Here is a 144179-nt window from a genome sequence, read left to right on the forward strand (position 1 = left end):
TTCGAACTAGGGGGATCTTTTTGTTATCAAAAGTTATGACCTCAGACAAAATTTCAGGTCCCTAACCTAACATGGGGCAATATGGGACGCTGTTTTGTCCAAAATGGTTTTTCGTCGATATCTCGGTCAATTTTTGAGCTACAAAAAAATCTTTTTTTTTCAAAATTTGTGGTTTTCTAAGCCTTATAAAGCTGTTAAGTTGAAAAAATTTTTGGCGCGAAATTCAAATTTTGGCAGACATTTTAATTGAATTTGCCACCAATTTTTTCACTCATAGGTGCAACAAAAAAAAATTTTTTCGTATTTTTTGTGTCAAAGGCAATACGTATGAATTTTTTCAGATTTTTAAAAGTGGTGGAAGGGCCTCAAAAAAATTAAAAACCATTTCTTTCGATTTTTTGGTCTTATCCGACCTACAAATATCTGTAAAATGTTTTTAAAGTGTTTTTCAAACTTAAATTAGTTCTATAAAAGTCTTTCAAATATTATTAATTATATCTAGATCATAAAACTATAACTAATAAACTTTGTTTGCATGTATATTCGTTGAAATAATAATTCTGAGATTCTAATAATTAAAATACAATGAATTCTACACTCACAATGCAGACACACACAGACACATATATATCGCCATCTTATACTTAATTAGTACGTGAATAAAGCCTGACCTAACTTTTCTTTGACTCGCGCAGTCGTAAACTTTTGGGGAATAGATTTCTTATGTATGTGTGTGTACATGCGAGTGTTTAAGGTGCATGCACACTATGCATGTGCGTGTGTATGTGTGTGTGAATAAATATATCATATTATCAAGGAAAAAAAAGTAATTGAATAGATTATATTTCAATTATATTCAATTATATTTCAGCGTAAAACAGTTATTTACAAAAAGTATGTATAAATATACATTAATGCTTTTGGAAAATATAACGTCAATATATATTTATTGTGACTCAAAATAACTGAATTATATAAAATGTTTTTTGTCTTTCAATCTTCGTCACTATCTTCATTGATGATTGGACTATAATTTTCAATGGAAAAAGTTGAATTAAAAATTTTAGCAGGCCTTACAATTTTAGCAAGATATCTACCACGAGAGAGATAGTAGATAACAGACACAATATGAGCACAATAACCGATAGTACGTTTACCGTTAGCACACTCGCAGTAGTGTCTCAAGATGCCCTCATAACCATCTACATTCGGACGATAGTGTACAAAACAGTTGTATGTGGTCCGTCGAACATGCCTAGATCTTACTTTCACTTTCAGAATGTCATTTGTTGCTTTCAAATAAAAAAGTTGAAGTTCATCTTTATCGTTTATCATTTCCGCTAAGTATGAAATAGTTTGTCTCCATTGGTATGACCCAAAAAAAATATCTTTAAATCTATATCACTTAGTTTTGGAAAATCCGTTACCTTGTTCGATGTTAATTGCCGAAAAGGTAATTTTCTTCTACCTCAGTGACCACTATTAGCTTCTGAAGCTAGATTATTTTCTACACTTTTTTGTTGAATCATGCGGGAAACAATGTCACTTGTCAAAGAGGGATCTGCCAAAAAGCGCTTTCCAAACTTGTTTTGTAAAAAACACGCTACTTTGCAGTACAAACCGGCTTTTGGCAACATGGTATTGTAGAATTTATGCCGAAGTAATTTATATTTATTGCCAATTACGCCATGTATAACTTCAACTGGCCATCGAATGACAGTAACGAAACGACTGTCATTCGAGTCCTGTCTTGTCAACTGGTTTGCTGCACCTTTCAAAGCCGGCATTAACACTTTTTACCCTTCACTTTCTAGTTTGCCTTTAACATCACGAAAACCTCTATCAACGACCCAGATATCTCCATTAATCATTAATTTTCGAAGGCCTTCTGGATCTTCTATTAGGTGAGCCATAATTTGAGCATCATTAAGGTTAGTCTCAAAAGGACCTGCCGAATCTACAATGAATCCATCCAAAGTACAGATAGTAAATGGTTTGCATAGTGGTACTTTTTTTTGACCGGAAAAAGATTTTCTTTGATAATCATTATTTGTACTCTTATCGTGTCGAAGATAAGTTCCGCCCGCAATCAAAGCCAGCTAGTCATCTCGAATATTATGTAATGCTTTGGCAACTGGAGTATTGTGGCTTATTAGTTCTTCTCTACTCAGTACATTGATTCCAAATCGTGTTGGGAGCACGTCTTTATCAAAAGTTTTCAAGATAGATAGACAGAAATCCGAAACCTGTTGCTCGCGTTCAAGGCCCAGGACAGCGCAAATAATTTTATTTGAATTTCCACTAACTAATTTAAACAGGAAAACAATCAATGCCTATGTCACATTTCTAAACTCAGAGTTTGTTAAGAATGTCATCATACCACGTAATTCTAGTATATTTTCCCAATCTAATCCATCAGTCAATACTTTTAAGCGCTCCTCAAGAAAAGAATAATCACTGATTCTGTTGTGAATTTCAGAATCTACACGAATAAATAATTGTTTAAGTAATTTTGATAATTCTGGGACTGGAATAATACTTGTTGAAGAATAAAGGTCAATTTCTCTAACTTCTTCTTCATAAAAGCGGTTCATACTTAGGTGAGTTTTGCAACGTGTATTACCGGCAGGAATATATATTCTTCTATCTGCATAAACTTGCATCCAAGCCTCCTCTGGAACTAGAGTGAGAATCTTACTGCTGTCACACCTATATATGCAGCAATAAGCATCAGTGCATACTGTTCTTTGAATTGGCATTTCAACGAATTCGACTTCTTCTTTAGGTTTAACTTCTGGATAAATAACTCCTGGACTATTCGTGGATGATTCAGAAAATTGAGAATCAAAAGGTGGAGTTTCAGGAAATAGATATCCTAAGTTATCCAGTGGTCCAGGATGTGCAACAGTTGATGTGCTTACCTTCTCTTTAATCTAATGCGATAATTTACTCATTTTTTATAAACATTTTGAATATACAACGGTATTCTGATCCACTTCCTTATCGAATGTTGATTTAAAATTAAATACTTCTAGATTAGTATCTAGAGATTTTTTGTATCCTGTAATTTTTTTCAGGAAAATATTTCAGCCTGGACATTTTAGATTTATATTTTCTTCTCTTTCATTTGCCATACTAATCTGCAAAGGAAAAGAATTTTTGATTTGACAATGAGAGAGAAGCGGCATTTTAATAAACTAGTTTCCATATGGATTAGAAAAAAGAAATTGAAAATTTTTAAACTAAAAATAATATTTCGTACAATAAGATATTTTCATAATATTGTAAATAAAAATTTTTAACGTAATATACGAAAAATATACCTACAATTTCGTACGTATCTTATTTTAAAAAATGTAATAAAATTTCTCATTTAAAATCACCAATATGTGGTAAAATAATTTAAAAAGGTTCCTAAATAATTAAAAAATGGAAATCTATCATATTCTTTAAATAAATTTTTTCGACATTTTTGCCGAAATTTCGACTGGTCGATGCCCTTACTTATAAAAATCAGACAGTAAAATCAAACTCTTACTTTATTTATTTACAAATAAATAAAAATTTACTTTATTTTCTTTATTTTCAACGCTTCTTCTTAAAAATGATAAGTTTTACTAACTTTTTCAATCCGGCCGGTCATTATACCAAATTCAATCACCATGTGTGCTTTACTGAGTCTTGAAAATTATCACTCAGATATTATGACTTTATAATAATTGAAAACTTGATTATCACATTAGATTGCATATGGTTTGATTAATAAAAAATATTTACGAAACTGTCAGTGCGTTATTGAGTCACACCTACATATATCAAAACCAATTACGAATTGTGAGCTCTATCAAATGGATTGGTCTCATTTAATTAAAGTTGTTAGACTGAAAACTGAAAAGCAGATGTAAAATCACTGGACACACAATATATATAACTAATGATATCTTTATTAAACAACTCTAAAGAGGCAACTTCAAGGCGGGCTCAGACGTCGGAATGAAAGTGAGAGCACGCAAGTCCAAGGCGGCCAAGGCCCTGACGCTCTCTCACACATAAGACGCATAGTATGCATGCGCCTTAAACACTCGTATGTACACGCACATACATGGGAAAGCTATTCCCCAAAAGATTACGACTGCGCGAGTCAAAGAAAAGTTAGGTTAGGTTTTATTCACGTACTAATTAAGTATAAGATGGTGATATGTGTGTGTATATGTGTGTGTGTGTATGTGTGTGTGTGTGTGTGTGTGTGGGTTGTGAGTGTAGAGTTCAATTATTAGAATCTCAGAATTATTATTTCCACGAATATACATGCAAACAAAGTTTATTAGTTATAGTTTTATGATCTAGATATAATTAATAATATTTTGAAGACTTCTATAGAACTAATTTAAGTTTGAAAAACACTTTAAAAAGATTTTACAGATATTTGTAGGTCGGGTAAGACCAAAAAATCGAAAGAAATCGTTTTTAATTTTTTGAGGCCCTTCCACCACTTTTAAAAATCTAAAAAAATTCATACGTATTGCTTTGACACAAGAAATACGAAAAAATTTTTTTTTGTTGCACCTATGAGTGAAAAAATTGGTGGCAAATTCAATTAAAATGTCTGCCAAAATTTGAATTTCGCGCCAAAAATTTTTTCAACTTAACAGCTTTATAGGGCTTAGAAAACCACAAATTTTGAAAAAAAAAGATTTTTTTGTAGCTCAAAAATTGACCGAGATATCGACGAAAAACCATTTTGGACAAAACAGCGTCCCATATTGCCCCATGTTAGGTTAGGGACCTGAAATTTTGTCTGAGGTCATAACTTTTGATAACAAAAAGATCCCCCTAGTTCGAATTCGGATATCCTCAAGGGCAATTTTGACATGCTTACCCGGCTGGGCTATTTAGAAAATAATTTCCTCTACCACATAAATTACGCACAGGATAAGATAGTCATCGACAGTTCATTTATAAATATTTTTCATCTTATAAAATTATTCCTTTAAATTTAGAATGTGTAACGGGGATTGAGACCGCTACAATATATTAATTAACCGAGATTGAGTAGTGGCTGGCACAAATGCAGCTCTTCGCGGCACTGCGTTTACTGCTACGCAAGATCGGCCCGGTAGGTCAGATCGCCAACTGGCCCGCGGAGAGCGTCGTGGGTCACGCAGCTTAAATCGCGAAAGTTAAGAGAAGCGATAGGAAGGAAAGATAGTATGAAAGAAAAGCCATGCAATTTTAATAGTGTACGATGTAACGGGGGAGGTTATCTGAAAAATGGGAAATTTATTTAAGAACAAACTCCCACGATGCAGAGCAAACCGCCACTCCGTTAAACACGTATGATAGTACGTGTAATCGCCTTAACGTCAGATGATTTATCTTAGTTGTCTTCTATCAAACGGAGTTGAACTCACCTTAAATCACGTATCTTGTGACACTCGATAAGTTTTAAGTGTGAGCAACTTTACTCCTAATCTTCTTAATCCCCTAGATATAATCGGATTAAAACCTAAGCCTTTTTCAATTACTTAAGCTACTAGGAAAATTAAATGACGAAAACGGCGAATAAATTTAATAGACTTTAATTAATAAAAATCACTACAGTCTTTGTAGGGATGAAAGACGCACGCGAATAGGATTTTACAATTAACTATGTTCGGTGAGAAAGAGAGAGAGAGAAGATTTGAATTCTACTGCGAACTAACGCTCGACGCGAATACACAAAAATAACACTAACACGATTAGACATAATACCGAATGTATTTTGTATCGCATATAATGACGGAAGGTGCACCTATCATGCGATGATCAGCCGTAATTGTTGATGCAAAATATCAACTGCCGCTGCCCCTCGATTAATCAGCTGCGCTGCCTTGATCTGCCTCAATATAACTTTGATGCTGCTTCTGTACTGCTGCTATTAACTGTCACGGAAATGCCGTTGCGAAACAAAGTGCAAAACACAAATCGGCGGTAAACTCGCCTGAGCAGCTGAGGCGTAACTGCTTATTTAAAAGATCGCGCGCCCCCGCTCTCTCTCTCTCTCTTAATTGTTCGAACTAACGCGCAAGAAGCAGAATCACGAACGGATCGATTAATTAAATCGACTACCGTTGCAACGAATATATAAAGTTTATGTACGTGTCAGTGTACAGGGCGGTTCAGAGAGAGCGGCGTGATAGGCCGAACGAAAGAGAGATCTAAGGAACGGTCAGTACTTACATTAATCGAAGCCTCTCCATTACGCCTTGGTACGATTGCAGAATTCGCCTAACAGTGCAGTCGCTTGTAGTGAAGGAGGAGAAGTATCGCACGCACAGTTGCACTTCTCTCACTTATCACAGTTGAAAGTCTCTCTGTTGCCATGAGGCGATTCATAAAGAAGAAGCTAATATGAACGCACGCACGATCGAATGCCTCTGCACGGCTCGCGAGCTATCGGCTAATTGCTGGCCCTTCGTCACGCGGTGCGCGGCGCGCTGTTCGACATACATGTCGCTAAGCCTACACGTGCACGCGGTCTCTCTCTGCCGGCACTCTCTCTTACCTTCTCCGTAGTCGTCGTCTGCTGCTGCTAAGGAGAGATATAGTTCAAATAATATAACATTTATATATATATATGATATTCTTAATGTTATGGTCATAGAGAGAGAGAGAGAGAGAGAGAGAGAGAGAGACATAACGACTTGATGTCAAACTCTTTATAAATGTTAATTATAATATCGTAGTATAAATCTACAAATTTACAAAACAAGTTTAAGAATTTGATTATAACTTATATAATTTAGATTATATGTGCTTTTTCTTAAAAACGGATTTCATATTTCCAAGGTAATTTCAATTTGGAACAAATGACTCGGAAGGTATAAGTCAAATCTTCAGGTATTCTCTTAAAAATGTAATAGATCAAATAATTATTTGATTAATTTAAGTACCTATATTCAATGAACATTATATTAACACTATATTCAATGAAATGTAAAACTATAAATCCAAAAATTAAGTAAATTTATGATGTATAATTTATCATGAAAATTTTGATTTATTTTTCTTTTGAGTTGATTTTACATTGGAATCTTTTTTTATTGTGAAATCCTTGTTACTTTGAAAAAGAGCTTCAATGTCAATCGATGGTGCAATATAAGTTTTTTCTATACTCTTGTTCAAAAATAGACTAATTAATCCCCAATTTTCCGATTTTTTATTACTGTTGGCATCTTCCAAATACCATGCAGCACATCGTATAGCAGCTCTCATCCTTCCTAATTCTTGGAAACTTACATTTTTACTAACATTGAAAGTTAATTCCAAGGGATTGCATATGTAAAGAGCAGAATATTCTGGTTTTGCTAATGTATGTCCTTCCTTTAAGGAAATTGCTTTGGTTTCAAAATCAAAATTTCCATAAAATGTAAAAAATTCTCGAAGAAGTTCTTCCAGAGAATCCTGACTGTGACCTTTTGTAACTTCTTGTAATTTAGTTATATCACGATGAAAGGTGCAATCAACACACACATCGGCTATCCTAATGTCATCTCGTGCTAGAAAATAATTAACCTTTAGATATTGAATTTGCGGAAAATATGCTATTTTTATAAATTTGTGTTTATTTCAGATAACTTACTTGCGTGTGCTTTAAGAAGATTTATAGTAGGTAAAATTTTTTTTTGTTGTAAGAAAAATATTACCATCAATGATAACGAAAAATTTGTAATGCATTGGCCAGGAACCATCTTATTCGTAAGCTGTACACTTTCAGCCCATTTTCTTACAGTAAATATAAGAGGTTTTACTCGATTATCTATTTCACCATATATATATAATAATTCGGACATATAATAAGCTGACCTGAAATTTTAAGATTATTAAGTAATTTTTAATTTTTTATTTACATAAACTTTTTCTTTGATACTAAAAGAATAATAGATAACATATAGAAAATTTTTTGATCGAAACGCTGAAGAATATGTAATGAAAACGAATATGTAAGAATATGATTTTGAGAATGATTCCACATAATATTACAAAATTAATCATTTATGGTAAGTAATAACAATGGGATATCGCATGATGTGATACTGTTTATCGACAGTTATTAGATGCCAAAAGATACGTGCTCTCACATGATGTACAAAATTATAAGGGAATCAAGACAATATGTTGTGTATGATGTAACAAAGTTTATCAACTACCCAGGGTATCCCTCAGCGTGATATCTCATACTTTTACGTGTCGTTACGAAAATCATACAGTTGTTTTATGAACCATGGTTACATAATTATATGCGTTGTTATAAATGACCATTACTGTGACTGTTACGCTAAGCTCGTCTAAAGTTATGATACATTTATTTATACATATTTTTAATACGTGACGATTTTTTTATTTTGTAATGAAAATAGCGATTGGTTGAATTATGTATTCAATAATGCTTAGAATATAGTCTTATTAAGTATTAGTAGGAATTTTTTATGTAATTTAATTTGTTATTCGCGAAAGTGGTTATTTGAGAAGTATTCGCGATGCACACTTGTCTTTTCTTTTAACTTCAAATCTGTCCAAAGGCAAAAGATGGAAAAAAATAATAGTTCTCAGATTGGTGTCTTCATTGACAAAGAGAGATATTTTCTAAAAAGACTGTCAAAGCCATAGTGCCTTCGCTAAGCCCGTAATGATCATTGAAATCATTATAGAAAAAATCAAGTTGAAAAGAAGTGGGAAATCTATTGATAGTATAAGACTAGTATAAATTATTTCAACCAAATATATATCTTGAAATCATAGTATTATAATCATATTATACATGTTATTGTACTTGAAACAGTTGATGGTTATGTTAAAATAAAAAATTTTTCTCATTCTCCTGCACACTATGACGGTAAATGTCGTATTAGCGCTAACAGCCCAACCATGCGGCTGCCGGCGAGGGCAGCACCTGCCGGTTGGGGATCGCCAAACCGTGCAGAAAATACCTTTGACGTTTTCCCGAGTTTCCCGGAGTGCAGAGACGACAAGAGAGAAGCTGTACCATAGCCTGAGGGAGTGGAGTGCGTGCTAGAGTGCGAGTGAGCAGTTTCACCATCGAGGGCGAAACTGAGAATGCGAGATACCTCGCAGCAAAGACAGACCTTTCCGCAACTAAGGTGAGAGCGTTTTCACTTTCGTGCTATCGTACAACTGATAACAAGGTAAGCTGGCCAGCTTAATTTCGCGATCGTGATAGAATTGTCTATAACTAATCTCTCGTACTTAACAAAAAGCGTGCATGTAATAACTCTGCGAACCGTGAGCGGCGAGCAATCCGACACGGCACGTTGTCGTGCGCGCGGCATGTAAACATAAAGACGCGGGCCGAACAGTGTAACATTACGAGGTAATAAAAGTTCTCGCTTGTGATACTAACAATATTTCCGACGTATTTATTCCGCATTAGTAGATAGTTGGTTGACTGACACCCGTTCCCTCCTGCTCTCCGGTTTTCGTGTTTGAACGTGTAGGTAATCACGCGCGCCTTTCTATACGATCGCGCGCTTAAATTAAATAAACGGTATTAACCCCGTTACAACAGATAATAATTTTAAAAAAAATCATTAATTAAAAAGTGCCTCTTTTCGAAAGTAAATATTCTCACAGCCATTTGACCTATCAGAATGAACTTTTCTAAAATACTTATAATAACAGTTACATCAAAAAATATTCAGGAAAATAAATTTATCTGTTAAAATCAATTTTACCAATTTTCTTGTTAAACATTAGCTTATAACTCAAACAGTTCAAATTTTATTTAAATAATTCTTATTCCAATGTGTTCTTTGGAATTTTTTCTATAAAAAACAACAATAAAAAACATGCGATTGCCACAAAAAGCTTTGCCATAAGCAATAAAATAAATTAACACACAGTGCAAACACATAACGTACGTTATCTATTACAAATATAATAATACGCGATATTTTGAATGAAATATTAATCTCTACTTATAGAAATCAATACACAGAATAATCGCATTCCATGTATACATTTAGTTAGGCAAATTCTTCTGATAATTTATTTACTTTAATCACATGTTTTTGTTTATACAATATATAACACTAATGTATTCAAGCTTACACTTTTCATATTCATGCAATTTTATTGAACTTGAAATAGTCTTTTTTATGAGATATTTCGCTTAGTTAACTTTTTCCAAGTACCATCAATTCCACTGCATATACTCTTACCATGACAGCTTGCACAAAAATACTTTTCAGTTTTTAATTAGTGTTTTGTGACGGTAAACGTCAAATTAGCGCTGATAATCTAATTTAACTGCTGCCTGTGAGGGCAGCACCTGCCGGGGGGACGAAATACGCAACGAAGGAATTCGGCACGCGAGCAGACGGAACGCGCGCGATAGAATTCGAACCAGTGAAGCTTTGACCAATGTTGTGTGCGCCCGCTTTCGCTATCGCCACCGCCGATTCACGTGCCCTTGATAACCACGCGCTAAAACAGCGATACTCAGCAAATATAAGGTAAGCTGGCCAGCTTCATTTCGCGATCGCGATTGCATGATTGATAACTAATTTCCGATATCCGAAGCGTGCGTGTAACGGCTCTAACAACAAAGAGCAGCGAACGTCCCGGCAATACGTGTTGCCGACGAGCGAGCGTCAATGTAAACAAACGCGCGGGCCGACCTTCTGTAGATTATGAGGAATAATCTAAAATCGGTCGATGGCGAGAAGAAGGTTCTACCCACCGACGTATTCAACCAAATGCTGTTGTCCCTTAAGGAAATAGCGGCGGAAATGAAGAATAACCGCGCCGACAAAAGCTCGACTTCCGAGGACCGAACTAAAAGGCCGGAGACTCCCCGCAAACGAGGAAGAGAGTTCTCAGGGCCGATCAAATGTGCCGAGTGCGACCTACTGGGTTACTACAGAAAGTTCTGTCCCCAATGCAATAAGGGAAACGAGTAAAGGAGTGGATAGGTGGGGTTGATCCCACTCCTTCATCCAGTAACCCAAACCCCGTCAAAGAGATCTCGCAGCCTCCGCCAACACAGCCCACGCCGTTAGTAGCGAGCATGTTGGGCGTCGAGAACGAGAACTCCCTTAGTGACGCCAAAGATAAGCGTGGCGGTAGAGTGCATGTGGAGAATGAGGGTAATGACGTTAACAGAGCCAGAGACCCTAAACCAGCCGGGGCGGTGACGTATGGATCGCACACGCCCTCGGGGGCACGGGCAAAGGCGGGTAAATCGTCGAAGAGTAACCCCATGGATATTCCGATCGTCCGAACCAAAGGGGCTCGGACGGCAAGTAACGTCACTCGACCACGCGACAGCACAATGGTTAGCGCTATGATGAATAAGGAGCAAAGCTGTGGAGCCGTCGAAGCTGTTTCCCGATATTCCCCGGAACAGGAGACGCGTTGGTGGCTACCGGTGAAAATAGGGGACTTCCAAATACGGGCCCTCTATGATCCGGGAGCTTCCACCACAGCCGTGGGTAGTAATGCTCTACAAATAGCGTCTGTGCTGGGCGTCAGATTGGACACCACCCACGCGGGTACAGCAGGATTACCAGACGGTCGTAAGTTAACGATCGTCGGTCACGCCCTGCTACCATTCACCGTGGGAGGATTGACGATGCCGACGAGAGTAACCATCCTCCCTACCCTCGTCGAAGAATGTATTTTAGGAGTGAACTTCATCAGGTTGTTCAGAGCGGTACCTGATCCCGACAATAACACGTTGCTGTTCAAGGGATCACAGGCCAAAATGGAGTTAGAAGTAGCTAGCTTGGAGGCTGGTCCGAGATTAGCCACAATCAGACTAGCCGAGGTTACGGCTACACAACAGACCATGCTACAGAAGACCATCGACGAGGCCCTATCTCGAGCCCCGACGGGCTTGGGATGCGCGGCAGGCATCGAGCACGAGATTCGGGTCGGTGATACGAAGCCAATTAAACAGCGTTACTACCCGGTATCGCACAAGGTCGAGCAGGAAATGCATAGACTGGTAAGGGAAATGTTAACCCAAGGGGTAATCGAACCAGCAGACAGTGGCTGGTCGAGCCCAGTGGTTATGATACGCAAGAAGGACGCTTCGTACAGATTTAGTATTGACTTCAGAAAGGTCAACAAAGTCACCGAGCCGAATGCGTATCCCTTGCCGTTTATGCAAGATATATTAAGGCGTTTGCGAAAAGCACGCTATATATCGACGCTCGAGCTCAGTAGCACGTATCACCAGATCTCACTCAAGACCGAATCTCGGCCAATTACGGCCTTTACCGTACCCGGACTGGGACATTACCAGTTCGTACGAATGCCGTTCGGTCTCTCGTACGCCGGCGCCACCTTCCAGCGGTTGATCGATAGTGTGATCGGCCCCGAACTAGGCGAATTCGCCTTCGCCTATTTGGACGATATCATTGTGGTATCGTCCAGTTTCGAGGATCACATACAACATCTAAAAACCGTATTGGACAGGTTGTGCGAAGCTGGCCTCTCGATTAATCGAGAGAAAAGCGTCTTCTGCAAGTCTGAAGCCAAATACCTAGGCCTGTTAATCAACCGCGAGGGGATCAGGCCAGATCCTGAAAAGGTGCGCTCTATCATGGAGTACCCACGACCAGGAAACGTGCGACAGCTGCGCACCTTCCTGGGGGTTGCTTCATGGTACCGCAGATTCTTGACCGACTTCGCCACACACGCTCAACCGTTAACGAGGTTAACAGGAAAAAAGAGCGAATATGTGTGGGGAGAGGAACAAGAACAAGCCTTTGCCAAAATTAAGGCACTCATGATGTCCGCACCATGCCTAGGATTATCGGAACCCGATGGACAGTACGTGCTGGAGACAGATGCTAGCGCTACCGGAATCGGGGCCGTCCTGATACAAAAAGCAGGAGACGGCGACCGAATCATAGAGTACGCTAGCAGAGTCCTTAATCCGGCTGAGCAAAACTACTCAGCTACGGAGCGCGAGTGCTTAGCGGTCGTGTGGGCCATCCAAAAATTTCGCCCATACATAGAAGCGTACCCGTTCAGGGTGGTAACTGACCACAATAGCCTGAAATGGTTATACAACCTGAAGAACCCAATTGGACGTCTCGCCCGATGGGCCTTACAACTTCAAGGCCATACTTTCTAGATCGAATACCGAAAGGGGGCAGACAATGTGTTGCCCGACGCCTTATCACGCGCTTTTGAGCCCACGAAAGCGGAGGTTGGCGCAATGGACCAACCGAAGTCAAGGGACAGCGCCTGGTACACGGATCAATTCCGACGCGTCGAGAGCCATCCAGAGAGATACCCGAATTGGAAGGTCGTCGGCCGGGTGATGTATCACCGAAAGCCGAGCTACGATCACCAAGGAGGAGACGGATATGGCGACGAATGGAAACTTGTCGTGCCCCCGGAAGAACGCAAAGCGGTGTTGTTCGAAAATTATGACCTAGAGACGGCAGGACACTTGGGACGCGAGAAGACCTTCGCCCGCGTCGCCCAGTCCTATTACTGGCCGGGAATGTACACGGATGTGAAGGGATACGTCCAAAAGTGCCAGGTCTGCCAACAGTGCCAGGTCGAGCAGCGACCGCCGCGCGGGCTGATGCAGGACCGAACATGGTCTATGCCTTGGCAAGTGGTCGCGGGCGACATCGCCGGACCCTTTCCGAAGAGCCCACGAGGGCACGAATACGTCCTGATATTCATTGACGTATTCACACGATGGGTCGAATGTATACCCATACGTAGTGCTAACGGCAAGACGATAGTGAAGGAACTTCGGGAACGGGTAATTCTACGTTTCGGCACGCCAAAGATCTTCTTGTCCGACAACGGCACCGAGTTCCGTAATCAGTTGGTGGACAGGTACCTGAGAGATCAGGGGATAAAACGGACCTTCACCCCAACCTATACCCCGCAGGCTAACCCTACGGAAAGGGTTAACCGTACCTTGAAGACGATGATAACGTTGTATCTGCAGGGGAATCATAGGGAATGGGACCGAGCGCTACCCGAACTCATGTTCGCGTTGAATACGGCCGTCCATAGTTCCACCGGGGTTAGTCCGGCCATGCTCAATTACGGCAGACAACCGGGAGCCCCGAATACTCTCCGGAAACGGATGGACGAGCTCGCCGCACAAGAGGAGAGTTTGCTTCGAATCGGGCAATGGAACGAGCACATACAGAATAGCCGTTCCGCCATTCAGCAAGCTCACGAGAGCGCCTCGGATGAGTCCCTGAGGCAGTCCAAGTACTACAACGCCAAGCACAGGGACCACAGGTTTAAAGAAGGTGATTGGGTGTGGAAAAGGAATCGCATACTGTCCTGCGCGGCACAGGGCATTTCCGCGAAACTAGCACCCAAGTTCATAGGCCCCTTTATCGTCACGAAGGTACTCGGTGCCAACTCGTATCGCCTCGCCAATCAACAGGAGGAGGTCACGGAGCTAATACACGCCAAGGACCTCAAACCCTACTACGGGCGAGACGACGATATACCGGAAAATGGGACCCGACCGCGAGATGACGACGAGACCTCTACCACCGAGGGAACCATAGCGATAAGCGTCCCGCCCAACGCGAGCGATACATTGATACACGGAAACGGGAGCGCCGACACTACAGATAATACACTCCGAAATGACGACGCGACAACTCCGAAATCACCTCGCCGTACTCGCCGTAATCCCCCCCAGCCGAGTCCCTTTAAATACCTCTCCTACTAATACGACGAAACCCCCACGAGGGAGACCTCGTAAGTGCACACTAACCACACAGACCACACAACATCGACAGACAACACGAGCCCCTCCTCCCATCATCGGGAAAAGGAAGAGGGGCAGACCACCGAAAGCGCCAATCGTAAATGCATGATACACGGCGAACGAAGGACCTGGGAGACCGACGCCAAGGACCCCACCTTCGAATCCGGCGACGAAGGTCCTGGGCAGCCGAACAGGCGCCCACCTACGATATCCAATGATATTCAGGATACTAACTTGCTGGGTTATTACAGGATGCAGATCACGCTCGAACAGTTCGAGCAAGCGGCAGCCGCCCTCATCGGCTTGGACTTGGGTCCAGCCGTTGAAGGGGTGGTGCATGCCGCCCTGCACCTTATAGGTGCCAAAAAGGAAGAGGAGGAGCGAGCACGGGTACGAGCTCACGAGAGCTCGTCGTCCGTGCTCATAGAAGAGCTCCCGACGGAGGAGACCACCGCAACGCCGGCGACAACACCCGGCATCGCGCGCGACGACGCCGCGCCACCGTCGAGACCCCCAGCGGGACCCATCCCCATGAAGGCCCCGACGGCATCCGTGGGCACCCAAACAGAAGAGGGTGCTCCCGACGCGACCTGGCGCCCCAGGTTCCCTAGCCAGACGCCCCCGTCTGGCAAACGGACCTGGGAGGAGATAGTTGAGGGGTTGAGGGAAGTCGAGCGAGGCTGGACAACCCTCAACGCCCTCCAACGGGCTGTGTACGCCGAGTACGACGCGTACACAGCCGCGGGGCACCACCCAGATGACCTGGATCATTGTGATAAGGTGGTGTCCCGCCGTCGCCAGTTTGCGTCGGCAATTAGGGAGGTCCAGCAGCGTCACCGCCAGGCCACCAAGGGCCCGGCGAGCGACAGTTCCGTGAACCTCCCCCAGCCTCCGATCGCCGGAGCCAGGACAGCGGCTCCGGAAGCCAGGTCGGGGGTCACGTCGTGCCAGGGCCCGCAAACGTGCGGGGTAAACCTGGTGGTGAATGTGGACGGGAGCCAGGGCGGTCAAGCAACGGGGCCCATCCACATCAATGTGGTCTTAGGCCCCGCGGGTGAGAACCCCACGGTTGAAAGACCGTTGTGGTCCGCCCCGAACCGTAGAAACAGGTTGCCTCTGACCCCCAGAGAGCGAGGCCTCCCACGGGGCACCCTTTCCCGCGCTCAGTGGGAGGGGTGCAACGTGTGCCATTACCCCGGGGTGACCCGCACGGACCGCTGCCCCCGCGTACGATAACACGCCGACTTGGTCCAAGAGAGGCTGGAGTGGGAGGCCCGCGGCCGACCCTCGTTAGATGACCAGGGCGAAGAACTGCCACCGAGACCAGCTGGATGATGATTCCCTGCCCCCGTGGGCAGGGCCACCGATATGTCGCCCTGCTGTACAATAAAACACAAATTTAACATCACTTGGACTATAACCCTTTATTACCCTTTCCCTCCTCCTCCTCGGAAGAGGCAGCGCTAATAGGATTATCGTCGAGGACCCTGTAGGCCCAGACTGGGAGGGGGCTGTGACATAAACGTCAAATTAGCGCTGATAATCTAATTTAACTGCTGCCTGTGAGGGCAGCACCTGCCGGGGGGACGAAATACGCAACGAAGGAATTCGGCACGCGAGCAGACGGAACACGCGCGATAGAATTCGAACTAGTGAAGCTTTGACCATTGTTGTGTCCGCCCGCTTTCGCTATCGCCACCGCCGATTCACGTGCCCTTGATAACCACGCGCTAAAACAGCGATACTCAGCAAATATAAGGTAAGCTGGCCAGCTTCATTTCGCGATCGCGATTGCATGATTGATAACTAATTTCCGATATCCGAAGCGTGCGTGTAACGGCTCTAACAACAAAGAGCAGCGAACGTCCCGGCAATACGTGTTGCCGACGAGCGAGCGTCAATGTAAACAAACGCGCGGGCCGACCTTCTTTAGATTATGAGGAATAATAAAAGATCTAGTTCGTATTACTAACAAGTGCTTTTCGATTCACTTATACCTCATAGCTTCCACTCACTTTCCTTAGATAAGAGGACTTACTGGTTGACTGACGCACGTTTCCACATGCTCCCCGATTTACGTACTGAGCATAATTAACTACGCGTGTCCTTTTAGTGTAATTGCGCGAATAAAATAATTAAACGGTTTTACCCCGTTACAGTTTATTAAAATTGTTAGCCAAGATTACAAAATTAAATTTATTTTTATATTGTGTTGTACCACGATTTATAAAGTAATACATTTTGCTATCGTCTGGATACCAATCCTTTAACAAAATTTATAATATTATTTTGAAATAATGCTACGGCTTTTGTAAACTTTCAGAAATCGTAGCTAAATATTTTTGAACTATCTTACTATTCCAATATCTCACAAAATGAAAATTGGTATACAATATTATAGTTTTTTTTCTAAAATTTACAAACTGAATTTTTTCTAGGGTAGTGTAATGAATTACAATATAAAGTTTGGAACTCTATAAAATAATAACAAAATTATTTTTTTCGAGATTGATTAAGAATTCAACTTGAATTATGTAACTCTACTCTACTATTTTTATTTTTATTCTAAATAATATTTATAAATAATATTTATAAATAAATAAGCAAGAAAAATGTAAGTGATAAATTTGATAAAACTTTAGCTAAAATTTTAAATCAGACTTTAATGCAGAAAATTAAAGTGTTCCCATGTGAACAGCAATAATCTCAGGTTGAAATACTTAGAAATTGGCAACTCCAGGTTGCTCCTATTAGAAACACTCCTCGATAGCTATGTGATTAAGAATATGTAAATTTCCGTAGTAACTTATAATTTCATCAGTGAATTTGACAAAGTAGTCCGAAAATACAATTCTTAATCTTAAACAGCTGTGCGAGATTTTACTTAGTTTCATCATATCTACCTGGGAAAGATCAGAATAGCGATAATAACGTAGAAAAGTCATTGGACTTATAACATTTAAATTAAGAGAGGAGATTGATTTAAGCTACTTTTTCTCATATGAGTAAACGTCTTATGAGCTAAGTTATTAAGCATATAGTAAGAAGAAGAAATTCGTAAAGATAACCATTGAATAAGCAAGACATGTCAGATAGAGGGCTGAGAGTTTTTTCCACTTGCATTCATTACTCGCGTTATATAGCAAAGCTGGAATTTAAATCCGAAACTGACGCAAAGGCGAGCGAATTTATACTCATGGCCGGGGTCCTTTTTCACGCTGTGTTGCCCGTTCAAGTACCGGATTGCAAATCATCAGCAGGTTCAGGGAGAACAAAAAGGTTTACCAAAATCCAAAAATAACTCGGAATGAGCAGGGCGAAAACTTCCACATCACTATTAAGTAGGCTAAATGGTCGTGAATTCAGATATCCCTCGATTTGAACTGTCTAGGTTGAGAATTATGCGACAGTGAAAGAGGTATTATCCAGAATCAGCTTCACATTATGCTTTAACAACTATATTCCGTCTTCTCGCAGACCTCAAAAGTAAGGAGACGAACCACCATCGAATTCAGCCGTTAGCCATCAGCGTGACAACTTGATTACTAAAGAAAGAGGTCTCGGAATACAATTGTCTCAATTCTTCCTCTATCCCCTGGAAAATAATGTCATTGTCTATGAAAATGATATGGAAAATCACTTGTTGACCGATGAAACGTAGGAATGCCGTCAGAAGTCTGGATGATCAAGTCCAAAATTACCTCTGGTGATGAAGCATATAAAGATACTTACGTAGCCCTTAGCCGCCCTGTTTCCTTGTTCTTTGCTTGTGCAAACTAAGAAAGTACCGGCGTACGAGTTTGTGTGTGTGTGTGTACTCGTATGTAAGCAATCCCACTAATTATAAAATTCGAATTTAACTGTATCAACTTTCATAGAATAATTAGTTTTATTTCAAAACTGCACGGAACTTGATAAAATACCATACTTCAATTCACGATACCTCAAAAAAAATTTTCCTTAAATTTGAAAAACAAATTTTGAACCAGAGCAATTTTTTTAAGATGACATGAATTTTTTTTATAAAAAAAAATGTCCTCTCTCCCCATTTTTCCTGCAGTTTCTTTTCATTAAGTTCTGCTTTTTCCTTTCTTTCTTCATCTTATTTTTTCTTTCTTCTCTCTCCCTCTCTTCTCTCCTGACTTTTCCTACTTCTTTCTCCCATCTTTCCTCTCTACTTTTTCCCTCTGCCTCCATTCTTTCCATTTTTCCCATTATTTATTTAAACATTTCTGTACATTCTCTCCTTTCATCCTCCCATGCCTCTCTTAAATTCCTTATATCTGTCCGTATCTTTTCCATTATATCTTCTGCACCACTACTTTTTCCCACTTCTCTTATCGTGTTGTCCAATCCTCCCCCCCCCTTCCATCTCGCTCCCCTCGCTTTCACTCTTGCATTTCTTTGCCTCTCTCATTTCTCCTCTATTATTCTTCCTCAGCCCCTCTCCGCTCTCTCTGCCCCTTACCATCTTTACTCTTTTCTTCTTTTCCTCCTCTCTGCCTTTCTTATCCATCCTTCCACCTTTATCTCTTAATTTTTCTGTTGTCACAAATCTTTCCATCACTATCCCGTAAGCCTTAATTCGACTCTCTAATTCTACTCGTGATCCCACCTTTATTCTCTGTCTTACCTTTTCTGTCCCCACCTTTACTTCTTACCGCCCCTCCTCTCTACCTGCCTTTCCCGCTTTCTGATTTTCTCTCTTAACCTCAACTTTTCTTTCTTCCTCTCTCTCTGCTTTTTCCTGCTCTTCTCCCAGCCTCTCTCTCCCTACTCCACTGCTCTTCCGCCTCCAAGCTGTTTTCACCTCTATTTCTCTCCTCCAACACTTTTCCTCTTTAACTTTCTCACCAAAACTCGCACGCACAGCCAAGACACGTCCACACTCTTCCACCGGCCTTCCTATTCTTTCCATTTTCTCTATTATTTCTTTAAACGTTTCTGTCCTTTCTATCCTTTCTTCCTCCCTTCCCTCACTTAATTCCTCTAATATTCTCAGCCCTTCTCCGTTCTCTCTCCTCCTCATCCCCTTTACTCTTTTCTTCTTTTCCTCCTCTATGCCTTTTTTATCCATCCTTCCATCCTTATCTCTCATTTTTCCTGCTGTCACAAACATTTCTTTCACTAACCTGTACGCCGTAATTCATTCTCCTCTAATATTCTCCCTTAGCCCTTCTCCGTTCTCTCTCCCCCTCGCCCCCTTTACTCTTTTCTTCTTTTTCTCCTCTATGCCTTTCTTATCCATCCTTCCATCCTTATCTCTCATTTTTCCTGCTGTCACAAACATTTCTTTCACTAACCCGTACGCCTTAATTCGCCTCTCTAATTCCGCGGGTGATCCCACCTTTATTCCCTATCTGTCTCTATCCTTACTTCTTACCGCCCCTCCTCTCTACCTGCCTTTCCCGCTTCCTGATTTTGTCTCTTAACCTTAACTTTTCTCTTTTCTTTTTTCCTCTATCTCTGCTTTATCTTACTCTTCTCCAAATCTCTCTCTCTCTCTACTCCACTTCTCTTCTCCACCTTCTTTCCACCTCTATCTCTAATTATTATTTCATAACTTTTGATAAAAAAACATTTTTTTTTAAATGATCATTTGTGTTACATATTTTAAGGGTGAACAATGTTTTTTATTAATAATAATATTTTTAAATAAAATTGATTATTAATAAAAAAATATTTTTAGGATGTTTTAAGAGACGAACGGATACTTAGCTGAGAGCAACAGACAGAGGCTTCAAAAGATTTTGTTTCTTCCGTCACTTTTTCCAGCATCACTGAACCGATCATTGCCAACATCAATAAATGTAAGACTCCAGCTGGGCTGGCGAATGAGCTGAGGCGAAGAAAATGACGTGGCTACGCGATAGTAGTTCATCTCGTACAGTGGATTTATACATTAAAGCAATCTGCCAGGCTGTCAATTGGACGACGCTAGACATCATCTGGTGCGTTCACAATTGTCGATATACGATATTTGTTCGGAAAGTATCGGGCGCACCTTTATATCTCCATGCTTGCGTTATTTTTCATCATTAGGCGGATGACATTCTTTAAAGTAATCCGCATTTAACTGAATAACTGTGTTTACTCAAAAACTGTTGCACAAAATTCGATAAATGCGCTGACGTGTTATCGTGATGGAGAAACCAGTCACCATTTGACCAAAAGTGCGGGCGGTTTTTCTCACTTCTTCACGAAAAAGTTTCAAAATTTGAACGTAATATTCTTTATTAATTGTCTGACCTATCGGTGTATATTCGTGGTGCACTACACCTTCACAATCAACATTGACTTAACATTGTTTCGACTTTGACGTGCTTTTTTTGGTCTTGGAGATCCAGAGTGCTTTTACTGTAAAGACTGTTGTTTTCTTTCAGGATGATAACTATAAATCCATGAGGCATATTAGTAATAACCTTTTTAAGCACAGTATCACCATTACTAACCATTATTATACTGTCGTGAGTAACGTCTAAGGGAACCTTCCTTTGCTCTGCACTAATCTATTTCTGAATGAACTTCGCACAAATACATGTCATTTGTAAATTTGAGGTAATAATTTTCCAAAGGCTATAAAGTCTGTGTAAAAGTGATGTGGTAAGGGTGATAATTTAGGGCTTGGCTCTTAAAATTCTAAGAAGAGTTTTTTGTTTGTACGAGGGGGATCAATAAGTCTTTACAAAATCCAAGAGATGGCGCTCGTCACGCTTAAATTATGATGTTTTTGGCAAACAATACTACTAACTAGATATCGTACAAAGTTTCAGCTCGATTCATTAAGTCGTTTTTTTATGAGCGTTGGTTGAACAAAAAGTTATTGGTTTATTTAAAAAATGGAAAAAAAAGAGTTTCGAGCAGTGATAAAACATTTTCATTTGAAAGACCTTACACCAGAAGAAATCACAGTTGAGTTGAACGCCGTTCATGGTAAGTCTGCCCCTGTGTTTCAGACTGTTTATAACTGGGTAAATGAATTTAAACGCGACCGTACAACAACAGAAGATGAACCTTGTTCAGGACGCCCCGTAGAAGTGAGTACGCCCAAAATGGTCAACAAAACCTACGATATGGTGTTGTGTGATAGAAGATTAAAATTGCGAGAATAAGTTGAGGCCACAGGGGTATCAAAGGGTACAATCATTTCAATTTTGCATGAAAAATTGGGGATGAAAAAAATATCAGCAAAATGTGTGCCGCGTTTGCTCACTGTTGAAAACAAACGAACCCGCGTGGTCACCTCTGAGGCTCTTTTGACACGCATACGTGGTAATCTGGAAGACTTTTGGCGTCGACTCGTAACTGTAGACGAAACATGGGTACACCACTACACTCTTCAAACCAAAGAACAGTCCAAACAATGGATTATCGCAGGAGAACCAGCCCCAAAGAAGGCAAAGGTAGTAAAGTCTGCTGGCAAGATTATGGCCACGATTTTCTGGGATGCGTATGGAATCACCTATACATCGACTACTTGGAAAAGGGCCAAACGATCACTGGACAATATTATGCGTCATTATTGGGTTAGCTGAAAGAAAAAATCAAAGAAAAACGTCCTCACTTTAACAAAAAAATGCCTCTTTCTTCAAGACAATCCTCGAGTTCACACGTGTGCAGTTTCGATGGCAAAAATTAACGATATAAGTTCGAATTAATTGACAATCCACCATATTCGCCTGATTTGGCTCCCAGTGACTTTTTCTTATTTCCTAACCTCAAAAAATGGCTTGCCGGACAACGATTCACGTCGAATGTAGAAGTCATCGCCGAAACAAATGCCTATTTTGAGGGTTTTCAGAAATCATATTTTTCTAATGGCTTAAAAAAACTGGAAGGCCGTTTAATAAAATGTATCGACCTTGAAGGAGATTATGTTGAAAAATAAAAAAAATTACATACGCAAAACTTTTTTTCCTTCTTTTTGTAAAGACTTATTAATCCCCCCCCATGTCTCTTTCTCTTTCAATTTGCCAAATACTAATATGAGGATTAAGATGAACTATTGCTGAAATAGTCACAATTCGCGCATCATTTTCATAATACTCATGATATTGACGTTGATGAACAAGATGTCTATTATGAGCTTTTCAAACTAAACTACGTATTGTGGTATCAGCTGGATGTTGCCTTTCAGAATAAGATTGAGCATAAAGCCTTAATGGTATATCGTAATTGCTATAAAATTCCCTTAAAACTAATATAATATCAACGATCTCATTAGAACTATAATTAGCCATTTTGGAAAGTGGATTTATAAATGTAATTAGATCGTTTGGTATTTTTAATTTAAGTAATATTACATAGTAAATTTTTTAATTATGCAGAATTTAGTCAGAAAGAAAAGGAACAAAACTCTATTATGACAATAGCTATAAAATATAAATCAAACGTGATTGTTTAATTTTTGTTAATCGTTGATTTTAGTAAAATATATGTAAGAATTTTCAAGTAATATTTACGAAGGTCGTTTGAAAAGTCCGTGCAAAGTCAGAGAGATGGCGCTACTAGTGCGTATCAAGGTTATTTTCAGTTAGTGGCATATCTTGGAAGAGCAGACACCAAGTTTCAGCCAGATCGGCCAATTACTTTGCGTTTTACATTCGTTTCAATCAAAGAAAATGAGTGGTTGTAAAAAAATGGACGAAAAAGAATTTCGTGTATTGATTAAACATTACTTTTTCAAAGGCAAAACGCCTCAGGAGATTAAACAGAAGCTTGTTAAACATTATGGTGAATGTGCACCTTTGATTAGAATGGTTTATAAGTGGTGTCAAAATTTTCGGAGTGACCATATGAGCACGAAAGACGCTGAACGTTCTGGACGCCCTGTTGAGGTTACCACTTCAGAAATCATTGATAAAATCCATGATATGGTGATGGCTGACCGAATAGTGAAGGTGCGTGCGATTGCTAGTACTGTAGGCATCTCAAGCGAACGGGTACATAATATTTTGCACCAACATTTGAACATGAACAAGCTATCCGCTAGATGGGTGCCGCGATTGCTCACGATTGACCAAAAACGAGATCGTGTGAAGTGTTGTAAGAATCGTTTGCAGCTGTTCCAGCACAATCCGCAAGACTTTAAGCGTCGTTTCATCACTGTAGATGAAACATGGATACATGACTACACTCCTGAGACCAAAGAATAGTCTAAACAATGGGTTACCAAGGGAGAATCTGCTCCGAAAAAGGCGAAGACAATTCCATCGGCCGGGAAGGTTATGGAGACTGTCTTTTGGGATTCACAAAGAATTCACAGGCGAATATTATTCATCGTTATTGGATCGTTTAAAAACCGAGTTGCTAGAGAAACGTCCACGATTAGCCCACAAAAAAGTCCTCTTCCACCACGACAATGCGCCAGCTCACGCCTCAGCAGTTGCGGCCACAAAACTGATGGAGATAGGGTTCCAACTCGTTTCACATCCCCCCTATTCTCCAGACTTGACTCTGTCGGACTACTATTTGTTCCCTAATATGAAAAAATGGCTAGCGGGGAAAAGATTTTATTCAAACGGGGAGGTAATTGCAGAAACGAATGCCTATTTTACAGACTTGGACAAATCCTATTATTTGGAAGGGATTAACAAACTAGAGCAGCGGTGGATGAAGTGTATAAGCCTGAAAGGAGACTATGTTGAAAAATAAAAAGGATTTATTAAAAAAATCAAGCAGTTTTTATTTTTGCACAGACTTTTCAAACGACCCTCGTTTTTACAGTAGTGTAAAATATTCAGTGAACTTATGAGTCTTTTAATAATATACTTATATATAATTATATAATATACTTGATATATTATAATAATAAACTCTGTGACGGGGAAAACCGCTTACAATTAGTAGCGATTTCCCTGTTGTCCCTGGCCTCTCGCTGTCTGCATGTGATATCGTTAAGCCGGCCATCAATGTAATTACATCAGCCCATTACTGATGCTTAGTTCATTGGTTTGAGGTAAGGATTAGTGGCTTAGGAGAACGAATGAGCTGCGTGAATGAGAGCAAGATAGCACGCGGGGGAGGAAAGAGAAAATAAAAGAGAGCGAAAGAAGACAAAAAAGGACAGTTTAGGTGTATACATTCGGCTTGGTAGATCGCCGGTAGTAGCAGCAAGAAGAGCGACTTAGTTTTAGCGTCGCACATTGCTGCAGAAATCTGCGGTTTGGTTTCGTTTCGTTAGCGATTGGTTTGGTGAGTCGGGTTATCCCTAGCCTCTACAGTACATCCATCAGCGTCTTGTTTCATCACCATCGATGCCCGAGTATTCAATTGCTGGATTCTGCTCGATGAGACTTGAGTGGTACTAACTACAAGGATGACGAGTACTTAATGCCGTGAATCGCTGTAGGACTCTGCGTTTAGTTTTGTTGCTGTTGGTTACGAAAAACAGGATCGTCCCCGGCCTTTGTAGCATATTCGTCGGCGTTTATTTCATGGCCAAGCGCCCGGATCCACTAGAGGAGAAGATTGGAAGCTCGAGTCGACCAACCTAATGTGAGCTCTCTCTCTCTTTTCTCTCTTTCCTCGCTTTCCGTTCGTCACCGGTATGCGCATGGCGATCGCAGTGTCGTGGACTCCGGATGACCAGGTGCTCCGCGGTGAACAAAAAAGCAATCGCTGAGCAACCTTTCACTGTCCGAGTCTGCCGGAGAGACTCACTACTGCATGCCGTGCAGCAATGCCGATTTACAGCGGATGAGCGTCTCGTCTTGAATTCCGTTTCGCACCGAGCGTTTGTCCGGACAGGATAGGTCCGTGAAAGACTCTATTTCTTTATTATAATTATTCTTTGTTTTTTTCCTTCTTTAATTGAAATTGTAATTTTCATTTATCTTTCTTTGTAATTAAATAAATTATCAGTATTGTGATTTATTTAGATTTGGGTTTACTTTTGATTTCCTGTTTTTCCCATCCTCTCTTAACCTCTCTCGCGAACGAACGTCGCAACCTGCACGCAGGTTGCTTAGTAGCCAAAGCATTTTTATCTTCCGAATTCCCGCGTAACTAATTTAGTAAATAGAGTGGCAGGCAAACATTAATTGTGAAAAAGACTCTCCCTTTACACGGTATCTCTTGTGGGGATTGCTACACGCCGCATTCGTTGAGAGAGTTAGGAAGAAACTCTCCTTTTACAAATTATTTAATATTTATAAAATGCAATATAATTACGAAATTATATTCGAAACACTTTAAGAATATTTACTTACGTATTCAAATAAATATCTTTTTTACAGTAATTTCAAGATTTTTTATTATAACGAGTTTGTCAACAACTCGTTATGTCTCTCTCTCCACATTAATTATATAACAATAATATATGTACATATTCATGTATCTACTTTTATATTATACTACTAGCAGCCGCAGTGGACGACAGCAGCTGAACTAAGGTAAGAGAGAGAACGCTAGCAGAGAGAGAGACCGCGTAAGTTGGTAGGACTGGCGAGCCGGGGTGCCGCGAAAGAGAGGTGCTGCTTGACAAAGGAGGCAATTAGTTGACGCCTCTCGAATTGGTGACACGCGTGCGACTGCGTTAGAAATTCATAGCTTGGCTGTGCCATTGACGACTAGATTCGTTTTGTGATTTTGCGTCGCCTCGTGGTTAATTTGAGTGATAGATCGAGTGCTAAATTGAGTGCTACCGGTTGCGGCGTGTATCGGCGTTCGATAGACCGAACTTTTATTGTCGAGCCTCGTGGCTAATCTCGCCGACAGCGGCAGCTGATGTAAGTACCACTCGTTCTTTGCGTCTCTCTCGCATTATCCGCTTTGCTTCTCTCTCTGCACCGCCCTGTACAAATACACGTTGAATATATATTTCTATTACACCTATCGCCTCTTTCACTCTGCGCCTTCTATCATTCCTTTCGTTTCCTACACCTTCGCGATTTCAGCTACGCGACCTACGACGCTCTCCGCGGGCCGTTGCCACCCGGCGAATCCATCGGCAGTCTGTGCTACTGGGCCGGTCGTGCAAATCCGTTGCACGAGCTCGCTCCGTCATCTATTACGCACCTCTCGGTTATTAAATATTGTAGCGGACTAAATCCCCGTTACATTATAAAATCTCTTTTGGTCATAAATGAGAAATATCTAATGCTTGGATTAAAACAATGTGTATTAAAAAAAATAGTTACTGGTGACAAATTGACATAAATTTAATCTTATTATGCTAGTGATAATGGTGACAGAAAAAATTATATGTAAAGATTATAACATAAAGTAAAGTAGGACGGATAAACCTGTAATAAACAATGAATAAGCAGAAAAAAATTCATAAAACAAATGCATTTTCAGATGATGGGTTTGCTTTTATGAATTTGATGATTAGATTTAATGGATTTTGATTTATTAGCTTATGTTGTTGGATATAAAATTTTAGATTTTTAGTTGAATTCGACTTAATTGATTTTAAGTAGAAGGTTCTGTATTGATAAATAGGTTTTAGGATTTATAAAATTCTAATAAATTTAAAATTGATGAAGGATAAGTGGAAAAAAGATAAAGTATTTAAACTTTACGTTTTTTGTTTTGTACTATTACTTCGTGGCTATTCGTTTAAAATAGAGTATCAGTAGGAGGCGCGGGGACTCACGTTAAGCACCCGAAAGGGAACAGAGCTTACTACGTCCACGTTGGTGTTTCTGGCTAACGTTAAAAGTAAGATGAAAGTACTTTTGACCTCGATATGACCTTGATGAATGATCGTTTTTCAGTTATGAGACCATCATTTTTTATTTTTCCAAAGTCGTAAAATCAATTTTTCATAAGATACCCACATGGCATGAAATATTCCTCAAATATTTCAAGAAATATTTCTGAAATATAGAAATGCCTGAGACAAAAACCATACTGAGAGATTAAGGCATATATCTAAAATATTAAAAACGTATTGAAAAGCAAAAAATATTTCTGAAATATTTCAACATATATTTCTGAAATATGGGAATATCCGAGACCAAAACCGTTCTGAAATATTTCAATATTTCTAAGGTATTTGAATATATATTTTTCATAATTTTTGCTAAACTTTTCAAAAATATTTCACAAAACATTTCTAATAAGTTTGGCAAAATTTATCAGAAATTTTTTGTGAAATCTTTTACAGTTTTTATAAAAATGAACATTCATATATTATTTATAACAGTGTTATATTATCAAATTTAATCATTCTTATCTTTAAAACTAAATCAATATATTAAATGGGACATTTACAATCGCAGAAAAATTTCGTTCGCAACAAGAATCTAACCGCGGATGGAAGGGGTAATTCGCTGATTCTTAACTGACTATGCTAACGCAACAGATGAAATAAAATTATTAATCTTCTAAAAACAACCGTTGCATATAATAACTGAAAATATTTCAAAAAATAATACAAAAGTATATCAAGAAACCATTTTAAGACATTCAATAAAATATTTCCCCAAGCAAAAACTGTAACATATTGCTACACTGTTTTTCACATCTTTTAAAAATATTAATATTTATTAACGGAATTTAAATTTAGAAAATTCTATCGGACTTTCTAAATAATAGCATGAACATAAAAAATACTAAAAAAAGATGATGTAATCAAATCTTTTTTAATATCTTCTTCTTACTTAAAAAATTTTCTTTTAACAAACTTTAATCGATATTTCATATAAATATTTAGCCTTGTTTTATATGTTAATTATTCTTAATAATAACATTTCATTTTTATTTTGTATGAATAATGAATAATAATATTTAAAAAAATTGATGAATTATTTAAAAATTAAAATAGATTTTGACAAATATCTAGGTATTGTACCATTCAAAATAGTAGTAAAATATAACGTAAAATTATTCGTGAAAGCAAAAAATTACATTTGATAGAAACATTTTTAAAATATTTTGGAAATATTATCTAAAATATTGTCGTAATGCTTTCGGAAATATTTCTAAAATATTACGTAAAATGTTTGGTAGAAGCAACAAATAATATTTTATGTAAACGTTTCTTAAATCTTTCAGAAATATTGCGTTGAAATATTTTTGAAAATGTTTCTAGAAACATTTTTAAAACCATTCATGGAAAACATTCCATAAAATATTTTTAATATCTTTCAGAAATATTTCTTTCAAATAATAAGTAGAAATGTTTTGAAATATCTCTGAAATATTTTAGAAACCTTTCAGAAATATTCCAGCAAAATATTTCTTGAATTATTATTTTGAAATATTTGATGCTCTATAGGCAAGTTCGATGTAAAATTTTCCATACTTTTGAAATCCGTAATCAAAGTAGCGTGTGCTATTTAAAAAAATATCATCGTGATCTTGAAATATACTTCAAAATTGACTTCAAGGTTAAAACTAATGGTACAATTAAATGATTCCCTTTGTCCTGATCAGCTTTAATCTGAACGATGTTTTGTATATACCGTAGCTTCAACTTAAGTGAGGGAGAGGTAGTTGCGTGTATCTCAAGTGTAAATGAAACATTACAATCGTATTTTCACTTATAAAATATAATTTCACGATTGTAACTGTATTATTTTAATCTATTGAAATAATTCATGTCATTAAAGTATAAGTAAATAACTCTTCAGAAAATAGGGAAATCGTTGTGAGGATATAGTATTTTGATTTAATTCGATGATTGTAACTTTCTGAACGAATATTATTGCGACCTGATCATTTTTTCACGTGAATATGAGTATGTACATAATAGGAAAATATAGTTTTTATAGGTGTGTCTGTCAAGGTAGATACTACAAAAATTATCAAAGTAGCGATGACGCGATTTTATCAATTAACGGTATTTTAACTTATAACGGAGAATCACGGCCCAGCCCTTGCTCTCCGTCGAGCTCTAGCCAATGCCCGCGCGCCTTGCCAAGTTAAGAGTGTACGCCGGTTGAGCACACTCTCATTGTTTTAGTTTTTCTGATTTGAGGTGCCACGGCGGTGACGGCGGCCTGGGGGGAGAGCCCGAACCTAAGCGTCGAGCAGTGAGCGAGGAGACACAGGGAGAGATAGAGACAGAAGAGAAAAGAGAAGAGAGACAGACGCTGGCAGAGTTGCGTGCGCACCCTGCGATGGCGAAGGAGAGGGATCGGCAGTTGAACCTGAGCTTTTGACCGATTGCCGCGCGCATAGTTTTATAAAAAACAGTTTTGTGAGTTTTGCCGCACCCTTGTCGATAATTATTGTGACGGGTACGTGCCCGATGCATGGAAGTGAGAGAGTGCGAAAATTGTTATCTGGGACGAGCCCAATCGCGAATAAAGCGTGGCCGGCTCCGGTGCACGTGAGAAAACCGGCAAAGTATCGCGATTTGTGCGGCTATATTTATGGTGTGGAGCAGAGGAGAGCGGCAACAATAGACAATCATAACAACGACAATTCCGGACAACACAAAAATAACAATAATCACCACACAACACATACACTTAAGAACAATAATAATCACCATAGCCACAACAACAACAAATAACAATAGTAATAGCCACAAAAACATTAACAATAGTAACAATAGCCACGGTAACAGTATCAACAATCTCTCTTTCTCTCTCTCTCTCTCTCTCTCAACTACCTTACTTCAGCCTGCTGAAACTTAAGTAATACATATTAATATACATTTCATTTACAAAAGTATATTAGGACATGGGAGAGAGAGACATTACGAGCAACAGTCGCACTCGTTATAGTGTGTTGAAGATTTTTTAACTCTTTGTAAGATTTTTCATAAGTCACATGAATATTTTGGATAACATTTTCTTACAGATCGACCAACTCCTTCCCATAATAACTCAATAGGGTTAAAATCAGGCGATTGTGGTGACCATTGCATGACTTTTGGATTTTTTTTCTTTTTCTAAGTACGACAAATAACTTTTACATAATTTTGAAATGTGTTTGGGATCATTATCCTGTTGAAATTTAAACTGTCATTCAACTAATCGTAACCCTGACGTTACTGTATGATTTAGACCCAGCAAAACAATCTCATCCATAACTGAACCACAATCATGCTTCACACTAGGATTGAAACAATCATCAATATATTTTTCATTTACCCTTCTTCTGACATAAACTCTTCAACTTTCAAAAATTTCAAATTTTGATTCATCGGACCAGAGGACTTTCTTTCAATCACCAACTTTTCAATTTCTGTGTGTTTTTGCCCACTATAAGCGTTTCTATTTATTAATACTTTATAGTAGGAGTTTTTCAACAGCGATTCAACCAAGCAGTCCTTTTTCTCGAAAACATCTTTTCATTGTACTCACACTTACCAATTTTTCTTGTACATGTTTATTTAAATCGGAGGTAAGTTTTGAGGCTGTCATTTTCAGATTTCGCAAACTCACTTGGTAAATATAATTGTCTTCTTTGGCAGTAGTTTTTCTTCCTGGCTTTCAGCGCCTATTTTCTACATTACCTGTTGCAACTGTATTTTTTAACATTATAAGTGACTTGCGCCTATCTATGTTCAACTTTTTTGCAATGACACGATAACTCATTCAAAGTCCATGAAGTGATCTATTTGAAAATGTATATCTGATTTGATAGGAGTAGGAATTTTGTAAACACTGTTTTTGTAAACACGTTCATTATTCTTGAGCATGTTGGATCTACTATATACTAATTAGGGAATTATTTTAAACTAAATATCTTATGTAAATTTATAGTTATTTTCTATATAAGCTGAACCATCCTGACAATAAATAATATTATTATTTTTATTAACAAATTAATGTTTGTCATCGAAAAAAAGACGAAAATAATTTTTTTGTATAAATTGTAATTTTTTTACGCAAATTATTTTAAGAATAAAAAAGAACATTTTTATGACTTAAAGAATATTTATTATCAATTGAAAGGATGTTACCAATTGAAAAACTTACGAAAAAACGAAGTGCATCTATCAACGAAGAAAAGAAATATTCATAGATGCAGAAAAAGTAAAGCTACAGGAGAGACAACATAAGTTTACTACGCTGACAAGAGGTTTGGAATAAAACTGACAAGGGTAGGTGAACCCATCGTATTATGCCCCAGGTAGAAAAAGTGGATTTATTACAACCATAACAATAGACATCACGGGTCTTATCCAAGATTGCGACAAATGTGCTAATGGAAACAAAGATGTTTGCGCAGCTTGAGCATAAAGTTGGACAAAGGTTTCCTTACATTTAGCTATCTTTTCAAATGCGCTTATATATTTACATAATATTATATTAGGCTCGCCGTTTAATATCCTAATCAACGCGTTAGTCCTATTTTCTTTCCTACCCATTAATTTTCCAAGATCGTATACCGTAACTGACCTTATTGCCTCTTTCGCCGCTTCGCAGTTCAATATATGCTCTAGCGTTTCCTCGTATTTTCCACACACTCTACATCTTAACTCCTTGTACCCCTTCTTATATGATTTTTCTACATTTCCGCGCCGCAATCTAACCCATTGTTCTTTTACCCACCCTGGCATACTCGAATTTTTTCAGTATCCTTCCTCTCCTATCGCTACTTTTGACTTTTGGTATTATTCGTGTGATCAAAAAGTAAGGTGAATTTTGAAATTTAGCGGGCTACGTCCGTTCGATCTTCGACATTTTTATTTGGTTATGTCGGTACACTCGTCTAGAACATACGTTCCAAATTTATGTAGTATGTTTGGTTTGTTTGTGAGAGGCATCAAGGTTAGAAGTGTTTTGCGTGCTCCACGATTTGCTGCTGTCTAAAAACATGGATCAAAGAGTTTGCATTAAATTTTGTGTGAAAAATGGAATCAAATGTTCCAAAACACTTGAAATGCTGAAAGTGGCATACGGTGAGTCTACTTTAAGCCAAAAAAATGTTTACAAGTGGTATAAACTCTTCCAAGAAGGCCGGGAAGACACCGACGACGAACCTCGTTCTGGACGCCCCAGCACATCAACAACTGATGAGAATGTTGAAGAAGTGAAGAAAATAGTGTTGGGAAATCGTCGAATTACCATTAGAGAAATTGTTGATGATATTGGCATCTCATTTGGTTCGTGCCAATCAATTTTGACGAGTGTTTTAGACATGAGACGTGTGTCAGCGAAGTTTGTTCCGAAATTGCTCAATTTCGACCAAAAGAAACGTCGCATGAGCATCGCCCAAGAGCTACTGAATGACGTCAACGATGATCCAGATTTAGTCAACAGGGTTATAACCGGTGACGAAACATGGGTATACGGTTATGACGTCGAGACTAAGACTCAATCGTCCCAGTGGAGGCATTCTGGATCACCAAGACCAAAAAAAGCACGCCAAGTTCGATCAAATGTAAAGGTTTTGCTTACAGTTTTCTTTGACTGCAGGGGCGTGGTGCATCATAAGTTCTTGCCACTGGGTAGAACAGTAAATAAGGAATATTACCTGCAAGTTATGCGCAATTTGCGCGAAGCAATCCGCCAGAAACGTCCGAATTTGTGGAAAAATAAAAATTGGCTTTTGCACCATGATAACGCCCCTGCTCACACATCGTTGCTTGTGCGCGAATTTTTGGCTAAAACCAACACAGTAACGATGCCACAGGCACCGTATTCCCCAGATCTGGCCCCCTGTGACTTCTTCTTGTTCCCAAAACTGAAGAGGCCCATGAAAGGACGGTGTTTTGCCACGATTGAGGAGATAAAGACGGCATCGAAGGATGAACTAAACAAGATCACAAAATATGATTTTTTGAAATGCTTTGAGGATTGAAAAAAGCGTTGGCACAAGTGCATTATATCCGAGGGGGATTACTTTGAAGGAGATAAAATAAAAATTGATGAATAAATAAATATTTTTTGAGAAAAATAAAAATTCACCTTACTTTTTGATCACACCTCGTATGTGGACTTATCGATCATCCTCCAATTTTCTTGCACTTCCTGTTCTGATTTTACTTTTATTTTTTTTCAGTGCTTTTTTCAAGCCTTCGCTCCATTTTATCGGCATCCTATTCAATAATCCTCTCGCTTCTTCACTCAAACAAACCTTTGGACCTCTACCTACCTCTATTTTCAAGATATACACTGCCAGTCACGTACTTCCCCCCCCCCAACAGCAGAACTATTCATACTTCAAAATCGTGTATCTCTGATCAAAATTGACATACAGAATCGAGCGGGAAGTCATTTGAAAGCTCTTTCCAAGAGCTTTCAAATTGTTTTATTTATAAATCCAATCAAATGTTTTTCTATTTTTTTCAACGATAATTCGACGTTGAAAATTATAAATTTTTGTGTCCATTTGTGATCGCTCCCCAAATCTTTAAAACTTGTCGCACAGAAATTTAAAGTACACCGACTTGTAGCTCATCCCAAGACCTATTCAAATCATGCATTGTGTATTTATTGTCCTTAAATATCACGCGCGTACCAGCATTTTTCCCAAAAATTGACATATGGTTTCATCTTGTCATATCTCCGTTAATATTGATAATACGCAAAAAATGAATGGAAAAGAAAATATTTGTTTTTTCAAGTAGAATACTACGGAATTTTTTCATATTTTTTTTTGCAAAAACAAATTTTTCAACTTTTTTTGACCTTACAGCGGTTTTTTTTTAAAAGTTCAATAAATTTTCTAAGATTTTCGAAGACATAAAAACTCCTATTTTTACTCATAGGTAAAAAATCATTAAGCAAAATTGCAATTTATGCAAAAACCGATTTTTTATGTATAATAATTGTTTTGTAAATAAATACAATAGAAATATCCGAAAATATATCTATTCCAGATGCAACAATAATTTAAATATGCATAACATACTCAGTTAGATGTAATTATGTATTTTGTATAGAGTGAATAGACTTCGCTGAATATCGCTGTGTTTACCAACAATCTTATATTAATCCTTACTCATATCAAACCTAGTTCCATTCTCAATAATATTTCTGTACTTCTGCGGGCAGAAGCTTATCAGTCAGTGACAAATTCTTCGAACGTGAGCAACTATTTTTGCAGTGTAGGCAAACATGGCGCAAAACAAAAAATTTATCAATAAGTGATCGAAATAAGATTATTGCATTACATAGTCTTCAAATGAGTCGCCATTTGACAGTAAAAAGTTAACAGTAAATAGAAATACAGTTGCTTACAATATAAACAAGTTCTGTGAAACAGGTAGTGTACAAAACAAACGCAAAATATCACGCAGAAAAACTTTTGCCAAAGAGGACAATTACATTTGCAAGGTGAGTCTACGCAATCGAAAAACGACAGTTATCGAAATAACTGCCGACGTTAATGGAAGTTTGAAAAGAAAAAGTTCTATTAGTGTTAGTAGAGTCGGAAGGCGTCTGAGATAATAGTATAATTCGGTCGTATAGTAGTGAAAAAACCTTTGCTTCGTTGTGTCAACAAAAAGAACTTTTCTCCTTATAAAAAAGTGATGGAAGCCATGTTATAGCCTTTTTATTCGCGATCTGATTGGTTGAAACTGTCGTCATCTGTTAGTGAGTGAGTAAGACAGAAAGAGATGAAACAGTGACACTTCAGATTTGAGTTTAACAAGGTTGTACAACTAATGACACGACGGATAGGTAAGTTGATTAATCCATTATTAATATATCGTGATCTAAGTGATTATTAATTGAACGGAGCTTATATTTATTTAAATATTGTATTTAGAAATCTAGAATAGTAATTAATCTATAATGTTTTTGCATAATATTTATAATAAAGAAAAAGATATTTGACAGAATGCTTTGCCAAACTAAAAGATAAGTTTTGTGTGCATTTCAGTGGATAATTGCTTTTAATTCGTATCGACGTAATTTGAAAATCATATTAGAAATTTACACGGTGATCAGTGACGAAAGAAAAAAAACACGTACAACTTTTATTATCTTGTAATATATCATCTGTTTTTTATATCGCAGCTTTTTGAAATAACGACAGCATTCAATTCAACATGCAGGACAACGACGCTTCAATTTCATATACAACAGACGAAGAGTTTCTATAAATATCCAACAACGACAAGAGCGTGTAAGTTCTTTTTTATTTTATTTCGCGACATTTTCAACTTTTGACTTCTTTTTTATTAGCGTTAAAAGTTTTAAAAATAGAGGCCGAAGATGACGAGGTAGCTGAGGAAAACGAACAAGATGAGGTGGGGAAGGAGAAGGATGGTGAAGGAAGGCGAGAAGAGAATTCGGCGAAAGATAAAAGTGAGGAAATACGGAAGGAGCAGGAGATAAAAGACGCACAGGAGCTGAATGGTAATGAAGACAAGAGCACGAACACAAGCGAGGATGAGAGAAGCAGAGTAGGAGAGAAATTGAAGAAACTACAGGATAGAATGGGGGAGATGGAAGAGCAAAGAAGAATTGATGCAAAAGTAGTAGAAATGGAGAAAGAAACTATAAGTCTGGCAGTGAAGAAGTTGGATAGAAAAATGTTAGAATTAATAAAATAAATGGAAGAAAAGGAGAGAGAACAAAAAGAGAGGTTGAAGGAGGAAATAGGAAAAATGGTTAGATGTGGTGAGTGTAGGAGGGAGGAAGGAAAGCAGGCAAACGAGAGCGCAAAAAACAAGAGCAGCGAAAGGCAAGAAGAGGATGCGGCACAACGAGCAGACGAAGAGCAACAAGTCAACGCGGACAAGAACGGAGTTGACGGAGAGAGAGAGAATTTCGGAAGGAAGAAGCAAAAGGAATAATAATGGGAATTACAAGAAGGCAGTTCGAAATAAGAAGGATACGGCAGTTGAGAGGAGGACTACTTTTGATATTTGAAAACTTTGGAGAAAAAATGGCGTTTACAGAGCAGGCGGAAATTTTTGAAAAAATAGGAACAAGTGTATAAGAATACGAGTATAGAACATGCAGAGAATTAGAAGTGCAAAAATGGATTGAAATGGTAGCAGATTAAGAAAGGAAAAAACAAAAACAAGTGCAGGTGGGCTACCTAAAAATAAGAATCAACGGAATTATGAGCTTATAGGATGAAAGAAGAGGGGGTCTCGTAGAGGTAAAAGAGAGAATGTTTTTTCAGGGCAGAAGATGAGAGGAGCAGCGGGAACGGAGACGGACACCACGGCGGGCATCCAACAGTTCTACGACAGGTTTCAGAACGAGTGAAGAAGCAGCAATCGAGGAAGAGGAAAACGGCAGTTTGGAGATCCAGGAGGATGACAAAACGACGGAAGGGTCAATGAGAGAAGCAACGATGAGCGGAGAGATCGGCGAACAACGAGGGGTAGGTTATAAACGCGTATCATGGAATATAGCGAGGAATAAAAATATATTAAAATGCAAAGATTTTTTAAACAAGTTTGACATTATTTTATTACAGGAATTATGGGACAGGAGCAGGATTTTAGGGGGATAAAAAATAGCATGAATTTACCCAATATTTAAAAGTGGTGAGGAGTAGAAGTCTAGAAATTATAGGAGGTATCACTGCTAGACGTGAGCTATAAATTATTGGCGAAAATAATGTCCAGAAAAATCAGTGAATGAACAGAGCAAATTATCTAAATACTGAATATTCACTGCTTATTCAAAAAGATGCTGCAGATTATTTATTAGATATTTGCACAAAATTTGAAATAATACGCAAACTTACTAATCATGAACTAAAAATTGGAATTAGATGCCCGGGATGTGATTTTAGACCCGATCCTATTACAAAATCAAATTATATTTTAACCGTGTATTTGAACTCAGAAGTTAATGGTGTTTATACATTGCAACAAATTATTGATGAGAATATTAATGTATGGTGTGATGTTCGAGAACATTGTGACAATAATTGTAAATATGAAAAACAACATAAAGTATCTCTTTGTATTGAGCCCGAAAGGATTTTGATGATCAGACTATCATTATTTTCAAACAAGACGAAATTAGCTGGATTTAAGATTAGTGAAGTGCCAAAGACTAAACTTTCTATCGGTGATAAATGTTTTAGAGTAATAAGTGCAATTTTCTATAGTGGGAAAGATCTGGAACATGGAAATTATTTCAATGTATTATGCGAAGAAAGAAACTGGTTTCATGTTTCTGATTTTTCTTGCATGAAAAAGCCATGGCCTAAGGGATCGAAAGACATTTACATAATATTTTTAGAACAGATTAAGAGTTCTCAAAAAGTTTAGAAACAATCAATAAATTTTGATTGAGACACAGTGAGTTGGAAAGAGTATAATATAAATAAAAACTTGCCTGATTATTATTAAAAAACAAATAATACATTCATGCAACTTTTTACTTTGTTAAAAGTTTTTTTTTTAGATATTAATTAACATAACTAACATGGATATATTTAGATCAGTACTATATCATGTGATACTAAACAAGAAAAGTAAAATACTACTTATTAATCATCAACGCAACTTGTTACTTCATCATAATTTTTATGGTATTGAAATAAGATTGATACAAAAATGATTTTTTAAATGATGAGATTTAAAAGTTAAATATACACTTATAATACTTATAAAAAGCATCCGTGCTATTTTTATGTTGATTTCATTACTTTCGAAAGTTTAAAACAGAATCAGAAAATATGATTAAGTTGTGATATAAATAATAAAGATTAAGAGAAAAATGTTGTAAGAATATATGCATGTAGGGAGTATGAAACACTTATAAAAGACTAATGTAAGTGAAGCTTTTGTAGTTTGAGCTTGCTTGTATGCGTCAGAATGAAGTAAACGAAAAAATTAGTGATTGGAGGTCTTGTCTTATACATTGCCCGTATAATTTTTATATAAATCACTATCAACCAATTAATTGTGAAATTTGTTGAGACAAATTTTTATTTTGTCAAAAGTTTTTTTTTCTTTTTTTTTCTTAGATAGAAATTATAAAAGCATTCATGCAGCTTTTTACTTTGTCAAAAGTTCTTTTTTTTTAATTTTAATATACCATATGATTCTAAGGGTAATAATATACAATGTACTATATAATTCCAATAATCTATAATTTCTATTTCGAGTAACTTACCATACCGTCTAATTAAAAAATATGTAAAGAATGCGGTAGTGAGCTGATTATATTGTTTTATAGCAGTAACTGCCAGGGAGAAAAGAAACTAAACCAATAAACGCAAAGAACGAACGTCTGACACTCAGTATTTGTACAGCGCTATATTCATAGTTACGGTTACTAAGATTCAATATTTGTTTATTTGCTTATTCCTATTGTGCCTAGGCTGATATTTTTATTGCTTTCATTCGTCAGTTTTATTTCAAATCGTAAATATTGATAACTAATAAATTTTTTATATTATTTAATAACATTGGAAATTGTCGATGAATTGGTGCGTTGTATGTAGTTTAAAAAAAAAACAGATATTATCCAGTAATTCGGAATCAGATATTCTTCAGTGAATTTTAATCACGAAAAATTTTAATACTAAATATCAAAATTTAAATTTGGAAAGTAATTTATTGCTTTTACAACTTGTTATTTAATAAACCCTTTTGATTCTCCAAATTTTAACTGAATAGACATTGATCGACTGACATAAAAAATTTTAATATTGAACGTTTAAATTGAAATTTTGCAAGTAATATTATTGTTTCTACAAGTTGTAGGCTAATATTGAAAAGAATGTGATGAGTGTTTTATAATACGGAACATCTAAATCATTTCGATAATAATTCATATTTATAATATTGAACATTAATTTTCTTTATGTATAATTCTTTTTAATTATGGCTGCGTCTAAATCTCGGCAAACAATCGAGATCTCCAAAAATCAGAGCCGACTCTAATAGCACAAATAAGTAAAAAAGGCTAACTAATCGTTTAAATACTCATTTAAATTGTACAGCTTATCAAATACAATTTTTATGGACGTTAATTTAAGTCATCTTGAGAATAATATCTGATTACATGGAATTATTCATTTTCATACTTAATTAAGTTTATAAATTTGAAAAATAATTGGAATATATACTTTGTGTAAATAAATTATAAGTTGAAACAAACATGAATGTAATTAGACGTATCAAGATAATATTTTAAAGTAATGTGAGAAGTATTTCATAAATACAATTCTAGTGTATCTGGTATTAATTGGCATAATTTATGAAATTCATTACGAGAATTTTGGGTATTAATTGCCATGATTTTTTAATTATTCTGAAAATGTATCCATTTTTATAAATTTTTATAAAGTGATAAAATATATTATCATCCAATTTTCATATTAAAGAGTATATAGTAACTTCATTTTATATTTTGAAAATGTAATTAATTCTTTTTTCAAAATATTATGCCAAATAATTATACTGAATACGCATACGTCTATCTATGAAAATTTTATTATAAATGATAATTTTATTATAAGTTATATTGTCCAAATGCAAATGCTTATCGCGATTATATTTCATTCGACAGAGAAATAGAAATGCAAGTTTTTGTTAATTTATATCTTATAACGAGTGCGACTGCTACTCGTTATGTCTCTCTCTCCCATGTCCTAATATACTTATTTATAACTGTATATAAATGTATATAACATATGTCATTTAAGTTTCAGCGGGCTGAAGTAAGGTAAGTGAGAGAGAGAGAGAGAGAGAGAGAGAGAGAGAGAGAGAGAGAGAGAAGAGAGAGAGAGATAGTCGGACAGAGAGAGAGAGAGAAACAGTTCGATTATGGAACGCGCGGATCGCGAGGAAGCCGCTCGATTTCTTGGCGCGACAAATTCTCGCGCGATTTGACTTCATTCGTTATTCCGCCTATCATGTTAATCCCTCAATTTCGCGTCTAAGCGTGCGGGTCTAGCGCTGCGACTTGGCATTGGAGCCACGACGCCCCGACAACATTTGGTAGACGGGAGTCCCCAGCTAGAGACAAGCCGAGCCATTCAAGCCTAACCGAGCTTGGATTCATTTGTTTTCGTCTTCTATTATTAATAATTTTTATTTTAACAGGACAGTTCCCCATTACATAATTTGGCGCCCAACGTTCAAGGGGACGTAAACCATCGTTGAGGAATAACTCGCAGGTTAGGCTGTACGAGTCGCGTGAAACATAAACAACCTTTGCATAAGCGTCGGGCGAAAATTTTAGTTCGTGCGGATTCCGGGAAACGAGCGCGCATCGATGCCAGTGTTTACTTCGCGAACTCGAATATGTGCGTGAAGTAAACAAAGGACAAGCTCTATAGCGTCATAATTCAGCATTGCGGCGAAATAATTTAATAGAGGCGACGCTATTCTTTCCCGCCGATTTATTTCTTCATTAAAACGTTGAAGATGCACGAAGGCACGTATATGTATATACATATATTAATATATAAAAATATTTATATTACTCAATGCGTATAGATGAGCGCAGAGAATTTCTTTTGTTGTCGGTATATTTAAGACCTACCTCTCGATAACGTCGATTGGTAAATAAAACAACCGTTGAGATGAAACCGAACTTTTTCACTGTGTGCGTTCCGTATAAGCGATAGTAAGCGTCTGTTACAATGCGCATAACGGTGTTATTGTTTCTTTTGTTTCTTTTCTCTGTTTTACTTCTTTTCTCGCATGCTCGAATTAAAACTCCATTGGTATTATGTTATACTCGTATATATTAACAGGGTGTCCCATTTTAACCCATTAATACCCAAGCCGAATCTGGTAGAGATAGCCTTGAAATAACTATTGAGTTCATGTTATAGCTCAAAAATAATTTACACGTGTTTTTTCTTTTTGTATTTCCAATTGTTTATAAAAAGTTATTTAAACAAATTGAGAAAAGTTTTAGTTTTTTGAAAAACTATTTACGGCAATCGATTCTACGGGAAAAACCAAGGCGAAAACCTCTTTAGCCTTTTATTATACAATTGTAATTAGAAATCATAAACCAGTTTCCATCATTTGAATTTTACGAAACGAATGTGAACTAAAAATAACTTGAAAAAGATTTTCTACGGTTGTACTGAAATAATCACACCATCATTAGAAATTCCTCATAATTTTATAATTCTTTCTAATTTTCATTCCTATCCTCATTTCAAATGTAAATCGACTAAATAGTTCGGTGTCATATACTATTTCGACGATAGCTTGTCACTCAGTGAAATAGAAGACCATTCTATTATATTAAATAAATTACTGATTTTGTTCTTTTTATATACTTCAATATAAAACTGTAATACCATGACGAGGCAAAGAATTGCTGATTTGAATGAGATGGTTGACGGTAATGATATAGATGGTGACCATAATTTTGATATTGCATTTCTTCCAACAGAGCATGAGAGCTCAGATGAAGGTTCAAGTAATGAAGAAGAAGAATATACTTCACTTCGGCCGCTTCCTCCAGGATCGTATGAACATATAAAGAGTTCTTATACTAGTGACCAGAAGTTACTAGAACCGAATCATAAGTATGATTGGCGTGATAATGCTTTGAATTATGACGATCTTCCAGATGATGACTATGATCTTTCATCTATTTCATCATTTTACTCAAAAAGTTCTTTGGAATTGTTTGAACTCTTTTTTTCTCAATCAATGAAAAACTTTATTATAGAAGCTACTTCCGAAAACCACTTTGAATTGACCAATGATGATTTAGACCGATTCATCGTGATCATTATGATTACTATAGTCAATTCTGGGATAAAGCAGTCTGACTATTGGTCCAACAAACGACTTTTGCAGTGTCCAATAATAAAAGAACTTATGCCAAGGGAAACATTTGTAAAAATAAAAAAAAACATTAGGTTTTATAAACTTCAAGACAAAGATGAGAAAGATAAAGTCTGGAAAGTCAGATAATTATTTGAATTATTTAGGAAAAATTGTATGAGATATGGATTTTTTGATTATAATTTGTCATTTGACGAAGTTATGGTCAAATATTTTGGAAGATTCAGCATCAAGCAATGCATTAAGAACAAACCTATAAGATTTGGGATAAAGCTATGGGCACTATGTTCTTCAGATGGATATATACGAGGTGTGTTCAAAAAATAACGAGAATTTTCGTTTTATGAAAAAAATATTTATTTATTCATCTACATTAATGTTGTCGCCTTCAAAGTAGTCCCCTTCGGATACAATACACTTATGCCAACGCTTTTTCCAATCCTCGAAACACTTTTGAAACTCGATCTTTGTAATAGCTTTTAGCTCTTTCAGCGATTCGCTTTTAATGTCATCTATGCTTGTAAAACGACGGCCTTTTAATGTTCTCTTTATTTTTGGAAATAGAAAAAAGTCACATGGAGCCATATCTGGCGAATATGGAGGCTGAGGCATCGTTACAGATTCGTTTTTGGCCAAAAATTCACGAACAAGCAATGAAGTGTGAGCAGGCGCATTATCGTGGTGCAAAAGCCATGAATTGTCTTGCCACAAATCCGGGCGTTTTTTTCGGATTGCTTCACGCAAACGACGTTGAACTTGTAGGTAGTACTGCTTATTGATTGTTTGACCTTGTGGCAAGAATTCATAATGCACTATGCCATTAAAATCGAAGAACACAGTGAGCATAACCTTCACATTCGACCGTACTTGTCGAGCCTTTTTCGGTCTTGGCGATCCAGAATGCCTCCACTGGGACGATTGAGCCTTAGTTTCGACATCATATCCGTAAACCCATGTTTCGTCACCTGTTATAACACGTTTTAGTAGTTCTGCATCGTTATTGACTTCATTTAGCGACTCCTGAGCAACTTCCATTCGCCGCTGATTTTGTTCGAAATTCAACAATTTTGGAACGAATTTTGCTGCCACACGTTTCATACCCAAAACATTCGAAAAAATTTGATGGCATGAGCCAACTGATATGCCAACATCATCAGCGACTTCTCTGATTGTGATTCGGCGATCGTTCATAACCATTTCTTTCACTTTTTTCACGTTTTCATCGGTTGTTGATGTGCTTGGGCGTCCGGGTCGTTCGTCATCTTCAACGTTTTCGTGGCCATCTTGGAAACGCTTATACCACTCATAAATCCTTGCTTTACTTATAGCAGACTCACTATATGCCTTTGTTAACATTTGACAAACTTTACTACACTTTATTTCATTTTTTACGCAAAATTTAATACAAATTCTTTGATCCATTTTTTTTCACAAACGAAAATCGCCGAGCTCGAAAAACACGTCTAACGTTAGCGGCTGCCACTTAAAAAGTAAGCAATGAATATTGCTGAAAATTTTATCGTACTTCAGGGGCATGTGTACCAACATAATAAAAAAAAATTTATTGTACTGACTGAAGTATTGACTGAATATTGTTGTTCAAAATGTGATATTTATTTTTGCAAAACTCAGAGAGAAAATCATTCGTAATTGTTTTTAAGGATCTGTTTTGAAGAAAGTAGTTCTTTTACCCATAATGATTAACAAAAACAGTTGGGTCGAAAAAAATAATGTTAGAGAGGTTTTTGTCAGCATCACTTCTCAGTTTCAAATTGTTTATAACGAATATACACCAACAAAATCGAGTCTGACAAGAAAATCTTACAGAGGTTTTCGCCTTGGTTTTTCCCGTAAAACCGATTGCCGTAAATAGTTTTTCAAAAAACTAAAACTTTTGTCAATTTGTTTGAATAACTTTTTATAAACAATTGAAAATGCAAAAAGAAAAAACACGTGTAAATTATTTTTGAGCTATAACATGAACTCAATAGTTATTTCAAGACTATCTCTACCAGATTCGGCTTGGGTATTAATGGGTTAAAGGAACCACCCTGAAATTTTCTACGGTTGGCGTTCTACAAAAAAATTGTTCAGACAAAAGTTGTTGCGAACAATGAGGGACACCTTTGACAGCAATCGGATTTGACCTTGAAATTTATTTTCAAGGTCATTTGAAGGTCAAAGCCATTTTTTTATAGGAATCTATAATTTTTATCCTGGATCCGGAAAGAGCGAGAAATTCTACGTTCAGATAAGGTATTATGTGTGGGGTGCAGTTAACCCCCCACCCATTAAGGTCATGTAGAGGTTAAATTTATTATTTTCTTCATCTATGCACAGGGATGATCGGACAAGGGTAAGATTAATTTTAATAACACAAAAACTCAAATAACTCAATAACCCAATAAACCAATCCTAATAACCTCAATAACCAAATAACCAAGTGATATTTTAAATAAGAATTCCTTTTTTTTATCATGGATTCAGAAAGAGCGGGAAAATCTACGTTTAGGTAAGGTATTATGTGAGGGGTGCGGTCAACTCCCCTCCTATCCCACTAGGGCAAGGGTAAGGTTAATAATAATAATAATAATCATAATAATAATAATAATAATAATAATAATAATAATAATAATGCCGGTCTGGTCCAGTGAGTGGTAACACCTCACTGGGCAAATACTAGCTTCTAACGTCCACGACGCGACGTGCCCGGTGGAAACGTTGTCCGTCGCGCCAATGCTCTGAGCAGCAACACTATAACGGACACGGCCAAGAGGAAGATATGGCTCACAAATGACGTAAAAGATAATGGTATTCTGCCGATGTGTCCAACCATTAATCACTTATACACATACCCACACACACACTACGCAAACACTCACACACACACGCCTTCTGGTAAACCGGGGAAGTGAATGCTCGGCGATCCTATAAACGGGTCTTACCGAAAAGCGAATGGTCGGGGACTCCTATAAACGGAGCCGCCCGAAACCGAGTGAAGGGGATCTCTCTAAACGATCTCTCCCCGTGAACGAAGCTCGGTTTCGCCTATGGGCACTTACATACACGCACACACCGCAGGGAGGAACACTGAATACACAAGGTAAACACACAGGAGAGGGGACCTCAGGGACCCCGCGTCGTTCCAGCGCGGTTCGTGGAGTTGCGACCACGAGGGACCTTTAGCATAACGGGACACAAAATTATAAAAATGCACAATGAAAATACTGATGTACCTCAAGTGGTAACTCCTTTTCAGGAGGAATATAGCCCGGGTTCCGATCGGGTGAAAGCCCCGGTGGCCACGGGTAGCGGCACGGATTTTCAAGGCCGCACTTTGTGCACGGGAATGGGGAGAACGACACGAAAAAACGACACGAACCTGCTGAACCTACCGAGACGACAGAGAACGGACAGTGTGTCAAGCGGCGGCAGCGGGGTGAGCTACGTCTCTGCCACTGACAGCAAAGAACCGACGACAGGACGAACATCGACAATAACAAACGATACACGAGACGTGACGGAACTGCTGCGGCTCATACAAGAGATGGCGACGAAGATGGCCAAGGCAGCAAAGATACAAAAGAACATGAACATGACAGTGAAGACGGGAATTAAGACAATTCTCGAGACTGTGGACATCGCGCTGCACAAGCGCTCGGACACAGTTTCGGAAAGACGTTCCCAAGACAACAACAATAAAGACAGGACAGCGGCAAATAACGAAGAAACGCCACGGACGAAACGAAAACGTTCGTCGGCCGGAACCACGCCGGAGCCCTCACAAAAGAGGCCACCGACGACGGAATCGACCAAAGACTGGCATACGGTATCACGAAAACGATCAGACAAGACAAAAAAGAAAACGGACGCAAAGAATTGGTCTAACAGAGGCGAACCGGCCCACCGGAAAAGGGGTCTGGCTGTCCTGATCAGGCCGGGCACGGACACGACGTACTCTGATATAGTACGGAAAATACGGACGACGATCGACCCGAAGGAGAGCCAGGTGCAGGTGACAACTCTGAGGAAGACGAATAACGGCTTATGTCTTCTGAAGTTACAGGTAGACGCAGACAAGCCGAACGGACGTGAGATGTTTGGACGACAGATCCAAAATACGATCGGGGAAACGGGCAGTGTCAGGGCCGTGACCTCCAAGGTCCAATTGGAGATCATGGACCTGGACTGCGTTGCAACTCCGAAAGACGTGACGAGCGCGCTCAGACGAGAGACGGGACGAGACACGGACTTTCGAGTCCACATTTTCGGTCCAAACCACGCTGAGCAGCATATGGCGGTCTGCGAATTAGAATCGCGGGAAGCCGATGCATTGCTTCGGCGTGGTCGGATCGGAATTGGCTGGGTGCAATGCCGCGTTCGGAAACGACTGACGGTGACAAAATGTTACAGATGCCTGGGCTTCGGCCATGTGGAAGCTGAATGCACAGGTAAGGACAGGACGAAATGCTGCCGCACGTGTGGCACATCCGGACACTACGCGACGGAATGCCAAAACAAGCCGGTCTGCCCACTAAGCTCCGAGGCCGGGCACAGGGACGTCGCCCACCTCGCCGGAGGCGGCAGGTGCGCCGTGTTCCGGGCCGCGCTGGAGGAGTGCAGGGAACGGGCCAGAGGATGGACAGAATAATTCAGGGAAACCTGAATCGAAGTAGGACTGCAGACATGCTCTTACCTCAGATAGCTGACGAATATTACGCGGACATCCTGATTCTGAGTGAACCATACAGGAGAAGGATGACCCAGATATACATTACAAACGAGACAGAGACCACGGCGATCTGGGTACGGGGTGGCACCCAATCTAGAGTCTCCAATCGCGGTGTCGGGGACGACTACGTCTGGGTCACAGTTGGCGCTGTCACTTATCTCAGCGTCTACCTGACACCCAACTGCACCGCGATGGAGTTCGAAAGAAAGGCGGCATTCCTACAAGACGGGATCAGGGACCTGCCCGGGAATGTCATCGTTGCGGGGGATTTTAACGCGAGGGCGACCGAGTGGGGAATGAACGAAACGAATCGACGCGGACGACTACTGCTGGAAATGGCCGCACGGCTTGATCTAGCAGAGGTAAATACGGGACATACGCCAACGTATAGACGGCCAGGTGTCGGAGACTCTATCCCCGACGTCACGATGACATCGGACAGAATCCTGCCACGGCTGAGGGGATGGCGGGTGATCGAAGACTATACAGCCAGCGATCACCAGTATATCGTCTTTGAAGTGGTGGGACGGAGGGAAACGAGACGAACGAGAACCCATCAACACCCGCGGTGGAATCTACGTAAATTCGACGGACGAAAATTTTCGGAAGAGCTAATGGCAGCACCGGCTCCAGAGGAGAGAATTCCTCCGGAACTAACGGGCCGGCAAAGAGCGGAAAGACTGACAGGCGAGACGGCCAAATTAATAGACAGCTTATGCAGAAGCACAATGCCGAAACATCGACAGATACAACAAAGACAACCACAATATTGGTGGACGAACGAAATAGCCGAGTTACGCAGGATATGCCTGACAAATCGGAGACGAGCGACAAGGGCAGGGGGCGGACCCGAAAGGAAAAACCTCCAAGCCATATACAAAACAGCACGGACGATGCTGACGAAAGCAATAAGGGACAGAAAGACGCGATGCAGGAGGAAGCTCTGCGAGGAGGTGAACGAGGATCCCTGGGGAACCGGCTACAAGATTGTGACCGCGAAACTAGGGGCCCGAGTCTCACCGGAACTTAAAGATGCCGAAACAGCAGGATGGATTGTTGACCGATTGTTTCCGAAGCACCTGATTAGGACAAACGTGATGGATGACGTGGACGCACAAATGCCCCCCGCCTTTGCCGCTGAGGAGCTCATCAGAGCAACGAATGCGATGAAGATGGGTAAGGCACCGGGACCGGACGGAGTACCATCCGTGATCCTCCGGCTTGTGGCTCATCTACGGCCGGAGATACTCCCCGACCTGTACAACACGTGTTTGACGACAGGAACGTTCAGCGACCGGTGGAAGGTGGCAAGGCTCGTTCTTATCCCAAAAGATAGGAGCGATCCTGGCACGCCTTCGGCTTACCGACCGTTGAGTTTACTTGACACGACTGGTAAACTCTTTGAACAACTACTAAGACCGAGACTAATGGATGCGATACAGACCGAAGGAGGCTTATCAGATTTGTAATTTGGTTTCAGGAGGGGTCGATCGACGATTGGAGCGATCCAAAAGGTGGTCGACTCTTTCCTGGAACTAGACAGACACTGCCACGCAGCGCGACCTATAGTGTTGCTGGCGACGCTCGACATTAGGAATGTTTTCAATACGGCCAGTTGGAAGGATATCTTGGAGGCGGTGAAAAGCAACTTCGGGATCCAACTATACCTGCTTCAGGTTGTGGAGGATTACCTAAAAAACAGACGGATAACGTACGAGACGATCGAGGGACAATTAACGAGACAGGTCACCGCTTGGGTGGCACAGGGGTCGATACTGCGACCTGTCTTCTGGAAAGGCTTATACGATAGCTTGCTTCGGCTTGGGATGCCGCTCGGAGTGACCCTCGTCGCTTACGCTGATGACGTGGCGGCGGTGGTTACGGAGAGGTCCCCCGAACTGGTGCAGCTGACGTTGAACCAGACCATGAGACGAGTCGGACGATGGATGACAAACCACGGACTACAACTCGCAACGGAAAAAACGGAACTGATGTTTCTCACGAGAAGACGCATACAGACGATACTGCACATGAGGGTGGGGACATGCGAAATAGAGACCAAGAGGGAAGTCAAGTACTTTGGGGTAACCCTCGATACGAAGATTACCTTCTGGCCTCATATACAGAAAACAACCCGGAAAGCGGCAGAGAGGATAGCAAATATGACGGGACCAAGATTGGGAAAACGACGACTGTTAATGGCGACAGCTCACTCGATCCTTCTATACGGTGCGGAAATATGGGCAGACTCGCTGAAGACAAAAAAATACTGTAAGACGATGATGATGGTACAGAGACAGGGCGCACTGCGAATCGCTTGCTCCTACCGAACAATCTCTGCGCAGGCTGTTTTGGTGGTGGCTGGCGTAATACCCATGGATCTTCTGGGCTTTGAACGCAAAAGGATCTACGGGAGCAGCGCGGACATAGGACGTAAGAACGCGACAATCACTGAGCGCGACAGGACAATTGACATTTGATAAGGCCGATGGACAGAGGAACGAGGTGGTAACTGGACGAGACGATTGATACGGGACTTGAGGGTGTGGCTCGGAAGGGAATTTTGTGATGTAAATTTCTACGTCACTTAGCTCTTGACGGGCCACGGGTACTTTCGACGGTACCTTTACAATATGGACAGACTACGAACACCCGATTGTAAGTACTGTGGACACGAACGAAGCGACGCGGAACACACGTTTTTCGCGTGTTACCGTTGGACAAGACTTAGACAGGGACTGGAAGAAACGGTCGGCAGCATCACCCCCGATAACATCGTGGCTCTCATGCTGCATGAACCCGAATGGTGGCGCTTAGTCGCTACCTATACGGAAACTATACTGAGACGTAAGAACGCGGACGGCTGCCTGGCAGATGACTGAGCAGACGAAATGACGCGACGTAACGAGATACGGAGGAACGACACGAACGGACGAACACAGACAGAACCTCCAGTCAGAAGTAATATCAACATAGTCCCTGGCTAGGGGAAGGACACCAAGGAGATGGTGGTTTAGTGAGTAGGCCTATTTTTTTTCGAGGAGTCCCACATATCCCCTCAGTCAGAAAGACTAAGGGGAATCTGCAAAAAGGATTCCGCAACTCCTTGTAAAAACAAAAAAAAAAAAATAATAATAATAATAATAATGATGATAATAATCACCCAATACCCAAGATAAATAAAAGTTCGATTATTAAGGTCGTTTTTGATTTAATCATTACGTGTGTTCGTGCCACATTTAGTAACGTGAACCAATCTAACCAATGTATGCAAAGAGGGAGTGTTCAACCTATCTAGGCAAGGATGACAATGCTGAGGCGATCAAGACAAGACGTTGACTAGCCAGCCAATGAAGGTAAGGTATTAATTACCCAGCCGATTAGGGCAAGGTAGGAATGCCCAGCCAATGAAGGCGAGGTATGGATTACCCAATCAATTAAGGCAAGGTGGGAATGCCCAGACAATGAAGGCGGGGTATTGATTATCCAGCCAATTAAGGCAAGGTGAGAATGTCCAGCCAATGAAGGCGAGGTATTGATTACCCAGCCGATTAAAGCAAGGTGGGAATGCCCAGACAATGAAGGCGGGGTATTGATTATCCAGCCAATTAAGGCAAAGTGAGAATGCCCAGCCAATGAAGGCGAGGTATTGATTACCCAGCCGATTAAAGCAAGGTGGGAATGCCCAGCCAATAAAGACAAGACAATGACTACAGATAGAGTTATGGTCAAGGTTGTAACACAAACATTTATCTCATAAAATGTTCAAAAATACCGCCGTTAAAATTTATGCAGTATTGAATTCTACGTTCGAAGATTTCAGCTGTGGACAACAAAACGTGACGCGGAATAGCTCTACAAGCTTGTATGATCCGTTGCATCATATCTTGCCACGTTGTTGATTGCTATGCTTAAACAACACTTTTCAAATAGCCCCATAAAAAGAAATATGGACTTATTAGATCTGGTGATCTTGGACACCACTCAGTAATGTCACTACCAATGCCTATTGATCATCTTCGGTATCGTTGGTTCAAAAAGTGACGAAATATTAGTGAGCGATGACATGGTGCACCGTCCTGTTGAAGCCATAATCGTCGTCTTGTTTCCAAGTCCACATCTTCCAATAATTCTGGTAATTCATTCTGCAGGAAATTAAGATATACTGCACCGTTGACATTCCCATCGAAAAAATAAGGTCCTATCAGGTAACCATTTATTATACCGCACTAAACTACGACGTTCCATCTGTGCTGATTATCAACATGACGTACCCAATGAGGGTTCTGGATAGACCAATAATGACTATTATGGCGATTGAGTTGCCCATTACTATGAAATGTAGCTTCGTCCGAAAACATTACATATCTAGCAAATTCAGGATCTTCACGAATCCTTGCTTGTGCTCAATTACAGAAGTCGAGACTGCGGCGGAGATCATGTGGCATCAAAACTGGAGTCAAAGTTATGTGATACGGATGAAATCTATGAAGCCGCAAAATTCTACCGGCTGTTGTTCTTGGGATTCCACTACGTCTCTGAATTTCACGCAAAGAGATTTGATGATCTAAATCAACCATTGCCAAAACAACGAGAATTCGTGGATCATCGTTGTTCTGTCTCCTAATGCGACGACGATTTCTAGGTATTCATGGTCGACGTCTTTCTTTTCGTTCAATTATTCGGATTCTCACGTGGTTTGGATACCGAAGCCTCCCTGGGTAATTTTGACGATCAAGGCTGATATCGTGCTGCAGCAACATATTACCGTCTAGTTATTGGATTGGGGGGCAAGATATTACCAGCAAATTATTGGGTTATTACAATTAATCTTACCCTTACCCGATCATCCCTGTGCATAGATGAAGAAAATAATAAATTCAACCCCTACCGAGCGACGAACTCGATACAGTTTTACGAAAATTAGTACTGCTCGTTGAAGGTTCAATGTATGAGCGCGCGAATAGATTATATAAGCGACTTCAAGGCGATTACACCGCAGCGGACTTTGTAGTAACCGCGAACCCGGGAAGCAATGAAACAATAAATACACAGAATGATTTATGCGAAACACTAATTCATACGAATATTTTACCGGCAAAGCTACGCGATAACTTTATTCTTGCGTTGCTAGCAGATATCGCGAATGATGCAGGAATTAGCGCAGAAGGCGGCACTTCAAGATTTTTAGCTAGTTCATATTGCGCATATTGCGCAGAATGCAGCAGATATGTCGATTACAACGCTTGCGGACAAATCATCGATTGCATCGCAATACGAACCAGTACATACACAACCAGTGCAACAAAGCGATCCTTCAACGTTAACGACCACTACGACACATGTCTTTAATAGTTTTTTATTACCGCCGATTCCTAGTTTTACACCCGCGCACCGTTACAACGTAAACATAACGCATACAAGCGCAACCTTAGTTACTTCTGCCGCTCCGACGTATACAGAAATAACATTGCGCACAAGCGTTCAGCAGTCTTCGGAAAAAACAAGATTATCGACAGACAATCCATTGAATAAGTTAAAGCGATGCGTGCTACCGAATGGCACAATACAGCTCGTACCAGAAGCAACAGCCATCGAGCTCAGGAGAGCTATATTGTCAGAACGGGAATTGATAATGATAAACACAGATTTAAGAAATTATATTGCGACGATTTCATTGGAAAATGACCGGCTTACGCGAAATATTAACGACTTAAGATGCGTTAATGAGAATTTGCAAAGACAGATACAAAACGAGGCCGCTAATGCTTAAAATCAAACAGCAGAAGTTTAACGTAAGCTTAATGCGACGCATACTGCTAAAACGGTACAATTTCAAAATACGTATGATTTAATCGAAGATGATAATGACTTTGACTTATCGTATACGCGATCGCAAAGCAATTTAAATCCTCACGCGCGTCTTTCTCACTCTACAACTAGACCAATATCAACTTCTGAGAAGCAATCGGCTCCATTTACGCCACTACGATCTGCGCCAGCAACCCCCGCAAGCTCCGGCTGGGGAAGGGGAGTAGCGACCTCGACATTGCGGTGTGCGCATGATGCGCCAACTCTCGCACCTTCCTCCTGTTCATTGCCAGAGGGTGCTACGCCAAGACTGACAGCACAAATTGGCGCGCCCTTCGGACATAGCGAAACGAGCTTGCAGCTCGATACGCATAATCATTCTGATGTTTCTCGCCCTAGCTTCTCTAGTAAATATCTGGGAAAGATTATTTGAGAATGGAAAATCAAATTCTCGGGCGAGTCCACTATGAGCATCGGGGAGTTCCTTGAGCAAATAGATGGCGTTGCAGAAGATGAACCGTTGGATTCACTTTCGTCTTTATTTAAGAAACCAGCCCTGCTGTGGTATAGGATGGTCAGCCTGACCTGGAAACCCTACGCAGAATTTAAAGAAGCAGCGTTAGGAGCGTATAGTAAATCGCGCAAGTTTAAAAGGAACTTGTCAGTAGAGGAACTCTTTTACACCCAGAGCGCAGACGAATTAGTACGCGACTATCTATCGGCTCTTAATGCTATCTATAGTCGTTTCGAAACGCCGTAGAGTACGCGCGACCAGGTGATCTTGACTATTGACAATATGCTGTCTAAATTCAAGAAGAGGCTGAAAAAGGACCAGGATACCTTTGCCACGTTACAGCAGTTGCTTGAGAATTCTCAGGAAGTCGAATCCTACGAATCTGACGAGCAGTGGAAGCCTCCACCTACCTTAAAACAAAGTACGAGGGTGGTCCGATAAGTACTTAGCCTACAAAAGAAAAACGAAAATTTTGGAAAAGTGGCGTTTTATTTTTCAACATAGTCTCCTTTTAGTTCGATACACTTGGCCCAGCGATGCTCCAACTTCTTTAACCCGTCAGAAAAATACGTTACCTCGAGGTCTGAAAAGTAGGCTTCCGTGGCAACGATTACCTCCTCATTCGACTCAAATTTCTGCCCGGCGAGTGACTTTTTCAAGTTTGGAAACAAAAAGAAGTCGCACGGGGCTAAATCTGGAGAATACGGTGGATAGGGCAGTAGTTCGTAGCCTAATCCGACCAATTTCGCCATTTCGGCCCAATAACTCGGCATAGTACAGCCCTGTGACCGTTTTGCCCCTCTCCAGGTAGTCGATGTAGATCACACCTTGTGAATCCCAGAAAACGGTGGCCATCACCTTTCCGGCCGATGGGGCAGTCTTCGCCTTCTTCGGAGTACTTTCGCCGGGTAAAGTCCACTGTTTCGACTGTTCCTTGGTCTCTGGTGTATACCAGTGGATCCATGTTTCGTCGACTGTCACGAAACGACGCAGAAACTCCTTCGGATTGCGCTTAAACAGCGTCAGACATTGCTCTGAAGTTGTCTCACGGTTGCGGTTGTTGTCCGGAGTGCGCAAACGCGGTACCCATCGCTGCGACAGCTTTCTCATGCCTAAAATTTCATGCAGAACATGACCCACGCTGTCTTTTGAGATGCCTACGATCTTAGCTATCTCGCGCACCTTCAATCGTCGATCTGCCAATACGAGATCATGAATTTTTGTCACGTTATCCTCCGTGGTAGCCGTTTTCGGCGCACCTGGACGTGGCTCTTCAAAAATCGACACGCGACCACGTTGAAACTCGTTAAACCAATTTTTGACGATCTCCATCGAAGGAGAAGTCACCGTATACAGCATCCAAGCGCTTTTTGATTTCGCTGCGCCATTTCCCTTCCATAAACAAGAATCGAATCACCGACCGATACTGCTCTTTTTCCGTTTTTCAAAAATCAACGGATACACTTGCTTTCACACGCTCTCAAAAATAAACTACAACTCCGATCCGGCTGAAATCTTGACAGTAACCATCGAGAAGGTTGTACTACGTGATAGAATATTTCTTTTGCGAGCATGGCGCCATCGGGCGGTGAGGCTAAGTACTTATCGGACCACCCTCGTATGCTACCCGAAACCGCCTACAAACCTAAAACCAAGGCTGTGAAGCCCAAGATGGCGGTAGTATCAGTGGTAGAAAGTCCTATTCCCACCGAAGAAGCTGCTCTAAAGAAAGCTTTTCAAAATTTCTTCGATAAGAAGTGGAAGGATCTGACAGCCGTCACGGCTAAGAGCTTGCCCCCCGCTTAAGTTAGCAGAGGTCATACGACTTTGTCGGCGCAAGATGCGGACAGCAGCGGTGACTCGAGAGCATTCTCGCGAACTTCACGCTGGTCTAACAATAATAGAGGCCGCGGAGGCAAGCCGAAGGGAGGCCGAGGAGCAAATAGAACCCGGGTGATTACTCCGAAGTCCGACAAGAATAAGGACAAGGAGCCTGGCCCGGACGTAGGCAAAGTCCTATATTGGGACTGTAGCTGGCCTGGTTACACCAGGACCCGTTGCCCTGAATGTTCTAAAACTACTAAATCGGAAAACGAGTTGGGCAGCGCATAGAGGAGGTCCCTACGACGCAGCCCTTAAACCACGGGACCTTAGAGACGATTAGCGCTGTGAGAGTTGCGAATGCAGCGCCAAGCGTGACAGCTGACTCGATGCTAGCTACGAGCCACTCGAACACATGGCCACTCCGAAAATTTTGAAACCACTTATAAACCATTCTAATCGAAGGTGCACAATCACCATAATGTTTATCAAGCTTCTGTTTAATCTCCTGAGGCGTTTTGCCTTTGAAAAAGTAATGTTTAGTCAATACACGAAATTTTTTTACAACTACTCGATTTCTTTGATTGAAACGAATGTAAAACGCAAAGTAATTGGCCGATCTGGCTAAAACTTGGTGTGTGCTCTTCCAAGATATGCCACTAACTAAAAATAACCTTGATACGCACTAGTAGCGCCATCTCTCTGACTTTGCACGGACTTTTCAAACGACCCTCGTATAACGCAAAGCACCGTGATGTTCGTTATAATGTCGGAGATAAGGTCTGGGTTCGAAATCGCGTGCTTTCCTCTGCAGTACAAGCTGTCGCAGCCAAGCTTAGCCCGAAGTATGCTGGACCCTTTCTCTTAACTTCGCTACTGGGTGCCAACACATACCAACTCCAAAGTGAAGATGGAGTTGATGTGGGTAAAGCCGCCGTATGCGATCTCAAACCTTGCTACGCCGAGGAGCAGTTTCCCAACGAAGAAGGAGACGATGATTCTCCTACTAAAGATGAGATTTATAATGCAATAGCTCTTGGGCACAACACTGAACTTGCAATTTCCCATGACCGTGCTTTGAGCCCTGCCGCCGATAGTAAAACGCACGCATCAATATCACCGAAAAGACAAGATCAGCGGCTTCAAGAGAGTCGTGCCAGCGCTAGTTGTCACATCGCCGCAACGTTTGCACTCCAAAAGGTAACGCTGCGAGCGCGACTAACATCTACAATCGCCTGTCTTTTCCTTTATTTTGTTATGCTTTGCTTGTTTTGCTTTTCCACTTTTGCATGCTTGCTTGACGCTTTATACGCATATTTATCCTTGATCATCTAACATCTGCTATTTTCTTCAGCAGCACTATGGCCATGACCCCTAAGAGGTCAATCCTCCTGTGTGAGGAGAATATTAAGAAGGTGCAGTCTTTTGTGGCCGAGCTACTGAATGCTCTCGGGCCCCAGTCACCACTGAATACCGGAGTGACACTCGAAGATGTCTTCGAGTTGCTTGGTCGGCTTAATGCCACAGTGGGGACCGCGATACTGGTTGGCCAACGGGCCATCGCCGCCACGGACGAACCAGCACCAAGGTACAGCTCAAAGAAGCCAGATGTTGTGGACCAGCTGGCCCGCACTGGAGGCAAAAGCTCGAGTAGCTCGACGTGCCCACATAGCGGTTGCCACCGAAGGAGACGCGGCTTATGCCAGTGTCCTTGAGTTTGCTGAGCGCCACAGAGGACGCGCACGAACCCTAGCCGGTGACTTCATCGATAAGGTCCAGGGCGCGGTCAACCTCAAGAAAATACTTGAGGCGGCTACGACTCAATGGCGGAAAGAGAGGGAGTAGCACCGCGAGGCTGAAAGGAAGAGGCAAGAGCTGGAGAAGGAAAGGGCTGCCAAGAAGAAAGAGCTTGAAGCCATCCAAGCTCAACTGGCTGAGCTCCGCAAGAGGCAGGAGCTTCTCTAGTGTGAGACCGGAGCCCGGGGATCTCGAGCCTCTAGCCGAAACCGGCCCGGTACTCGCCCAGCTGCAGCTACAGCTCACCCTGCAGACCCTCCAGTCCGTTTCGCAGCCTCGACGGCCCAGTGCCCCTGCGACCGATGGACCGGTCCATGAAAGGACCTGATCAATAAGCGGTATTGCAACGTCTGCTATTTAACAGGCGTTGCACGAGCCTTCAGCTGCTCAAACGCCGCCATACACTGGATGTGGGTCGACGGATACCTGGTTAGATATTTTTATGACTAACCAACCCGGTTTTACCGCTCTCCGTCCGAAGAGGAAGATCTTTTCACCGGGCGCATAAGCGTGAAATGTCCTACGCTTAAGCGAGGGCATTTCCTATGCCCCAACACCGATCGGCACTGACGCTATGTTCTTTTTGTTATATTTCCCTTGTAAGAGAGAGAGAGAGAGAGAGAGAGAGCAGGCATTAAGCCTACCATTCCTTCTTTTTATTTCCTTCATTATATTTTATTATTTATTCATATTCAACATATTTCTTTCCTTATCTTTTTCAGCCCACTTTAGTAATAACAAGTTTATTTGGCTATACATATAGTATATTTTATTTATCAACCCTATAGAAAGAGACCAAGGTTTCGCACTGGTACGACCTGGCTACCTGTGACTGAGCAAGGGGCATATAACGAGTGCGACTGCTACTCGTATAAGTTAAATGTATATAACATATGTCATTTAAGTTTCAGCGGGCTGAAGAAAGGTAGGTGAAAGAGAGAGAGAGAGTGGGACAGAGAGAGAGAGAGAGAGAGAGAGAGAGAGAGAGACAGTTCGATTATGGAACGCGCGGACCGCGAAGAAGGCACTCGGTTTCTTGGCGCCACAGATTCGGCGAGTAGTTTTCGACGCGAACGCATGTGCCAGGCTAGCAACTCGATACCCTTACCTTAAATCACAGAAGCCTTTGTGGACGAGAATTAAGGGAAAAGAGTTAGGAGAGATAACGAACTGAGAAAGTGAGTGAGAGTGTTGCGTGTGGTGTGACGGCCTTCTGCCACCGTTGCCTGTCTATTCGGAGCCTTTAACTCTGTGAAACGAGCGGCTGCTGCGAACCGACTTCTACGAGGCAGCGATTTGTAAGTACTGTTGCGTACTTCATCTCTTTCTTAATTAAGTTTCTTGCTTTCTCTCTCTCTCCTTTTGCTTCGCCGCTCTCGTATGTATTTCTTATTATTATTTATCCGCATATCACTAATAAATATCATGTTTGTTCTTTACGCGTGTTTATATTAATTCGTTCTTCCGCCTATCCTGTCGATCCCTCAATTTCGCGTCTAGGCGTGCGGGTCTAAAGCTGCGACCTGGCATTGGAGCCACGACGCCCCAACAATATCTGGTGGATGGGAGTCCCTAGCTAGAGACAAGCCGAGCCGTTCAAGCCTAACTGAGCCCGGATTCGTTTGTTTCCCTCTTCTATCATTAATAATTTTTATGTTAATGGGACCATTCTCCGTTATAATCTTATAGCGTCTCTGACCGTTAAGTTCGAAAATCATACAAATTATGAAGTCTACGGTAAACCAAATTGTTGCAGTAGATTGCTTTTGTATTTTTTGAGACATTAGATGATGAGCATAATGACGATTCCGATTATCACAGGTCTTATTATTATCGTCATAAAAACATTATAAATGAAAAGATAAGAGTATGCAATTTGAGTGATGAAAAATTTTCTTTGAAATTAGTAAGAGATGTAATTGAAAATATGTCAGAAAAGAAATTACAAATCAAAAGAACAAAAGATTTAGTATCCAATATACGAGTACACTGCCGTCGGACGACTTTTGCCCACCCTAAATCAAAATTAGCAAAACTTCAAAGTTTTATATCTCGGCTCCAAAACATGCTATAACAACCGACGGGATATGATTTTAAAGATCTTTTTTTAGAGCTTTCGAACCATGTGAATCACATATATGATTTTCCTTTTTTATGGGTTGTGTGACATAAATTTTTTTTTTTTTTTTTTTAATTTAACTCCAAGTTTCATTACAATCTGTCTATATTGGGACAATAAGTAAATGTTTGTTACAGTTTGACATATTAGAACGTAGTTTCAGCATGATACTCCAGTGGGTATTATTCTGTATTTTTTGATGTTGTACAAGTAGTGATCCGGTTTAATTATTTTGTTATTTGTGCTTCATTTATATCTTCATTAGTTTATGCTTCTTGAGTCTGGTATTAGTTAATGATGTCTTGAGTAGTTTACTTACAAGTTCATTAGGATGATTTTGCAGTGTGTGACATAAATAATATCAATTTTTTCTGTTGTTTCTTCAAAACCTTAAAGAGATGTATTTTTGCGAGAAGTTATCGGACAAGAAAATTAGATAAATCATTCAAAAGCTATACAACTCATCTGCGAGAAAATTTTTCAAACTAGTTTTTTAAGAGCTATATATCGTTTTCCAAAAAAATGACCTTTTTATAAAATTCGTTATATCTCTGAAAGCTGTAACTATAAATAAAAAACTTTAATAGAAAAAAATGTTACATTTTTCAAAAACTAACTGCCTATTAACTTGAAATATAAAAAACGAACATTTTTTTAAAGAAAGAGTTACGAGTTTTCTGTGATAATTAAGAGAAACGTTCAATTTATGCATTTGTTTTGTTATAGTTTATTATTAGTGTTAAAAATGTAGTCAGTTGATGATGATTAGTACCAAAAAGTATAGCTAGTTTGATATCAAATTCAATTTTCAACAATTTCTGTGCATACGATATGTAGCTCGTAAAAAACAAATTTCAAAAATTTTCTCGCACATAAATTATAAATTATAAATTATAAATTTATTTAAGTCCAGAGTAAATATACATTAATAATGATTAATAATATACAATTACATTACATTACATGTAATCCAGCAGAGGAATTTCTTCCTGTGCGCTGGTCTGGCATGTTTAATAAACTAATACTAATACTTAAAACTAATTAATAATTTGTATAAAGACATTCGTGATTTGTTATTTTAATCCCATGTTCTATTTAGCATCTGTCTGGCTGTAGTGAAATATCCTGTTGTTGCATTCATGGTTCTTTTGTAGATGACACGTTCTAAGTTTGTTAATCTTGCTGGAGATAAATTGCAATTGTTATTTACACAAATAAATGTTCTAATATCTAGTATTAATTTGTTGTGGTATACTGCATCCTCATGGACTTCCGATGTCGGATACAGAGTACCATAGAGATCAATTAATTGTTTTATATTTTTGCAGTTTAATCTATTTGCCATATTGGGTTTCCTTTGATCCATTTTTTAAGTTTGTTTTTCCTAATTGTCGTGTTGTTAATTGTTTTCAAGTCATTTGGTAGTTTATTGTATAACATAATTGCTCTTACATAACTGTTTTTTATGCTGATAGTTAGTGTTCTTTTTGGGTGTTGGATTGAGGCGAATCTTGTTTTTCTTTCTTTTCCAATATATTTGTCCTTAAAAGTATCATAGTGGAATAATAGAAATTCCAATGAAAAGCATTGATCTAAGTTAAGTGGGTATTCATGTGTCACAAATTGGTTTTTATAGATTATTTTTAGTAGTCTGTTTTGCAAGTTTTGTATTACTTTAATTCGACCTGTGTACGCTCCTCCCCAAGCTATAATTCCATAGATCATTATGCTGTGAAAGAGTGCGTAGTAGATCATTTTTAATGTACTGGTATTCATTATTTTTGATAGCTTATATAGGACAAATGTTAGATATTTTGTTTTTTGGTATAGGATTTGTAGATGTAAATCCCATTTCATATTACTGTCAAAAGTAACTCCAAGATATTTTGTGTTTTCAACTCGGTGTATTGGATGTCCTAAGATTTCAATTTTCAGGTTTTTTGGCGTACTGTCATGATAATTTCCAAATTCCATGTACGTTGTCTTGTCTATATTCAAAGATAGTTTATTAAGAGCAAGCCAAATTCCCACTATGTTTAGATAACTGTTCATATTAGTTTCAGCTTCTTTCCAATTCTTACCTTTCGCCCAAGAGCTACTGAATGACGTCAACGATGATCCAGATTTACTCAACAGGGTTATAACAGGTGACGAAACATGGGTATACGGTTATGACGTCGAGACTAAGACTCAATCGTCCCAGTGGAGGCATTCTGGATCACCAAGACCAAAAAAAGCACGCCAAGTTCGATCAAATGTAAAGGTTTTGCTTACAGTTTTCTTTGTCTGCATGAGCGTGGTGCATCATGAGTCCTTGCCACAGGGTAGAACAGTAAATAAGGAATATTACCTGCAAGTTATGCGCAATTTGCGCGAAGCAATCCGCCAGAAACGTCCGAATTTGTGGAAAAATAAAAATTGGCTTTTGCACCATGATAACGCCCCTGCTCACACATCGTTGCTTGTGTGCGAATTTTTGGCTAAAACCAACACAGTAACGATGCCACAGGCACCGTATTCTCCAGATCTGGCCCCCTGTGACTTCTTCTTGTTCCCAAAACTGAAGTGGCCCATGAAAGAACGGCGTTTTGCCACGATTGAGGAGATAAAGACGGCATCGAAGGATGAACTAAACAAGATCACAAAAAATGATTTTTTGAAATGCTTTGAGGATTGGAAAAAGCGTTGGCACAAGTGCATTATATCCGAGGGGGATTACTTTGATGGAGATAAAATAAAAATTGATGAATAAATAAATATTTTTTGAGAAAAATAAAAATTCACCTTACTTTTTGATCACACCTCGTATACGAGGTCTGTCCGGAAAGTATCGGGCCTACGTTTATATCTTCGCCCCATAGTGTTCGAGCGATCTCTACCGCACAGAAACGACAACAGTAAAGCCTCACGAATTGGTTACTTACTGACTATTGGTTACTTACTGACACCTGTCGGACGTATAGTTCATGCGCAGTGTGTCTTTGTTTTCAGTGCCTTTTTCGCATTCGTCGGATTTTGATATTGTCAAAAATGACTGAAAAACGAGATCAACGAATTTGTATCAAATTTTGCTTTCAACTCGGAAAAACGAGTTCGGAAACTAATGAAATGATGCAAATGGCCTTGTATATGAGCAAAACACGAATAAAAGAGTGGTATAAACGGTTCAAGGATGGTCCCACTTCTGTCGATAGTGATTCCCGTTCCGGCCGACCTTCAACGACAAAAACCGCAGATAATATTGAGCGGGCTAGAGACCTGCAATGGCTCGGTCGGTAGGGCGACGGACTCGCACCCGGTAGGCCCGGGTTCGATTCCCAGTTCCTGCTGATTGATACAAGCACCACTGAAAAAAGTTTCATGTGCTTTGTTCTCAAACACATTGCAAGCCTCCGTCGCTGATTAGCACTGATGAAGCATAAATAGAGCAACGTTAAATAAAAAAAAAAAAAAAAATATTGAGCGGGTGCGACTTGCAATCAAACAAGATCGTCGTATGACTGTGCGAGAACTAGAAGAAGACCTTGGGATACCAAAAACTATCATTTCAGAAATTCTAACCAAAAATTTAGGAATGAAACGCGTGTGTGCGAAATTCATCCCACAATTACTCACAACAGAGCAGAAGAACATTCGCTTAGAAATCGCTCTGGACAATCTGGAAATGGTCAATAATGATGATAATGTGCTCAGAAAAGTTATTACAGGTGATGAATCATGGATTTATGGTTATGATTCTGAAACAAAACAACAATCTTCACAGTGGAAGCATTCTGAATCGCCAAGACCAAAAAAAGCACGTTAAAGTCAGAGCAATGTTAAGTCAATGTTGATTGTTTTTTTCGATTGTGAAGGTGTTGTACATCACGAATATGCATCAACAGGTCAGACAATCAATAAAGAATACTATGTTCAAATTTTAAAACGTTTGCGTGATGCAGTAAGAAGAAAACGGCCGCACTTTTGGGAAAGTGGTGACTGGCTTCTCCATCACGATAATGTGCTAGCGCATTCATACAATTTTGTGCAGCAGTTTTCGAGCAAACACAATATCGCATTGCTTCGACAAGCTCCATACAGTCCCGACATAGCCCCTTGTGACTTTTGGCTGTTTCCAAAACTAAAAAAACCTCTCAAAGAACACCGATTCGATGACAAAACAACGGTTGAAAACAATGCGACGAGTGTACTTAAGGCTATCCCTAAAAGTGAGTTCCAGGACTGTTTTGAAAAATGGAAACATCGATAGAACCGTATTATTCAATCAAGTGGGGATTACTTTGAAGGATGCCATCCATCAGATGATAAAGAATAACGCTAGCACGAAAATATAAAGGTAGGCCCGATACTTTCCGGACAGACCTCGTATATCGGATGTAAAAAATTGAAATTGGTTACTTTGTGGCTAACCGATCAAATGATATGTGAAATGAAACACGTGGCGTTGTGATGTTGATTGACTACTTTATGGCTAGTCGGCCAATATAATGTACGTGATGAATTGATGGTTTTTTAGTCACTGTGGACTTGATTAACTATTTTGTGGCTAGTCAACCAACGATATGTATGAGTGTTTGTGTAAATTGTGTTTGTCTTACCTGAGCTCGAGAAGGGCCTGTCTCACGGCGATTGCTAGAATTACACGACTCAAACAAAAAGAACTGATTGGAAGAGTTTTTTAGAAACTAGAATAAAATACGCGTCTATTAAATATTTAATTGAAACTAATTAAACTTAACTATACTACGTTGATAAATCAAATAAGTTAATGAAATTCTATTTAATGAATATAGAATCCAAAACGTGCGATTAGTTCGGACGAATGATTTATACTGCCAGACCTCGACAACTAACTGATAACGCGTCGTCACCCGAAACGCATATTCTCCCCTACTCTTCTGAAGCAGGAAAAGAAAGAAAAGTCATATAGTTAGATCGTAGTTAGGCATACTAAGTAAGTATATCGATAAATGAGAAGAGAAAAGAGAGAGAAAGAAATAGTACGTGGCCACTAGGAGAGAGGAGAAAGCTTGACTACGCTACAACCTTATACTTCCCCTTTAGCTATATAGAAAATAGTTTCGTCTTTCGACGAAACACTATAGGAAATGGTCAAGTGAAGATATTAATTGTACCAGAAAATTGGTTGGTTCCTGTGTTTGTTAACAAATTTATGGTGGTATTATCGATAATGAAGTAGAATTATCTAATAGAGCAATTTTAGCTTGCCATAATGACAATACGAGGTGTGTTCAAAAAGTAACGAGAATTTTTAAATTTCGCGGGTTTGGAGAGTCCGCTTGTATAAAATTTTTTTTTATTATGTTGGTACACATGCCCCTGAAGTACGATAAAATTTTCAGCAATATTCATTGCTTACTTTTTAAGTGGCAGCCGCTAACGTTAGACATGTTTTTCGAGCTCGGCGATTTTCGCTTGTGAAAAAAAAAATGGATCAAAGAATTTGTATTAAATTTTGCGTAAAAAATGAAATAAAGTGTAGTAAAGTTTGTCAAATGTTAACAAAGGCATATAGTGAGTCTGCTATGAGTAAAGCAAGGATTTATGAGTGGTATAAGCGTTTCCAAGATGGCCACGAAAACGTTGAAGATGACGAACGACCCGGACGCCCAAGCACATCAACAACCGATGAAAACGTGAAAAAAGTGAAAGAAATGGTTATGAACGATCGCCGAATCACAATCAGAGAAGTCGCTGATGATGTTGGCATATCAGTTGGCTTATGCCATCAAATTTTTTCGAATGTTTTGGGTATGAAACGTGTGGCAGCAAAATTCGTTCCAAAATTGTTGAATTTCGAACAAAAACAGCGGCGAATGGAAGTTGCTCAGGAGTCGCTAAATGAAGTCAATAACGATGCAGAACTACTAAAACGTGTTATAACAGGTGACGAAACATGGGTTTACGGATATGATGTCGAAACTAAGGCTCAATCGTCCCAGTGGAGGCATTCTGGATCGCCAAGACCGAAAAAGGCTCGACAAGTACGGTCGAATGTGAAGGTTATGCTCACTGTGTTCTTCGATTTTAATGGCATAATGCATTATGAATTCTTGCCACAAGGTCAAACAATCAATAAGCAGTACTACCTACAAGTTCAACGTCGTTTGCGTGAAGCAATCCGAAAAAAACGCCCGGATTTGTGGCAAAACAATTCATGGCTTTTGCACCACGATAATGCGCCTGCTCATACTTCATTGCTTGTTCGTGAATTTTTGGCCAAAAATGAAACTGTAACGATGCCTCAGCCTCCATATTCGCCAGATATGGCTCCATGTGATTTTTTTCTATTTCCAAAAATAAAGAGAAACATTAAAAGGCCGTCGTTTTACAAGCATAGATGACATTAAAAGCGAATCGCTGAAAGAGCTAAAAGCTATTACAAAGATCGAGTTTCAAAAGTGTTTCGAGGATTGGAAAAAGCGTTGACATAAGTGTATTGTATCCGAAGGGGACTACTTTGAAGGCGACAACATTAATGTAGATGAATAAATAAATATTTTTTTCATAAAACGAAAATTCTCGTTATTTTTTGAACACACCTCGTACTCATGATTTAAATTTGACAGTGTTAAAAAATTAACAAGTGAAAAAAAGAAATATTACAGTATTCATTTTGCCAATCCTCAAAAAATCAATTAGTCTGAAAAGATATTATCATGAAATATGATATAGATAATTTAAATACGATCAATATACTTGGCTTACCACCTCATGAATTGAAATTGAAATTTGGTGCTATTATAATGTTGTCACGCAATATCTACATAAAAGATGGACTTTGTAATAGAATTAAATTAAAAATTGTAGAATTGTATAATTATAACATAAAGACAATAATTTTGACGGACGGATAAAGGTTACACAGCCGTTATTCCAAAAATAATATTAAATTCAAGTAAGCATTCTAATTTGCCACATATTTTATACCGCAAGCAATTCCCAGTTATCGCAGCTTTTACAATAATAATAAATTAATAAGTCTTGTGACGGCGGACAATATAATTTTAATTTAATAAGAATTTTTGTTTGTGTAGCATCTAAGCCAAGAACGAAATGAGAACAGTTGCTCAATAGCGAGGGGGACCGAGATGAGTGTCGCGATAGGAATTTCCCTCGAAAGGCAATAAAAATCTGTACTGCATCCGAGCCAGTGCTCTTTTATGCATGCAAAAAGCGCGTAGCCCCCTTGCACCTGTTCAACAGACGTCAACATGTCGATGGGAGGAGAGGGTCATAAAACCGCGACTGCATCCTGTATGCTACTTTTCCTAACGGAGTTTTCTTCCTTTAAGATGCTCGAAAATTGACCATTGGGATGAAATAAAATTTAAAATTGTCCAAACTTAATTATTTAACTTCCGCAATACATCCCGGATAATTCTGGCCTCTCAAACCTCTTATCGAGATCTCACTCTGAATCTTGGATTAGCTAGAAAATAAGAAAAAAGGGAAATCAAGAAAAAATATATATGTGCTGTAACGGGGTATAAATTCCATTTTAATTCCTTTGTCTCGCCCGATGCGCAGTCGTACCGGAATGCGGGCGGCGAGATCGAAATAATCAATTCTATTAACTAACGGGAGAGCAGGTGAGGACAGGTGTCAGTCAACAAACTTACTAATAGCAAAGACAACAATAGATTATCGTTTCAATCATACATGGACCAGTTTATTTATCATGTAATCTACAACGCACTTGGCACGCGCATTTACGCTTATATGGTGTGCGCGACAATCTTACGTATCGTCATTTCGTTACAATCGTTCGTTTGCGATATTCGTTTGCATGCTCGCTACGATTTTCTTGTATTCGCAGGTATGAGAGAAGAGCTAAGATGTTACGCGCGGTCGCTTATCGAAACAATAACGCGAAGCTGGTCAACTTACCTTATGCGATTAGTCGCGCTGTCAAGGGGAGCAGTTCCATATCGTAGTTTAGCGATCTTACCTAGGCCGGTAGGTGCTGCCCTCGCAGGCAGCCGCACGATCGAGACGGTAGCACAGGCCGGACATTTACCATCACAGTGCGTTAAAATAAGTGCTATGTTATAAAACAAATTTTTATTGTAAGAAATTAGGCAATAATCGCCCTGTTAAGTTACATAAGTTTTTTTTGTATTAGTCCTCCGATTAAAAATTTAAAATAAATAGAACTGCATGATTAGTGGATAATTTAATTAACTATCCATGAATCTATACAATACAGCGTGCGATGTAATAAGTTACACTTTATTTTCTATTTCTTTTCTTATTTCAATACAAATTATAATCGAACGTAAATTGCGAAAAAACCTACGATATTGTCCCTAGTATTAAATAAATTGTAAGTTATGTACGACCGATCGAGATTGTACCAAAAATAATTTTTAAGTTATTGTAAACCTTCTTATTAAATAAATCTTGGTTGAGAACAATACTCGTGGAGTCATCTCGTGAGCTAAGGCCTGTACCCCAGCGTCCGCGCCCCCGATTTTTCCCCACGCCCCCGCTCTAATCAGGGCCCGAAAATAAGAAAAATCAAGACGCTGAGAGAGGGACTCGCCACCTAGCCACCCCCAGTGTATACAAGGAGCTACGAGGTGTGATCAAAAAGTAAGGTGAATTTTTATTTTTCTCAAAAAATATTTATTTATTCATCAATTTTTATTTTATCTCCTTCAAAGTAATCCCCCTCGGATATAATGCACTTGTGCCAATGCTTTTTCCAATCCTCAAAGCATTTCAAAAAATGATTTTTTGTGATCTTGTTTAGTTCATCCTTCGATGCCGTCTTTATCTCCTCAATCGTGGCAAAACGCCGTCCTTTCATGGGCCTCTTCAGTTTTGGGAACAAGAAGAAGTCACAGGGGGCCAGATCTAGGGAATACGGTGCCTGTGGCATCGTTACTGTGTTGGTTTTAGACAAAAATTCGCGCACAAGCAACGATGTGTGAGCAGGGGCGTTATCATAGTGCAAAAGCCAATTTTTATTTTTCCACAAATTCGGACGTTTCTGGCGGATTGCTTCGCGCAAATTGCGCATAACTTGCAGGTAATATTCCTTATTTACTGTTCTACCCTGTGGCAAGAACTCATGATGCACCACGCCCCTGCAGTCAAAGAAAACTGTAAGCAAAACCTTTACATTTGATCGAACTTGGCGTGCTTTTTTTGGTCTTGGTGATCCAGAATGCCTCCACTGGGACGATTGAGTCTTAGTCTCGACGTTATAACCGTATACCCATGTTTCGTCACCAGTTATAACCCTGTTGAGTAAATCTGGATCATCGTTGACGTCATTCAGTAGCTCTTGGGCGATGCTCATGCGACGTTTCTTTTGGTCGAAATTGAGCAATTTCGGAACAAACTTCGCTGACACACGTCTCATGTCTAAAACACTCGTCAAAATTGATTGGCACGAACCAAATGAGATGCCAATATCATCAGCAATTTCTCTAATGGTAATTCGATGATTTCCCAACACTATTTTCTTCACTTCTTCAACATTCTCATCAGTTGTTGATGTGCTGGGGCGTCCAGAACGAGGTTCGTCGTCGGTGTCTTCTCGGCCTTCTTGGAAGAGTTTATACCACTTGTAAACATTTTTTTGGCTTAAAGTAGACTCACTGTATGCCACTTTCAGCATTTCAAGTGTTTTGGAACATTTGATTCCATTTTTCACACAAAATTTAATGCAAACTCTTTGATCCATGTTTTTAGACAGCAGCAAATCGTGGAGCACGCAAAACACTTCTAACCTTGATGCCTCTCACAAACAAACCAAACATACTACAAAGCTGAAATTTGGAACGTATGTTCTAGACGAGTGTACTGACATAACCAAATAAAAAAGTCGAAGATCGAACGGATGTAGCCCGCTAAATTTCAAAATTCACCTTACTTTTTGATCACACCTCGTATACGAGGCCCGAGGGGCAGTTAAGAAGGAAACCACACGAAGAGTAAAATTTTTCTCGTGCTACCAGTGAGGAGCAGATCAAGAAAACCAAGGAAGTCAAGCAGCCAAACAACACAAGAAACAGAACAAGTCAAGGAGAATTCGACCAGTACAAAATAAGAACGCGCAAGTTAAGAAAAGGGAAATTTCACAATAAAAAAAACAGTAAGCAAACAAAATAATTTTTTTATTTCATCTTTCTTTCCACTATTTTAGAAATAACTCATACTTCCCTTTTTCTTTTTTTTCCATACCTGGAGACTGCTTTTGATAGGCTCCAGGTACTATTTTTGTTAGAAAAACCCGGGTACTACTATTGATAGGACCCGTGGTGCTTCTCGCCTAAGGATTACAACTATTGATTGGAATCCAAGGGCAGAAGTATAGTCTCAGTGGCACTATCCCCCTCGGTTAAAATTTCCTTGACAAGTGATCCACGCCAGTTTAGGCATCGCAGTTCTGGCGACATCGAAACCCTGAGACTGCGCTAAACCTCAGGCGCACCTGAGCTGTGTCGTTGCCACGACGTCACAGTCTCAAGGTCAAAGTTTTGATATATTTGGTATATTCATAATTATAATTAAGAATCAAATCATCACTGCTTTTACCGTACCCGGATTGGGGCACTTCCAGTTCGTGCGAATGCCGTTCGGTCTCTCGTATGCCGGTGCCACCTTCCAACGGTTGATAGATAGCGTGATCGGTCCTGAGCTTGGCGATTTCGCCTTCGCCTATTTGGACGATATCATCGTAGTGTCGTCCAAATTCGAAGATCGCCTAAGGCAACTTAGACCCGTATTGGGTAGGTTAAGCCAAGCCGGACTTTCGATTAATCGAGAGAAAAGCGTCTTCTGCAAGCCGGAGGCTAAATATTTAGGTTTGCTGATTAACCCAGAAAGAATTAGACCCGACCCTGAAAAGGTGCGCTCTATCGTGGAGTACACCCGACCAGTAAACGTACGACAGCTACGTACTTTCCTAGGGGTTGCTTCTTGGTATCGCCGCTTCTTGAATGATTTCGCTATACACGCTCAACCGTTAATGAAATTAACAGGCAAAGTGCGTATATGTGTGGGGACCAAATCAAGAACAAAATTTTGACAAACTGAAGACACTCATGATATCCGCATCGTGCCTCGGATTACCAGAACCTGATAGCCTGTACATGTTGGAGACAGACACTAGCGCTACGGGAATCGGCGCCGCTCTGATTCAGAGAGTACGGGACGAAGACCGAATAATCGAGTACGCTAGTAGAGTCCTTAACCCGACGGAGCAGAACTACTCTGCCACGGAACGCGAATGCTTGGCGGTCGTATGGGCTATACAGAAGTTCCGCTCATATATAGAAGCGTACCGATTCAAAGTCGTAATGGATCACAACAATCTCAAATGACTGTATAATATGAATGACACCCTGCGAACGAAGGACCTGGGAGACCGACGCAAAAGACCCCACCTTCCATACCAGCGACGAAGGTCCTGGGCAGCCGAACAGGCGCCCACCTTCGATATCAAAGAAAAAAGATTAGCAGTATTGACAGTTAGTATATGCGTTGTTCACACTTTTCCGTTTTGAGGGTGGCACAGCGTAATCAAACATTACCATCCCTCTCTCTGGGCGCCAATAGGTTGGCATAGCCCACTGTCTTTCACTCCTTCGCTTTCAAACACCTTGGAGATCCGGAAGTCAAGTTTGCTACGACATCCCTGACGCACACAGTGAGTCGGAACCTTTTTGATCTAAGGCGGCGACCTCCTCGAAAGGAGAACTGATCTTTTTACGGTTCGACGCTCAAGGAGAGCGGAAATAAAGGCTTGACCCTCGGTTTGGGCGCGACGGGACTCTAGTTGCCCCAACGTCTACCGCGTCGGAAGCACGCGGCATACAAATCTTCCGAGATTTGCTTGACCTGGTACCACTACCCCGCAGAGGCTAACCCAAGTTGGGATGTCGAAGAGAGACTCAGCTAGGACAGCCAGAGGAGATTCCTAAGACGATCAACTAGCTAAGCCTCCCCTCCTGGGCTCACGCTCGCGAGAGCGAGGACTTCCGCGAGGCACCATGACGCGGGCACAATCGGAAGGCTACAATATTTGCCACTACCACGGTGTGACCTGCGCAGATCGGTGCCCTCACGCTCGGCAACACCCGGAGATCGTGGCCGAGCGATTGGATTGGGAGGCACGTCGACGTCCCAATGTAAATGAGGACGGATACGAAGAAGCAACCCTTGGATACTCTCGACCGCCTTTGTAAGTGTACCCGCCCCTGTGGGCAGGACCTACCCCGAGTGATACCCGGTCATTAAAGAGTATGCCAGTAAATACGATTCCGCGTTGCTCTTTATTTACCTTACCTCGACGTGAGTAGCGCAAACGTTCTCTCGTCAAGGATCCCGTGGGTCCAGACTGAAAGGGGGCTGTGACGGTAAACGTCCGGTTTGCGCTACCGTCTTGATTGCCTGGCTGCCTGCGAAGGCAGCACCTACCGGCCCGGGGAAGTCGAAAACGGGAACTCAGTCCGAAATGGGAAGGAACGCGCGCGAAGAGAAAAGGACCAGTGGGAGAGCGCCTTTGACACCGGTAACAGCGTGCAGGAGTCGAGGAGTAACGCGAGAGTGGCAGAATAACTCGAGAAACGTTAATAGCGTACGACAATGCAGGGGCATCTCGAGAATCAATAGCAACGAAAGTGAGAGAGTATCTCTAGCATCGGTAGCAGCGTGCGTGAGTGGGAACGTCGCAAGAAACACGAATACCAGACTGTCAGTAGTTTTTGTTGTTGCTACGATCTCGAGTGATTAGCTAAAACGCCATCGTAGGCCAGCCACGAGGTTGCTGAATCCGCCCGGTGAAAGCAGTAGGGCGATAAAAGAGGCTTTATCTTCAGTGTGGAAAAGCGGCAACCTGAGCCACATGTTAAGAGGTGACGTTGATTTGCTCCCCCTAATAGCGCGACTAGTCGAACAAGGTAAGCTGCCAGCTTCGCGTTATTGTTTTCGATAAGCGACTGCGCGAAATATCTTAGCGCTCCCCTCACAACTGCGAACACAAAGAAATCGGTAGCGAGCATGCAAACGAGTAATCGAACGATTGTAAACGAAATGACGGTACGTAAGATTTTCGTGCACATCGTATAAGCGTAAACGCGCGGGCCAAATGTTTTGTAGATTACATGATAAATAAACTAGTCTGTGCATGAATGAAACATTAATTTAATATTGTCTTTTGCTATTAGTAAGTTGGTTGACTGATACCCGTCCTCTCCTGCTCTTCAGGTAGTTAACAAAATTGATTATTTCGATCTTGTCGCACGCATTCCAGTACGACTGCGCATCGGGCGAGACAAAGGAATCAAAACGGAAAATATACCCCGTTACAAAGTTTAACTATTGTTTATGTAATAGACATTTTTTAATATTTTTATAATTATTTTAGAATAATTATAATTTTTATTTAGAAACTGAAGGATATTTACGAAATAAAAATGAGCTAAATGAATATCAAGCTGTTATTACAGGCGGAACACGTAATTTGGGATTACAAATTTTCAATTATAAAGATACTCAAATAGAGCAAGGAAAAACATTATGTGTAATAGGTGAACTTAAAGAATTAGATATGCGATTTCTGGTTTTGTTATATGAAGAATAAAAGAAAATTAAATTTTTAACCTTTTAGCTACGGAAGTGGCCGCTATATGGACCTCTCTACAGTTGTAGAATATTTGAAGTTCTTAGATTAAATTTGATGTTCTAAATACCTAATAAGTAGTTTTTAAATTTCTTAAAACATTTTTGACCTTGAAATACTGATTCTTAAGGTCAAATTTCATTTTTAGTAGAATCAAAGATTTCAAAGTGTTTTCCTGTGAATGTTTTCAAGGTCAGGATTATCAACAGGAATTTTTTTATTATTTTTTTACGTATTCAGCACATCAAACTACATACGAAAACCTTCTAAAAGTTTGACTTATAGTAGGAATAAAATATGATCTTCAAATGATAATTATCAAGGTCAAGGGTGTCTGCAAGAATTTCGTTACTATTTTTTCATATTCAACGTGTGAAATTAGATATAAATACCCTATTAAATCTTCATAACAAAAGAGACAATTTTTTTACATTGTACTTTACATTGCCTGCGGGGCTGGTCAATATATGGACCAGCAGTCAGGCCAGCGACTCTATCTGAGATATCCAGTGATATTATGCATACATTTTACATATTCGAAGAGGAAAATTTGTACTGAAATTTCCCGCAACCTAAAGGTTAACATAAAAAATTATTATTTAGAGTTCGGATTTTGAATGTGAAAAATTCCGATCATATTCAAAATTTGAATAAATCTAGAGTATATCTTGAAGAGTTGATATTAGGAGAAACTTTGAGTGGATAATTTATATATGCTAAATATTGTTATGCAGGATCGATAAATAAATCTTCTTTAATTTAATGTTTCATACTTTAAGTAATAAACAATTTAGAATTTATTATATAACTACAAATTTTTATATATTTTAGTTATGTTACGTTTCATTACGTAATGTATATATATATATAAGAGCCATTACGAGATGCGCTCGCTCTAGGGCAACGTGGCAGACTAACTCAACTGCTCGCGCTCTATTTACATTTACATACGTCGCTGCGTGCGCATCCTCATACTCATACTCGCTTGTATACGAGGTCTGTTCAAAAAGTAAGGTGACTTTTCAAATTTTACGGGCAACGTACTTTCGATTATCGATTTTTTTGTTTTGTTATGTTGGTACACTCTTCCCGAACATCTGTACCAAGTTTCAAGTGTATAGCATTTTTTGTTTGGTTGTGAGAGACGTAAAGGTTATAAGTGTTTTGCGTGCTCGGCGATTCCTTGCTATCGAAAAATATGGATCAAAGGATTTGCATCAAATTGTGTGTAAAAAATAAAATAAAGTGCTCCGAAACACTTGAAATGTTGACGGTGGCATACGGTGACACTGTTCTGAGTAAAAAAAATGTTTACAAGTGGTACAAACTCTTCCAAGACGGCCGGGAAGATGCCAATGACGAGCCTCGCTCTGGACGCCCAAGCACGTTAACAACTGATAAAAACGTTCAAGCAGTGAAGAAAATTGTTCTGGAAAATTGTCGAATCACTATCAAAGAAGTTGCTGAGGATGTTGGTATATCGCTTGGCTCGTGCCATGAAATTTTTTCTAACGTTTTGGGCATGAGACTTGTGTCAGCGAAGTTTGTTCCAAAATTGCTAAATTTTGACCAAAAGAACCGTCGCATGAGCATCGCTCAAGAACTGTTGAATGACGTCGACGATGACCCAGATTTACTCAAAAGGGTCATAACTGGTGACGAATCATGGGTATATGGTTATGATATCGAAACCAAAGTCCAATCGTCCCAACGGAAGAGCCCAGATGACCCAAGACCGAAAAAAGCACGCCAAGTTCGATCAAATGTCAAAGATTTGCTCACTGTTTTCTTCGATTACCATGGCGTGGTGCATCAGGAGTTCTTACCATATGAACGTACGGTCAATAAACAGTATTATCTTGAAGTTATGCGCCGTTTGCGAGAAGCAATGCGAAGGAAACGCCCAGAATTGTGGAAAAACAATTCATGGCTTTTGCATCACGATAATGCCCCTGCTCACTCATCTTTGCTTGTGAGAGATTTTTTTGGCCAAAATAACACCACAATCATGTCTTAGCCACCATATTCACCGGTATCTGAGGAGGATTACTTTGAAGGGGACAACATAAATATTGATAAATAAATAAATATTTTTTTTTTAAAATACAAAGTCACCTTACTTTTTGAACACACCTCGTACAATATACAGCATACACAATTACTTCAAAATCAACAATATATTATTATTCTATAATTATTGCTTTCTACAAAATAAGAATCCTAATTTGATAAATGTTTTTTTAGTTTTCCTATTTTTATACTATAACGGATATTTAGCCCGATTTACCCCGTGGGTATATAAAACAATGAATGGAGAATGGTCGAGTGAACAAAGGCTGAAATTCATGGACGTAGTTGTCCTCCCAGGTTCGGTGTTCGTTGGCGACAGTACAGCCGAATCAGCGAAGATTTGTCGTGTTGGCTGAGAAGCGCGAAAATCGGTAATTCGTAGGCGGTTGTCGGGGTAAGAAGGTAGAATGTTCGAATAAAATAGCAGATATAGATATATTAGAACGTCTACAAGAATCTTTAATAGTAAATAATTAACAAAGGCGATCGGAGGGAGGGAGAGAGCACGCTGAGTGAACAAGTATTGAAAGAGCAAACCATCAAGCCGGTACAAAGCAGATGCCTACACCCTATGTCCGTCGAAGGTTTCGGCAGATGTCCGCGTTGACGCACGCACACAACGGACGAGTCACCCCGTGCACCACACAGCCCTAGTTCCCTCGGCAGAAGCAGTCCCTCGTGCACCAGTAGTCCTATCTTCTGCACCACCAACCGTAGCACACGTATCCAGCCTGTCCGACGAATCAGGCGACGTCGCAACCCGCTCCCCTAGTGGAGACGCAGACGAAAAGAGAGTTTGTACTCGATCGAGCACCAACCGTCTCCCACGTAACTTCAGAGGCGACAAAAGGGGCAAAACGACAAAGCTGAGGTTCAGTAGAAGATAGCAGTCGATGAAACTCCGTCCGCTCACTAGCGTGTCAAAACAGCTACTACTCACGCCGCGATTTTGTCTTAGTAAGACAATCAGTGCTCGCGGTCACTCGCTAAGGTGCGACCATACATCTCTCTCTCTCTCTCTCTCTCTCTCTCTCTCTCTCTCTATGCCTTGCTGTCACGCACAAATGTGCCCCTGCGTATTCGCATCTCTCTCTCTCACCTCACTTACTTAGTATCAGAACAGGAGTGCAACTACATATGTAGATATACAATAAATAAATGTAAGTACAATAAATTCGTTAATACATAGGATAGGTTTGGAGAAATAGGTTACATTTCTTTATCGCTACTACGGAGAGAGAGACAAAACGAGTCAACAGTATCATTCGTTATAATACAAATGCCAAAATCCGTAGTAAGGTTATCTATCATATGTATATAGAAATATATATTGGTTTCATAAAAGACGCCAAGAGTTCATTTTTAGATATTTAATTGAATATCAATTTTTTTTAGTTTTCAATATTTATATTGGAGAAAAAATTGACAGTGCTAAAAAATAGGAGCAAATTCTTCAGCGTCAATCAACATTATTTGATCTTTACATGACAATGAAGGTATAGAAACATTGTTATGTATATTAATGTACATTTTATTCATATTTGAAATTCTCTTTTTAGCAAAATTATGATGCAGGAAAATTTTTTAACCGCGCTGTATCAAGTTATTTTATTTTGTGTTTCAAGTTAATTATGAAATTGTTAAATATCATTTGTGAGTGTGTATACAGGGTGTCCAAAAAGTCTGGAAACACCCAAATAACTTTCCATGTAATTTATTGTTAAAATATATCAAGGTCACTTTTCAAGTAATTTTCAACAAGGAATTGAACGTAGACCTTGGAATTGACCTTGGAGATGACCTTGACGGTTTTTTCAATGTCAGGTCAATTTTTTTAAATGGAAAGCGCCTTTTTTGACATCAGTAATCGAAAGAGCGGGCAATTTTTCGTTCAAAACCATTGAGGTCAAAAATTATCTGTTGACCTTGAAGGTCATTCAAAGGTCATTCAATTCTGAGGCTTCTCAGAAGAACTCGATTGATGGAAACAGATCAAAGCTTGCTTAAGTTGTTTTGTTTGATCGCAATTAGCGGTGACTTCAAACTCGATCTTGTTTGTATTCTGTAAGGTTATTTCAAGGTCAAAGTTTTTTTTCTGATGTCCTCCTCATCTGACATTAGTAATTGAAAGAGCAGAAGTTCCTATACTTTTATTTTTAGCGTTACCCAGGAACAACGACGTGTACGTAGTAATTTCTGTTCCCTTTGGGGTGCTTTATTATCGTGAGTCCCCTTACCTCTCACGTGATTCAATAAATATTTTCTGGTCGTATTTATCGCAGATACTCGAAGTGCTCTTCGAATAGCATTCCTGATGATTTCAACGGAAATAAGAGATGATTCATCAATGATCCTTTGCCGTAATTCATCCAAATTTCGGGGTTGGGTTTTGTTTTGTATACTCGATCATTCAAATATTCCCAATAAAAGTAGTCAAGAGGCATTAAATCAGGTTATGTAGCTGGCCATTCAATGGTGCTTCTTCGTCCTCTCCATCGATTAGTAAAGACTGCATCTAAGTAAGCATGAACAATTCGTGCATAATGAGCTGCTGCGCTATCCTATTTGATTCCGCAGAATAGCATCATAGTTTTGGGCATTCAAGTTATCATAAATAGAAAATAGCCCTATAATTTGATTATTTGGTATTCCAGCACAAAGACATTTAATTTTTACGGATATTGTGATTTGGTTTTTCTTGCCCAATGAAGATTTTCAGATGCCCAGTATCTACAATTATGCCTGTTCGAACTTGCGTCAAGTTGAAATGTAGCTTTATCTGAAAATACTATATGAAATAGAAAGTTAGAATTTTGAACTATGCGAGCCATAATATCATCACAAAATTCAACGCGACGATCGTAATCATCTTCGTTTAGCTTATGTATCAGTGTTCCTTTGAATGGATGGAAATTTGCTTTCTGTAGTATCTTATGAACAGATGATTTACTTATTTCGTACTCTACGAATGGAAGAAGTATGTGCATCGGTAGAGAATGTTAATAAAATATCTAATGAATTCTCTTCATCACTTACTGACCTTGGTCTGCCTAATCTAGGTAGATCACTAATAGTGCCGGTATTTTAAAACCTTCTAACATTTTGTTGAACTGTTGAAAATGAAATTAGAGTTTTATCAGCCCTAAATATTGCATTGAAAATATCTCTCACAGACCTATAAAATCGCTGCACTGGACCCCAACTTCTCGTCATGAGAAGCGTTTTTTTTTTCTCTTTAGGTTAGTTTGTCTATTGCACTATTCTTTGCAGTAGACCGTATCCACAAGCTAATCAGAATATAAAAGATCAGAAACAAGTAAAATATTATTTTGAATTGTAAACTATTGAACTGGAAAAGTTTTTGACAAGCATACCAAAGCAGCTTGAAAGGGCAAAGAAAACCAGTAGTTGTTCGTGGGTAACGCTAACAATAAAAGTATAAGAAATTCTGCTCTTTCAATTGCCGATATCAAATGAGAACATCAGAAAAAAACTTTGACCTTGAAATGACTTTGCAGGATACAAACAAAATCGAGTTTGAGGTCACCGCTAATTGCGATCAAACAAATTAACTAAAGCAAGCTTTGTTCAGTTTTCATCAATCGAGTTCTTCTGAGAAGCCTCAGAATTGAATGACCTTTGGATGACTTTCAAGGTCAACAGAAAATGTTTGACCTCAACGGTTTTAAACGAAAAATTTTACGATCTTTCGATTACTGATGTCAAAAAAGGCGCTTTTTCCATTTAAAAAAATTGATATGTATATATATATATATAAGTATACTGACATTGAAAAAACCGTCAAGGTCAATTCCAAGGTCACTGTTGAATTCCTTCTTGAAAATTATTTCAAAAGTGACCCTGACATATTACAATATTATATTAAAATATAATATATTATAATCATAAAGGCAACGCAAACATACAAATATACAAATTCATCCCAATACACAATATACAATATGTATGTGTATATATATATATATATATATATATATATATATATATTGTAACGGGGTTGGTTACCGTTTAATTATTTTTATTACGATGATCGCGTAAACGCGCTCGCAATCACCTATATCAAATAAGAAAGTCGGAGAGCAAGAGGGAACGGATGTCAGTCAACCAACTATCTACGGGAGTGAAGAGAACGCTCTGAAAATACTTTTTAATATCGTGTTCGAAAACTCTTTATTATCTCTTAAAACGTTGCATTAGATCGGCCCGCGTGTTTATGTTTACATCGGCGCTCGCTCGACAACAACATGCAGTGTCAGGACGCTCGCTGCTCTTTGTCCGTAAAGCTACTACATGCACGCTTCGAGCATGGAAAATTAATTGTTATGCATGCAATCGCGATCGCGAGACTAAGCTAGCCAGCTTACCTTTATTCGGCAGACGCACGAAGATGACGGCAACAAGTCACACTGCGGGAAAGCGGTCTATTTTGTTCGTGTCGCGGGTCGCGAACTCGCGCGCACGTGGTTTCGCCCTCGATGGCGAAATCTCACACACATTTTCAAAGTCACATACGCAGCGCTTTTCTGCTGGCTCCGGTCTACACTCCTGGTATCTACACGACACCTCGGCAACAGCAATCTCTCAAAATCGGCTCTGGTGCGGATTTCACTCCTGGCGGTTCGAGCGTGTTGATGGTCAAACCCTCACTGGTTCAATTTCAATCGCGCGCGTTCCGTCTGCTCGTGTAACGAATTCCTTCCTTACGTTTTTCGTCTCCCCGGTAGGTGCTGCCCCCGCAGGCAGCAATTAGGTTAGATTATTAGCGCTAATTTGACGTTTACCGTCACAGCCCTCTTCCAGTCTAGACCTACGGGGTCCTCGACGATAATCATATTAGCGCTGTCCCTTCCGAGGTGGAGAGGAGAGAGGATAATAAAGGGTCATAGTCCATGTGGTGTTTAGATCAACCTTTATTCAGCGAAATAGTGTCGGTGTGGCCCTGCCCACGGGGGCAGGGAATGATCACCTGTCTGGTCTTGGTGATTCCTCCTGGCCTTCGTCATCTAATGGAGGACGACCACGTGCCTCCCATCCCAGCCTTTCTTGGACCAGGTCGGCGTGTCGTCGCACACGGGGGCAACGGTCCGTGCAGGTCACCCCGGGGTAGTGGCAGACGTTGCACCCCTCCCACTGAGCGCGGGATAGGGTGCCCCGTGGGAGGCCTCGCTCCTTGGGGGTCAGAAGCAACCCGTCCCTACGGTTCGGGGCGGACCACAGCGGTCTTTCGACCGTGGGATCCTCACCCGTGGGCCCTACTACCACATTGATATGGATGGGCCCTGTTGCATGACCCCCATGGCTGCTGTCCACATTCACCACCAGGTTTACCCCGCACGTTTGCGAGCCCTGGCGTGGCGTGGCCTCCGACCTGGCCTCCGGAGCCGCTGATCTGGCTCCGACGATCGGAGGCTGGGAGAGGACCATGGGTATGTCACTCACCGGGCCCTTGAGGGCCTGGCGGTGACGGCGCTGGACCTCCTTCAGCGCGAGCGCGTACTGGCGCCGGCGGGACACCACCTGACTCCAGTATCCTAAGTTACTGGGGCGATGTCCCGCGGCCGTATACGCGTCGTATTCCGCGTATACAGTTCGCGGGAGGGTGTTGAGGGTGGCCCAGCCTTGATCGACTTCCCTCAAACCCTCCACGATCTCTTCCCAAGTCCTTTCGCCAGGCGTGGACGCCTGGCTAGTGAACCTGGGGCGCAGGGTCGCGTCGCCGAAGGCTGTCTCCTCGGTCTGTGTCCCGATGGAGATTGGTGGGGCTCGCATCGGGATCGCAGCTGTTGTGGCTCCCGGTAAGTGGGGTGTCTCCTCGCGTGTAATGCCCTCCACCGTCGAGGGGGGTAGCGGTCCATCGTCCTGGAGCTCTTCGATGATCACGGATGTCGAGCTCGCACCCGTGCTTGTTCCTCCTCTTCTTTCTTTTCCCCCAGGAGATGCAGGGCGGCGTGTACCACGCATTCGACGGTGGGACCCAAATCCAGCCCGATGAGGGCGGCCGCCGCCTGCTCGAATTGCTCAAGCGTGATCTGCATCCTGTAATAATCCTACACATCAGTATCCCGAATATTTTCCTCGGATATCGAAGGTGGGCGCCTCTTCGGCTGCCCAGGACCTTCGTCGCCGGGGGCGAAGGTAGGGTCCTTGGCATCGGTCTCCCAGGTCCTTCGTTCGCTGGGCCTTATGCATCTACGGTCGGCGTTCTCGGTGGTCTACCCCTCTTCCTTTTCCCGACGATGGGAGGAGGGGCTCGAGTAGTCTGTCGATGTTGCGTAGTGTATGTGGTTGGCGCGTACTTGCGAGGTCTCCCTCGTGGGCGCTTCACTGCGTTAGTAGAAGAGGTGGTTATTGGGATCTTGACGAGGGGATCGGAAGGGACTTAGCGAGGGGGGCTCGAAGTTGTCGCGTTGTTATTCCGGAGTGTGTCGCCTGAAGTATCGGCGCACCCGTCTCCGCGTATCGTCGCCTCGCTCGCATCAGGCGGGACGCTCGTCGCCTTAGTTCCCTCGGTGGTAGAGATCTCGTCGTCATCTCGTTGTCGGGTCCCATCGTGAATAATCAGCAAACCAAGGTATGTGGCCTCAGGCTTGCAGAAGACACTTTTCTCTCGATTAATCGAGAGGCCAGCCCTACACAACCTGTCCAACTCGGTTTGAAGATGTTGTGGGTGATCTCCTAATTCGGACGATACTACGATGATATCGCCCAAACGGGCGAAGGTGAAACCGCCAAGCTCGGGTCCGTTCACGCTATCCATCAACCGTTGGAAGGTGGCGTCGGCGTACGAGGGACCGAAGGGTATTCGTGCGAACCGAAGGTGTCCCAGTCCGGGTACTGTAAAGGCAGTGATATGTCGAGATTCGGTCTTGAATGGTGCCGTATCACTGACCCGAATCTCGTGTTCGATGCCTGTTGCACGTCCCAGTCCCACGGGGGCCTGCGATAAGGCCTCGCCGATGGTCTTCTGTAATATCGCCCGTTGAGAGGCTGTTACTTCGGCTAGTCCGATAGTAGCTAATCTCGGACCAGTCTCCAAACTAGCTACCTCTAGTTTAATCTTGATTTGCGATTTCTTGAGCAGTAATGTATCATCATCCGGATCAAGTACTGCTCTAAATAACCTAATAAAGTTCACTCCTAGGATACATTCATCGACGAGGGTAGGGAGGATAGCTACTCTCGTCGGCATCGTCATCTCCTCCACGGTAAACGGCAACATGGCGTGACCAACGATCGTTAACTTACGACCGTCTGGTAGTCCTGCTGTACCCGCGTGGGTGGTGTCCAATCTGACGCCTAGCACAGACGCTATCTGCAGAGCATTACTACCCATGGCTGTGGTGGAAGCTCACGGATCATAGAGGGCCCGTATCTGGAAGTCCCCTATTTTCACCGGTAGCCACCAACGCGTCTCCTGTTCCGGGGAATATCGGGAAACAGTTTCGACGGCTCCACAGCTTTGCTCCTTGTACACCATAGCCCTAGCCACTGTGCTCTAGCGTGGTAGAGTGACGTCACTTGTCGTCCGAACCTCCTTGGTTAGGACGATCGGAGTTTCCATGGGATTACGTTTCGACGGTTTATCTGCCGCTACCCATGCCCCTGAGGGCGTGTGCGATCCATTCGCCACCGCCTCGGCCGGTCCAGGGTCTTGGGCTTTACTAATGTCGATACCCTTTGACAGTTTATCTGCCTTTACCCGCGCCCCCGAGGGCGTGTGCGATCCATACGCCACCACCTCGGCCGGTCCAGGGTCTTGGACTTTACTGACGTCATTACTCTTCCTCTTCGCGTTCACTCTACCGCCACGGTCATCATTGGCGTCACCAGGGGAGTTCTCGCTCTCGTCGCTCAACACGCTCGCTACTAACGGTGCGGGCTGTGCTGACGAAGGCCGCGAGATCTCGTTAACGGGGTTTGGGTTAAGGGATGAAGGAGTGGGATCAACCCCACCTAGCCACTCCTTTCCCCGTTTCCCTTATTACATTGGGGACAGTACTTCCTGCTGTACCTCAATAGGCCACACTCGACGCATTTGATTGGCTTGGAGAAATCCCTTTCTCGTCTACGAGGGGTCTCCGGCTTCTTAGCCCGGTCCTCGGAGGTCAAATTTTTGTCGGCGTGATTCTTCTTTATCCCCTCCGATATCTCCCTGAGAGACAGCAGTACATTTGGTTCAATATATCGGTGGGTAAGACTTTCTTCTCGCCATCGACCGATTCCAGGCTCGGATTAGGTGTCGCCCCCGAGAGCGTCGGCGTGTAGACGACCTGGTGCGTCACCTTCTCGAGTACCTTCTCCATGCGGTCCAACCTGTCGCTAACCTCCGGTTTGTCGCCGGACATGGCTGCCATTTTGCCCTTACGACCCTTGCTCGCGTCGGCGCGGGGGTGGTACGCTAACTCCGGGCACGGAGTTGACTGAGGGTCGGGTACCGCCCGTTCTATCCTTCGCTGATGTAAGCTATTCTGGGCCGCTGTGGCCAGGACGTTCAGGGTCCGTATGGAGTCTACTTCTGACCTCCGTATTTGGCCCTGAATGTCCGGGAGAAGGTTGGCATGTAGTAGGTCCAGCTGGCTCTCGTGTGACATTTTTGGGTTCAGTCGACTCATTAGGCCCATCATGTACGCGACGTAGACGTTTGCTGGTTCGTCTGGGCCCTGATATCGGCTCTGAACCTCCTTCATTAAACGCTGCTGCTGCTGCACGCTGGTCCCAAACCATGCTCTCGCGTCTGCCTCGAAATCCGCGTAGGAGAGCCATTCATTCCTCATTGCCTCGTACCAGACGAGGGCAGGACCGACGAGTAGCTCGGATACTGCTAGGAGCATCTCGTCTTCCGTAAGTCCGGCGCTGCTCCTCGAGTTGTCCAGCCTTGTTGTCGACCACGGGTTTGACGTCTGTTGGCATGACCACGTGCTCGGCGGGTGGTTATCCACTTCAGCATTAACTCCACTGAGTTGATGCTGTCCACCGTCTCCGAAAGGAAGCGTCCGGCGGGGGGTCCTGGCGATGACCCCCGTGGGCCTCTGTCCGGGTCCAGTTGGAGTGCTCTGGGGTAGCCTGGTGTCGTAATGGCATGTGAAGGTGTCCTGGAATACTAGGCTCCTACGCGTGTTCTCCTGTTGCCGCGCTTCGTTGGAACTATTCGCATCGTCTTGCCGTATATTTCTGTTTTTGGCGTTTTCTAATGCGCTGATCCTGGCGGATTGATTGTCCAGTTGGTCCTTCACATTGATGCTGTTGTTGAGGATTTGGTCTAATATTTTTGTTAGACTCGACATATTCAAACTCAGTGAGTCTAGCAGCTCCAGTTTCTTCTCATTTTCTCTGGACTGGAAAATGAGGTCTTGGATCATCACCGCGAATGCCGGCGGGAGTTTGAACTGGCTGCCATCATCAGCCGTTATAGTAATACAATTATTACTGTTTGTGTTCTCTCCGCTGTCCAGGACATTCGCGATGTTTATCGCGGTTTTCTGCACTCGCGATATTACTTCGGCACTCTGCATTAACTGGGCTAGCGGGTGTTCCCTCTTTTGCTCGGATGCTGTGTGTTCCGCACATAGGGATACAATCAGCTCCAAGCGTAGGGCAGCTCTTTTTGCTGGATTGCTGTGCTGGTTGTCGACTTCCGCGAAATCTGCTGCGGAGTAGTCGCTAAGCAACCAGTTATGCAGGCGGCCAGCTCTCGAGAGCTTGGTCCCGCTTGTTTTGAGCTCCAGGTATTCGAGGTACTCATCGATTTCCTCCTCCTGGAGCGTCAACACCCATTTTTCGATATCTGTCTGAGTGCGGTCCATATTCCTCTGTTAGTTGTCTTGCGGCTTGTTTCACGCGAAATTTACACGCTTGTTATGCGTGGTGCGAGTGCGAGTGCTGTTTTTTAAAAAAAATTGTACGCAAGTGAGAAAATTTTATTAGCCGATACAAGGCTTGTCAAGGGCGTTTAATGTTATTTCTGCCGAAAGACTCTTCGCTCGTTAATTCGCAATATAATGATCCTGCCTATCAGACGCACTAACTGTTTGTTAGCGCGGCTGTTTTGGTTAGTATCTAAAATATTTTAACAGGCGTTGCGCGTAGTCACCAATAACCGCAGCTAATAATATTAAAAAAAACGTTTACTTTAAGACAACACGATATCAAATAAAATTATCAAATTGAATTAATTTCGTTTGAAAGTTGCCGGTGTTAGTTTTCCCCGGGCCAGCGGGTACAATATTATTGATTTGCGGCGACTTTCAAAGTTTATTGGTGTTTACCCTTCTAAGAGTCTTTCGGTCGCACTCGCACGCGCTTACAGTTATTATTTACAATTTTACGCCGCGACGAGCCTTCGCAAGCTAACTAACACGCTATGTTTACTGTTGTGGCCTTCGATATCAAGTGTGCACAACAACACTTGATTGCCACCTAAGTCGCTGGTTGACTGAGCGCAAGGTCACTATTGAGAACCGGTGTTTTGAACAATCAGAAAAACCGTAGGTTCTTTTGCGTTGGGCGCCATGTAACGGGGTTGGTTACCGTTTAATTATTTTTATTACAATGATCGCGTAAACGCGCTCGCAATCACCTATATCAAATAAGAAAGTCGGAGAGCAAGAGGGAACGGATGTCAGTCAACCAACTATCTACGGGAGTGAAGAGAACGCTCTGAAAATACTTGTTAATATCGTGTACGAAAACTCTTTATTATCTCTTAAAACGTTGCATTAGATCGGCCCACGTGTTTATGTTTACATCGGCGCTCGCTCGACAACAACATGAAGTGCCGGGACGCTCGCTGCTCTTTGTCCGTAAAGCTACTACATGCACGGTTCGAGCATGGAAAATTAATTGTTATGCATGCAATCGCGATCGCGAGACTAAGCTAGCCAGCTTACCTTTATTCGGCAGACGCACGAAGATGACGGCAACAAGTCGCACTGCGGGAAAGCGGTCTATTTTGTTCGTGTCGCGGATCGCGAACTCGCGCGCACGTGGTTTCGCCCTCGATGGCGAAACCTCACACACACTTTCAAAGTCACAGGACGCAGCGCTTTTCTGCTGACTCCGGTCTACACTCCTGGTATCTGCACGGCACCTCGGCAACAGCAATCTCTCAAAATCAGCTCTGGTGCGGATTTCACTCCTGGCGGTTCGTGTAGCGGTAGCTAGTTTAGTATTCACGGGCGAGCGTGTTGATGGTCAAACCCTCACTGGTTCAATTTCAATCGCGCGCGTTCCGTCTGCTCGTGTGCCGAATTCCTTCGTTATTTTTTTCGTCTCCCCGGTAGGTGCTGCCCCCGCAGGCAGCAATTAGGTTAGATTATTAGCGCTAATTTAACGTTTACCGTCACAATATATATATATATATATATATATATATATATATATATATACCCGCATTCCGTGCCTCTCCAGATGGCGAATAGGGGAACGCTTATTAATAAAATGATGTGCGTTAAAATATAATATCAATAACTATCATTTTATTTGAAAAGTACTGGCAAATTCGCGGTAAATCAAAATCACTTGGTCACGAAATACAAATCTATAGTGAAACATACATTTATTTCGTGTCATTTATAAACGTTCGTGTGTTAGAGACCATCATGTGATTAATTTGTAATTATTAAGGATGTTAACTATATAAAAATCAAATAGCGAGATAGAGAGAGAGAATATGAAAAGTATGTTTTGATGTTGCAATGATTTTCATTGCTTAACATTTTTTAATAAGAATATTATTATCGTCAAGACATTATATATACTTATAATCAACAGAAGGAACGATGGAACTGTTAGTTTAAGTACTAAAAATGCATGTACTTCAATATTTTTATTTTTGTTTAATATTTAAGTTTTTTTTCTTAAGTTTCGATTTGATAAATATTTAAAATCAGCCAATTCTCACTCTCGGAGGGTTGACGCGCGAAGCGCACAGGGGGCCTAGCCCCTCTAGTATGTATATATTACAAATGGAATAAGTTTAAGAAATATTACATTAAATATAGTACTATATGTGACTATTACATTATACTCAGTTTACTAACAAAAAGACAGCATAGGCCTCCGCCGTACAGAAAGTCCAAACACTACCTGGAGTTACATATGAAAATAAACAAAACAGTAACGATAAAGAACCATCACGCAAAATGAAGCAAAATAATAAATAACCAAGGTCAAACTCAAGCTCAAGGTTAAGCTCAAGGTTACAGATAAGGTCAAAATGGACCAGAGATGAGATGGAACTTACTCTCAATAGTGCCGTTTCGGAATAAAATAGGGCCAAGTAACCAAATAAACAATATTATCAAACTAACAGAACAAGGACTACGGCGAATGTCGCCAGCAATACAGTAATAGTAAGAGCTGAAATCCAGAAAATGTACCAAATGAGCATTATTCGGTCACAAGAAAGGATGCATACTCGATACCCAATATGGCCTCGATATTAGATAAATTGTTGTACGCTAAATACATAGTAAGATTGATCTGAAACAAGCATATTTCCAAGTAGCATTAGAAGAAAATAACTACGAATATACAGCTTTTGTAAGTCTAGGAGAAAGACTATGGGATTTTGTAGTAATGTAGTTTGGATTCACTAATGACTCTGTAACCTTCCAACGCCTAGCTGATGCACTATTTGGTTCTGACTGGAAACGACAGATATTTCCCTACCTCAACGATATAATTATTGCCACTGAGACTTTTGAGGAGCATACAAAATACTTAGAATTAGTATTAAGACGGGTTGATAAAACCGGACTGCAAATAAATGCCAAGAAGTGTGAATTCGGCTCCATTCGTCTAAACTACCTAGGTTTCCTACTAAACCAAGAGAGTGAACTTAAACAGTACACGAATTTCCAGCGCCGAAGACAGTAAAGCAACTGCGTAGCTTCCTGGGTATGGTCGCATATAACTCCAGATTTATCAAAAACTGCTCAGAGATAAAGGTACGACTGCAAAATTCTTAAAGAAACATCAAGTATTCAACTGAGAAACTGACAACAAGAATTGTTCGATAAGCTAAAACGCGCTGACGGAAGCCCCAGTATTTACAAGACCAGATTTTGTCTGGCCATTCATAATTCAAATAGACGCAAGTAATTTCGCAATTGAAGCTGTTTTGACTTAAGAATTTGACGATAACGAATATCTAATAGCATGAGGTCGTTCGTTTTATCTAGGAGGAAGAGACGTCACCACCAGCAACCTGATCGACATTACTGACCATTGACCCAGCAGACGGAGCGATCACGGGAGCCCTCTGAGAGCATAGGACATCAAAGTCCTATAGCTCAACCACCACCTTGAAGGGCTTCCAGCTGTTGTTCAACAGGCAAGCAGCGGACAACCTGGTGACTTACTTTAGCTATCAAAAACAATGGCCGGCGGAAACAGCGGACTGGACGGAAACCATCACCAGCCAGCCGTCCAGACCGACAATACGACCGCCGACGCTATGACGTTTCTACCAAGCAGAAACCACAATATCAGCCACCTCTGCTACATAGCCAACCGCCTCTGCTGACATTGCCCAGCCGCCTGTCGAAACCACGGTGAAGAACCAGAGACATTCTGGTTGGCTACCGGTAGGGGCAAGGAACCACACCCTGTTGCTGAGATTAACACCACCAACCATGACACTGATACCGACACCCACGCTGACCACACCCAGGAGGAATCCCGTCGATAGACCAGAGATCCAGGGGCTGTACTAATGTACGGCTAGCTAGAAACGCCGCCAGTACAACCTGCGGCGTTACCTCGAGCTGGATGATCTGGTAGGTGCAGGCAACGGATCTGAGAAGAAGTTCGACTATGACCTTTCAGGACACCCCACCGACCGAGCCAGGCAGACTACTATCAAAATACCATCCCGGGGCAGCCTACCCCGAAGAATTGGGGTGAGATTCAGTCAGCTGACCGAGATTCCAACAGATCGGACGGTCGATGCGCCACTTTGAGCCTGCTTCAACTGCTGTCTACTGAACGACAATTACGGAAACTACCCGCGATCTAAGGAGGAGTAGTTCTGCGGTAATTGTGGCCGCAGAGGAGTCGAAGTCATCGATTGTCCGGGATGTGCTAAGGCTTACGAGCCAGGGCCTACACTTTCGGGCAAAGATATCCCGCTGGACTCTCCAACCTGTCCACCGAGAGCTCAACACCTGCTCCGCGGTCGGAGTTGACGGGTATACGAGCGACCACCTTCTGCCACCTCGTTAGGATCCCGGTGGGACAGGCGTCCATCGCACCAGCACCATGATCACTGAGTTGACCACCGCACCAACCACCAGTACCATTACACTAATCGCCACACCGACCAACATACGGATCACTATTAGCTATACCACCATACAGACTATCGCCGGAGCCGGCTCATCAACCACCATTGACCAACTTCTTGTCTCTGAGCCCTGAATATATCACTACCATCACACCAGAATGCAACCCGGGGCTGAACTACACCACCAGCCAGCAGACCAACCGGCAATATTGGTGTCGTGCCTCGGAGGCCACTGTGCTCAACCACCAGACCATCAGAGTGGGGGAACCAAAGAGGGCACAGAGGACGATAACGTCGAGTGGTACCAGTAAAAGCAGCATTGACTCGACTGGACCCTTGAATTGCTGGAACAAATGGAAAGGTGGGTCGAGGTAGGAAAATCTCGACGCCGAGACCACCCAAACGCCGCCAACTATGAGAGAGACTACAAATTATAATAAATGCCAGGACCTAATCCTGGCTTAAAATAAGTTCCAACGTATTATTTACTGACCCTGGCCACCAGTGACCTCTGCGACATAACATACCAAAGTACCTAACCTTCGTCAAGATCACCTGCCGTCAAGACAACCTGGCGAAGTCAATACCAACCACTACAGAATAGTCCAGAGAATCATGGAACCAGAAAGAAATTAGGACTCGGTAAGATTAACCTTTAAATTACCTCTAGAGCACGCAGCGAGTGTTGGTAGCGATGGAAAACCGACCAGCAGTATACACGCTGGTGTACTAGCTTAGTGGCGGATTTTGTAATGCAGTGCTTCACTATTAATACCGTTTATTGACTTTATCCCGCCACGGAACCGCATAAACAATTTAAGTTGCCCACCCACAAATCCAATACTCTTTGTTTTATGTAAATCAGCCCATCCATGCTCGATAAAACGAAGTTACATGCCGGCGACGCGACAAGTGAAAACAACAAAAGCAATAGCCACGAGAGAAAATTAAGGAACGCATGTACACTACCCACGTATTAGGACCGCTACGAAACGAAAAAATGGCGATAACTCGCAACCGCACGAATGACACGCACAGATCAGCGAAACACCGGCAATTTTTCCACCTATGTACCGACCATACGACACTTATACTCACACACACATACTCTCTTTGGACACCCAGAGTCACCCAGTCACTGGAACCACGGTTGTATTAGATCAAAACGAGCAACCGACAATCAGCTATCGCCGACTGCTTGTTGATAATGATGGCGCCCTGAGCGCCACGTTGCCACTATATGAGGTAAATTCTTTGTTCCCTATTTACACACATACTAGACACAACGTAGACAAGGGCATGTCAGCGTTCACTATTATCGCTCACTGTGTCGCATCTAACGATCACTCGACAAATTTTAAAACGGATTGTTAAAGAAAAAATGTTAAAGAATTCAATAAAAAAAGAATTTTCAAAATAATAATAACACTTTTTGAGATATGGCCAATCGTTTATAAAAATGTTAATAACTTTTGGAAAAATTGATATTAAAGTACTTTTAGCTTCATATCTTCAAAATACACGTAAAAATATGCGTGATTTAAAAAAAAATTCGTTTCGATAACTTAAATGGTTGCGGAGATATAAATTTTTGACAATTTTTTGTCAAAAATTTTCAATTATTTATAACTTTTGATATAATTATTATAATGATCTAATAATCCATACTTAAATACACTACCAGATAGACAACATGTAGACGAAGTTCCGAGAAAATCCGAAACCTACACTTGAAAAGTTGATCGTCATAGTCTGGAGTGTGCCATATGTTCAATTGGATTAACCCTTTTCCTCCCAAATAACAGAAATTTTTTCTTAACTTTCATCCTCATATTTTTTAATGAAAAAATCGTATGAAAAATTTATCAAGCATCATATCTTGTAGATTTTGATCTCCTCTTTCGAATGCCGTTGACAAAATTTACCTAAATTGTAAGCCGGAAACGGTATAGGCCGGTTTTCCGGAAAATTCACAAATTTTTCAATGCTATTTTTCAAATCTTTTCTGATCTTTTTTTAATTTTTTCTTGTCAAAAACTGTTAGGTAGTTCAGAATATTTATTTTTGAAATCTTAGTAATAAAATTGTCTTTCCAATATTCCGAGAATGCGTAAATTTTACTGGTATCTTTTGTTATGTATGTGAGAATTTCAATGACAAAAAAACAAAGTAATGTTATAACCAGTACGATAGCTGAAGCTTACCGTTTGTATTTTAATTTTTCAGTGAATAACACAGGTCTGCAAAAAAAAAGTTTTGAGTTATCGCAAGAACGCTATTCTTGTATTCCGAAGGTTTTTGATGCGCTGAACACGAATCAGGCATCAGAAAAGCTCTATCACGTCACGTTTTCAAGATATTCTAACCTAAAAGTGCGAAAAACACGTATTTTTGCTGTTTTAGAAGCTATATTACACCACAAAAAATTTTTTTTACTGAAAACTAATCTGACCATCTGAAAGTATCGCTTCTGCCCTTTCCAACGCATTTTTCAAATTTAACAAATCTTTTTTCGCGGAGATATCATCGAATGAAGTTTACCACTTTAGGGATTTCATAACAAGAGTCCCAACAATACAAATATGACAGCCCTACGAAAAAGTCATATGTGAACAAAAGTGCAAAACCATTACATTTATGTTTTTGGGGTCGCTGAATCCGAATCCACGATTCATTTGACCCGATTAGCTCAGGGATCAAAGTTAGATCAAGGTCAAATCAAGATTATCCCATTAATCTGGGTCCAGGTACTGTTTCTATAGGTTTTTGAGATCGCTGAATTCGAATCTAGGGTGCGTTTGACCTGGTCGGCTCAGAGTCAAGATTAGGTCAAGGTAAAATCCAAAAAATTGCATTGAATAAACCCGAATTTAAGGTTTATCTGACCAATAACCCCCTAATATTTCTATGGCAATGTTAGCAATCCCCTAATAACCCTCTAATAACCCCCCCTAATATAAACTATTCTATAAACATCCTAATAACCCAATGGCAATCCTATCAACCTCATATAATGCAATGGCAGTGCCATCAACCCCTAATAGCCTCCTGATAACCGCATTAACAAAAACTATGCTATGAACCCCTTAATAACCGCATTAATAAGAACTATGCTATGAACCCCTTAATAGCGCGATGGCAATCCTATCAACCCCTTAATAGTGCAAAGGCAAACATTACTCCTTTCGATCAAGCGGGATTTTCACAACAGGATAGTTGTGAGTCCGGTTTTCGTTGATCATACGCACTTCTTTTCAACAGTCCTTTTCAGGATATTTGAGAATTCTGCTTTGGTCCACCTTACGCGCATCTTTTCAACAGTCCTTTTCAGAATAGTTGAAAGGTTCGGCGTATTTCTTGCGATCGAGCGGCATTTTATCGACAGTTCTTTTCAGGATAGTTGAGAATTCTGCTTTGTTCCACCTTATGCGCATCTTTTCAACAGTCCTTTTCAGGATAGTTGAAAGATTCGGCGTACTTCTTGCGATCGAGCGGCATTTCCTCGACAGTCCCTTTCAGGATAGTTAAGAATCCCAGTTGAAGTTTCTAGTAATCTTCATCGTCCTCGTGTTCCTGAGATCTATTTTATAATGTCTCCCCGGAGTTGCGTGAACGATCCTAACAAGTTCTGCAACGTATGTGGACTTAATGCTACTAAAAACCAAAGGAGAAACATTACGCCTTCAACAGTAAGAATAAATCTGCAATTTTGTATCCTAATGTCTCATCTGTTACTAAACCAGTTTTACGGGGGACTCTTGTCTGTGAGAAATCATCACCCCTAAAGAAAGCAGAATGTTTACCTACTACTTCCAGGAGCCCAGACGAAATAAATGATATCGAGGTGGACGACGAAGATCCGCAGTCAGATGATAGTGCACATTTCGATACGACCGAAAGTCCTCAATTGTTTACACAAGCTCTTCTAAATAATTTGGTTAAAGATTTGGACCTGACAAAAAATAAATCAGAATTGTTAGGTTCTAGGTTGAAAGAAATGAATCTGTTGGCTCCAAAAACAACTTTTTCTTGGTACAGAAACAGAGAGGAAGAATATATCAGATATTTCGCAGAGAAAGATGGATTGACTTACTGTCATGACGTGACTGGCTTAATGACAAAATTAGGCTTGATATACGTCGCTACTGAATGGCGTCTCTTCATCGATTCTTCTAAAAGAAGTTTGAAGGCTGTCCTCCTTCACAATGGAAATAAATATGCTTCGATTCTACTCGCCCATTCAGAGTATCTAAAAGAATCTAACGAGAATATGCAGATAGTTCTTGAGAAAATTAAATATGAAGATTATAAATGGCTCATATGTGGTGATTTGAAAGTAATAATTATACTTCTTGGACAGCAGTCGGGGTATACCAAATACCCATGTTACATTTGTTTGTGGGATAGTAGAGCTACTATACGTCATTAGGAAGAATCTAAGTGGCCACTTCGCACATCTCTGAAGCCAGGATCACACAATGTTCTCAAAAAACCCTTGTGTGATCCAAAAAAAATACTTTTACCTCCCCTCCACATAAAATTAGGATTGATTAAGCAATTCATCAAAGCCCTTGATCAGAATGGAAAATGCTTCCACTACTTATTGGATAAATTCCTAGGATTATCTAATGCAAAAATAAAGGAAGGTATTTTCACAGGTCCGGATATAAGAAAGATGATGAAATCAGCTGATTTTCAACAAACGATGACAAGAAAAGAAAAGGCTGCATGGGTGAATTTTGCAGCGGTTGTAGAAGAAATTTTGGGAAATAGAAAAGTAGAAAATTATCACATAGTCGTTCAAAATATGCTTATCAGTTTCAAAGAGTTGGGTTATAACATGAGTTTAAAAGTACACTTCCTGAATTCTCATTTAGATTCTTTTCCTGAGAATCTTGGAGCCCTAAGTGAGGAGCAAGGAGAAAAATACCATCAAGACATCCAAGAGATAGAAAGAAGGTATCAAAGTAGATGGAATGTTAATATGTTAGCTGACTACTGCTGGGCTCTTAAACGTGAAGATGATGGTCTACAGCATAAGAGAAAGTCAGGAACCAGAAGCCTAGACGAAAAAAGGAAACGATTCCACAAATCAGAAAATTGATAACATTGAAGCATCTGACATAATGTGGTTAATAGCATTGCTATTAAGTAATTAGGAGGTTGCTAGCATTCTCATTGCGTTATTAGGGGCTTATTAGCTTAGTTCATATTCGAGGGTTATTAGGGGGGAAGTGTATGGGGGGGGGGGCTATTAGGGGGTTGATAGGATTGCCATTGAGTCATTAGGGGCATTTTAGCATTACCATTACGCTATTAAGGGGTTCATAGAACCGTTTATATTAGGGGGGTTATTAGGCGGTTAATAGGGGGGTGATAGTACTGTCACTGCGTCATCAGGGGGCTATTAGCATAGTTATTAGGGGGTTATTAGGGGGGTATGTTATTAAGGAGTTGATAGGATTGCCATTGGGTTATTAGGATGTTTATAGAATAGTTTATATTAGGGGGGGTTATTAGAGGGTTATTAGGGGATTGCTAACATTGCCATAGAAATATTAGGGGGTTATTGGTCAGATAAACCTTAAATTCGGGTTTATTCAATGCAATTTTTTGGATTTTACCTTGACCTAATCTTGACTCTGAGCCGACCAGGTCAAACGCACCCTAGATTCGAATTCAGCGACCTCAACAACCTATAGAAACAGTACCTGGACCCAGATTAATGGGATAATCTTGATTTGACCTTGATCTGAATTTGACCCCTGAGCTAATCGGGTCAAATGAATCGTGGATTCGGATTCAGCGACCCCAAAAACATAAATGTAATGGTTTTGCACTTTTGTTCACATATGACTTTTTCGTAGGGCTGTCATATTTGTATTGTTGGGACTCTTGTTATGAAATCCCTAAAGTGGTAAACTTCATTCGATGATATCTCCGCGAAAAAAGAAGATTTGTTAAATTTGAAAAATGCGTTGGAAAGGGCAGAAGCAATACTTTCAGATGGTCAGATTAGTTTTCAGTAAAAAAAATTTTTTGTGGTGTAATATAGCTTCTAAAACAGCATAAATACGTGTTTTTCGCACTTTTAGGTTAGAATATCTCGAAAATATGACGTGATAGAGCATTTTTGATGCCAGGTTCGTGTTCAGCGTATCAAAAACCTTCAAAATATGTTGCTCATGTTCGTGCGATATAAATCATGTTGACCTGTGTAATCGTATTAAATGTTTTATACCACAATTTTTTTGCTCAAATTGTAAAAGAATTTTACTAACATGGACAAAAGGTTTTAACAGCCATTTAAAATTTTTAGTACCTATGATTTGGAATGAGCTGCAAGATCATGAAACCGACTGTTATTTTTGTTTGTCAAAAGTAACGGGATTTTCGACGAAAAATAAAAAGAAGATTGAGTATGCAAATTATGAGTCAGCCAAAAAATCAGTACCTCGTAAGAAATCAGAGCCAGCTCCCATACCGCCTTCAAATAACTCAACAAGTCGATAATTTAACACCAACGAAGCCGTTAAAGATAATGTTTCAGAAAATTCCTATTTGGATACGGCTTCATTTAAAGAAGATTCTAGCGCAGCGCGCATATTTAACCAACAGGATTTTAATGATCTCGTTCATGATCTACAACTTCTAAAGTACAAAGCAGAACTACTAGCCTCTCGATTAAAAGAAAGGAACCTTTTTTTAGAACACAATGTGAAAGTTACAGAATTTCGCATACGTTAACATAAATTTTTTCAATTCTTCACATGTAGCGAGAGCCTTTACTATTGCGCTAATATTACAGACTTAATAAAAGCATTAAATTTACCAGAAGATCCTCGAAACTGGAGACTATTCATTGATGCTTAAAAATCCAGCTTGAAAGCTGTATTACTGCATAATAATAATAAATTTCCTTCAGTTTCAGTTGCTTATACAACTGAATTGGAAGAGTCATATGTCAGTATAAAGTTGATTTTTGACAAACTAAAATATTCTGAATACTAGTGGCTCGTATGTGGAGATTTAACAGTAATTTGTTTTATACCCGGCTTGCAAGGCGGGTACAGCATTGTTACTTTCTGGGCGAGTGGGATAGCCGTGATAGAAATTTACATTATATTTAAAAACGTTGGACTGAACGGAAGTCATTTGTACCAGGAGAAAAAATGTTCATCATCGTCCTCTTTGCAATAAAAATAAAGTGCTTATATCCCCACTCCATATTAAATTAGGCCTCATGAAAAACTTTACTAAAGCCTTAAAAAATAACGAAAGTGCATTCTCATACTTACGACAAAAATTTACCAATCTAAGTGAAGCAAAGATTAAAGAAGGCATTTTCGTAGGTCCTCAGATTAGAAAAGTTGTTGAAGATCCAAATTTTGACAAAACTCTTGATGCGATTGAGTTAAATACTTGGAGAGCATTTAAAGTGTGATTTCAAATTTTCTGGGTAATACTAGAGATTCAAATTATGTAAAAATTGTTGAAGATATATTACAAGCATTCAAGAAAATGGGATGTTATATGTTCCTTAAAATACACTTTTTGCACTCACACTTGCCATTTTTTCCAAATAACCTTGGTGATTTTAATGATGAGCATGGTGAACAGTGTCAAAAAGATATTGCTGTAATGGAAAAACGTTATTGTGGTCAACTGACTGAGAATTTATTAGCCGACTACTACTGGTATTTAATTACGAAATGAAATAAAGCTTATAAGCGAAAAACTAAGAGGAAGAATGTTGGGACATACAACAAACACTGGCAAAAAAGTTGAAAACTGAAAATGTTAAGGAAAAAAAGTAGATACAAAAAGGGTTGTCAAATGCAAAATAGAGAAGTTAGTCACGAAAAACAAATAGCATGGTTGAGAGACTTATGCAAATAAAAGACCCCGATGGTGAAAGGCGAGGGAACTCACAGCCAACCTGTCTGTCTGCCTACCTCTCTACCATCTTGCATACCCGCCTGCTTGCCTGTGTGACTGCCTACCTTCTTGCTTGTTCGTCTGCTAGCCTGTCCGCCTGCCTGTCTATCTACCAACCCTACCTTAGTAGATATTTCACCTTTAAAAAGTTTACCAAGGGGGTTTCAAAATTTTTGACGTCAACAATTTTGTCCGCCGCCTTGAATTCACCGTCTTGGAAAATAAGAATTTGAATTTTGAATTTTCCGAGCTCATATTTCTTTACAGCGTCCATGTTGGAAATAAAAATTTCGACATTCTGACCTCATCTTCGTTTTCAGTTCCTGTAAGATACTTAGAGGTGGCTCAAAATGTCGTAACTTAACTTACATTATTTTCTTGCCCTAATAAAGTGAACTTATTTAAAACAAACTGTACCGAAATACGTGGAAGATGCAGTTAAATACTTTCAGACCGTTATCTTGCGTTTTCACTTTCACTCCCTATGAGATACTTAGGAGTGGCTTCGGTTACCGGATCTTGGCTTACATTATTTTCTTATTCTTATGAACTTATTTAAAAAAACTGTACCAAAATACATGAGATTTTACAAACGAAAAGATTTTTTGCGTTTTTCATCCCTTTCAAGATACACAGGGGTAGATATTTACGGATGACGAAAATTGATATCTACTAGTTTTCGGCCGCAACAATGGTATTGTTGTAAAAGACATTTGAAAAATGAGTTGAAACTAAAAAGATAACATAAGTATCAAAGTTTAACAACGAAGTATTAAGAATTTTATAGATTTTAGAGGAAGGAAATCATGGAACTGGAACATTTAAAAATTAAGTATATCAAAGAAAAAATGAGCTATTTGAGCAAACTCAACGGCGTTTGAAAGGGCAAGACTTTTACCCTAAGATGCCGTTTGTAGTTTTTTGTGAACAAAGAATATGGCGATGCTACATAAACTCAAATATAGGCAAAAACGTCGATTATTAGATTTTTACGTTAGGATATCTCAAAAACCTAAAGTGCTAGAGCATTTTTGTGGACGGATTTGGATTCAGCGCCAAAAAATCTACGAGAAATGATATAGCTTACTTAGATTCTAAAAAAATGTTATATTTTGTTGATATGTGTTATTAGTAATCAGTTTTTTTAAGAACACCTCGTACACGCACAGGCACAAACATACGCACACATCCACCTACACATACGCAATATACACGAGCGTGCGCACATACACACATATATAACTAAACCCGATTGACTATCTCTTTGTGATGCTTATTGGATAATACTAAAGTCGACGGTAATATTCGTTTCACTCGAATACGAGTTTTCCATTTCGATTTGATCAGAATCAACCAAGAAATAACGTTCAAACCCTTGCATATGACATTTTCAACCTGAGATATCAATCTACGAAGTAGTCATTCTACACCGCTGATTTAATCATAGGGCGGATCGAACTTATCAAATTTTTCACAAAAAACCGAGTTTTTCTAATACAATTTTTAAAACACTGCAAAATCATAAACAAAAATCGTAGTGAGTCAATTTTTTTTAATTAAAGACAAAGAGCTGCACTTTAAAATGCAATGATCAGAATTATCGAAAAAAATTCTCCACGCGCGGACGCACTGCGAGAGTTAATAATTTTTGAGCTTTAAAAACTTTGAATTTCAAGGTCACGTAAGTAGAGGTTGGGTCAAATCGAAAATCGAGTTCCACCATCTTAAAGTAGAGATTTTAACCTTTAATTTAAAAAAAATTGAGCCTATTACGTTATTTTTCCCAGAGATATCGATCTTCAAAGTTGCGCTCTTTTTGAATCCGAATTAGGTGTTGTGTTAATTTTGTAGCAAAGTGTATATCAGGGAGTAAGAGAGAAGGAGACTCAACTCCATATACGAGAAGTGGGACGTTTCCACCGGCGAAGGTCGCCAGACTCGCTCATAGGAATAGCTGACACTAGCTAGCGTCAGACCCCGCTAGCGAGCGCCATTCATACTGCGTAGCAGGTTGATTTTATCTACCGTTCTCTGTCAACTAACATGCAACAACGTATACGAAATTATGCTTCAAAACTGTGCTTAATTATGATGACGATATGATTTGAGTTGAGTTGACATAAATGATGATGAGTCAGCTATCAAGAGACTCAAACCCCAAATACTATAACCATAAACTTAATCACAAGCCCCTCTCGGCAACTTAAATATAACTTTTGACATTTATACAGTGATGTAAGCACGTTAGCCGAGAGGCTTAGGTTTCTGCTTTGGATTGTTAGGATCGCCGGTTCGAATCCTAGCGATCAATTTTTTTTCTTCGTCGTTATGGAGAATATTGGAAGCATATAGATACGTAAAACTAAATTGAAAATGCAAATAACATATATTTATTCACATTTTTAAGACGTTTTTAAAACGTTTTGTATTAATCGGGCTTTCAGGTGTTCCTCTTTACACACACACACACACACACACACACACACACACACACACACACACACACACACACACACACACACACACACACACACACACACACACACACACACACACACACACACACACACACACACACACACACACACACACACACACACACACACACACACACACACACACACACACACACACACATGTTCGTATAACATTTCCATTGTTTTAAATATACTTTTCTTCATCACTGCAAAATTCGTTTATCTATACATATACGAAAAATATCATCAAATCGTATAACAAAAAGGTAGATCTCAAATAAACCTCGCATTATTGAAAATAATTTTCAGTAGCTCTTGAAAAATATAGAAAATAAAGTGATTTTTTGTATCGATCGAACGGACTGACAGCAATGCCTGTTGCGTTAGTTTTACTTATTTGAATTTCAAGCGCAATAAACTTTTATTTTGAAGAATGTGATATATGTTTCTAACCGGTGATATTTTTAATTTTTTCGTATAATACCATAGTGTTATTTTTTTCAGCACTTATGTTAAAAGCGCTAAAGCTTAGTTTTTGTGGCACGCATTTTAGTTAAATATAAGTATATCAAATTGTTAATAAAAATGCCCCAGTAAACTCTTCAAATGTTAACGGACATTTTCTATCATTTTATATTTTGAATAGGTACATGAAAAAATGATGAAAGTCTATGCTAATTTCTTTTAAATATGATCTTCAAAAGATTTCATTTGTATGTGCTTCATCATTTAAACATAGAATCAATAATTATATGTTATTTGCATTTTCAATTTAGTTTTACGTATTTATATGATTCCAATATTCTCCATAATGACAAAAAGAAAAATTCATCTCTAGGACTCGGACCGGCGATCCTAACAATTCAAAGCAGAAACCTTAGCCTCTCGGCTAACGTGCTTATATCACTGTATAAATGTCAAAAGTTATATTTAAGTTGCCGAGAGGGGCTTGTGATTAAGTTTATGGTTATAGTATTTGGGGTTTGAGTCTCTTGATAGCTGACTCATCATCATTTATGTCAACTCAACTCAAATCATATCGTCATCATAATTAAGCACAGTTTTGAAGCATAATTTCGTATACGTTGTTGCATGTTAGTTGACAGGGAACGGTAGATAAAATCAACCTACTACGCAGTACAAATGGCGCTTGCTAGAAGGGTCTGACGCTAGCTAGTGTCAGCTATTCCGATGAGCGAGTCTGGCGATCTTCGCCGGTGGAAACGTCCCAGATTTCTGTTGGCCGGCTGTATGAGTTGGGTCTCCTTCTCTCTTACTCCTTGGTGTATATTCAGTGTAGGTGACCATATGTGATTTTTTCAGTTTAGGACCCCATATGCGCCTGATTACGCGCAGAGTATACTCAGTAGGTACGAGCGCTGAGTATACTCTGCGCGTCTCTCCTCGACCATAATCATGATTCCCCTTCCACTCGCCTACGCTTCTCAGCCATAATCATGAGTATAGTCGAGGAGCCTACGGTTCACTTGTATCGTAATGTACTATGGCGAGAGTATATTAATTTTATTTAAATAATATCATAATAAATGTTCTAAAAAAATTACTAATTTTTCAATTTTATTTTAATCCTGCTGTCTCGAGAATCAGGCGCTACGGGGTCCAAAACTGAAAAATCTTTTATGCATCAAGGGAGAGCCTCGGATACGTCTTGGCGCGTTGATAGGTGGGGGTACGCATAGCGATCTCGGCACTCTACCACCACCTATCACCAACGCGCCTCAATGTACTCGTAGTCCGCTGAGGCTCTCCCTAGATACGTAAATAACTGATATGTGCAGAGAATACTGTAAATGGGCGATAAACACGTGAAAAAAGCCACCAACCGTGACAGCCGAAGAGACTACTACTAGTTTGAAAATTAAATGTTTACCGAATTTTTAAAGAATAACTTAAGCAAAAAAAAATCGCGTAATGATAGGACTTTCAGGATGGCACTTATTTCCCAACTTGCTTGTAACATCGATTTCAACTCTTAGATCGATTTATTATCACCATTAACTGAAAACTTAATAAGGACCTTTAAATACCCAACGTAACCGATTTAGTGTGCAAAAATAATCTTTTTAATAATATTGTCAATGGTTTGCTTCAAATTCAAGGAAAAACATAAGTATTGTACCTAAATGTGTAGTACATGTTTTTGATGAATTTATTTGTATAAAATGTAAAAAATACATTTTTAGGTAGGTACAAAGTTTGATTTTTCTTTAATATAAAATGAATGAATGACTATGTACTAAAAAAGCCATTAAACATTGTTTTTATAAATTAACACAGCTAATCACCCAAAAAAATTGTTTTCTTAGATTTTAATAATAATAATAATAATAATAATAATAATAATAATAATTCAATCTAAAATTTGAACACAAGTTCATAAGCTAATTGGTAATAAGTTTCACTATATTATGCATACATACTTATACATAAAAATATACTTACATAATAATTTTTTTTTCATGTTGAATATGTTCGAAATAATATATATTTAATTATAACTTATTCAACAAAATAACATACATATTTGTCATACTTAGATCACACTCAATCCCAGTTAGAGTATGATGAAATTTGATAATTGGTACTCTTGCTTCCAAAACTTTTCGCATATTTGAAATTCCTGGTAAAAATACTTTTATTGTATCAGCTATTATTTCTATGATCTTTCTTGTTTCATATTTTTCATGTGAATAATTCGATTTCGTTTGGAAAACTAATTGACTTGCAGAAGTTTCCTAAAAAATTTATTAATAATTATATTAATTTTGTCTTATACAAAAATAATGAAAAAATTACCGCTTTATTCTTTGCTAAAATAATACTCAAATCCAGATCACAACCATCTTTACCAAAGCCGTTAACAGATGAACCAAATGGCAAAACAGCTATATTTGGAAATAAACCATAAAAGCAGCGTTCTAGTAGGTGAGCAGTGTAAAACCTTAAACGTATGCCAATATCATTCAATTTTGTTACTCTGTACAAGAGGAACATTTGATGTGATATCTAAAACAAACAAACTATTGAATCAAATGTTGAAAAAAAAATATAAATTATAAGCTAGAAATAAATTGAGTCAATGAAAAAAAATATAACTATTTTCACTAATCATATGTGGATATATATAGTATGTATCATATATATATAACTTTATATTCATTGATCTTTAAAATTCTCTTTACTTTTATATTAATAAATTAATCTAATAAGGAATTACAAGTAGTATATAATTTATCATACATTTTCTTACCGATTCAGCCATTGTAAGTGATTTAAGAACTTCATTTTCATTCAAAATTTTAGTGAAATTTTTGTATAAATGAAAATCTGCAAGAGAGTTTGATAATTTTTTATCTAGTTTTTGCTTATAATTGCGAAACCATAACATGGTAGTTTGAACTGGAATTATTTGATTGCAATTAACATGAGTTGATGCAGCGAGAATTGCATTAATGCTATTTTGATTCTCAAATTCAATTAAAACAAAATGCTGAAAATTTATTTTTTATTAACTTTATTTTTAGGAATATAATTTATTATAAATAATTTACAATTTTACCCTATTTGTTTTATGTATTGCATAATGGAATACACTTTTTATTTTACCATATTGAGAACAACATAAATAAACATCTGTATAGGATTTTTCAGACTGTACTTCTATTAAAACTGAATGCTGAGCTTGTAGTCTTCGTCTTTCAAACAATTCATCATATGTAATGTTTACAATTTTCTTTTGGGAGACATTGAATGCTTCTAAAATGTTATGAGTAGATATTGATGATAAAACATGATTTTAGTAACTGAATAATACATAACATGAAAAGCAAGAAACTAAGTTAAACATGTATTGGCTAATAAAAATTGATGAAAATTAGTATATGTTATAATTATCAGTTACAAAAATAATATTGAACAAATTTAAGGATTTTTGTATTTTTGTAAAAAATCAAGTTGTTTAATTACCAGTTTCGTGTAGACGAATTGTGCAAATATTTACATTAGATGACAATATTTTGGAAAAATTGTTTGTGTACAACTTGAATACAATATTCGAGGTTAATTTAAAATAAGATTTATTAGAGTTGAATAAAATGTCGGCTGTTGCTCGCATTAATAGCGACATTTTATAACTAAAAAGAAAAAATAAAGAAAATGATAAAGATGATAATTTTAATGCCGATTGATGAATAATTCTGATACTTTCTTTCGAAACGATACAAATTTTGATCACGGAGTAAGAGAGGAGACCCCACTCCATGGAGACTATATACAGGACAGGAGTGGAAGACCTCCCTTACCCCAGCCTGCAAAGTATAATGGACAGTAAAAATAAAAAATACCATTCGAAACATCTCTAATTGAACCCTCCAAAAATGCTCATTATTTTAATTGAACCCCTTCAGTTGTCCCAAAAAAAATTAAAAACTATGATAATTTTTTCGTTTTTTGTAACTGCGATATCTTTAGTAATACTTAATATTTTTGTAAAAGAAACAAGGCAAAAAATTGAACCTTTACTCGTTTTAATTGCACCCCTCTCACTTTTTCAAAATTATTAATATATATGTCAAAAATAACAATCTAACTTTATTGTATGTTCTTTTCAAATAGATAAATTGGGTTATTTGGAAAGAACATACAATAAAGTTAGATTGTTGTTTTTGACATATATATTAATAATTTTGAAAAAGTGAGAGGGGTGCAATTAAAACGAGTAAAGGTTCAATTTTTTGCCTTGTTTCTTTTACAAAAATATTAAGTATTACTAAAGATATCGCAGTTACAAAAAACGAAAAAATTATCATAGTTTTTAATTTTTTTTGGGACAGCTGAAGGGGTTCAATTAAAACAATGAGCATTTTTGGAGGGTTCAATTAGAGATGTTTCGAATGGTATTTTTTATTTTTACTGTCCATTACACTTTGCAGGCTCGGGTAAGGGAGCCCAGGTAACATCAACCGTACCGGGAACGTACCCGCAACTAGTTTTTAGGAACTTTGGTACGAAAGGCGGTGCGGATGGGAATCGTATCGGGTACGTACCAGGATGGGTGACAATGTCCGCTATGGTAGAAAAAATATCGTTTCTGGAACGTTCCGGGCATTGTGTACTGCAAACTTGCCGCAACGTTCCAATACCGTTCCATAGGATTCGTCTGGGTACGTTCCCGGTACGGTTTTGGAACGATCCCAAAATCGAAAAAAATTTTCATCATGGTATCCTGGATACCGATAAGAACGTACCTGGTACGTACCCAGGATGCAGACAGTGGTACGTAACAGCCACGAATCCGGTACGTTTCAGGACGAGAAAAATTGCCATACCCTTGCATTAGGGTACGTTCCCGGTACGTACCAGTACCGCATTTTTCAATGGAACGTTCTTGCCCCGTCTATGATACGTTACTATCTCGTTCCTGCTACGTCGCAGGTACGTACCAACTTTATTTGGAAATAATCAATAAGTTCATTTATTTATTAATTCAAACGATATTTAGTAATTCACAGTATTAAAGTACTTATTTTTTCATCGGTAGAAAACTTTATTAATTTTTACAAATACTTATAAATTTGTACCATGTAACGGGCTGTCATTTAGTCGGTAATCTCCTAAAAGTGCCCGCACTCTAACTATATGAAGCCTTGTTATCTATGCGCTCGATGCGCATCAACCTACCTTGCCTAGGAGTGCGCCTGCGCAGAGTCTCTTCAAAGTTCCGAGTTGGGTTCTCCCAACTCGCCACTTGGCGGTGCTGTCGCTGCTTGTTGGTAGCGCTCGTGCGGCCGCTATAGGAACCTAAATTGAGGATTCCCGCCTAACGTCTCGCACACTTCGTGCTGCGTTACCGGCGAATTCGAATGCCAACGTAAACAATGCGAGGCGCGACCTTCGGGCAAGGGAATAACGAAATAACGACTAATGAACTCGTTTAAACGAAACAAAGGGTGATTTATTTACTCCAATAAATTACACGGAGGGTATGCCGAGAGTCTCACGCACGCACGCGTGAATGACAACACACGCTTTTTGAGAGAGAGAGAGAGATAAAACCGCGATGCCGCGAACTACCTGCTCGCACGCAAAACAATACACTCTTCGCGCTCGCTGCGCGGATCCGCACGCAAAATCAACAACAATTAATACGGGGAGAAAGAAGGTGCACCTACCGCAACGACGGCGTGGATACGGTGGCCAACCGTATCCAAATAGCACGTAGATCTTAACTGCCCCGCTACTCTGCCTCTAACGCGGTTGCTGCTGTTGTTGTTGCCGCTGCTGTTGCTGCTGTTATTGCTGTCGCTGCTGCCGATGCTGCTGTCGCAGTTATCGCTGCTGCTCCCGCTGCTGCTGCTAACGCACCCACGCACTCGCTCGCGATGTCACCAGGGAAAACCAAAAAAACAACAACGAACGGCACGGAGAATACGGAGGTTAGGCGCACGGATCGACTGAGTAGCACAGTCATACTGGCGCTCGGAGCCTCCCCTCCCGGTCGTTGCCCCTTACGCGCTCTCTCTCTCTCGCGAACCGAACGCGGCTCACCTCGCTTAACCGCTAATTCCATCGCGCGAGTCAAACGATTTTCGGTAATCGTTGCAGCCCCCTCCTAGCTTCGAACTACCGGATCGAACTACCCTATTGACTCGCGACCCCAAGGATAGGATTGTGAAAGGAGAGAAATCAACACATCCTATTCTCAACAAATACTTTATTGGCCCATCCCGGACCACGGATGCCCCCCGTCACTTGCCGGAGCCCCCTGGCGCCTTATGCCTGGGGTAGCGCCAGTGCTCCGCCTTGTTGGGGCATTTCGACGTCGTCGTGATGCCGGGATGGCCGCAAATATAGCAGCCTCTGCCCGGTCTCCGGGTGAGGCTGGGCTCCGCCCCAGGGCCCTGGCCTCCTGATGGCTGCTGGGACGGCGTGGCTGCTGACGCCGGGGCGGCGATGAATGTGACGCCGCCCACCGTGGCGGATGTGCGTCCCCCCTCGGTTCGCACCACCACGGTAGGGTCGGAAACCGACCCGTCCACGCGGACCACGAATTCCTGCCCGGCGCCGGGGGCCCCCGACGCTCTCTTATGTTGAGCCTTGGTCGGGGGCTTGGCTGGAGCCCTGGCCGCATTCCTGCTCGTCGGGGCCGCCGGTGGCATCACTGCCGGCGGGCCCGCGGCCTCTGGGGACTCCAGCCCCCGGTCAACGCGCTGGAGGGCCTCTCCGTAGGCCCTCTGCCGCCGGACTACAGGAGCCCACTCCCCCAGCAGTTCCTGGGCACCTCGGAAGTCGAGGAACTCTCCCAGGTGCGCATGCACCTGGCGCTGGAGTTCCCCTACGAACTCCCAGGCATTCTCGAGCTCCTGGAGGCCCAATCTCACGTGCCTCCAGGTGTTCTCGAGACCCACCTGCTGGGGGACTCGTGGGTGGGTGCAGACCCAGTGCTGACTGCCGCAGGCCTCCCTTGGCCCGGGGCACTGGGTCGAGCTCTCCACCGTGGACGCGCTCGACCCTTGGGTCTGCGTACCCTGGTCTCGCGTGGACTGAGACCGACGACCCTCTTCGGATGGGCCGTCGGTCTGGGTGGATACTTCCCGGGTCGAGGGCCTGGATGTCTGGGCCCTCATACCTTCCCGGAGGAAGTCATCCACCCGCTGGCGAGAGCGGCCCTCGCGAGCGGCCGTCTCGACCTGGGCCCGGATGAAGCGACGTAAATCGCCGATCAGCCGATCGGCGCCCGGGCCCAATCCCAGGTCGAGCAGCAGCTGGGTTGCCGTCTCGAGGGCCTCCTCACTGATGACCAGCTTCCTCTCCATCTGTAAAAGAGAAGAAGTGGGGTCAAGGGATTTCTCAGGCTCAGCCCTTAACCTACCCGTCGCCGTTTAACGCTCGACGCTATTCTTTACGAGGACGTCCCGGTCCCCGGCGCTTTCCTCGCGAACATGGCCCATTTGCGGGGGCAGCTGGCAGCACCACCTTCCGCACGTGCTGGGCGGTTCTACGTGGTCTGCCCCTTCCCTTTCCCGCATTGCCATCCAGGTCGTCGCCACCTGGTTCTCGAGGTTCGCACGCGGGGTTTTTGCGCGGCCTTCCTCGGCCACGCTTAACCGGCGCCTCGATCGGTACTTCCGGAGCCGCCGCGGGTTTCTCACGCTCGTTCGAGGGGGCTGCATTCGCGACGCGCTCGCATATCGGATCCTCGCTGGATTCCTCGATCTTCGCTGGCGGGTCGCCTACGCCCTCCTCTTCGTCCAACGGTGCTGAGTCCCCGCCTCCTGGTTCCTCGTCGTCCTCGTCAGAGTATGGACCGAAATAGGGCTTGAGGTCCTTGGCGTGGATCAGCTCAGGCAACTCTTCCTGCTGGTTACCTAGGCGGTAGGTATTCGTCCCGCATACCTCCAGAATCACGTAGGGACCAGCATACTTCGGTGCCAACTTCGCCGAAATGCCCTGAGCTGCGGAAGACAAGATGCGGTTCCGCTTCCACACCCAGTCCCCAACCCTAAAGTCGGCCTGACGTCTCCTCCGGTTGTAGTAGACCGCCTGACGGGCCGCCTCCTCCCTAGACTTAGAGCCAGCGCGCTCCCACAGGTTTGGTAACTGGCGCATGTGCTCTCCCCATTCGGTCAGTTCTTGGCCCTCGGACGCTTCCCGAGCCAACTGATCCTGGGCCCTTCTAAAGGTCGAGGGGGGAGTAGGCTGTCTGCCGAAGACCAGCATGGCCGGGCTATACCCTGTCGCGCTGTGAGTTGCCGAGTTCAACGCAAAGTTGAACTCAGGCAGGTGCTCGTCCCAGCTCTTATGGTCCCGCTCCACATACGATATGAGCATGGCCTTGAGGGTTCGGTTCACTCGCTCCGTGGGGTTTGCCTGGGGATGGTAAACTGGGGTAAGGGCGCGCTGGATGCCGTTCCTTGACAGGTAGGCATCGACCTCTTGATTTTTAAATTCGGTCCCGTTGTCCGAAAGAAAAATCTCTGGCGCCCCAAACCTGGTGACCACCCTCTCGTGCAATTCACGCACGATGGTCTTCCCGTTGGCCTTGCGTACGGGCACGCACTCCACCCACCGAGTGAACAGGTCTAGAAAGACCAAAATATATTCGAACCCTCTCGAGCTCTTTGGGAAGGGGCCAGTGATGTCACTGGCCACCACCTGCCAGGGTCGCGAGACCTCTCGACGACCCATCAGCCCGCAAGGCGGCCTTTGCTCTGCCTTGCATTGCTGACATACCGGGCAACTCCGCACGTATTCTCTGACCTGATCGTACATCTTTGGCCAGAAATACAGGTGCCTAGCCCGGGAGAACGTTCGTTCTCTCCCCTGGTGTCCCGCTGCTGGCGCATCGTGCACCTCCTCAAGCACTTGATGCCTCTTCTCGGCAGGAACCACTAGCTTCCAGGCTTCCTCGTTGTCGATGGACCCTTCGCTCTCCTCAGTCGGATGGTAATGGTACAGTCTCCCACCCACTACCTTCCAGGTAGGCTGAGAATGAGGGTCCTGGCATACCTCCCTGTATCTCTGAAGGTACCAGGCATCGGCAGTCTCCGGCTGACGCGTCATGGCACCCACTTCTACCACCCCCTCCTCATAGGCCCTAGATAAAGCGTCTGGCACCACGTTGAGGTCTCCTTTTCGATACTCTATATCGAACACGTGTCCTTGTAGTGCTAACGCCCAACGCGCTAGCCTTCCTGTAGGATTCCTCATACTGTGGAGCCACTTAAGGCAACTATGATCGGTGATGACTTTGAAGTGGTGCCCTTCAACATAAGGCCGGAACTTGCCGATCGCCCATACTACCGCCAGGCATTCTCGTTCGGAGACTGTATAATTCCTCTCCGCACTGTTTAAGGAGCGGCTGGCGTACTCGATTACGCGCTCCTGTCCATCGACTTCTTGCGTCAATACCGCGCCTATCCCACTATCGCTCGCGTCCGTTTGTAACACGAACTGCGCGCTGGGATCCGGCGACTGCAAGATCGGTGCCGAGACCATTGCATCTCGCAACCGTTCGAACGCCTGTTCCTGTTCCTGCTGCCAAGCAAACGGGACACTCTTCTTCGTCAGGCGGTTTATCGGTTCAGCGATGGTTGCGAAGTCGGGTATGAAGCGACGATACCACGACATCATCCCCATGAATCGCTTCACCTGTCTGATCGTCCGTGGTACTGGGTACTCCATGATGGGCTTGATCTTCTCTGGATCTGGCCTTACCCCTTCACGGTTCACCAGGACCCCCAGGTACTTGACTTCCGACTTACAGAAGTGGCTTTTGGTCTTATTCACAGTGAGGCCCGCCCCCAGGATTCGTTGTAAAACCAACCCCAGGTGTCGCTTATGCTCCTCAAAAGACGGCGAGATAATAATCACGTTGTCGAGGTACGCAAAAGCGAAAGGATCTAAATCCGGGCCAATCACTCTGTCCATCAACCTCTGGAAAGTCGCGCCGGCGTAGGACAATCCGAAGGGCATTCTCTTGAACTGAAAATGCCCCAGGCCGGGGACTGTAAACGCCGTAATTGGGCGCGACTCCTTTTTAAGAGGTATCTGGTGGTACGCGCTACTCAAGTCCAGTGTCGAGATGAACTTAGCATCCCTGATCCTTCGCAGGATGTCGCTCATGAAGGGTAATGGGTAGGCGTCCGGCTTGGTTACTGCGTTTACCTTCTGGTAATTTACGCAGAACCGATATTTGCCGTCTGCCTTCTTAACCATCACCACTGGACTTGACCACCCGCTGGTCGCTGGTTCAATGACGTCGTTGTCCAGCATGGCCTTGACCAGCGCGTGCATTTCGTCTCGCACCCTGTCGGAGACCGGGTAGTATTTCTGTTTACAGGGTCGAGCGTCTCCGATGTCTATCTCATGCTCGACCCCCACAGCACAGCCTAAACACTCGCCTCCGTCTGGAATTAATCCATCGACGAGGCTAGCCACTTCTTGACGCTGTGCTTCCGTGGCTTCTACCAGGCCTACGGGTGCGAGGCACGACGTACCAGTGACGCTTGCCACTTCCAACGGTACCGCCACTTTGGCTTTCGCCAAGTACAGCTGGTCCGTGTCAGGGTTCAGGTTGGCGCTGAATTCCCTCACGAAGTTCGCGCCGACGTAGCAGTCATCCGACAGCAATGGCGTTATAGCGACCCTTACATCTTTTGTGATTCCCCCTACTGTGAAGGGGAAAATCACATGACCCAAGATGGGACATGGGCGACCGTCAGCGAGCTTCGCCTCTCCCGCTCGCGTGACGTCCAGGCCCAGCCCCATATCAGATGCCAACCTAAGCCCGAGTTGACCCATTACCGTTGATGAGGCCCCGGTGTCGTAGAGTGCCCTTAATTTATAGGCACCTATTCCCACCTGAAGCCACCACCTGGTCTCATCCTCGGGTCTGTACCTGCGGGGAGCTTTCGCCGTCTCTCTCCCCTCTGTGAACGGGAGGCTTTCACGGCTCTTCTTGCCTTGGGCAGCCGCTACTCGCGTCGACGTGCTCTCGCCCGCAGGTGTCTGGGTCGCCGGCGTATCCTCCGGAGCGTCAGGTGGTCTCCTGGAGCTTTTGGGTCCGGTGGTCTCCTCTCCGGCCCACTCAAACCCCTGCTCCACCACCTGAATCCGGCCTCCGTACCCTTCGAGGATACAGAATGTCCGGTTACCCAGATCTGGCATCTGTTCGGTCGCTGTCGCCTCTAACGCCGCTGCACTGCTGGGTCTCGCGGGGTCCGCTACCCCTGTCGAGACCTCCCTGAATCCTGAGGTCGTTGACGGGCCCCTGCCACGTTCCAACGACCTGCGACGAGAGGTCACCTTTACTGGGGACGCGGAGGGGACCTCCGTCCTCCGCTTCCCTGCCCGTTTCCCTTGTTGCAATCCGGGCAGTACCTTCTGGTAAAGCCCAGTTTGCCACAAGACGAGCACTTGATGGGTTGGGAGTAATCTATCTTCCTCCGCTGACCCTCTCGTCGCTGGCCAGGAGACCCTGGGGGGGTTTTGTTCCTCCCCTTCTCTTGTGGCCGACCCCTCGGCCGCCTGGGAGAGTTAGCCTTCCTCTCCTTAAAGTACCGGTCCATATCGCGCCGCAGGGTCGCAATTTGCGACGACAGATCCTCAATGGGGTCTGTTGCCTGCGCTGCAGCGATTGTGGGCCGGTCCTCGGGTCTCTTGGCCGGGGTTTTAACCGGCGACTCGGGTTGCCGCTGCTCCCTACCCCGAGGCTTGCTGGACATGGCCGCCGTTCGGGGTCCTGCCCGGGGCGGTGGTGCCTTAGCTGACACCCCCATGTGCTCGGGATATAACGTGGACGTTGGCTCCAACCTGGTCCTCGGGCGCTCGTCGTCCCGCAAAGCGGTTTCGATTTCGGTCGCCCGGGCGTGAAACTCGTCCACGTTGGAGAACGCGTTCCTTCGCAGCTGCATCCGGATGGCGGGTAGGAGATTTGCATATAGCAAATCTAGCTGCCTCTGCTCTGGTAACGGGGGACGCAGCTGGGCTAACATGAAGAGGAGGTGGCAGGCATATTCTCGTACCAGCTCTCCCTTCTCCTGGTACCGAGCTTGGGCCTCTTGCAGCAACCTCTGTTGCTGAAGCTCACTCGACCCAAACCAACGTCGAGCGCCTGCCACGAAGTCGGCGTAGTTTCTCCATTTAAGCTTGTTAAGCTCGTACCAGGTCCTCGCAACGCCTTCGAGGAGCTCTGATACCGAGCACAAGATTTCGCCGTCCGTTAGCCCAGACCCCGCGCGTAGATCTTCTAGCCTAGACAAGAAGGTATCTACGCACTCTGAAGCCGTACCAGAGTATCGCAGCTTCCACCCTCTCACAATCCTACCCGCGTCCCGAGTCGCGTAGTAGCCCGACGCCGCGTTGGCGTCGTACCAGGCAGATCCTTCTGGGATCATCTGCTCTTCTTCAGCGTCGGAGTCTCTTGGACCTCTTCTCGGTGGCTGCTCTGTCCTTGAAGGCACCTGCCTTTGGGGAGCCGCTCGAGGTTCGCCAGGGGTCGGTCGCTGGGGTTCCGGGGTACTACCTGGCACCCTGGGGTCGTAGTGGCACGTATACGTGGACTGGAAGTCCACGGTCCTCCGGGGCCGCTCTGGTATGACCGTTCGTCGGTTGGTGGGGTCCCTGCTTCTAAACTGCTGGAACTCCACCTGCAGAGCGGTCAACTGGTCGCTCCACCGAGCGCATACCTGGTCGTGCTTTTCCAGCATCTCCAATATGCGGTTTATCCCGACCCGGTTGCACTCGATTTCCTCCTTTAGTCGCTCGGTCACGCAGCGCTCTTCCTCTTCCTCTGGAGGTTGTAGCTCCGCGTTCTCGAAGCGACGGGCTCTTCGCCTATCCGGCGATCCGGTGGAGCCCTTGTGCTCACTACCGACCCCCTCCGTGGGCCCCTTGACCTCGCCGGTCCCCCCCTCCTCTGCGGGCTCTCGCTCCCCCATCTCGCCCTGGCTCTCCTCTTCCAAGTTCTCGTAGACGGCGAGAGTCCGCGTTAGGTTCGCCTCCACCGCCTCATCACTATATAGCAGCATGAGTGGGTGGGCGACAAGATCCTCGGCGTCGGCTGCTTCCAACTCGCGTCGCTTGGCCTCCAGCCACCTCTCTCGGCTCCGTCGCCTGCGTTGTGTGGCCTCCCTATCCAACGCCGCTCCTTGGAAGTCTAGGTCGATGTACTCGCCTAGCAACCAATACGCTAATCGGACTGCCTGCATCAGCCTGGGACCATCTGTGCGCAACTCCAGTTGCGTCAGGTATCTGTCCAGCTGTGTCGAAGGCAGTTCCGAAGCCCACCGGGTTATCGCGTCGGCGGTATCCTCCATAACGCTTATGTTAGGGCGTAGGTGACGGTTGAGGTTAGTTTTCGTACTCGACCGCTACCGCCTCCTATCGCCCAAGGCGCGAGCGGGGTGTTGCGATTTTTATCGCCAACTACCCAGTTACGCCTTTATTTACAAGGCAACAATACGCGTGGCTTGTGGGTGTGTGCAGGTATCGCGCAGTCTAAGGAAGTACTAACTTCCGCTTCGCAGCTACCTGCCTATAGGTGGAGGCTAACTGTTTGTTAGGTCCACCGGGTTAGTTGGTCTAACCCTACACACACCCTAATTGCGCGCTCTGCTGGTACTGTCGCTCGGTGACTAACCCCCTCTTAACTACTTTAATGTGTAATGAAACACTTAAAAAAGCAAAAAGTTAACCTAAATACACTTAGTCACCTTTTGTTTTCACGTTAGAGCGACTACGGACGTCTCTTCGACCCCTGGGGTTAGTGTGCTCTCGGCTCACAAAAGCAGTTATTATTGGGTCGGAGAGGCGTCTTTCCCCTACCGCAGAGCACGTACCGAACGAGCCACGCGTTGTTTTACCCGCTCGCACCTTATTACGCACGCGCGCAAACGTCTCTCTCTCGCGCGCGTTGCTCTCTTTTTTCTCGTGTGTGAGTCCTAATTCTAGTTGGGCGCCATGTAACAGGCTGTCATTTAGTCGGTAATCTCCTAAAAGTGCCCGCACTCTAACTATATGAAGCCTTGTTATCTATGCGCTCGATGCGCATCAACCTACCTTGCCTAGGAGTGCGCCTGCGCAGAGTCTCTTCAAAGTTCCGAGTTGGGTTCTCCCAACTCGCCACTTGGCGGTGCTGTCGCTGCTTGTTGGTAGCGCTCGTGCGGCCGCTATAGGAACCTAAATTGAGGATTCCCGCCTAACGTCTCGCACACTTCGTGCTGCGTTACCGGCGAATTCGAATGCCAACGTAAACAATGCGAGGCGCGACCTTCGGGCAAGGGAATAACGAAATAACGACTAATGAACTCGTTTAAACGAAACAAAGGGTGATTTATTTACTCCAATAAATTACACGGAGGGTATGCCGAGAGTCTCACGCACGCACGCGTGAATGACAACACACGCTTTTTGAGAGAGAGAGAGATAAAACCGCGATGCCGCGAACTACCTGCTCGCACGCAAAACAATACACTCTTCGCGCTCGCTGCGCGGATCCGCACGCAAAATCAACAACAATTAATACGGGGAGAAAGAAGGTGCACCTACCGCAACGACGGCGTGGATACGGTGGCCAACCGTATCCAAATAGCACGTAGATCTTAACTGCCCCGCTACTCTGCCTCTAACGCGGTTGCTGCTGTTGTTGTTGCCGCTGCTGTTGCTGCTGTTATTGCTGTCGCTGCTGCCGATGCTGCTGTCGCAGTTATCGCTGCTGCTCCCGCTGCTGCTGCTAACGCACCCACGCACTCGCTCGCGATGTCACCAGGGAAAACCAAAAAAACAACAACGAACGGCACGGAGAATACGGAGGTTAGGCGCACGGATCGACTGAGTAGCACAGTCATACTGGCGCTCGGAGCCTCCCCTCCCGGTCGTTGCCCCTTACGCGCTCTCTCTCTCTCGCGAACCGAACGCGGCTCACCTCGCTTAACCGCTAATTCCATCGCGCGAGTCAAACGATTTTCGGTAATCGTTGCAACCAATTTATACATAGTATTTCGCAAGGTACCAAACTACACAATAATCTACTTAATCTAGAAAACACATTTGGTTTTTACGCTGACATTTTTATAAACTATTTTAACCAATCGACTGTTACATTATTTCATATACGTACAAGTATTTTCAATTGTTCAACTTTGCCTCACGGAAAAGGAGCAAGATAAAACAGGATTTGATCGGTAACTTTGCATCTTTTTTTAAGTAAGATTTTATACATTGACATTTTGGTATCTAATGGTAGGATCTAAAACTTAGTAACTACTCGCCAACGCAATACAAAATTTTTACGACTTTTTTGTTCATTAGGAAAGATTTTTCTAATGATTTAATTTTTTTTGTCTTCAATCGTTTGAAATATTACAGAAATGACAATTTTCAAAAAATACTTATAGCTCATAACGAGTCTTCAGATCATTTCTCGAAATACACTAAAAATTTTTTTATGATTTTATATCTATAATAAATTATTTCAATTTCGCATGTAATAATTAGATCAAAACTATCAACAATTTAAGAAGTCGTTTTCCAGCTCAAATTTCAGTATGGTTCAGTTCAAACTTTTAAAATGAAGACAGTTAAAAAATATATATCAATTTATCATGAAATTTATAGCAGATTCAGCTATATATTGTACAAAAGTTTGCACGAAAAAACCTCCTAACCTACAACATCAACTTTTCATTGCTATTATTTTCTTATGTTAAAAAACTATGTGACAGTGAAGGACCGTTTCCAATGTCGACAACATTTACCACCTAATGTCGACCCCTGTTTCTTAACCAATATGATCCTATCACAGCTATCCAATAAATTCAGCTATGAAAAATGTTATAAATAATAATAATAATATTCAATTAGCGAATAATAATATTCAATTAGCGAAATCTTCATGTGGTCGCTGCTACTTTCTTATACCTTTCCTGATTTGCACAAATCTTTCAGAGATTTCGGTCTGTTTAGAGGAAAAAGTATATAAGTTCATTAGAAATACGGCCATCATAATGGAAAATTGTATAACATACTTTGCTGTTTTGTTATTGAGTCGCTTTATTTGTTCTTGTAAAAAACTTCAAATTCCAGCTCTCATATTCAGCTCTTATTTGTGAAAATACACTGAACTTATGTATTATAAAACTACAACTATAATTAACACGTTATCTGCAATTCACTTGACAGGCCACATCTTGAAATGATTTCAAAACCGTATAGCATCAATATTTTACAAATTTTGACTATTGGGACGCTTATGGGCGAGTGTAAATAATAAAAAAACTATTAGTATTACAGTGACGCTAATTACTTATAGCAGCCGTCAGCACTCTTACAGGTTATGCTTCACGACCACGGCGAGGTTTCTGTAGCAGAAGCTAAATCGACTGTGCACCATAGACATATAAAGTATAGACCAACAGTTTTATATGTCTATGCTGTGCACTCGTGGGAGTCGAGGGCCCACATAGTGATACAGATTTAACTTATGCATACGCAACGGATATTAATTCTTGTATTTACTCAGTAGGTAACTTGTATGGAGCAAACGAGGTTTTGTTTGCAAGAATTAATGCCCTTTGAGTGTACGTGCTCACACTAATATCATAAAACAGTAATCCATGTATTAGATTTGCCAATGAAAAATTGCATGAATTTTAGTCGTTTCATATGTCCGTAATTCATTTTATTGCGATTAATTCATACAAATTATTGAACAATTACAATTAAATTAACGCAAAGACAATATTTTAACGGATTCTAAAATTAATGTAAAAACGAAATGTTCCCAAAGTTCCAAATACGAACATATTATGAAACGAAAGATACAAAATTATTTCTGCGTTGGGATCTCATAACTAATTCTATAGACGTCAGAAAAAATTGAGACGGATATATTTTGAATGCTTAAAATAAGCTCTTTTCGATAATGTACTCGAAATCATTCAAAATTATTATTATTTATGAAAAATAGCGTTAAAATAAAAAATAAGCGTGATTTTTCCGCCCATTTTTTTTATCTAGTTTTCAAAGCTTTCCTCGTTGGGAATCGACGGGTAATATTTTTAACCGGTGGAATAAATGTCTGAACTTTAAGAATCCATGGTTTGAAAATAAAATTTTTGGTCTTAGTATTTTCAAAATGGCGCCCGAACCACAAAATTTTTTTGAATAATTAATGATTTTTTTGCTCAAAAGCTATAAACACACGGAGAAAATCTCCAAGAATAAGGTTGCAAGGAATTGGTATAAAAAAATTTTCGCTATTATTTACAACCATGTATGTATAAGAAATAGGCAAAAAACGACGAAAATACGAAAATCAGCTTCTAACACCCATTACCTCGTCACGGTCACATTTGATCATTGATCATAACTTTTTTTATCTCTTTTGCATAAACACAATCACTTCCCATTTTACATGTAAGTGAATTGCTTTTCATATAATTAAAATCAAAACATCGCCTCACCTTGTTCATATGCCTCCTGCGTAACCAAATAAAGGATCTTCCTTCTTTCTTTACGTGAAACTGCATGACTTTTCATATAGTTATATTCAAAATATGTCTTCATGATACATGGAATACACTTTTGATACACATTATTTCATCATGTACATTTAAGAATTGTAAAGTAGGTAGTGACAATAATAAATCAATTTGGTTTGGAACGAGGGCCCTTTGCCAAAAGTAAAATGTTTCGCTTTTGCGTTTTTTGAAAATATTTATTGGCCGTCTTGAACCCGCCATTTTGAATTATAAAATCTGGTAGCAGATTTGTATTCAGCGACCTTAAAAATCCCAATATATAAAATCACCATACGGATACGCATTAAATAAACAGATAACAAAAAATATAAAAAAATTTAAGATTAAACCGCCATATTAAATGCTACCATCTTGAATCTTAAAAATCGCATGCTAGGATTTTGTAAGTGGAGGTCCATGGACGCTGAAAATGTTTGAACTGAAGGAATTTCTTAACGGTTTCAATGCGAAAACAAAGGAATAAAAATTCTTTTTCGTGTGAAATTTCTTTTTTTTTGTTGTTGTTTCAATTGCATAACTCGAGAAATTGTTTCATTTACAATTTTTCAAAATTCTAGCTAAAATGATGCCGAAAATAGTTCAGAAAAAAACACCATTTACGCCTTAATGGGTTAATCGGGCAGTCACCAAAAGTTGTTACGATGACTCTCTCCTTTGGGCAAAAATAAATTATAAAAATGGTTATATATATATTATGAAAAGTCTCTGAACAATAATGTATTATTTATGCCACGCCTTGTTTTATAAATAAAACGATGATCCAATTCTTTATTTGATTTTTTGTTTGTTTGCAGATGGATAGTCGAAGAACTGGACCACATAACAAAAGTTACTCTCTAAGACATAAACGACGCCTTGTTCAACAACAAAATGAGAAAGATACTAAGCGAACAGCCCTTCTCATTGATCAGATACTTAATGAGAAGAGAAATATTGTTAAAAATAATACAGCAGTTCGAGTTGTTCAAGAAATTCAAGAGATCAAAAAGGAAAAAAATGAAAATTCAAATAAAAATTCAGAAGTTCAAGAAATTTTTCCTGATCCCAAGCTTGTATCAGTTGGCAGCATTATAGAGGAAACAAGTGTTACTGAAACTAGTATTGATTTAATATTTGATGAAATAGATGAGGCGATCATACAACAAGATGATGAAGTTACATATAGATATAGTGATTGCGATGATTCTGATTCAAATGAAGAGAGTGATGAAGAATTCGATGGCGAATGTAATAGTGAAGAGTCAGCTAAAGATATTTGTCAGAAAATATCTACTCAATTGCAACATGTATTTGGTCAATGGGCTATCGAATGCCTGATTCCAAAAGCTGCTCAAAAGAAATTTTTGCGAAAATTACGTGATGATATCCCAATGCTGAAATTACCTCTTGATCCAAGAACTATTATTAAAGCGCCAAAACATGGAGAAGTTCATCTAATCAAAGGTGGAGAGTATTGCCATTTTGGCTTAAAACATGTCTTGAAGAAAATTGTTGCGAATAGAATTTTTGAGAGGATTATAAAAAATGATATAGGTTTATTAATAAATATAGATGGAGCACCATTAGGTAACGATTGCATTAAGAATTTATGGCCAATTTTGTGTTCGGACACGATAACTAGAAGAGTATATATTATTGGCGTCTATGTTGGAAAGTCCAAACCCGAGGACGTTGATGAATTTTTATATTGGTTTGTGAAAGATGCAAAATTATTCATCAATAATGGATTTGATATAGATGATATTCAATACAATATTTTAATTGATGGAATGATATTTGATGCTCCAGCTAAGGCATACATACTAGGAGTAAAATGCCACAGTGGTTACTGCAGTTGCAGTAAGTGCGAAATAAGAGGAACATATCGCGAATGCGTTTGTTTTCCTGGAGAAGTTGGAGTTTTGCGCACAGACGACAAATTTCAAGCCTTCGATGTCTATAAAAATCAAGGGTATCAATTGAAGAAAACAATAATATGCGAAATCCCACGATTCGGCGTAGTGACTCAAGTTCCCGTGGATCCAATGCACCTTGTATCTGGTAGCACGAAGAAAATTTTTTTAATTTTACGCTTTGCTGCTACAAAACATAGATTACCTATAGCAGTTATAGATAAAATTTCAGAAATGTTTATTGGTATAAGTCCATTTGTCCCTTATGAATTTGCTCGTAAACCAAGAGATTTGAAATTCATCAAACAATTTAAAGCAACAGAATTAAGGCAAATTCAATTGTACACGGGAGTTGTTGCTTTGAAAAACAATGTCAACGTAGAAATCTACGATAATTTTGTGACACTCCACATTATTATTACTATTTACAGTAATCCAATACTCGCATTCCTCAATGGGTCGATTACGCAGAAAAGCTAAGCACAATATTCGTACAACAATTTAGAAATCTATATGGAACTAGGTATGTTTCTCACAATATTCATAATATTCAACATTTGGCTTTAGATGTAAGAAGACGGAGAGTTGGAAAATTTCTCAGCATTTCGTTTTGAAAATTTCATCGCTCGAATAAAACGTCTATTGAGAAGTGGTAACAAAGTATCGGAACAGTTGATCAACAGGTGTTCAGAAATCGAGATGCTGCAAGAAAAACCATCGTCTTTAAATGATAATACAGATTTAAGGCACATACACACTTCAGGTCCTATACCAGATAGGCTGAAAGATGCAATTCAGTATAAAATAGCAGTGCTTAAATTATTTAAAATCAATTGTCATGATGGAAAAAACAATTATGTTTAGATTGAAAACAAACATCCCAGGTGACATCGTCCGTACCCGGTACGTACCTGGAGGGTGTTTTTTGGTACTTTGGTACCAAAGCGCGATCGAATAGGGAACGTACCAGATGCGTACCCAGCTGGGGGAAATGTCCGTATTCGTACCGAGAAAGCGGTTCCTGGTACGTACCAGATTGAGTGCCCGAAAGATGGTCAGCCACGTACTCAGCACCGAGTTTTGGGGACGTTCTTGATACGTAGCCAGAACGTCCCCAAACGGATCAAAAAATTTTCCACGGCACAGGTTCACCGACAGGGAACGTAGGCGGTACGTACCGAGCATGTAACATTGGTACGTTGCCACCACGCGAGCGGTACGTGGATGGTTCAATTGTTTTCTACGCTGCAGAAACGTATTGAAACTTCCGGTACGTACCAGCTGCGTACCGGGAAGCCAATAAATTTTAGGTACGTTCCCGCCACGTGTACGGTACGCAGCTGTCTTGCTGCTGGAACGTTGCGGGTACGTACCGAAAAAAATTTTCAAAAATCAACAAGTCCGTACCTTTATTCGAATAAACAAGCCAAGTAATTGAAAATAAGATTATTTTATTTTACTAATGCTTAAAATAAGTACATAAATAAATTTTAAGAAATAAGTACATACAAAGAAAAGCGCAATGATAAACTCGCATACAAAATTCTCTGCCTATTCACTACAGACTCGCGCAAACGACTTGCAAACCCCGTACATCTAGATTGCGTATTCAGTTTTTATTGTACAGAGCTCTATTAAACCATTAAGTCCTGAATGGACAAATTTTCACAACGGTTTTCAACGTATGTACTGTCCCCAAAAATGGTTTGAAAAAACAGTGAGGATACACGTATCCGATGTCAAATTCAATGATCTTTCAGAATCTTTGGTCAGATTTTTCAAAAAAATCTATCTGTCGACGTGTGTATCCGATTTTTCGCAAAAAAACATGGTTTTTTGAAAAACAATTTTTTATTATATCGATTTTTCACATAGAGATCATTGGAGATTTTATATTTAAAGTGAAGAAATTGCGTCCTCCAGACCTCATCTTCAAAACGTGATACCGGGAATTTTGAAAAAACAAGTGAAAGTACACAATATCGCCGCTGAAACACGGGAAAATCGTCATAAACTTTCGGAATTTTTTACTCGAAAACAAATAACTTGACGAAAAATTGTTACTGATGAACAAGTTCTTAGAATTCATCAAAGAACACGCGAACATTCTGATAAGTTTTGAGCGTATTCTCTGATTCATTTTAAGAATTTTCGCATCAGTAAAACTTTTTTCTTAAGTCCATCGTTTTCAAATAAAAAATTTTTGAAGTTTTCAACAATTAATATAAGGTTTCCCTGTTTATTCGAAAACGATGGACTTAAGAAAAAAATATTACTGATGAAAAAATTCTTAAAATGGATCAGAGAATACGCTCACATTTTTTCAGAATTTTAGCGTGTTCTTTGATGAATTCTAAAAACTTGTTCATCAGTAACAATTTTTCGTCAAGTTATTTGTTTTCGAGTAAAAAATTCCGAAAGTTTATGACGATTTTCCCGTGTTTCAGCGGCGATATTGTGTACTTGCACTTGTTTTTTTTAAATTCCCGGTATCACGTTTTGAAGCTGAGGTCTGGAGGACGCAATCACTTCAAATATAAAATCTTCAATGATCTCTATGTGAAAAATTTAATAAAAATATTTTTTTCTAAAAACCATGTTTTTTTGCGAAAAATCGGATACACACGACGACAGATAGATTTTTTGAAAAATCTGTCCAAAGATTCTGAAAGATTATTAAATTTAACATCGGATACGTGTATTCGCACTTTTTTTTCAAACCATTGTTGGGGAAAGGACATACGTTGAAAACCGTTGTGACAATTAGTCCATTCAGGACTTAATAGGTTAAAAGTTGGCTGAAAATTGGTATTCATGCTTTTAATTTTACCGAGTCTGTGATATTTCATATCGACTTTTAAGTGATATGAATGAGGACTTTTTAGATTATTCGTATGTATTTCAGAGTAATTACTAAGAACATGAACTAAGAAAATTACTAGGAAAATTTTTTGGAATATTATTTGCAGATCGAAGAAAAAATAAGCACAGCAATTTTCATTCATTTATGCTCTCTTCACGCACAATCCCGAACAGCCTATTTAAAGCCGAACGATTTCCGCTTTACTTACTTTAAACGGTGCTTTTAGCGCATATCAGTCCGAGGGCGAGTATCGTCGTCGTCACACGACGCATCGAATTCTCATTTTTTTCAATACGCAGACTAGGAAACTTATTTTTCTATTGTAAATTAAAACTCTATGAGATAATGCTATAACATTCTAGTCTAAAGTCGATCGATTTACAAGGTTCAAATTTTGTACTGTTTTTTTTTCTATCACGGGTTAATCGAACTAACAAGGAGAGTGCCAACCTTGATGGTGCTAGATTTTGATGAAACTTTACAGACACTTTCTTCGGTCCAAAATATGAGATACGTGTCTCTTAGTTTCTCTGAATAGGCTCTGGGGCCGGATTTAGGGCCTACTTCAGGCAAAAGGACAAAAATTAGGGTGTCCTTTGAATTACCCTGGTTCCGCTAAAAAACACCACAGAGTAATTTGCAAAAAATGAATCAAAACTAGAGAACACAAGACTTAATTTGCTTTTTCCCGGGGCCTGGTAGTGTTATTTGTTTAATAATTCTGATCAATCAAAAATACATAAAAATTCCAAGTGTAAAGTCTATCTTAGTTTTTAGTCGTTTTCCCACTAGAAATTTAGATGTATTTATGATTGGTCAACACTTTTGAACAAATAACGCTAGCAGGCCCCGGAAAAAAGTAAATTAGCCTAGTTTTCACCAGTTATGATTTATTTTTGGCAAATTACTCTGTTGGGTTTTTTTTAGCGAAACTAGGGTCATTTAAAAAACACCCTTATTTCTGTACTTTTGCCTGAAGTGGGCCCCAGATTTGGCCTCAGAGCCTATTCAGAGAAACTGAGAGATACGTATCTCATATTTTGGACCGAAGAAAGTGCCTGTAAAGTTTCATCAAAGTCTAGCACCCGCAAGGTTGACACTCTCCTTGTAAGTAGCCTACACTAATAACAAAAATTTAGTTTATTAAGTACGCAATTTTTCATGACAAAATGCACGACCGGAAAGCCGACGATTGCTTGTACCTTCTTTTCTTCAGTTCTGTTCGCTGTTGAGCAAATCTTCCAAAGTATTTTTTCTGAAAGGCAAATACAAATCAGATTAGTTTCGAATAATTGTTATAAAGCCATCTTTTTTAGCTTACGCTGGTCTTTCCCGAACTCTTTTGAGTCTTTTTGAAGCATTTTTTATCCAATCTGATGCTGAATTTGATGCATCGGTACCTGCATATGATTTTTGCAGGAACTTCTCAACCGCAGCATCTGTAACATTATAAATATTATTTGGTGAATACGTATTCAGTACAGACAAAAATGCATTTACCAACCTTTCAAAACATTCCATAAAGCCAAGTTCTCGAAGCATGTTTTTGTTTTCCCCGCAAAACTGAATTTTGTTTGTAAGTTTGTGGTCATACAAGCATCAATCATCTTTATTATGAGATCATGTCCACCTTTGTTGGATAGAGATTTCATATGCATTTTCTGGATGGCAAGCAAACAGTTATCAAACCAACAGTTTATTCGAAGATTTACAGATAAAATAATAGAAAAAATGTGAAGCACTTACAAAAAGATCTACGTAAGTTTTGCTTTCCAATTTTTTTTCCAATTTGCTCAGTTGAATTGGACTTTCGCAAGGAATATCTCTATAAATTTGTTCCAGCTGCCTGTTAGTATCGCTGACATTCACACCGCATCCACCTGAATTGTTTAATACACCGATATTTTCGACTGCGACTAATACCCTGTTGAGCTTAACATGAACTTGTTGAACGGACTCTAAAATAATATATTGTATTAATAACAAATGGTTTATACATTTTTAAGAAAATCGAGACTTTAACAATATTTTCTGGATCTTTACCGTTCAATGATCGCAACTTGTCTGATTGACTAAGATTTGCGAACTCGGGCTGCGAAAGCTCCGACTGCGCGGTTCTCCCTTTGAGCTGTGATACATTCGCTAGTGATGGTTGATTACGAAAAGTTATACTCTTAACCATACGGGGCTGATTAACTTTAAACTGACTGTTTGCAGCGTGGTACGCCTGCACTCCTTCGGCGTAGGTATCTGAAACAATCACAGAAGATTTTATAAAAAGCCCGGCATCTACTATCGGTTTGTAAATGATAGAGCCAGCTTGTTTTTTACGAATGACTTGGTAAAAAAATCGCGTGCAATCGAGACTTACATGTCATCAAAGATAAACGATTCTGCAATAGAATGAGCTTGATCGCGTCTTGCTTAAATAATTACAGAAAATTTGTCAGCGAAAAATGTAAAAAAAATTGGATTTTTGACGTATTTTTTTCTTGCCCAATTTCGACGGCCTACTACTTGATCATAAATAAATGAATTCATTGGCAAAACATTAAGTAAGAACATTGAACATTCCAAAGCACACATACGTTTAAATTTTGAAAAAATCCGCAGGTTTGCATGAACAATCTTTAAAACCCCAATGAAAGCGATAGTATTAGCGTGTACAAGTGGCAATTTTGTCTGTAAGTCACACAAAAGTCAATAGGTGTATACGAATACCTAACTGCATAATTCTGTCTTCGACGCCTACTTTTCGCCAATTGGTCTTCGGCTGAATCCGACGCAGCACAAGGTCATTATCAATCTCTTCATCCGGTGGCAAGTAGACGTACATGAAGTCTAACGATAACCACTTGAGCGGAACGAGAAGAACTTCGAGATCTTGCGGCTTGATCAGAGCGTACTTGTCAACATCTGAAATATGCATACATAATTTATTATTTTACGAGCTACAACATGTGAGGTCATTTATTAACGAATGGGGTTTTATTTTACTAACCGTCGGATTTATGTAATTCGCACTCTTCGACATCACTGTCTCCTTTAGCGTCGTTGGAATTACACGCTTTCACGTGAAGCTGATTCATTGCACCAGCTTCAATTTGCGTCGATAAGGCGTCGTCCTCCAGCACGTCGTCCTCCAGCAGGTCTTCGTCATAGAAGGATACTGAAAACAACAGCAGTATGATTTTTAGTAAATAGTGTACTATTTGTTTAGGAAATTTGATTTATCGTAACTGTTTTCATAATTGATCCAGTAATTTATACCGTAAGGTTCTGAGGAAACTGAACAATAAGATGCCTCTTCGTCGCTTTTCAGCCCTCACTCCGCTGTAAATCACGCTGGTTACAGGGTTCTTGAGGTTTGGCTCTGGGATTTTAACTGTCTACGTTGAAGCGTTGTGTGTGAGAATGTTATTTTGTAAAAAATTTTTTTTTAATCTTATACATTCGATTGATTTATGTTATATTAATAACATTAACACTATTATTAGTTCAAAGTTGGCCAATTTTTTAAAATAAAGTTGCAATTTAAAGCTCTTATGTCGTAGATTATAAATTTTTACATTTTATATTAAGATTTATGCAATTGACAATTTTAAGAATTTCAGCAAACACCATAACAAAGGGACTATCGAAAAAGGCCAGAAAAGATTGTCTCAAAAGTATACCTGCCATTGTTCTCAGTGCGCGCATCTGGGTCATTACCCGCGGTCATTTTTTTTTTTTCGGACAATCAATAATTTTTTTTTTATAATAAACAATAATGACCAATTATGTTATACATTGAAAATCTATACGCTTAGAGCTCTGCAACAAAGTTTAAATCGAAAAAATCCGACCATTTTTAAGGAAATATGAAAAAATTAAATCTTTTGTAAGGCAAGTAAAAGTTGGTCAATTTTAAACTGTATATATATTTAGAATTTTACAATTAGTCAGATTGAAAAACGGGGAGGAAAGAAAATGGCTAACAAAAGGGAGCAAAAAAAAAATGTCAGGCCATCTGGGCCGAGATGACATCCTCGCGGTCAGTTTTGAATTCAGCGGAGTGGGGGCAGAAAAGCGACGGAGGGGCAAGCAGCTTGTCTCACTCGCACTCCCACAATTTCCACGAGCTCTCTCTCGCTCTCTCTCTCTCTCGCACTCATGAGGTTTCTATGTTCGGTTTCCTCAGAACCTTACGACTGTATGGAGCTATGCAAATTTGACAGTACATATTATATTGTTTAATTTAACCTACTAAGTCCTGAATGGACAAATTTTCACAACGGTTTTCAACGTATGTACTTTCCCCAAAAATGGTTTGAAAAAAAGGTGAGAATCCACGTATCCGATGTCAAATTTAAGGATTTTCGAATCTTTGGTCAGATTTTTCAAAAAATCTATCTGTCGACGTGTGTATCCGATTTTTCTCAAAAATACATGGTTTTTTGAAAAAAAATTTTTTATTATATCGATTTTTACATAGAGATCATTGGAGATTTTATATTTGAAGTGAAGAAATTGCGTCCTCCAGACCTCAGCTTCAAAACGTGATACCGGGAATTTTGAAAAAACAAGTGAAAGTACACAATATCGCCGCTGAAACACGGGAAAATCGTCATAAACTTTCGGAATTTTTTACTCGAAAACAAATAACTTGACGAAAAAATGTTACTGATGAACAAGTTCTTAGAATTCATCAAAGAGCACGCTAACATTTTTTCAGAATTTTCAGAAGACTTTTTTAAGTTTTCAAAAATCTGCAATTTTGAAAAATTCAAAAATTCTTCCAAAAATTCTGAAAAAATTTGAGCGTATTCCCTGATCCATTTTAAGAATTTTTTCATCAGTAAAATTTATTTCTTAAGTCCATCGTTTTCGAATAAAATTTTTTTTAAGTTTTCAACAGTTAATATAAGGATTTCCTGTTTATTTCGAAACAACTTATTTGTTTTGAAACTGACTTGGCAACAATGGTTTATTTTATTAACTCAAATGCGATTGTACATTCTTTAGCCGTCAAAAAGTTTCTTTAGTAAAACTTGTGTTTAAAGTCCATCGTTTTCAAATGCACACACCACAGTTTTCGAATTTCATAATATTACAATTCGAAAATTGTATGTTTTTCGTGTACTGTTATATATAGCAAAATTTCTTGCAAATGCAGTTTTACGTACTACTTGAAAAAAGGACAATTCGTTACGAAAGCGTCAGAAAAAATCTTTGTGTGTGCAAAATATAGAAATTGAAGAGCGGGAAGATGGAAATTCAATATGAGAAGTGTGATGCTTATTTTTGTGATACTTGTTTCATTTCGGTTAATAAAAAAGCATAAAGCATCTTGCAACATGTAATTAATAGCAAAAAAGTCTTCCGAAAAATATTTTAAACCTCACCTTTTTCTCAAAAAAGTAAATATATAATAAAAAAAAACAAACAAAAATACAAAAACAAACGAAAAGGTTCTTCGTGTACATTTACCTCCACGTGGTAAAAACTGGGCAACGGCAAAATCTTTTTGACGGCTAAAGAATATACAATCGCATTAGAGTCAATAAAAAAAAACCATTGTTGCCAAGTCAGTTTTATAACAAATAAGTTCTTTCGAAATAAACTGGAAAACCTTATATTAACTGTTGAAAAACTTCAAAAATTTTTTATTCGAAAACGATGGACTTAAGAAAAAAATTTTACTGATGAAAAAATTCTTAAAAAAGATCAGGGAAACGCTCAAATTTTTTCAGAATTTTTGGAAGAATTTTTGAATTTTTTAAAATTGCAGATTTTTGAAAAATTAAAAAAGTCTTCCAAAAATTCCGAAAAATATTAGCGTGTTCTTTGATGAATTCTAAGAACTTGTTCATCAGTAACAATTTTTCGTCAAGTTATTTGTTTTCGAGTAAAAAATTCCGAAAGTTTATGACGATTTTCCCGTGTTTCAGCGGCGGTATTGTGTACTTGCACTTGTTTTTTCAAAATTCCCGGTATCACGTTTCGAAGCTGAGGTCTGGAGGACGCAATTTCTTCACTTCAAATATAAAATCTTCAATGATCTTCATCTGAAAAATCGATATGAAATAATTTTTTTTTTCAAAAAAACGATGTTTTTTTAGAAAAATCAGATACACACGTCGACCGATAAATTTTTTGAAAAATCTGACCAAAGATTCTGAAAGATAATTAAATTTGACATTGGATACGTGTATTCGCACTTTTTTTTCAAACCATTTTTGGGGAAAGTACATACGTTGAAAACCGTTGTGACAATTAGTCCATTCAGGACTTAATAGGTTAAAAGTTGGCTGAAAATTGGTATTCATGCTTTTAATTTTACCGAGTCTGTGATATTTCATATCGACTTTTAAGTGATATGAATGAGGACTTTTTAGATTATTCGTATGTGTTTCAGAGTAATTACTAAGAACATGAACTAAGAAAATTACTAGGAAAATTTTTTGGAATATTATTTGCAGATCGAAGAAAAAATGAGCACAGCAATTTTCATATAGAAAGCATCCAAGAAAAATAATGTTTCCTCGTAGAATTCTGAACATGAAAGAACCTTCGATGAAATTCAAAAATAAACCACAGCCTTTTTATGACGATAGACTTGTTTAATATTAATTTTAGCTTCCCTCGCATAAATTTTTAAGTCGTTTCATTTAAATCTAAAGAGTGCGGACTCTTAGCAAGTTTGGTAGGCGCGAGGCAAACCCCTAAAGTAGGCATAGAAATTGAAAAAGTGATCAGATTATTCCTAGTCTCCAGTGACAGTCTATTTTCATGTTTTCAAGGACGCTGAATACGTATTTGAAGTTTTTTTATCGTAAGATTGTAGGAACATGGTAAAAATCGTAAATGTTTAAACAAATAATCATAAAAATATGTTTTCCGAACCATAACAAATTTTTCTTGAAAATATGGCCCGTTTCAAGTTAAAAAGATGTCACGTAAATTTTTGATAAAATGCTTTCTTCAAAATTTAGACATTTACAAAGTCAATGAAAAATTTGCACTTTGAAAATTTATAACTTTGACGAAAGCATTACATAAATAATTAACATGAAACATTTTTGTCTTAAAATAGGTCACATTTTCAAGAAAAAATTGTTCTGACTCAAAAGATATATTTTTATCATTATTTGTTTAAGCAATTACGATTGTTACCATGTTCTTTCAATTTCATGATAAAAAAATTTTATGACCGTATTCAACGACCTGGTAAACATAAAAATAGATAGTGTAGTCTAAGGATGATCTGGTTACTACACCGTTATTTTAGGCTAGTTGCCGCTGCCCTATGGTAAATTCGAGGTTGAATTAAATAATCTTCCAAATTAATAGTCTTCCAAAAACTGTACATATAGATGTATATATAAAAATGTACATACAATCCATTTTTATCAACTTTTAATTGATGAATGAAAGAGTACAACTTTTGTAACTGTATCAATTGGTTTTTTTATCATTATTGTTCAGAAGTATTTTGTATAAAGTAGAAAGAAAAATTTTTTGGACCGAAATTTGGAAAGAGAGCTATCGTAATGAATCAAAAATTGCGAAAAAAAATCCCATTCGAATATGCTTGAAAGTATTTGAATATAAGTCAAACAATTTCAAATCATTCCGTACTTACGATCAGACACTCCGCTTGGCTCTTTCACCTGGAACTTTGATTTCGCTCCAGCTTGAGATTGTTCGTCTTCACCAGATTTTCCTATGCCTAGAAAGAAAATGCGAAGTTGCATGAGTATGACCTATTATTTACATCTTAGTTTTTTATTAAAAGTTGTAAAAATTAATTAAAATAATAATCTTCATATACTCACTTGTACCATCGATTTTCACTTGCTTTTGCTGTGGAGGTGAGCATGGAGTGCTCGTCTGGACCTGAACATTTCCATTAGGGCTGTTTGGCATCATCAAGCCTTCTGTAGGAGCTTCAGGATACTCCACACTTTGATTTTCATCCTTTTTTATGTCCTCATCGGAGGAAGTGTCGTCCTCGTCTTCCTCATCCGACATCTTTTTCACGTGACGTCTTTTGCGTTGGCCTTTGTCCTTTTCATTTTTCGAAACTCTTTCGTACTCGCTGTCGATTTCGCTACCGCTGAGGTTGCGTGCCAATTCTTCTTTTTTTCGTGCTTCTTCGTAGGAATCTAGAATTACATATTTTTTGACAAACTGATTTCTTTGTCTAGTACAGATAAGCTTGTAAAATACAACATTGAAAGGAACGCACTGTTCTAGAATAAAAAAAATCCCCAAGTTAAATAAATTATTTCTGATTAGCCATCAATCATAGTTCAAACATCAATGACTACTGCATCCCAACTCTATCTCTCACTTTGGCTCAAAAGCAAAAATAAAAAAAAATCGAACGAAAAAAAAATTTAAGAGTTTTGCCCAAGAGGAATGCAACGTAAATGAGTTGCCGCACATTCCCAAGCCAGAAATATCTTAATGCAATCTCTCTCTCTCGCTTTCTCTCCACAGACAAGCTGCGTACAAAAAAAGTTAAACGAATATACATACACATACAGTGACGCAATCAGGAGAGACAGAAAGAGAGAGAGGGAGACAGAGAGTGAGAGAAAGAGGGGGAATTTAGTGTTGTTGTCACGGCACAAGAGCGAAAAAAACGAAAAAAAAACTTGTCTGTTTACATGTGTTCTTTTTTGAAAATTTGCGAGTTAGACTTTTTCCACTCATATTGGAAACAAAATAATTAAATTTCAGCTTTTCGAAAAACATAAAAGGGGGTTACATATTTGTAAGGAACATGAAATGTCTTTTTGTGAAATATGAAAATCTTACCTGCTGTAGTTTCCAAAAGAACTTGATAAGTTGGCCACGCCGTCTTTGGACTTTTGCAGGAGGCAATCTTTGTTGTTAAGTCTATTTCAAAAGTATATTTTGGAAGATAACATTTATACTGTGGATTTGCGGCGGTTTCTCCTTCGGGCACATCCGTTTCAAACACCCAGCTATCAGGAACCGCACGACACTGATTGTCAACAACAAATCGAACAATGTTCCACTTTTTTAATTTTTTAGATGCCATTGTTAAGTCACGAATGAATCAATAATAGTAAAACGAGCACGACACTTTGCAGAAACGAAAGACTGAAAAACTAAGATTGTATACGAAAAACGATGTAAATCGAGAGTGAAACACCGAAAATTTGTGATCGCGGACTGTCGGCGGCGAGCAGCAGTGACTGCAGTGGCCGTGGGCGGTGAGGAGGACAAAAGACTGACTGGACTGACCTCCGGCACACTATACACGCCGTGACTTGTTTCACCGGCGCTCTCACGCAACAAGTGGCGAAGACGAAAAAAGAGTGGCACGTGCCCAGCACGCGCGTGCCTTCGTGCCTTCCCACCTGTGCGGGAGCAAGTTTAGCTTTGCGAGCGAGAACCGACTCAATCTACCTACTCGGATTTATGTACACTGTGCTCAAAGCATGCTCGGCTCACTCGCAGTCGGCTCGAAAGTACTCGAAGCCAAGACGGGGTTTACGCTCGTAATGGAGATGATGCAATTGCGCAGTGCGCACGACAAAATGCAGACAAAGAAGCATTGACTGGCATGGACATTCTACGAAAAAAAAGCATATACGAGTTCCTATCGGAATATAGGTAATTATTCGAATATAGTCAATTCAGTGTCATCATTTATACTCTCTACAAGTCAAAAATATTTGTTAGATACCATTAAACATCAGTATTAATACGTGTTTGTAATAAGCATTTACATTAGTTGTATCACGATTAATGCTTTCATCCAGTTATCATAACTTAAAATTAATGCTACTGCGCAACATGAAAAAGAATAGAATTTTCTTTTGTCATTGGAGAATTACCGTATTATACTATTATTTTCAGTGTCATAACCTGTATACCAGTCTGTGACGATGATTTTCTATGGTACATATACAACTTGCATCATGAGTTTTGAAAAATTTGAAGTTTTAGGAAATCACTGAACGAATAGAATTTTTCAAGGTTTGTAATTTTTACTTATCAACTCATCACAAATATATGAATAAGACAAAGATTTTTAATGCTAAATTTTGTTGTGATTGGTTAAGTTGTCTAAAAAGATTAGCTGAATACACCATACATAAAGTATAATTATGATTTTTGCAGAAAAGAACCACGCTTTGTTTGACAGTTGAGCGAGTATTCGGAACAGTGCTGCTTTGGATCTCTACATTTGTTTGGCACATCTATGCAATAAAATGTAAGTGTAATGGAAGACTGATTTTTCAAGAGGAGAGACCAGTAATATTTTTAGCAAACGTGTTTCAAATTAAGTAATTGCACAGCACGTCTGAACAAATTTTTAAGTTTGCAATGACATAGTCACTAATTGAGTCAATCTAAATGAATATCATTTTATTCATATGCATTCATTCAAATTGCTTCATTGCACATAACCAGTTTGTTGGCTTTTTACAGATTCTATGTTTTCCTCCAGAGTAGTCTACTCGGTCTCATTCCTTTTTAGTAGCTAATTTAGCATTGTAGCATTTATAGAAGTATTTCCTTTGGCGTTTCTTATCTAGGAGACTTGTTGAAAATGTAAGTTCAACAATCTTAGCAGTATTCATGCCCGTATAAAAATTATCTCAATACCATAACCTTTATTTTTAGAATTTTCTTGGTGAGAAACTGCTGAGAAATAGTTCTAAGATAATACGTTTATTGGAAAAACAAAGGCACCGAAGATTAATTGAATTGCAAGACATTATATGCATTATGTGTTAAACCAATGTTCCGTGATGATTATTTTCCACAATACATGCAATCATTATCATGGATTTTGAAAATTTTTGAGGCACCACTGGTCAAATAAGATTTTTTAAGGTTTGTAAATACTGATTTTGTCAGCTCATATTATAAAGATGTAACTGTACAAATGTGGAATACTTTGACTAAGTTTTGCTAAAGTTTTGTCAAAGATGAATGAAATACATTGTGAAAAGGTATACTAATGATTTTTACAGAAAAAAATCCTAAGTTCTTATTTTTTTTTTTTAGACGTACAAGGGAATATCTTGGATAAAACTGTTTTTGCGTGTACAGCAATGTGACAAATTACAAAAATGACAAACGGCTGATTCTTGAAAAAGCAAGTCCACTAATATTTGCAGTCAGAATGACCAGTTTTTGTGCAAACCACCATTTGGAAAAGTTTTCGTATTGGCTCTGTCGGAAAATAAAAGTCAAGTTGCTGGTTTAAGTAATTCAAGGTAAATGAATTTCATTTTATTTTTAGTGCATTTGTATGATTCATCCAACGTATTAAATTACAACTAACTAATATTGATGTTTTTTCTTCAGATTTTCTCAATTTGTGGTTGTTCACAAGGATCACAGCATCATTAATTTTATACAGATATTTGGCAGTTTAACATATATAAAAAAATATTTGCTTTGTGGTGTCATGTCCAATAGACTCGTTAAAATTGTAAGTTGAATAATTTTACTAGTATCCATGCTTACTTATCAATTGAATTATTCATACATAATTTTTTTTTTTAGAATGGAATTGACAGGAACCTGTATAGAAAATATAAATTATACACAATAAATTATCCTTGGAAGAAGGCAATATTGATTAACTGAGCAAGGAGTAATACTTGTATAGAAAAAGCGGTAGCAGTTGAGCTCGCTTTCTGTAACTGTAAAGGTATGTCATATGTTTTTATAAGGAAAAGCATATATCATGAACATTTCCTACATCCCTATCTAAAAAATTTGCTCTGAGTAGACTCTGAATATATCTTCAAAAAGTCATTTCGATCCCCAAATGAATAACAGTTTCATTAACTAAAAGTTCACCTGGTTACCCACAATCTTGAAAATAAATAAAAATAAAAAAATCACAACTTTGATGAAAATGATAAAACCCAATCATATTATCCTTTTTCTTTTTAATAAAATCAAAGTTTTTATTTTAAAAATTGCAACACTCCCGATTGAAAATTGCAATCAGGCAGACATCAGGTCCGGATCCATTTTCGGATTAACGTAGTCCGGCCAAGTCCGAATCCTGACCCTGGCTGGATCCAATATTAATGGCGAACGGATCCCCATCGGGTCCAGCCTGACTCGGCCGGACTGATGGTGGATTATCGCCTTATCTTTGACATACGAGCGCAACGAAAATATATAAAAAATTGTTTTTAATGAAACTTAATTGTTTAAATAGTTATTGTTTCAAAAATAATATAAACGAGCGTAGAAAAATTATGGAGAAAATTGTTGAGGAATTAAACTTGAAACTGCGTAGTAAAAGTAAAATAATAAATTATGACATCGAATCATTTCTTATGTTGATATCTAGAAGCTGACGTTCAGTTTTTTTTTTTCAATTTAACTCGGAAACAAAAAATTAAAAAAAAAATCGACAATGTACCGACCGAGTGGTAAAACGGAATCTACTTCTTGAGTACTACATCCCCAGAAATTGTTAGATTAAATTAATTGTTATACAGTACTTTAGTTTTCGTTATGATTTATTTCACAAAAATAATAGCATTACTACATAATTTCGTTATATGCATTTTATTTTCATTCTTCTATCTTTTAATTGTTAATTGGTTTGATGAAGTATTCAATACCATGAAGAAAATAATTACATAATGTAGATTTTGGCTCATCGATGTCGGCAACTGTCCCCTCTCCTGCTCCCCACGTGTGCGTAAGGTGCTGTTTTCTGAACCACGAATAGGTAAAACCTGTACCTTCACGTCTATTTATTCGTATGGAAAGTAGCTGTTAAAACCGTGCGACGTAGTAATGAGGTTGTATAACAAAAAATAGGCAACTCATGAAGTCGCGCCACCAAATTAGTGGTATAAGAGAAGAGTAGCATTGACGTTGCTTAACGACTCGGGAAAAAATTCCAACTTAGCGACTGCTCCAACGAGGATAATGATCATAAATAAAGCAGCTCGGTAATATAGATTGAGCGGGCCAAAATAATTTATTTGAAAACCTAGTCCACAGTTATGTAGTACTTTGTTAAAAAAAAATGGAAAAATCTGGAGCATAAGATTTGCTAGTTGCAGGGTACTTAGGATTAGGCTCTTGAGTTTTACCTGTCTAGGTTGTAGAGAAGGCTGGTTTTATTTTTTATTTTTGAAGAATGGTACTGTAAAGTTTTGGAGCGTAAAACTCGCTGGTTGCAGTGTAATTTCGCAACACTATTTTTGCAATACTTTTTTTTAGAACATAATTAAAAGTGAGTCGTAAGACATGTAGGCTACTTGGATTTCAACTCTTTGACCGGGCTTTATGAAAATCTCAATTCTGTGACCCGCAGAGTACCGGGTCCTTAGGTTATAATACTTGGGTTTTAGGTTTTGTAGGTGTAGCGTATGTTATGATAATTTTTTTTTGTTAGATAGCTACAAAACTTATCAACATAAGTCATTGATAGGAATCGATGTACCCTCATATTCAAAATTTGATACATAAACCATATTTTCTTCATATACTACACCGTATTCTAAATACTTATGTATTTTTTTATCATTTCAGATGGAACGAAAAAAACTGAAGACTTTTAATTGTTCTTACTCAGCAAGACATTAAAGGCGATTGGTATAACAAGCAAATGAAAAAGATGCTAAACGCAATAAATTGGTCATTGAACAACTGATGTTAGAGAAGCAAGGCTGTTCGAAAAATAATCCACAAAGTAGTGTCTTGTCCACAAAAGTTTTAGATGAAAATAGTGCCCATTCTGCAAATATAGAAAACCTGGTCCAATCTTTAACCGAAAAAAAACCTCGTGATGCAATAAAAGAATTCCCGCAAAATTATGAAAACGTAGTTACTGCTAATATCGACGAAGTTGAAAATGTAAAAGGTAGTGCGACTGATGATAACATTATTCTGGAAGATGAGGAGTTCAGTTATCGATATAGCGACTGTGACGACTCCGACGAGGAAAATAACCAAAATAATTCCGGTAGCATTTCAGAATTTCGTGAATCTGCCGAGGAAATCTGCAAAAAGATATCAACTCAACTTACACATGAATTTTCACAATGGTCACTGGAATCGTGTATACCAAAAGCAAGGCAAAAGAGATTTTTGCGAAGAATTCGTGAAAATGTCCCCATGTTAAATTTACCTGTGAATCCACGGACTCTATACAAAGCTCCTAGAAAAGGAGAAATTCATCAAATAGAGGGTGGGGAATATTGTCACTTTGGAATGGAGTCACTTTTGGAAAGTATAGTTTACGAACAGATCTCTATGGGTGTTTCAAATTATAACATTGCCTTGTTAATAAATATCGACGGTGCCCCCACCGGATACGACGCTGAAAAAAATCTATGGCCCATCTTGGCTTCCGACAGAATAACCAAAAAAGTATACATAATTGGTGTGTACGTTGGTAAAAAAAAGCCCGCCGACGTGAATGAATATTTAAGTCCCTTCGTAGATGAAACAGTTTATTTTGTAAATAATGGAATATTTGTTGGGGAGAAGAAATATAACGTTTTAATAGACGGATTTATTCTTGACGCACCTGCTAAAGCTTATGTGCTAGGAGTTAAATGCCACAGTGGTTACTATAGCTGTACCAAGTGTGAAATTGAAGGTGTGTATAAAGAATGTGTATGTTTTCCTGGAGAAGCTGGAAGGTTACGAACAGATGAAAAGTTTCGATCGTTTGGTTACAACAAACAACGATATCAAGAAAAACTCACTATTTTTATAAAAATTCCTATGCTTGATTTAGTGAAACAAATACCTTTGGACCCGATGCACCTTATCTTTCTAGGAGTCACAAGAAAATTTTTCTTGATTATGAAATATTCATCCACCAAGTGGAGGTTATCTACTGCGCATGTAGAAGTCTTATCGAATACTTTTCTCAAGTTCAAACCATTTGTTCCCTACGAGTTTGCACGGAAACCAAGGTCTCTGGATGATATTAAAAAATTTAAAGCTACTTTACTCAGACAAATAGAACTGTATACTGGTGTTGTCGCTTTAAAAGACAACGTTCACAAGGATATATATGAAAATTTCGTTACTCTTCATGTAGCTGTCAATATTGTGTTATATTCCTCAGTGGATTGACTACGCAGAGAAACTTGGAACAATTTTTGTCGGAGAATTTAAAAACTTGTATGGCTCAAGATACGTATCGCATAATGTGCATAACGTACAACATTTGGCAGATGATGTGAGAAGATATGGAGAACTGGAAAATTTTTCGGCATTCCGATTTGAAAACTGTATAGCTCGAATCAAACGATTACTACACAGTAACAATAGAATACCAGAACAGTTACTCAATAGATGTTCAGAACTAGAGTTGTTGGAAGAAAAAACTTTGGATTCTCGACAAAATTTAGATCTGAGACAACCGCACAACTGCAGCGAGGTACCAAGTATTTTTAAAAATGCACAACAGTACAAAGTAGCATTATTTAAAAACTATAAAATAAATTGTGATGATGTTAAAAACAGTTACGTTTATATCAATAATGCACACGCTGTGGAGGTTTCAAGATTTGTTGAACAAAATGGGGCTGTGTACGTGATTGGCCGAATTTTGAAAGTCATTGGTCCGTTATACGAACGTCCGATTTCGTCTAGTAAATTAGGTATCAACATTTTGAATCCACAGTCATCGGACGCACAATTACAGTATTGGAGCATCGATGAAATAACTGCTAAATTATTCATATTACCATATAAAACAAATGTAGTTGCATTCCCAATTTTGCACACTATAAAATCTAAAAAATAATAGGTATGTTAACTATAAGAAATTTACGTCAATACTGGGATATAGCATTCGAAATAATAGAAATTTTTTTCAATAAGCTGTGTGCTACAATCAATTTTTTTGAATTTCAGTATCTACTGTTACTGCAAAAAACTGAAGGATGTCGAACTATTTCTACGAGCTGCAACTCACTTCACAAGATTTGCTGTACCAAAGGATGAACTATTCAGTTTTTGAGCAGTTTAAATTTTTTATTTCGTTAAAAAGTATGATGAGTTTTTAATTTCATTCATTTATGATCAAGCGGTACAAACAAGTCGGGTGATGTTTGGAATCCTGTAATTCAAAAAAGAAATCGTCGGCTTTCCGATCGTGCACTTTGGCATGAAAAATTGCGTATTATTAAACCAAATTGTTATTATTAGTACAGGCTAGTTCGGTTAGCCCGTGATAGAAACAAAACCGTACAGACAAAGTATTATTATAATTTACAATCAACTGCCATTTCAAGTCTTGACTCGATCGATTTACGCTTGTTTTTTTTTCACTCCGCGACTGATAACGAGAAACAGAGCTTCGACGATTTCGAGGAAGAGTAATTTGATAGCGATTCTTACGAATATGTTTTCAAAAACAGCTGAGCTTTTGTAGTGAATGAAATAGGCTATATGCATCTCTATGTCACTTCCAAATTACGCATTTTTTGTACATAATAGTTTACAGTCGAAGCAAAATTGATACAATAGTTTTCAGTAATCGTTCGAGTAATCATTTCAACTTCTTGTAACAAAACCAACCTAGAACTCGCGTATTTGTACAATTTGAAACCTCGTTCACGTTTCTCCTCGTGATAGAAATTTGTTGGAGAAAGTTTCTTCGTTTGCGTGTTAAAAAAAAAAAAAAAAAAAAAATCGAGAATTAGATGCGTCGTGTGACGTTAGTCGCTTTCGGACTGAAAAATTGCGTATTTTTTTTGTTGAAAGTGAAAGTTATAGAGATAATATTTAGCCAAGAGGCACCATGTAAAGTAAGTAAAGCGGAAATCGTCCGGCTTTAAATAGGCTGTCCGGGATTGTGCGTGAAAAGAGCATAAATTCCTAACTTTTTGAAAGATCGCTGCTAATACACGGTATGGTTGCTAGTTGAAACAATACGATTTTACCCAGCTCACGGCACGATTGTGTTCCCATTAAGTCCTGAATGGACAAATTTTCACAACGGTTTTCAACGTATGTCCTTTCCCCAACAATGGTTTGAAAAAAAAGTGCGAATACACGTATCCGATGTTAAATTTAATGATCTTTCAGAATCTTTGGTCAGATTTTTCAAAAAATCTATCTGTCGACGTGTGTATCCGATTTTTCGCAAAAAAACATGGTTTTTAGAAAAAAATATTTTTATTAAATCGATTTTTCACATAGAGATCATTGAAGATTTTATATTTGAAGTGATTGCGTCCTCCAGACCTCAGCTTCAAAACGTGATACCGGGAATTTAAAAAAAACAAGTGCAAGTACACAATATCGCCGCTGAAACACGGGAAAATCGTCATAAACTTTCGGAATTTTTTACTCGAAAACAAATAACTTGACGAAAAATTGTTACTGATGAACAAGTTTTTAGAATTCATCAAAGAACACGCTAAAATTCTGAAAAAATGTGAGCGTATTCTCTGATCCATTTTAAGAATTTTTTCATCAGTAATATTTTTTTCTTAAGTCCATCGTTTTCGAATAAACAGGGAAACCTTATATTAATTGTTGAAAACTTCAAAAATTTTTTATTTGAAAACGATGGACTTAAGAAAAAAATTTTACTGATGCGAAAATTCTTAAAATGAATCAGAGAATACGCTCAAAACTTATCAGAATGTTCGCGTGTTCTTTGATGAATTCTAAGAACTTGTTCATCAGTAACAATTTTTCGTCAAGTTATTTGTTTTCGAGTAAAAAATTCCGAAAGTTTATGACGATTTTCCCGTGTTTCAGCGGCGATATTGTGTACTTTCACTTGTTTTTCAAAATTCCCGGTATCACGTTTTGAAGATGAGGTCTGGAGGACGCAATTTCTTCACTTCAAATATAAAATCTCCAATGATCTCTATGTGAAAAATCGATATAATAAAAAATTGTTTTTCAAAAAACCATGTTTTTTTGCGAAAAATCGGATACACACGTCGACAGATAGATTTTTTTGAAAAATCTGACCAAAGATTCTGAAAGATCATTGAATTTGACATCGGATACGTGTATCCTCACTGTTTTTTCAAACCATTTTTGGGGACAGTACATACGTTGAAAACCGTTGTGAAAATTTGTCCATTCAGGACTTAATGGTTTAATAGAGCTCTGTACAATAAAAACTGAATACGCAATCTAGATGTACGGGTTTTGCAAGTCGTTTGCGCGAGTCTGTAGTGAATAGGCAGAGAATTTTGTATGCGAGTTTATCATTGCGCTTTTCATTGTATGTACTTATTTCTTAAAATTTATTTATGTACTTATTTTAAGCATTAGTAAAATAAAATAATCTTATTTTCAATTACTTGGCTTGTTTATTCGAATAAAGGTACGGACTTGTTGATTTTTGAAAATTTTTTTCGGTACGTACCCGCAACGTTCCAGCAGCAAGACAGCTGCGTACCGTACACGTGGCGGGAACGTACCTAAAATTTATTGGCTTCCCGGTACGCAGCTGGTACGTACCGGGAGTTTCAATACGTTTCTGCAGCGTAGAAAACAATTGAACCATCCACGTACCGCTCGCGTGGCGGCAACGTACCAATGTTACATGCTCGGTACGTACCGCCTACGTTCCCTGTCGGTGAACCTGTGCCGTGGAAAATTTTTTGATCCGTTTGGGGACGTTCTGGCTACGTATCAAGAACGTCCCCAAAACTCGGTGCTGGGTACGTGGCTGACCATCTTTCGGGCACTCAATCTGGTACGTACCAGGAACCGCTTTCTCGGTACGAATACGGACATTTCCCCCAGCTGGGTACGCATCTGGTACGTTCCCTATTCGATCGCGCTTTGGTACCAAAGTACCAAAAAACACCCTCCAGGTACGTACCGGGTACGGACGATGTCACCTGGGATGCTGTTGAAGTCTTGAATATAGTAAAAAATAATAGTGATGTGTACGTAGTCGGACGTACCTTGAAAATCATTGGCTCACTGTACGAGTTACCATGTTCGTCTACTGATCTAGTATTCCATGTTGTGAGTTCTCAGCAGAACTTAGAGTTACTATATTGGCACATAAATAGCATTACAGCGAAATTATTTATCATGCCATATAAAGAAAATTATGTGGTATTTCCAATCTTGCATACATTTCGCTTACCAAGCTGACTGCAGGTGTATATAATAATAATATAGTTACAGTAACATTTTATCGAAAGAAAGTACATTAAAATTTTTATTGTAATATATCTGTAGTGGTGTAATTTTAATTGTAATATATCTACATCTGTCAGTGTATCAGGAGAATATTTTTACTTTTTTTCTTCAATGAAATTAAATGCTGAATGTTATCGAAATTGAAAACGGTCCTTCACTGTCACATAGTTTTTTAACATAAGAAAATAATAGCAATGAAAAGTTGATGTTGTAGGTTAGGAGGTTTTTTCGTGCAAACTTTTGTACAATATATAGCTGAATCTGCTATAAATTTCATGATAAATTGATATATATTTTTTAACTGTCTTCATTTTAAAAGTTTGAACTGAACCATACTGAAATTTGAGCTGGAAAACGACTTCTTAAATTGTTGATAGTTTTGATCTAATTATTACATGCGAAATTGAAATAATTTATTATAGATATAAAATCATAAAAAAATTTTTAGTGTATTTCGAGAAATGATCTGAAGACTCGTTATGAGCTATAAGTATTTTTTGAAAATTGTCATTTCTGTAATATTTCAAACGATTGAACACAAAAAAAATTAAATCATTAGAAAAATCTTTCCTAATGAACAAAAAAGTCGTAAAAATTTTGTATTGCGTTGGCGAGTAGTTACTAAGTTTTAGATCCTACCATTAGATACCAAAATGTCAATGTATAAAATCTTACTTAAAAAAAGATGCAAAGTTACCGATCAAATCCTGTTTTATCTTGCTCCTTTTCCGTGAGGCAAAGTTGAACAATTGAAAATACTTGTACGTATATGAAATAATGTAACAGTCGATTGGTTAAAATAGTTTATAAAAATGTCAGCGTAAAAACCAAATGTGTTTTCTAGATTAAGTAGATTATTGTGTAGTTTGGTACCTTGCGAAATACTATGTATAAATTGGTACAAATTTATAAGTATTTGTAAAAATTAATAAAGTTTTCTACCGATGAAAAAATAAGTACTTTAATACTGTGAATTACTAAATATCGTTTGAATTAATAAATAAATGAACTTATTGATTATTTCCAAATAAAGTTGGTACGTACCTGCGACGTAGCAGGAACGAGATAGTAACGTATCATAGACGGGGCAAGAACGTTCCATTGAAAAATGCGGTACTGGTACGTACCGGGAACGTACCCTAATGCAAGGGTATGGTAATTTTTCTCGTCCTGAAACGTACCGGATTCGTGGCTGTTACGTACCACTGTCTGCATCCTGGGTACGTACCAGGTACGTTCTTATCGGTATCCAGGATACCATGATGAAAATTTTTTTCGATTTTGGGATCGTTCCAAAACCGTACCGGGAACGTACCCAGACGAATCCTATGGAACGGTATTGGAACGTTGCGGCAAGTTTGCAGTACACAATGCCCGGAACGTTCCAGAAACGATATTTTTTCTACCATAGCGGACATTGTCACCCATTAGTCCAGTAAAAATAGGCCTGAAATGTTTTTGTCACATAAGTGGATGCATTTTTGATATATGGTAAATTGAGGTCGAAAAAGACGATTCTGAAATTTGCAGAGTTCTAGGACCAGGGGTTCTAAGAGAAAATCACGTTTGAAATTTTTTTTCGCCTGTATCTCGCGAACGGCTGAACGTACGACAAAATAACATGCACCAATCGAAAGAGCGTGAAATTTCACATCAGAAACAATGTTTAATCCGACATCGATGAGTGTAAAATGTTGAGATAAAAAATAAATAAGAAACTTTACGTGAATAAGGAGAAGGGGAAGACTGGGGAAGGCGCGGTATAGTTTCGCTCTCCTCCGCCGCCCCTCCAAGCGTGCGCAGACAGTCGACGACACGACATTTTCGATATTTGGTGGCCGGCGATGGAGCGGGTGGTCGGAAACAAGTCTTATTATGATCTTTTAGGATTCTCTCTTTGCAACTAATCTAAAAAATACTCTCATCACTAGTACTTAAACGAATTAATTTAACGTAAGCCCCACCTCTTCTTAATAAACATATGTAACATCCATAACATTTAAATAACATGTGACGATAGCCGAGGTAGCTAAAGCACACCATCACTTTTTATTTTCGTGGTAGCGGGTTCGAATCCCATTGAACATACTTTTTTTAAGCATTTTTTTTCTGTACATCCCTTTGATGGTATACTTATATTTTATGTTTTAATTTTTGAAAAAAAATTACTTAAAAAGTTGTATTTCTATATTTAGCTGACTTGTACCTGAAAATTACTACAAAATTACATTTGCAATGTTTACTTAATTATCGTATATAAAATTTTCAGTCCTTGCAATGAGATAAGCATTGTTATTTGAACATGGATAAATATTTAACATATAAATATGTATTTGAAGCTTTTTTTCTCAGTTTGATCAACTTTTAAAGAACAAAATGTGCATCGATATTAATCCTTTTTAATTTGAGAATAATTCATAAATAAATAATTTTGTACAAGGCTTTACATATTTTGGCTTTTTAACAATTAAAATGACGTTTCATTTCCAGCACGAAAAAAGTCAAAGGCCGGAGGCGGTGGTGGGGGGCCTCCCTCGCGCGCTTGGAAATACTGAAAGTCCGCGTTCAAATCGACGCGCTTAGCAAAAATCAGGCTTATCTCGCGAA

General features: G+C 39.9%; 1 protein-coding gene across 1 annotated transcript; it reads right to left on the reverse strand.

Moving 5' to 3' along the window:
* Window positions 1-7023: 7023 nt before the first annotated feature.
* LOC131675233 (poly(A) RNA polymerase, mitochondrial) lies at window positions 7024-103871 on the reverse strand. Its single transcript, XM_058954140.1, has 7 exons — window positions 103588-103871; window positions 103181-103377; window positions 102872-103111; window positions 102418-102627; window positions 102142-102356; window positions 7622-7845; window positions 7024-7538 (listed from the first exon to the last, which is right to left on the reverse strand). The coding sequence occupies exons 1-7, from the start codon at window positions 103745-103747 to the stop codon at window positions 7024-7026; spliced, it is 1761 nt and encodes a 586-aa protein (XP_058810123.1). The 5' UTR covers window positions 103748-103871.
* Window positions 103872-144179: the final 40308 nt, after the last annotated feature.

The sequence above is a fragment of the Phymastichus coffea genome, unplaced genomic scaffold, assembly GCF_024137745.1.
Source record: "Phymastichus coffea isolate CEN01 unplaced genomic scaffold, Cenicafe_Pcof_1.1 PCOF00017, whole genome shotgun sequence".
NCBI classification, from domain to species: Eukaryota; Metazoa; Arthropoda; class Insecta; order Hymenoptera; family Eulophidae; genus Phymastichus; species Phymastichus coffea.

Bases quoted from the DNA above. Each gene is read 5' to 3' on its own strand.
- LOC131675233 (XM_058954140.1), bottom strand. From the start codon at position 103,747: ATGTCGCTATTAATGCGAGCAACAGCCGACATTTTATTCAACTCTAAT. The intron at 103,378-103,587 runs GTAATTAAACAA...ATAACATTTTAG, and splicing joins AATTCGTCTACACGAAACTG to AAGCATTCAATGTCTCCCAA. The intron at 102,357-102,417 runs GTAATTTTTTCA...TAAATTTTTTAG, and splicing joins TTTTAGCAAAGAATAAAGCG to GAAACTTCTGCAAGTCAATT.